Source organism: Macrobrachium rosenbergii, chromosome 53 (assembly GCF_040412425.1).
Source record: "Macrobrachium rosenbergii isolate ZJJX-2024 chromosome 53, ASM4041242v1, whole genome shotgun sequence".
Classification (NCBI taxonomy): Eukaryota; Metazoa; Arthropoda; class Malacostraca; order Decapoda; family Palaemonidae; genus Macrobrachium; species Macrobrachium rosenbergii.
In genome coordinates this window covers 9,057,669-9,201,847 of record NC_089793.1, presented here as the reverse complement: position 1 = coordinate 9,201,847, position 144,179 = coordinate 9,057,669, and the positions used below count along the sequence as shown (strand labels likewise).

At 36.4% G+C, this 144,179-nt stretch overlaps 6 protein-coding genes across 18 annotated transcripts in view; 4 read left to right on the top strand and 2 right to left on the bottom strand.

Moving 5' to 3' along the window:
- LOC136834272 (sodium-coupled monocarboxylate transporter 2-like) overlaps positions 1 to 1,060 on the top strand; it is a 10,775-nt gene extending 9,715 nt beyond the window's left edge. Inside the window, exons 13-14 of the mRNA XM_067096631.1 lie at positions 88 to 188; positions 403 to 1,060. Of these exons, the coding sequence (XP_066952732.1) occupies positions 88 to 188; positions 403 to 659 (358 nt within the window). The 3' untranslated portion in view covers positions 660 to 1,060. The remainder of the gene's footprint in view (positions 1 to 87; positions 189 to 402) is intronic.
- A 4,054-nt stretch (positions 1,061 to 5,114) lies between these two features.
- On the top strand, positions 5,115 to 21,199 carry LOC136834275 (sodium-coupled monocarboxylate transporter 1-like). 3 transcript variants are annotated; one of them, XM_067096641.1, is made up of 14 exons: positions 5,115 to 5,277; positions 7,786 to 7,887; positions 8,406 to 8,534; positions 9,443 to 9,576; positions 10,199 to 10,387; positions 11,499 to 11,653; positions 14,372 to 14,512; positions 15,175 to 15,304; positions 15,934 to 16,022; positions 16,491 to 16,609; positions 16,950 to 17,104; positions 17,888 to 18,096; positions 19,673 to 19,773; positions 20,163 to 21,199. In XM_067096641.1, exons 1-14 carry the CDS (start codon positions 5,253 to 5,255, stop codon positions 20,438 to 20,440), a joined length of 1,956 nt encoding a protein of 651 aa, XP_066952742.1. In that variant the 5' UTR covers positions 5,115 to 5,252; the 3' UTR covers positions 20,441 to 21,199. The 3 variants fall into 3 exon arrangements, with proteins under 3 accessions (XP_066952742.1, XP_066952743.1, XP_066952744.1); XM_067096642.1 differs by having other exon boundaries at positions 5,117 to 5,297; XM_067096643.1 differs by lacking the exon at positions 10,199 to 10,387 and having other exon boundaries at positions 5,167 to 5,277.
- Positions 21,200 to 24,160: 2,961 nt separating this feature from the next.
- On the top strand, positions 24,161 to 54,057 carry PGAP1 (GPI inositol-deacylase). Of its 2 annotated transcripts, none has more exons than XM_067096638.1 (16): positions 24,161 to 24,296; positions 26,077 to 26,304; positions 26,503 to 26,656; positions 31,834 to 32,057; positions 34,043 to 34,180; positions 34,374 to 34,517; positions 35,033 to 35,197; positions 37,043 to 37,299; positions 38,271 to 38,406; positions 39,422 to 39,913; positions 41,678 to 41,781; positions 43,540 to 43,710; positions 46,368 to 46,530; positions 49,471 to 49,655; positions 50,819 to 50,920; positions 51,096 to 54,057. In XM_067096638.1, the coding sequence occupies exons 2-16, from the start codon at positions 26,170 to 26,172 to the stop codon at positions 51,337 to 51,339; spliced, it is 2,814 nt and encodes a 937-aa protein (XP_066952739.1). In that variant the 5' UTR covers positions 24,161 to 24,296; positions 26,077 to 26,169; the 3' UTR covers positions 51,340 to 54,057. The 2 variants fall into 2 exon arrangements, with proteins under 2 accessions (XP_066952739.1, XP_066952740.1); XM_067096639.1 differs by lacking the exon at positions 24,161 to 24,296 and adding an exon at positions 24,310 to 24,460.
- A 1,804-nt stretch (positions 54,058 to 55,861) lies between these two features.
- Positions 55,862 to 87,475, bottom strand: LOC136834273 (protein Son-like). Of its 10 annotated transcripts, none has more exons than XR_010851709.1 (20): positions 87,340 to 87,475; positions 82,654 to 84,148; positions 79,784 to 80,092; positions 78,082 to 78,120; positions 76,759 to 76,993; positions 76,484 to 76,582; positions 75,852 to 75,927; positions 75,295 to 75,433; positions 74,343 to 74,506; positions 72,177 to 72,282; positions 71,488 to 71,523; positions 70,829 to 70,908; positions 68,777 to 68,887; positions 67,679 to 67,792; positions 66,066 to 66,189; positions 65,451 to 65,708; positions 59,160 to 59,307; positions 58,344 to 58,409; positions 57,565 to 57,680; positions 55,862 to 56,846 (listed from the first exon to the last, which is right to left on the bottom strand). XR_010851709.1 is itself a non-coding variant. In XM_067096633.1 (18 exons), the coding sequence occupies exons 2-18, from the start codon at positions 84,146 to 84,148 to the stop codon at positions 56,703 to 56,705; spliced, it is 3,477 nt and encodes a 1,158-aa protein (XP_066952734.1). In that variant the 5' UTR covers positions 87,340 to 87,475; the 3' UTR covers positions 55,862 to 56,702. The 10 variants fall into 10 exon arrangements, 5 of the variants coding, with proteins under 5 accessions (XP_066952734.1, XP_066952736.1, XP_066952735.1 ...); XR_010851708.1 differs by having other exon boundaries at positions 65,471 to 65,708; XR_010851707.1 differs by having other exon boundaries at positions 65,471 to 66,189.
- Positions 87,476 to 95,881: 8,406 nt separating this feature from the next.
- Positions 95,882 to 118,649, bottom strand: RNaseZ (ribonuclease Z). Its single transcript, XM_067096309.1, is given in 13 exon segments — positions 95,882 to 96,528; positions 96,951 to 97,073; positions 97,656 to 97,756; positions 99,956 to 100,256; positions 101,520 to 101,721; positions 102,945 to 103,160; positions 109,761 to 110,280; positions 110,656 to 110,815; positions 112,506 to 112,612; positions 114,372 to 114,573; positions 115,371 to 115,557; positions 116,388 to 116,533; positions 118,453 to 118,649. Coding segments are annotated over 13 exon segments (2,613 nt in total). The 5' UTR covers positions 118,597 to 118,649; the 3' UTR covers positions 95,882 to 96,324.
- A 7,685-nt stretch (positions 118,650 to 126,334) lies between these two features.
- Positions 126,335 to 144,179, top strand: part of LOC136834271 (agrin-like) — a 25,474-nt gene continuing 7,629 nt past the window's right edge. The window contains exons 1-6 of the mRNA XM_067096630.1: positions 126,335 to 126,472; positions 135,869 to 135,916; positions 138,187 to 138,241; positions 141,376 to 141,531; positions 142,423 to 142,458; positions 143,126 to 143,266. Of these exons, the coding sequence (XP_066952731.1) occupies positions 135,881 to 135,916; positions 138,187 to 138,241; positions 141,376 to 141,531; positions 142,423 to 142,458; positions 143,126 to 143,266 (424 nt within the window). The 5' untranslated portion in view covers positions 126,335 to 126,472; positions 135,869 to 135,880. The remainder of the gene's footprint in view (positions 126,473 to 135,868; positions 135,917 to 138,186; positions 138,242 to 141,375; positions 141,532 to 142,422; positions 142,459 to 143,125; positions 143,267 to 144,179) is intronic.

Here is a 144,179-nt window from a genome sequence, read left to right as displayed (position 1 = left end):
ATATATATATATATATATATATATATTATTTATAAACTGTGTGTAAATGTTTCATACGAATGAGGTTTATTCTGGTTTATTACTTAGATCTGATGTGTTCCCCTTATATATGGTCTCCTACTGCTTATACGGGAGTATCGGAACTTTGGCAACTTTCACCTTTTCCAACGTGGCAACGCTGATTTTTGGTAAGAATTTCAATATCTTGTCTTTAAATGTCCATAGACTTAAAGTTCTGTAAATTCACGAAAAAGTATAGGTTTTAATAAGGTACTTTGAAATCTCGAACTGTCATTCATCACAGTTTTATGTAAAAAAGATCTTCTCATATATGTGTTTCTGTTACTGTTCATAAAGTTTTGTGAGACGCCGTTGATGTTAATTCATTTCTGTCACTTAAAGGACCTATGGCAATAGAGGAGGTGCCCGAGAACACAGTCCACGAACCGTGCATGCGATTCTACAGATGGCTGAGGTCCCTTGGGGGAAAATCTAGCCTCAGCTCTGATCGAGGTCGCCTGTCCTCAAGCAACAAGGGCTCTTGCAAAGAAGATTTGAACAGCTGTCACAGTTCGTCTACAAAAGATCGGGAGGAATTAGAAAGTGGATCAGCTGAGGCCTACGACAATCCAGTTTTTGAAACAGAAAATCACTTATAAATTCTGTTCGGTCACTGTTGGTTGTCAATTCTGTTTGTGGAAGGAGCCTCTGACAGAGTCATGAACGTGTTGCTGTTAGCTGAGGACTGTTTCTTTGTCTTCCGGTACTGAAATAGGTACCAGAGAAGCTTAGGAAGTGTACTTAGTCGGTAGAATAAACATGATGGCGTTGTCCACTCATTCACTTAGCTTTATTAGCTACTCGGGCCGCTTTGTGACTCATTGCCGGTAACAACAGACTCCTGAGTTCTGTTGCTGGTTTCAGTCGTTTATTATATTATAATCCGCTTACTAATTTGGTAAGGAAATAATGATATTTATAGGTTGACATATATCAAATTCTATAACTTTGGAAATATCCAAAATACAAAGATGTAAATAACAAATAAAAGCCTTGATAATATAGTTTTTTATTTACTTTTTCATATCCCCCTCTTTGACGGTTGCCAGCAGCGAATTTTATATCACTCTTCTCTAAGCGTGCAGTTAATATTGAAGAAATTGCTGAATAAAGATTATCTGGTGTAATACAAAAACTCTCGATATAAACCAGGTACATCTAGCACTGTTTAGCCACATGAAACTGTCAATAAATGCTGAGTTTTCTATTTTATCCTGTGCAATCTTTATCCTTAGCACTTTATTTTTTGTTGTTAAAACCGGCTATTATTAACAGGTACGTTTAGTAAGGAAATTAAAGCCATTAGTTTACGAAAATGAACAAATTCAATTCTGTTCCAAAAATGACGAGAGTTGGTTCAACACTTTTGGAAAAGATGCTATATTTCGTATTTTATAGATGGAATAAAAGAAAAAATGATCTCGCGAGCAAGAGCCTGTGCTGGCATAAGGCCATCTCTCTCTCTCTCTCTCTCTCTCTCTCTCTCTCTCTCTCTCTCTCTCATGCTACTCAAAGACAAACAGTTAGACCTGGATGGAAGACACGTCGTATTCTGTGTTCCCTATAAAACACGTTTATCGCCAAAGTGTCTATTGATATGGCTGTGCAAACAATCTTCTAATGAAATTGAGAGTCCATTCGAGTAGATTTGTCAATAACAAAACGTATTTGGAAAAGGATTCTCGAGATGTTTTGTGATAACTTGTGATTGTTGTCGGCGAACAGAACAGGCCATTTCGTAGTGTGGAGAATCAGCTTGCCATTACGACTCGGAACTGTGCGTAATTTGTCGAGGGGGTAAAAAAAACTTTTAATTTCTTCTTCTTGGCAAAATTCCTCTTGCCAAATTCTTGAATTGACACGGAATCTGGTGATGACGAAAAGTTAGGTATTGGGTAAACTGAGAAGTGTGTTCTTTTAAATATCTCTCCATTCAGGTGCACTGGTGTCTAGTGTGAGTGGAATACAGACTTATACTTATCTATTTGCCAGAACTGTGACTGTTTTTGGTCCAGAGCGGTTAGAAATCAAAACATCAAATCAAAACAAGTTATGTGAACGGAACTCTGATTTAAACGATATTGTCATAAAAGCTTGCTTTCTCCTTGAGCTTGGCGCAAGTGAAACAGGTGAATTATGCTCAGGTTTTAGAAAGGGTACCATTGCCTGTCGAGTTTTTAACAGAAGTGGCACATCCAGCCCGCTGCGATATGGTGAAAACAATTTCCATAAAACATGTCTGTGATTGTATTCACCAGCTTGTAATTTTATGTAGGTTCATTCGCAGAACTGTTATAACAATGATTATAGCAGAATAATTACTGGGCAATGTAGCAGAAGAAGTAAAGGGAAACGAGGAAAAATGAAAAGTCTAGGTTTGTGCTTATGAGGGGGTGGCCTAAAATGCCCCAGAGTTCGGCACAGAAAATGCAGGCAGGTTAGGAGTCTTCTAGGAGCAAGAGTCCGTGCTGGCATAATGCCAGCTCAATCTACAAACGCTTGTAATATAACAGACTGCCTCTTATTCCTAAGGGGTATTTTACGGTAAGAAGGGAAAGCTTGTGCAATGCCCAAAAGGCGTCGTGTCTTACCTGGTAATGCACGGGTGTTACCTGGTCCTGGTGTCACCAGGTATTGCATGGCCGAGGGGTGTCTTACCTGGTGCTGAGCAACAGGTATTCTGCATGTTTGTATAGGTGTTGCTTTTTTGCAAGCAATGACCAGAATTAGGAGCTAACTACCTCTTCCTCTTCCTCTTCCCCTTCCTTTCCCTCTCCCTCTCTATTCTTACTCTCCCTCTTTCCTCTTCATCTACTTTTTTTCTCTACCTCTCTCTCTTCCTCTCCCTCTTCATCTCTCTCTCCCTCTTCCTCTCCATCTCTCTCTCCCTCTTTCCTCTCCTTCTTCCTCCTCTCTCTCTCTCTCTCTCTCTCTCCCTCCCTCTTTCTTCTTCATCCCCCTCTTTCCTCTTCCTCTACTTTTTCCTCTCCCTCTACTTTTTTCCTCTCCCCCTTCCTCCCGCTCTCCCGTCTCCCAAATTTCCTCAGGAATATTTTTTGAAGGGCTAGGATTACCTCGTCGAGGCCACTTCATTATGACGGTACACATTTTGACATAGCGCTGATCTCTCTCTCCCTCTCTCATTCTCACCCAACAGCCAACTAACAACCAAGTACAGACTCAATGTTTTAGTCCATTATAGTGCAACTACGAGATTTTACTCCTGTTTCATCTTTCAAACCTTCTTACTGTCGAGTTCCTTTCAGCTGAACGACCTCATAGGTCCCAGTGCTTGGCCCATGGCCTGAATTTTATATTCTGTTCGCTTTCAATTCATTGCTTGATAGATTTATGACTGTAGCCTCTGTAAATATCGTTATTTTTCGTCGTGAAGACAAATGCCACATTAACATTGACCCTTGTCATACGTTATACTGACTCATGTTTTCCAGCCGTGTAATATTCCTCAAAGGACCTGCTGTGCTTTTATCTACAACCGCAAACTTTGGAAATTCGTATCTGTTTTGTACTGGTCAACGTTTTTTTCTTTACCAAGGAGCTGGTTCGATATTTTCTTTTAATCCTTTTAAGACGAATTCTTCTGGTTCTCTGTTGCCAAAGAGTTAGAATTTTTTACTTGGCAGTCACTTGATGGTGATGATGACGATAACGAAAATAATAATGTGGACTCATGCACCTTTGACTATATTCCTGGAGTAGCTCTGTTCTTGGGCTGCAGGGACTTCTAACCGCATTTTAGTTCTGATGAATGCTTTATACCCACAGCCAACTACTCCTCTGAATAATAACCCCCAAGGACTGTTACTCTGAACGGTTACCCCGCTTACACTTCCCCGGACTCCCACTGTGGAACAGAAGTCCCAGGACTCTCCCCTCTGAAGGAAATTTTAATAGGCGATAGGCCTACTCTGGTTCGTCATTTCATAAAAGTAGCAATCCAGCTTAATTTGTCCGTCTTATTGTCTTCACCATAAAAAAAAAACAATTCATTAATGATAAATAACAGGTTACAGAGTATGATGATATTTATTTCCCCTTCGCTATCTCACTAGATTACGAGAAAATAAATTCTGATAAGCTCCAGAGCATTCCAACTGCGTCATTTGCACTGTCTGACCTCTTTCGTACCAGGAGGAAGTTGCTTGCAGTTGTTATCACATAAAAAGAAACAAATTGTGTCTTTTTTTTTTTATCGCTAGCACGCCACAAAAAAAAAAAATGTATATTATCTATCAGCCTTGGCTTGCTTGAAGTGGGAGCTTACGGAGAAGTGAGACTAACTGGGGAAACCAAAAGAACAAAAACAGGGCGCCAAGTCACGTGCTTGGGGTAGTGACATGAATTTTCGGACTCTTACGAGATATCTCATCATCATGGACAAGGTATCACTCATTCACTCAGCTTTATTAGCTACTCGGCCCGCTTTGTGACTCATTGTCGATGAGAGAATCCTGAATTCTGTTGCTTGTTTCAGTCGTTTATTATAATATTATAACCCGCTTAGCAATTTGGTAAGGAAATAATGATATAGGGTGACATATCGTATCTGATTCTATAACCTTGGAAATATCTAAAGTAAAAAAAAAAAGATGTAAATAACAAATAAAAGACTTGATAATACAGTTTTGTCATTTGCTTTTTCATATCCCCCGCTTTGACAGTTGCCAGCAGTGAATTTTACATTACTCTTTTCTCTAAACATGCAGTTAATTTTGAAGAAATCGCTTAATGAAAAGTTGTTTGATCTAATACAAAAACCCTTGATATAAACCAAATATATTTAGCACTGTTTACCCACATGAAACTGCCAATAAATGCTGAACGTAGACGCATTTACAAAAGGCACATTTTCAAACGACTGCACCGTCTTGAAACGCCTCCTCTACAAAAGCAACGCTTATCTTTCCTAATGCCAGTAAAACAAAATGAAAAACAAGGATATAAAGTAAAACACCTCACAGATAAGCAGGATTAGCAAGATCATCTGTAATCTAGGGAGCAAATTATATTACAACGACCCCTTTTTACAAGCCACACTTCCTGTGTGCAAACGTCTGTTTGACATTAATTAGATTCTCATGTCTCAGGCTCAGCCCTCGGGCGGACTCTGGTCAAGACTCAAGAGAGTGTAAGAGACTCAAGAGGCAGTTGTCGAGTGTCTGTGCGCTCGTATGGTTGTTAACGCTGGCCGAGGTGGTGAGTGAAGTTTTTCGTTGGTGAGTATAGTCTAGTTTTTTCTCGTTTTCGCCTCGTGATTGGAGGTAAGTGAAGTTTTTTCTCGGGTGAGTATACTGCGTGGCTTCGCTTTTGCCTTATGGTGGGTGGTGTGAAGTTTTTTCTTTGGTGATTGTACTGTGCATTTTTTTCTGTTGTTTTGCCCAATGGTTGGCGTGATTTCATTTTTTCCAGTTGGTGACTGACAGTTTTTTATTTGGATTTTCTGGTGATGGAAGATATTTGAGTGAATATTGTGTAGTTTTTCTTGTTTTTTGGCCTTGTGATTGGTGGTGAGTGAGGCTGCTGGGGGAAAGTTTTCTTTTTCAAGTTTGCTGGAGAGAAAAGTGTTTACCCAAGTTAAACCACCATGAAAAAACGGGCATCGTAGGCATAAAAACACCTTTAACATTTGAGGCCCCAGGCGATCGAGTGGCATCATCATTCTATAAATATTTTGTCTAGACTAGAGGGACTGACTTGCCATGACATCGAGGTACCCCTCAGGCCACCACACTCCACAATAACTTCGTGGCACGCGAAAAAAAAAACCGAGTATTACTGTTGAATCCGAAACTTTTTGAAATTGTACAGGTCTACATAATCCTCACTTGTTCCATCTACATCAGCTAAACCTAAAGATGGATACTTATTCCTAACCTTATGTGTGCTATGAATTCTCCTAAATAACTTAAAGACTCGTTTTCTATCAAGGACTCTGGTTCTCCCTCATCCGTTACAGGTAGGAGACGTTTCGTGAAATATGCAGAAAGGCTGTATATATTCCTCTCTCTCTCTCTCTCTCTCTCTCTCTCTCTCTCTCTCTCTCTCTCTCTCTTCTTATATATATATATATATATATATATATATATATATATATATATATATATATATATATATATATATATATATAATCTGTCATTCCTTACAATAAAAATTACAAAAGTCCTGTTCATATGAATGAAAAAAATTGGAGTAAATTCCGCCCCCTCTCTCTCTCTCTCTCTCTCTCTCTCTCTCTCTCTCTCTCTCTCTCTCTCTCTCTCTCTCTCTCTCTCTCTACACACACACACACATATATATATATAACATACATATATAATTAACAGTCTTTTACACCTTCGTAACCCCCTGATAATAGGCTTATTTATATACAAGAGAATCTCTCTCTCTCTCTCTCTCTCTCTCTCTCTCTCTCTCTCTCTCTCTCTCTCTCTCTCTCTCTCTCTCATAATCTTCTCCTTCCTTTACCCAACAAATTACTGGCTATCTGATACACATGAAAACAATTCAAATAAAATTTTGACCTCTCTCTCGCTTTCGTGTAAACTAGCATTTTCTTGTTGCAGTTAGTCTTAACAAACATAGGTCTAGGCCTAAATTCAATCTTATCATTCTTAACCAGTGTATTAGGAATCGATCGGAAGATATGTTTATGCACTTTAATTGATAGAAATATTCATATAAGCCTATAGTTAATATATTTATCCAAATTTTCATAAGTAATGGGTAGACTAAACCAAACTAGTTAAATACCTGAATCAACAGTGACGCTGTCATGCAGAGGCAAACGTTGGTTCGGTATGACATCATCCTCCAATTTTCTTGCATTTGCAGGGCAGTAGCTGAGCAATTCATGCCTGAGGTTTCTTGCATAATCGCTTTGTTGAAAATGAACCTGACACACTCATTGCGTTTTTGGTGTTTGTATGGTCACTTCTGCAGATGTTCACCCACTTCCTACACAGCATCCTTAAATAGCACATATCTCTATGGCAATAACGTACTAAATTCCAAAAAAAAAAAACTCAAGAATGGTCACAAATTCTTAAAAGCTCCCATTGTTCAAGTGTCATTAACTTTACGTATATCTTTTTTTTATTTTTAGGCTATATTGGCGTAATTAATGTGGGGCTCTAGTAGGACGCATGGTTACTAAAGATTTTTTTTATGAATGCTAATATCCATAAACTATGAAAACGATAAAAATTTGAATTAACAGAAATATACAATTTAACAGATCACCAACAACACAGCATATGTATACACTGCGGTTACAAGGTCTCTTTATAGTAGTACACGCCTTTGATAACTCTTCAGATTGAAGATTTGCTCCTTATAACTGGCATGCAAATGAGAGGACTCAGTCTCTGGCAATGACCTTAGATAAGACTGTTAGCTCACATTTTCTCTCCTGTTGCTGAGCATACTGTGGTTACGTACCTTCAGAACCGACGAAGCAAACATTGCATTTATGCATTACTGATTTGGACTTTATGTGGTGTTTGTTAAGCTTGTTATTATTTGTAAGTTGAAGTAGTATCAGAGCCTATAAATAAATATATAGGCTCTGGTAGTATTAATAACAGTCAATTTTACCTAAAATTCATCGTCAGTTATATGACCTATTTCTTTAACACAAAATATTGTCTTAAATACAAACAAAAGTAATGAATGTCTTCACTTTCATTAAAAGAACTTTTTTTTCAGAAACTGGCTTCAAAAACGAAGAGATGTCACAAAACGATAGATCGTTCAGTGCAGCTGATTATGTGGTCTTCATTGCTTCCCTGGTCATTTCGCTCGGAATCGGTAAATCTCTCTCTCTCTCTCTCTCTCTCTCTCTCTCTCTCTCTCTCTCTCTCTCTCTCTCTCTCATGAGAGAGAACAGAGCCTGTAGCTGGCTTAGCTAGAGATGAGGAGGATGAAAGAATGATACAGTTCACGAGAGAAAGTTTATTAGACGTACTCGTAACAGTTCTGGTCATATAGTCTCATCTCTCTCTCTCTCTCTCTCTCTCTCTCTCTCTCTCTCTCTCTCTCTCTCTCTCTCTCTCTCTCTCTCGTGGGATTAATAGTTACGGGAAACCATAATTTGCTCAGAAGTATGAAAGAATGAATCCAATTAGCATCAAAGGAGTGTACATTAATTGACACACAACTGCGAGCTAGTACGATCGCGCTTATTGTGATATATCTGTTATCAAACTATCTAAGTCTTGTGAATGAAGCTTTGACAGCATTCTCTTTCATTCATGTAATATACGCATGTATCCTTTAAGCGTTCATGAACTTACGACGTCATTTGCAATGGATCATGTATTCCTTAGGAATCTACCATTGGTGGAAGAGCCGAGGTATGGACAACAAAGACTTCCTGTTGGGCAACAGGACAATGTCTCCCATTCCGGTGGCGATCTCCCTCTTCGCTGGGGTCGTCTCGGCCGTGTCTATTCTCGGTAAGTTTTTTCTTCTTCTTTTTTTATTTTCGGTAAAGTTTTTCCTCTTGATTCTTGGCAAGTTTTTTGTGCCCATTCTTGGTAAGTTTTTTCCTCCAGTCTTGACAAGAGTTTTTTTTTTATATAGGTTCATTCGTTTTGAAGTGTTTTGACGTATGCATTCTAGAAAAGTTTTTTTTTACTGCTAGTAAGTTTGATTTTTTATTCTAAGTTTTTCTTTGTGTGACCATTACTTATGATATTTATTTTTTGTGAATTCGTGGTACAGTTTTCCTTTTCATTCTCAGTATTTTATTTTGTTGGGGGAGGGGTCCACTTTATCAGTCAAATTTTGACCCAGGCAGATCTCAGACGATTCAAAGCAGATATGTTTTAATCGATGTGTCAGCCTTATTGATCACTACAGATCATAAGTTTAACAAAATAAACAACTATATGATATAAGTGGCACTGTTGGTACTATATTTACTAAGAAATGTACTCAGAACCTGACTTTGACAGAAATATGTTCAGAAGATTCAAAATCTACTTCTGTCTCTCTTGACTGATGAATGGATAGGTCACTGTTATCCCTGTAGCAAAGCTCAAGGGGCATAGGTTGGAATCCTAGCCAGTGTAACTGTACTTATCATATATAATTCCTCTTGGATATAAGTTATTCCCAAGGTAAAGTTAATTCAATAAAATATAAAGGTTATGTATGGCTTCATATTAAGTAATATATATACATATATATGTGCATACATACAGTTGTATACATATACATATATATGTATATATATGTAGACATACATGGGTATACATATATATATGTATATAATATACATACATATAAAATGCACGTGTATATAAGTTGATGATATGGTGTATACGTATAATATACTACCCCCGACATCTCTTTAATCCAGGTAATCCTTCCGAAATGTACTTTTATGGATCCCAGTTATGGATTAATTGCATTGGAACCATTATCGGCGCCATCTTGGCGGGTATCTTCGTAGTGCCTGTGCTGTACCCTCTGAAACTCGTCAGCTTGTACGAGGTAAGAGCATTTGGCCTCTCGAGGTAATATATCTGGCATTAGGTAAGTTTTTTTTAACTTCTGAAGGTAGAATATTTGACTTTGGTTAAGGTGGCTGACCTCTGACTGTATTTGACCTCTGGAGGTCAGGGAGATGACCTTGCCTATTTGTCCGGGTCAGTTTCTTGATAGAAAATTCTAGACCGATATATATTCATTGTTATTTGATGCTTTTTATCTGTATCACTTTTATTCGTATGTCTTTATTGCCTTGATGATTACTAAACGTTTTTCCATAGAAATTTGGCTTACTCATGAATAATAATACGTAATAACACAAAACTATTTCCCCTTACTCAAGAATGATAATAACAGCATGAAAATATTTCACCCTTAGTTTAATAATCACTAACACTAATTTTCAATTTATATAATTCATTCAAGATTTTGAGCTGCTATCAAAACTTCTGCTATAGTAATGGACGACTCAATAGTGTCCGTATCTGTCAAATTTAAACATTTCAATTTATAAAAATTCGTATGGGATTATGAAAGTAAAGTGAAAAAATGCAGCAACATTTCCTAAGTAAATTTTCAAACGTCACAACTGGTTCTTCTTCTTCTTCTTCCTTGTCAACGTAAGATTCTGGAGCTGCGCTGGCGGTCGCCCTTTCCCAGAAAACTGGCAACGCTTCTGCAGCTCTTCCATTACATCACTTTCCTAGGCATTGCTCTCTACGCCCCTTCTTTAGCCTTGTCTGTTGTGACTCCTATGCCATTAGCCGCCTCCGTCATTGTCCTAGGCCTCGTCTGCACTGTTTACGCATCAATGGTAAGACCACTTTAATATTTTTTTGTATTATTTTAATGATTTTGTGACCTATAAATGCTTGGTTGTCTTTGTCATTGTGTTAGGCCTAGTCTGCGCTTTCCTATGTATTATTGGTAAGACCGAAGCCATTTTATAAGTCATGATCATTAGTAAGACTGCTTTAAACTTCTGATTAAAAGTAAAACCATATTAGTTACTGGTTTTACTATTATTTTAAATGTGCATTGTTTATAAAAGAATGCAACCTCATAACAATTGCGTGTTAGTTTCTTCTGTAAGCATCACTGAACCAGTTCTCCCTGGTGTAGCATTCACCGAATAGTGTCTTTAGCGCTTCTTAAATAGTATATTACTCAAAGATAGAAATTGTCTAGTATCACTCCCAGATCTTTCGGTGAATTCGATATATTAATTATAGCACCTCAAAACATTTCCCAGTCTCCTATGATCGCCCTTTTTTCCCTTCAATCAAACATTCAGTCTTATCTTCTTTTAATTTTGACTTTTACTTCATCCATTCCTTCTTGCATTAGACTTTCTCGGTTTGTGTTACTGAATCTTATTTTTATCTTAGCATCATTTATTCCGGTATTTCTAGCAGCCAAATACGTAATATATCAATATGCAGGTTTCCGCTTCCTTTTTTGCTCTAGGGAAGCAAGCTATATAACTCTGCGGCCTTTTTGGCTCGTTCCATAATACTGTAGTGTTACTGTGAATAATAATAATAATAATAATAATAATAATAATAATAATAATAATAATAATAATAATAATAATATATTTTGATACGTTAAGAGCTGCAGAATTAATAACACCTAGGCTCATGTTCAGTTTGATGACAAGGCGCAACGTTGTCCAACTAATTTTTCTTTCACCTCTTACTTTGGCAGTACTCTATAGTGTACCACAGGAAGGCGTAAGGTGTATTAGAAATGTACCCTGTACCTTGACGCTTCAATGGCATTTTCTTACAGACCTACAGTATACTTCATTAATTCAACGGACATTTCTTTACCATCCATTGCGCCTCCCAGTAGCACCCAGGTGCAATACCTCAACTAATTTTGTCTTACCATCCGTGACTCCATAGTAATTCTGTGCACCACAGGGCGGCGCGAAAGCAGTGGTATACACGGACACGTTACAAGCATTCATCATGCTTGCAGGAATCTTGGCCGTGATTATCAAAGGATGCTCCGAGGTTGGAGGCGGGACAGAGTCCTGGAAGATCGACGAGGAACACGGCCGAATAGAATTTTCCAAGTACGTCTAGTAGTTAATGTTGGCATTTCCATCGACAACAAAACTAGGTTCTTCTTCTTCTTCTTCTTCTTCAAATCGATTGTGTCTGCCAGTGCATTTGTTTGGTTGTCAGTCTGTCTCTGAGATATTTTAAGTAAAGTATTGTAATTCTGTTAAATTTTTTGGACGGTTGGGCCATGAGGATTAAATAACTTTCATGCTATCGATGTTACAGCTTTGAAAGGGGAGACACGTGGGCCTATCCCCACCTCCCCAACAACTCCCCCGCCCCCGCCATCCCTTGGGAAAAGGGAAATTTTGTTCATATTATTCTAGCAAAAAACTACCAGATGTATTGATTTTAAATATTTCAGAGACGTGACTGGAATGTACTGGCTGACCGCTTGGTTATACAGTCTATCTCAACCTGTACTTTATTTTCACAAAGTTCCTGTGCTTTATTTTCAGCAACTTTCTTCTCCTCATCCCAACCTTTGCCGCATTGCCTGAGGAATTTATGTTTTGTCACAACAAAGAACTACAAGCACAACCCGTGCGACCTTTGCTCCAAGTGGAGCTCTGATATTTCAAAGCAACAGAGCGAAGTCGTTACACGTTTTTATACTGAGAATTTCTTTTTCTTTCTTTTTTTTTTTTTGCATTTTCACGAACAGAACTCAAGTCACTCACACGAATTCAACGCTTTAATAGAAAGACGCAAATAACGTAATTTTTATAACGATTACATAGAGCAATCATTTCGCCGAAATAAAAACCACATATCGATTCAGTTCGTCACATAGGCCTATGCGCCATATCAAATTCTACACGATAGAAAACTGCTAACCTTTTACCAAAAGAAACGACGAAAACTATTGAAGGCAGACGCTGTAGACCGAGTATTTAACTTCGGTCCACACCAGTTGGATTCATTAGTGCAATAGGGAGGTTAAGTGTCCTTAACAAATGTCCTTTTGATGTCGCTTTTCATGGGCTCCCGAGAGATGTCCTCTTTAACAAACAGCTCCTCTCCGGTGAGTTACTTCTTTGAGTGGTTTTCTTTTCCATCTTTGCTTTGATCTTTGGTCCTGTGGCGCCAGTATGGCATACGGATTAACCAGTGTAAGTTCGTAAATTAGAATTATAATCAGAATTACCTTAGTCTTAAAGGGAGGATTAATTATGAAATTACTTTGTGTATTAGTTTATGGTGAGATTACATGTTTTGGTTTGATTTGTTTTCTTCCAGACCTGTTGGAAGGTTATAATCAGGAGACGGAAGAAACTTTCTTCCCCTCTACCAAACTTTGGAATTCTCACCCTGCGTCTGTTTTCCCCTGACTTACAACCTTCCTTCCTTTAAGAGTTTGCAGGTCCATCTCTTCCTTCTTAGTAAAGTCCCGCCCATCTTTCCTCCTGTTCCTTTTTCTTGCTTTCCTCGGGCCTGGGCTGAGACAGGGAATATATTTGCCCATCTCAGTGGCCTTTGTCTTAAACAGTAAATAATGACAAAAAAGTAGAAATTTCTCTTTCTTTTACCGACAAACTTCATTCCAAACTTCCAAACACACACACACACAGAGAGAGAGAGAGAGAGAGAGAGAGAGAGAGAGAGATAAATCTGAAAAAGAGTGAAGATCGGACCACTGGTTGCCTTGTCTAATCTTAAGCTAATGACTCACAGAATCTCATGATCTAAAGTTATTCTAAAACTTTTTAAGTCATGTTTGAGCTTTCGAAAGCGTAGTCGGATGCTCCACATACAATTTCCTTTTTTTTTAACTATTGCCTTAATTACAACGCATTATTGTAAAGCGAAAAAATAGTTGTAAATAATTCACAAACCGACAACTAGCACGTTCATTGTTTTGATTCATCAACGATACCGCTTCGGTGCTAACGTGATAACTTGATAAAAACCAGTTCTTTGTCAGTGTCAGTTATCAGTAAGATTAACGGAAAAATTATCGCATTTAAATACGAATTATCTTTGAATTTCTTTCAAAGATAATTCAATGGCATTTCAGTTTTTTACATATTTGCCATATACGTTAATCGTTGACATTGACATCCACTTTAACAGATCCCGATAATTTAAAATTCCGGGAAATTTTATTTTAGCATCTAATCAGAGTTAAACTCAGGGTCAGTAGACCACTGATGTTATTTTTATGCTTTCCGTTGAAGTTGTTTTGATATGAATTCTCAAGAACGATTACTGACATAGCAAGATGATAAACGTTACGGTTTCAAAATATGATTAATGATATTTTTAAGGTTTAAAAGCAATAGACCGACTGATAGACTGATAGATTTCAAGCACCAAATTGAGATCGAGGGAAGGGGATTTTGTATTTATTTCATGTTTATATAAAGTGTTTTGAGTTATATTTCACTGATAGATAGATAGATAGATAGATAGATAGATAGATAGATAGATAGATAGATAGATAGATAGATAGATATAAAACAGTTTGAGAAAGAAGCACAAGAGGTTGGTACTATGTGTTTTCATTAGTTTTTATGTGGTAATATTGCATGGAGACAAATTCACCCCCACGAACTGCTGCCATCTGGTGCCCTGTTGACTAATCAGCTTCTATGGGCTTGCTTTTCATAGCCATTGCTGTGATCGAAATTTGACGGGTGAAGTACGCTTGCCTTTCGGAACCCCCTCCCAAAATAAATTGTTTTCATCTTCTGAATAATAATAATAATAATAATAATAATGCTTTTCAGCATGAGCTCAGACCCGCTGATCCGCCACACGTTTATGAGTACAATAATCCAGGGAATACAAAACGCCCTCAGTATCTTCGGAGCCGGCCAGTCTCAGTACCAGAGATGGGCATCTGTTTCTACCCTCAGGGAAGCTTACGTGTGAGTCTAACAGAACTGTCATATAAGAAAGACATAATCCTTTGGTAGGTCTAGAAGTTATTTTTATATATTAATGTTATTCACTCAAGAACAACATGCTGATAATTTTCGTTATGACCTGTCAGTCAAAGACCTGTTTCCAGCACCTCCAGACATGATTCATTTGTTATTTTAAGCAATGAGTGTCCGTTATTTATGCATGAACTACAATGCAAACATTTTTATCCAGAATTTTACGAGTATATTCTTTCTGTCTGCCAGAATTCCTCGGCGTACCATATGTTGTGTAATTGTGCTTGCAATCACATATAACCTACAGTAGATGTATGATACATACATGACCTATAGTTAAAAAAAAATTATCTTAAAAATCTAATTTGTAAATATTAAACAAAGAATAAAAGACAATTTACTTACACTTAATTGCGTAGCATAAGGTTCCCTAGGAGGTAAAGTCAAGACTTGTCAACAAGTTTGTGTAAACGGATTTGCTGCAGTGCGGTACTCTGTGTGCATGTGTATGATCGTGTAAATATTTATTTTTAATCGTAAATCTCATCCTCAGCATTATTTACAGCGCTGAATGATCTCATAGGTCCCATCATTTAGCCTAGATTTAATATACCAGTTGCTTAAAAGTACCTTTATTTCTCCTAAACCAGCGTCATAGCTATAGCATGCTTCCTGCTTGTGGCTATATGGTCGCTCATCAACTATTCAGGCTTGGTAGTATTTTCAGTGTACGCTGATTGCGACCCTTATACGATGGGCTACATTACCAAGACAGATCAGGTAAGAATTCGTCTTTTCGATGTAGTTTTGTACAGTAGTTTCTTCTTTATAATAAATGGTTAAATAAAGAAACCAAGATTGTGCTTCTATATGAGTACTGGTGTTGCACAAGACATAGTCTGATTCGTGCTATCTGATCGTGAGACTATAATTTGTATAAGTATTCGGTATGATTATGCTTAGAACGGGTTCTGAACCTTCATAATGCTGATTCATGAACCAGATACTAGAAAATGGTTTTGTCCTTTTTATAATTTATACTGTTATCTCATATGCTCAACTCTGCTAATTACAACCAACCTTCTATACATCTAGTCACTGGAGCGCAGTCTGGCGAGTTATTCACCATTTGCTCATACAACATAAACCTTAGACCCCACGTTACCCCTTAGCACTTACCGCTTATCAGCCCGTTTTTTTAGATTCTATTAATTCCACATTCAACACAATAACTGTCTGTTATAGCTACCTAGAAAAGTGTGATTTTTCTTCTCTTGTGGAAGACAGCATTGACAACTTATTAAAATTTTTAACGGAAACATAATCAAATGAGACTAATATTAACCAGATGTGAATAGCTTTGTTAAATTCAGACAAATATGTATTTCTCTTTCTTATTTTTCATGGAGATCATAATTTACTTCGTGATCGATAAACTGGGATATTTGCAAGGAATTCCGGGACTCTTCGTGGCTGCAATCTATAGCGGAGTTCTTAGGTAAGTGCCGTTGATGTGAAGCCTAGGCCTATTAACTGTGTTCTGTTATACAGTTGTGAAATCAAATCTCTTTCCCTTGTCAGTGTTTCACTTGATACCAAATCAGTGAAATAAAACATCTGCATCTGCTTTCATAAGACTGAATAAATTTTTGCAGATAATGAAAAAAATCATAATGCACTCATCTTGCCAGAGTTTCTTTAATATCATACCTTATTAATGAAATATTCAAAAACCATAACTCGAAAAGAATCACAGTGAACGAATTTTCTTTTGGCTTCGTCTCATTCCAAATTAATGAAGTAAGCCCCACTTTTGTCTTAAATATTGCCGAGTTTCTTTTTGTTTCAGTTCATACTAAATCATCATTAATTACTTATATCTGTATCATACTTTATTAACCTTCCTTTAGACAACAGAAGAAGACAGCTGAGCTAATTTTCGCCTCGTTTCGTCCATTTCGATCAGCACCGTTTCTTCCGTCCTGAATGCCATGGCAGCCTTGGTCTGGGAGGACTTGCTGAGTGGCCTCGATCGATTCTCCAAGTTCTCACCTCAGCAGGAGAAGATGGCAACGGTCTTCATTTGTGAGTCTTGCTTGATATACTATTATCATTATTAGTACCAGTATTATGATGATAGTAGAACGTATTCTCGTTAAGAATAATAATACACCAGTTGTGTTAGTTACAGAACCGTTTTCTAGTGACGTCACTGTGACGTCACAAGCAACTTATTTCTATGAAAAATGACTTAAAAAAATGGAAGTCACAAACAAAAAGATACCTAATTCTATCTGTGTGTTTGTTTTTCTTGTCCGTGCGTTTCTCTGTGTCCATGTCTGATCGTGTAGGCCGATTTATCCACCTCATCTCCAGTAGGCAATAAAGTAGGCCTGTATATTTATTGCCCTTCTCGTCATTTCAGCCTCCGTAATAGGAGTGATTGCCACCATACTCGGCTTGACGGCAGGCAACATGGGAGGGCTCTTCCAAATGACCTACTCCCTCCTGGGGGCCATTAGCGGACCTGTTACAGGTCTCATCTTGCTGGCCGTAGCCTTTCCCTGGGTGAAAGCAAAGGTCAGAACCTTTCTCTACCTTGAAATCTCGTTCTTTTTCAATTTTTCAATGTGGCATTATTTTACACTAATGTACGAGATATTTCAGGTAATTGGAGCAATATGCTGACGTGCTCTTGATGAAGCTTTACTGTATTCGTAAGAGTTCATGAAGTGGTAGTATGGTTAGTACTAGGAACATTTTTATTTAATGCATGCGAATGATGCATTATAGTGAAAGGGTTCCGATGTGCTGCTGATGAGTCTCTCTTCCCGAGTTGCATAAACCATGTAGAGAATGAATATGGAAGTGATCGTTGCATTTCCACCCTTTTTGAAGCCACCCATTTTTACTGAAGTGGCTTATTGATGTCAATGTCATCAAAATAACTCTGGAAACTTAATCAATTAAAAATCACTAAAGTTACTTGATAGTTCTTCTACAATAACATTATTTACCATTATTAAGTTACCCTTACATGTAAGAAATTAATTCTTGGTATCGCAGACTATTCATAGATATAAAAGTACAGATTATTCACCCTGAAATATCTTATATATCAAAACATAATCTCCTCACCACAAGCACTGGTCATGATTGAATTTAAATAAAGAAAAATTGAGCATGAAGACCCATCGTAAAAAGAACAAAAAAGTTTTCATAACAATCCACTTTAACAAAATATGTTAAATCAATAACATCCTAAATTACTACACATTCACAAAAAAATAAAGATTTGACAATTCAAACTGGAAGCTGCTTATGCGCTGTTCTCTCCAACATTGCGGAGGATCGTCATTTCAGAGCGCGATAATCGGCACGCTCCTTGCCCTGATTCTCGATCTGTGGATGGTCATGGGCAGCATGTTATACGCTCCTCCGGCTGAGAAGCTGCCCCTGTCCACTGATGGATGTCCCCAAACCACTCTAGCTGCCAATGTGACAGAAGGAACGACTCCATTCATCACTTCCACTTTCATGAGCTCCACGACAGATGGCGGTAGTAGCCCCGAGTAAGTATCGTATTTTTTTTTTTTATTTAAAGGCTTACAATCTTGAGATACATAAGAGTAGATTTACGTAGTAAAGTTATACATAACCAAAAAGAAAGTTATTTACAATTATAAACTTTTATAACTTATTCATTTTACATAATGGGATTTGCGGTTCCTTAGACTTGAGCTTTCTAGAACATTTTGAACGAATCAGAGAGACTGGAAGAAAATTTGTTGAGGACGCGCGATCTCTCTCTCTCTCTCTCTCTCTCTCTCTCTCTCTCTCTCTCTCTCTCTCTCTCTCTCTCTCTCTCTCTCTCTCAACATTATAAACTCTGTACTAATGCTTATGATTTACAATGTGCTGCGCTAAACTCAATTGTATATGATTTGAATATGCACGTAAACCTTCAGTATTTTGTTAAAGTGAAACATATATTACAATTTGTTATTCATTCTTAGGTAGATTTCAGCGGAAAACTAAAAAATATCTATTGAAGTTTGCTGATGTCGTTATGTAAATTTTGTGAAAGCCACAATTAGCATTCACCCTCGCTACATTTCAGTTGTCTCTGGGGCCCTGAGGATTTCGTTATTGAGGGCTACTACGAGAATTCGCTGAAATCCTTTGCGAAGTTGCGTTTGATATTTTAATGTACAGAAAGACAGGGAAATTTTTTTTAGCGCAGTTCTTCTTTTCTGACCCATTTTCGGTTCTCGCCTATCTCCTGTGCTTTCCGCTGGCCTCGATTGTCTTTTGTTCTTCCTATGCGGCAGAAGGCAATTGAATGGTCCGTGGGCGTGGGTCCTCTAATCCCGCGCGTCACCACTGTAAATAGCCTAATGTTAGGTAGAACTGATGATGGCGTGTATTGTACTTTTGTACATAAAACAATGGTACAAAGAGCGGGGTTATTGTCTCTGTACTATTGTTCATTCGTAGGTGTATTTTGTTCATGGGCACCATAGTTAAAATATTATTTTCGTTCATATTTCACAACAACTCGTATTAGAATTGCTTGAGAATTGTGTGTGTGTGTCGTATAGCTCTCAGTATTTGAACTTCCTTTATTTTGGACCAAATGATAATGTGTATACCATCTTGCTATGGCCTGTAGTCAATGAAATTATCTATCTATCTCTCCAGACAGAAAACAACGACATAATAGAGCTGATAAAGGTTTAATCTTAGAGCTCGGCCTAAAGCGAGAAGGCAAGGAGTAAGATTAACCATTTGGGACGGTCCATTGGCCTTTGGCAAAAGAATGCAGATGAGGCCCTCTGTCGTTATGCCACCTGGGAAATCACTTAATCTTAATTTATTCTGAACTTGGACGATTCTCAATTCCCGACCGATGCTGGCCGCTTTTGTGTTTGTGTGTGTGAGAGAGAGAGAGATTGCTGTCCATAGGCAGCAGTGTTGCCAAACGCTGGTTGTAATGCTCAAGTTAGATTTGCGTAAGTTTCTTGAAGACAAAGAGACGAATGAATATGATTATTGTATGTTTTCTTTCTTCACGGAGATCTATGATCGAAAAGTTCATCTCTCTCTCTCTCTGGTGATAATAATATTTTCTTTTCAAATGTATTTCAGATCAGAGGTGTTTCCTTTGTACCTTGTCAGCTATTGCCTTTACGGAGCTATTGGGATATTGACAACGATTGTTATGGCAAACGTGGCCACGTTGATTTTTGGTAATTATAAGCCCTTATCATATCAGTTTGAATACTGAAAAAAGGAGTTACATGATTTCTCCATTTTTAAAAACTAGATTTCTTACGGTTCTGAATCATTTTATTTGGCTTCAAAGTAACCTTGATCAACTTGTCAACAAGATAACAATTGAGATTCCTGCCATGGCCTTATGGTAAACTCACCTACTTCACTTCATTTCCAATTACGATTATTGAAAGGTAAATCAGCTATGCACAGCCTTTGAGAAAACTGTGTATTTTAGTATTAATCGCATAACATCACTAGAATACCACTGAAAAATTAAACAAATTCGTCAGGAAGAATATTTTAGAGACAGATTCCAGTTCCTACTAGTAATTTTTATTTCATTTTCCTTGTCCGTTAAAAGGCACACAGGCAATCTCGAAAGTACCAAAGGACACGGTGCATAAACGTAGTCTACAGTTCTACGCGTGGATGAGATCTCTCTTGGGCAAATCAGACTCCAGAACCAACAGTGAGACAAGCATCGCTAAAGAGGGCAAAGACCTCGAGATTTGCAAACTAGACGAAACAAGCGAAGAAGGGACTGCGAGTCTGCGTTCCAGTACAAAGAGCAAAAACAGTGCGGGGAAAGAAACACAAGGCTCAGTTAACGTGGCCTTCGATGCAGAAAATCATATGTAGTTCTGTCTTCGTTTGTGTGCGTAGTGGTGTCATTACCTATAGGAAGTAACTTAAGAGCAACTGGGTTTATATGAATGTACCCCTCTGATTCAAGAGGTGTTTGCTTGTGCGAGATGTAGCCTGACATCAACCAGATGACGGTAAAAGAAGAAGTGGGGCGGTTTGATAACATCAACAGCCTTGTTACCGGAGCCACGCGAGATACTTAATTTGGAGTGGGAGGGCACGGTGGCAAACACCAGATGATCGCCGCCAGACCAGTAGCCGAACCATCACTTTACCAGGAGTGTTAAACGAAGTCCATTTTGAAAGGACGCTTTGTTAAGGTTTTGCAGCTTGTTTATGTTACAGCCATCTGGGAAGTGCTGGGTCTTCTTCTTGTATTGGTTCAGTTCATTAACCCTTCCTGCAGTGGTGAGTTTGGCTTGCTTGCTATTTATGAGCAGCTGAGGCGTAACTGTCACCATGTCAGTGGTGGTTGCTCGTGGTAACTAACGTTTGCTGGGAGAGATCAGGTGAAAAGGAGGGAGGTCAGGTTTTTATGATAAAAAATTAAGAACGTAAAGGAAAAATGCGTTAGTGATAAACAGATAGGTCAGAGAACCAATTGCTTCAAATGTGATATCAACGTGGATGCACCTATTTTGTATATATTTTGACATATATATCTAAACACTGAAAATAGTAATTTATAAGAAAGAATGGAACATGGAATTGTCTCTCTATACACCACAGGCTATGAAAATACGTAGAAATAGTTTTCATTGTTTATTTTCCTTAAATGTTAAGTGTTATTTTGGCAATTAAAACTCAATTGGTAACGTTTGAACTCTTGTCACACCGAACTGTTAAAAATGGTCAGGGTAACATTTTATAAACGTAAAACTAGAATTGACATAAAAACAATCCGTCAGTGGATGTCAATTTTTCGACAAATCTCGGCCAAGGGACAGTTTAACACTGAGAGGTCTACAGTAGTTAAGAAACGATTAGGTTTTGCGTTTATATAAACGGCCTCTTTGGCTTTAGGAAAGTTTGAAAAAGGTTTCAATAGTAGTTTCTGAGCTAATATTTATATATATATATATATATATATATATATATATATATATATATTATATATATATAAATGTATATATATATGATATATATAAACTGGTTTTGTAATACTAAATTTGAAGTTATTTACAATGTACTGATCTTTAAGCTTTCATAATTAGTTGATATTTAATTATAAGTGTTTAAAGATAAGTATGTTTTAAACAATTTCAAGCTTTACTTCAAGTCTCCGAATCAAAAGATCAGTATTACATAACCCGTATTTAGTTTCCAAACAACAAATTGCATTTCTCCACGATAGCATTTTAATTCATGAAAGCACTGTTGTCATTTGTAAGTAGTTCTTTTGTCATTTTACAATTGCACTGGGTATAAAATAGGATAATTGCTACGATGTGTTGCTGAGTAGGTAAGAAACATCTCTGGTACCAGTGATAGCAGGAACGCCTCTACTCAGGGTGATATTTATACTTATACGATGAGAGGACCACTCAGACGTTACAGAAATAGCAGCAGCTCTTATTGTATCAGTTGCAGGAGCAGTAATGTCAGCAGAATATGATGACATAAGGCATACTGTCCGTTTTTCTAAGGTTACCACAATGGCTCGGGTACAACTGCCATCAGAGCTTTGTTTGACCAGGATATTTTCGCAGTACAGAGGTGACATAAATTTATAGGCACCTAGTGATTATGCTGCACTCACTAACTTTGACCATCTTCCACAATCTAAGATTTGTTTGCACTGGAAGTATGTTTAATTTGCGAAATATTCCACGATTTGCATCAGGTGGAAGAGGAGCTGAATGTTGGCGTCTGTGACTGGTAGAATTATTCTGTTAATAATGCTATTGGGCATCCTCATGAGATTAAAACTTACTTAAAGCTGAGCAGTACATCGATTCAAGTCACATTAAATAGGTGGAAGTAGCATCTCGGCACGATATTTGAATTAACTGATATACCCTTTCCCTTCATCTGATGACTGACCAGGAACTGCAGTGTTAATGCAAGAGAAGAATTGCCCCACATGAATAGTTCTGTAATGGAACTGGTGATGGCTGATTGATGATGATACGGTGATGGTTGGTAATAGTGGAGACAAGCTACAGTAACTGGTAAAAGAATTTATTTAAGTGTTGATGAGGAGATAAAGCTTAAAGTAAATTTCGGCGAGGTTTGATTCATACCTGTATTTGGTAGTAAACGGAGTTTAAGATGGCAAGATGATAGAGAAGAGATGAATCCCTGAACTGGTGGTGGGAGGAAGGCAACACGATTTCTGCAAAAGATCGTTTGGAAGAGAAGAGGAGCTTCCATAAAACTGAAGTTGGTTTGTACGAGTATGACGGGATTGTTGAGTCTTAAAAGTACACCTTAGTTTAACCAGACCGCTGAGCTGATTAACAGCTCTCCTAGGGCTGGCCCGAAGGATTAGATTTATTTTACGTGGCTGAGAACCAATTGGTTACCTAGCAACGGGACCTACAGCTTATTGTGGAATCCGAACCACATTATAACGAGCAATGAATTTCTATCACCATAAATAAATTTCTCTAATTCTTCATTGGTCGGTCGGAGAATCGAACGCGGGCCAGGGAGATTTCTATCCAAGAACGATACCAACCCGTCCAATGAGGAACTGTTTGTTGAGTCAAATCTCCTTTATGGAAGTAGCGTACATTTTGAAAGTGGATGAAAGGAGAAAATATGAGAGTTAAGCTTCATCGTTTTTCTTGGAGATGTGTCATAAGAAGAGTTCAAAGTGTGAGAACCGTAGATGTATTTCTAAAAAGGCTAGCTTATGGAAAAAAATTGATTAACGTTTTCATAAGGTGGTCTGTTCACGTGGAGAGAAAATGGAGGATGAGAGGCTGGTGAAAACGGTCTGTAATTCAGAAGTTTAGGAGGAAGGAGATGGTTGCCAAGAGTGCACAGGTTCAATGGCGTGAAATATGTATCAGAAGAAACAACCCTTGATGTAATGAAAGTGCAAGAATCCATGCAAGTAAGTTGTCGACGCACCATTTATAAGCCTTAATTATACGTAAATGAAGTGAGTAATGCTGTGGAAGTTGTCGGGCGGGATTTTGGGCGGGAGCCTCATTACTAATGCAGCAGTTGAGCGAGTTTGCAACTCGTTTTATTTTTCCTTGAGTAATGAAGCAAACTGGTTATATTACTGAACACACACACACACAATAATATAATATATACATATATATACTGTGTATATTTATCTGTATATATTGGGTTTTTGCCGTAACCAATCTATACTCACGTCGAATGGTGTGCGTCAAGTCCATCTTGTCGAAAGTCCATGAAGCATTGCATGACTAATAATAAAATCCAAATAAACTTGTCTTATGAATGGCTCATACTATCACATGTTACCATTTTCACGGCTAATTGACCAAATAAATCAATTATTGAATTATTTCTCGACAACCGGATAGCCTCAAGGTCCAAATCGTTTTTCTAGAAGTTGAGTTTACCAATTTCGTCCGCATCTATAGAAATAAAAAAAATTCAAATAAATTTATTATATGAATGGCTCCTACTACCTGTAAATGACGCACAGTATCTCGTTTTTTTCTTTTTCGCTGCTAATTGGCCCATTCAGTCAATTATTTAAGTATATAAATCCTTCGACGAGGAGTCTCGAGGTCCAAATCCTTTTCTGGAAGAAGTTGAGTTGACCAGTTTCGTCTGCATCTGTAAACAAGGTGGTTGCCAATTTCGATGAAAATTTTCATCTCGGCAGGTGTGACATGGGGATGCCTGATAAGCTGATAAGGTACGAATAATGTGGCGTCCTGTTTCTTTGCTTGTTCGTTTTGTTTGCAAAGTAGTTTTCTGTGTTTCCGAGGCTGCTTTTACCCGGCGTCGTATGGGACTGGCTTAGGCCAGGCCACGTCAGGCATTGCAGTGGCTTAGCTTACGTTTGTAGTCCGCACAAAGGTAGATGTTTATTAGTTTAGCTGAGAAGTGGGTTCCGCCCTCTTTTCTCATTACTGTGATGGCGTTAGTTAAGAGTTAGAATGTTATATGAATGTAATATCTCACGAACTACTGTACATGAACTGTCATAAGGCTAGGCCTATAGACGTAGGCTAGGCTAAGACTATTTATTCTGAATCATGTTTTATGTGTTTTTGAGCCTGGTCATTATTGTTTTTGCAAATTGCCTAGTTATTTTGTTATTGTTTCTCACGCCCACAAACCTATATATACTGGTTATGGGGTCTCCTGTAGGGAAATCCAGGCTTTATGGGGACAAACTAGGCCTAACGACTTTCAAATTCCACCAACAGGAATTATCTAAAATACATAAACTACAAAATGAGGAGTTTGAACAATATATGATTCGTGTATGTCATTAGTATTAATCGCAAAACACATTAAAAAGGATGAAGATGTCAAACTTCAGTTACAGAAAGGTAGCCTAACCTTACCTTTGATTACCTAAGCCAGCCACGGTTGCTGGGTCCTACCTGGCCTGAGCTGAACCCTCCCCCCCCCCTCCCATTTAACTTGACATAGAGTGCTGTGAGTCGCAGAGGGAAATACAGAAATGGATCCTTACCTTACCTTCCCTAACCTAACCTGGATATGTCTCGTAACCGGACTTATAGTGCTATAGGTTGAATCATAGAAGGGTAAAACTGGAGACTACCAGTTTACGTACAAAACGTGCACCTTATTTAGTACCAGCTCCTTGGGGATGAACTTAAGACATCAATATGACAGTCAATATAAACGTGAACAAAAAGCATTAAGTATTCCAGTCGGCAGCTGCTGGAAATCAGATATTGGTAGTAGTCTTCACGTTTATGCATAAAAGTACCTTAAGGTTGTGAGGTACAGTATATAAGGTATTTTAAAGTTATACTCCAGAGGTTTTGTAAATATTATCAAAGGCCTGGATTCATTTCCTTGCTAAAAAATGTTTATGCAGTGCCTGTGGATTTTGGATATCAAGGAAGAAATCCTTTTAGCTGTAAATTACACAAAAGGCAAAACTCATTCTGCCTAATCACACACTACATTACACTAAAGATATTAATAGTTATGGTACTTAGACTTTCTATGTGACATAGTTACAACAAATTGTCAACTTCAACAATGGTGGACATTGCCTTATGCAAGAGGGTGTGTTGATGGCCTGTGCTAAATAATGTCTGTATGGGGGAATTCCATACCTTAAAAGACTTTTATTTTTGAGGAATGCTTGGTGATATGTTCAGTACAGTAATTCTTTCATTTACTTGTGCAAAATATTGTAAGTATCACCTTTAAAATGCCACACAGACGTCACTATCAACCAGTCTAATGACTGCTTTGAGTTATCAGCCCCAGGAATCATAACTTCTCTACTTAGTAACAAACCTCTAAATGGTAGTCTCATCAACTCCTCCCCTTCTTTGTACCCTCATATTGGTACAGTGTTATTAATTTGAACAAACATCTTCAGTAATTTTTAACTGTTTACTACTGTTTTAAGGTTTTGAAGTATATGTGCTGCAATATTAACTTGTATTAAAAATTAATACTAGATGATTTTATACTTATTTCAGAATTTCTGCATAAGGTGTGGAAGTGTGCAACATATGCCACATATTTGGAATCTGGTCGCTTAAATATTGTAGTAAATTCAATAAACTTGAGTCATGGCATCAAAACTCAAACTACTACTCGCTGGAGTTCTTTGTGCCCTCCTGATGGCTGGTGCATATGACCACATCTTCAACATTGAAACAAACAAATGTCTCATGACATATATGTTTGAGTACCCGCAGTTCATTGTAAGTTGGTTGTGAGTTACTGTATTTGTTTAGCTTTATATATTGATCTTAGAAAAGTAGTGGGGCATACCATCAGTGAGACATAAGAAAGTACTGATGTTAATTTCTACATATGGTTTCATGCAGTTTTTTGCCAATTTGTCTTGATGAAATGTTTTTATTTACTGTGATGTCTATTTATCTTCCCTCTGTTTACAGCCTGTATCCTTCCCAGCACGCATAAAGAAACTGTTTCCCCATTATCATCTGTATTCGTATGGAGAGGGTAATTACTCCGATATACTAAGGGAAGGCTATTATGCAGGTATTCCTGTTCTTTTCATCCCTGGAAATGGAGGATCTTATAGGCAAGGTAAGTTGGGGAGCTGGCAAAGTTAACTTGTAAGGTACAGGCTAACCAGATCCTTGATGCATTCTGATGCAAATGCAAGCCGTATTGTTTTACGCTTACTATAATGAAATAGTCACTCCAAATTAGAAACAAATGCAGAGTTTACCAGTGGTGGTAACTACTGTGGCCCAAGTGGTCTGTTTAGTTTGCTCCCAACTAGTGAGTCCTTTTTGTGAACAGAAATCCTCTAAAGAAATGTTGTCAGTCTCCACCATTATGGGCTTATCCAGTCTCCTGAGAATTAAGAAAATGGCTGCATCTCTTATTTCTATAGTATTTTGTATTCTCATCGTAATCGTTCCTATTAAAGTTAGAGCAGGTTATTTAGCTGTCCTACCAGAAGAAGTAATACTGTACTTAGCATTAGTTTTTTATTAATGCTATTCATTAACTTTACTATTTATTTTTATTAATCCTATTCATTAACTTTACTATTTCATGTCTTCATTGCAATGTTTCTTCCTTACCATATGTATTTAAATGTTCAGAGGTGTGTGTAAAACATGCACCCTTATGTTTCCTTTTCTGTGAGTTATCTCCTTTGCTACATCATCTCAACAAAAGGTATATTTTAGGAGAAGTTTTCACATTATGGTTAACAAATAAAACTTGTGTATGCTTTATAAATATAACTTGTGCTCTGCAAAAAAGTAAATGAGCAAAAAGGAACTTTTAAGTGGAGCAAAAAATTAAACAAATTTCTAAACACAATATTTGGCATAAACACCATCAGCCTCTCAAAATTAGCAGAAAAGTTTCCTTTTATTAACTCTGTTAGAAAGGGATGGCTTTCACAATCGTTGTATGGCTCCCATAGAGCTTGATGGCTTAGTGTATGCGTGCTACTTGATCATCTCAGAATATTGAATTGTCGATTTTATCTATCTTCCAAACAACAAACTGACAACCAATAGTTTCTATGGGCCATTCAGGCTCCATTTATTATAGGTGGAACCTCAATTTTTAGTGACAAGTTTAATCAGGACAGTTAGGCACTACTGTAGGTCTGCTTGCACCTCTTCCTTTGAGGCGAGGTTGCTCAGTTGATTAGTCTTCCATAATGCAGTAGAGTTGCACCCTAGCTGGTGAGGTTTACAGATTATACACTTTGTGCAATAATGACCTGGGGGTCCCTGCAATACATGGTAAGCTTATTCAGTCCTTTAGCAGAAGCTTTGCAACCTTGTGCACATTAGATTAAAAGATATACAGTGTTGTCGTTTTCTCAAATATTGGGTAAATAGAATACTAACCCCTAGTTATTTCTCATTTAATCCTAATTGTGAGCTACCCTTGCCAAGTACCAAGGGAACCTTAACTTCAGCTGCAAATCGATTTTAGGAAACCCTTTGAACTGGTGTGACTTTAATATTTTAATGACTTTACTCAGAAATGCCTTTCTTGTTGATGTCATTATTTCTTTAAGCAAATAATGAGTTTCTTAAATAATCGGATGAAGTGACCCTTACAAGGAATTGGTGTTTTGTAAGTATACCCTTTGCTTCCAACTTTGCAGTGAAAGACTCAGATGGTTTATGGTACTTGCTGTGAATTTTGTCAGGAAAGGAGGAATTGGTATTATGTCCAGTCAAAGCATTTAGTTACCACATCAAAAGGATAAGAATCCCCTCTAATACTCCAGACTTTGTTTTACAAGACTTTGTTTGGGGAGACTTCAAGGAATGCCATCCCCTTTTGACTGAGGGAGGTGTTTCCATGTCTTATGGGCTATTTGTAGAGCAGGAGTCCTGTCTCGCAAAGATCTGGCATGAAGTCGGATCTTTATGTTTATTTTGTTTATTTTTATGCAATATATCTTCTTAAGCTCTTAATGGTGGCTGTTGTCAGTTAACCTTTGCACATAAGTAAGTGGGTCCCCTCTGAATAAAATAAGCCATAGCCAATAAGCTCATAATTCACTCAATGTAATTTATAACTTTATCCACGAGCACCTCGATTTCAGCTTATTTTTAATGCCCAAACATCAGCATGACATTGATTTTGAACCAGATAGGTATTGCCTTTGAAGAGATGAAGAATTAGTTTCTCCCCTACCAAATAATCATTTAGCATTGTTACACAGTTGTTCAATAATAATTTGTGGATATAAATGTATCCTTGATGCACTTCACCCTCTTCTGGTTACCTTCAGTTAGTACAAATTTTTGGGTTAAAAACATATTACTAAGTGGATCTTATGACTAGCTATGTAATGCACTAATGTATGACAGTGCAATCATGGGTTTGTAATTATGAAATGTACAGTAGAAAGCGGTGTACTTATTCAGTATTTTGATTATTCTATTTAAGTTTTAAATCAGTGCTGATACACCAGCACTTCTGTTCATTACGCTTATTAGTAGTTACTATGATAATTTTCTTGGTGGAAATTGGTAGAAGTGAGACATCATCGTTTATCTTTCTGACTTTTATTTTTTGCTTTCTGTAATTTTTTAACTTTCTCCTTCATTGATTCTTTTGTGTAGTTAAAATTAACATTACAGTAATGTATATTACATACTTGTAGAAAATGTTTTGTTCCCCATAATCACACTCATTCCTTCTGTAGCTGTGTGAAGTGTGCCCAATTATGCATGCTTTAGCCAAATTTACAAAAAAACTGACTGTAAATTTTCCTAAATATAGTGAAATTGTCACTAATTATAAATAAGTTATATACTGTACTAGTGTATGAAAGAGGCCACAGCTCACAATCTGAATAGCGATTTTGATCAGGGAATAAACCTAGGCATAAATAACAAAAAGTTAGCAAGCCAAAGTTAAATTGTGATGAAGAAGTGAATAAGTAAACACTGGCCAGTGGTAGGGTAACTGATATATTAAAAGTGAGTAGAAGTATGTTGACACTTGACCTGAAATTAATTGTGTATGGAAGCTAAATGAAACAACTGACATTTCTTACATCTCAGCAGGTGATCACAGTAGTACAGATGCTGTACCTTATGTGTCAGTTTTGAAGATTGTTAAGATTTTTAACTGAATGGCCTTGTACAACAACCTATAAGTACTGATTATTGAAGAATTAGGAAGCTTTATGGCACTATAAAAAGAACTAGTTAATATACAGTTTATTTTTAAGTCACAGACCATATTTTTTCTAATATATTTTAGTCTTGTTATCACTTGAAGACTAGAGTAAAAACTGATAAAGAACTGATGAGGAAGTATGTTTAGAGCACTGTAGAATTCTTGTTCAGTTAATCCTATGGAACGATGATCATTCTAGAGTAGTGTAACCAAAGCATTTAGCTGTTTCAAATCTTATGAGTTGCCCCAAAGGATCTGTACTTAAATGAAAGGTGGAAGTAAAAAGCAAGGTAATGTTAAAGAAATTGGACAGCTGAATGGAAATAGATCAAAGGGAACAGATGAAAAGTTGAAGGCAGAGAGCAGATTGCTTATGACGAAGAACTTTAAATGCTATATATAAAGTTCAGTTTGGTATGTCTTCTCATGCATGAACCCATATGTTGCTGTAACTTTACTGTATACTGTATGTTAATGATCCCTTTAGATTAGTGAAGTAATTTTTAGGATGTAGATACATAGGACTAGAGTAATTGTGGTAGAGGAAGATAAATGAAAACATGCTCTTTCATCAGAAAGGAAAATGGGGCCAGCAACGGTTATTTTAAATTTCAGAGAATAAAGATTTTAGCACTACTTAGGAGGAAATCGTGAAAAATAAAATCCTAACGGGAAAAAGATCGCAATTATGTACTTTCCAGCTCTATTATTATGATGAATTTATGCTACGCACCATTTTAAAAGTTATACAAGTTTAGATAAATCTCTTGAATTGAATGTTCAGTATAAAGTACAAATGCAGGTTATTTTAGTCTAGGAACTGTGTGGAATTGCTGGTAGCAGTAAGAATTCTAGAAAATGTTCAGTATAAAGTACAAATGCAGGTTATTTTAGTCTAGGAACTGTGTGGAATTGCTGTTAGCAGTAAGAATTCTAGAAAATATTCAGTATAAAGTACAAATGCAGGTTATTTTAGTCTAGGAACTGTGTGGAATTGCTGTTAGCAGTAAGAATTCTAGAAAGTATTCAATATAAAGTACAAATGCAGGTTATTTTAGTCTAGGAACTGTGTGGAATTGCTGTTAGCAGTAAGAATTCTAGAAAGTATTCAAGTGCATGCTATAATATAGGATCTTTGTTACCAATTAAAAAGTCAGACCCCCTAGATGTCTGGTAAGTTGAGGTGCTACTGCTGTGTTTAAGAATTGAAGTAAGGTACTTGTATACATTTTTACATACCACTGAAAGCAGAGTGACAGAGAGAATACTAAACAGGTAAATGTGTAAGAAAAGAAGACACTGTACATCGGTCTCCAAAAACTGAGCTCAAAGTTTGTGCAGTTTATGAAATGAGCATCCAGGTGAAATGCACAAACGAACAGGTAACTCATATTGCAGAGTACTGTATTGTGTTTTATTTTCCTTGACCTTAATGATCGTTGAAGAGTATCTCAGCTAAAAGACCAGATATAGCCTCAAAAAAAAATGTTCACAACACGATTAGTTTGACTTGAAATTACAAGAAATTTTGCCAGATTTTGAAGGTAATATATTCTTGAATTTTAGATTAAATAAACTTCAAACAAACAAATAATTCTAACATTGGGTCAGAAAATTATGGTCTGCCAATAGAGTTGTTTGTAAACCTTCGAAAGAAATCTGGTAGGCTCATTTTGAGAAGTAATTATGATACAAGGATACCCCTAAAAGTTTAATTTGATAATTTTGTGTTGGCCAATAATTTACTGATAGGATGTGCAAGATACCCTGTTTAGAAAACTCAGTTGTTCTTTTATTTCATTCATCTCTGTGTGCATGCGTTGGGAATACGTGAACATTCAAAAGAGGTAGAAGTTTACATGTCAAAAGAGGTAGAAGTTTACATGCTTTGTAGGTGAAAAATAATTCTTATCTCTTTAGTTACCTTTTAGGAATATTTGAAACAGCACCTTTACAACTGAACAGTAGTGTGTATTGCAAAGGTTAAAGAGCATGAAGCTGCATAATTTGTGCCCCTTCTTAAACATCAAGTACAGCACAGTGCTGATGGTATCCTAATAACAGAAGATATTTATTCCTTATCATTTCAGTTCGGTCACTGGCTTCTGTGGCTTATCGTAAGGCCCTTGATGATGAGACAGACTTTGCTTTTAATTTCTTCACTGTTGACTTGAATGAGGAATTGGGTGCATTTTATGGTCCAGCACTTAAAAGACAAACTGAATTTGTTACTTACGCTATCAGACAAATCCTAAAGCTTTATGATGATAGAGTAAGGAAGCCAAAATCAATTGTCCTTGTGGGTCACTCTATGGTAAGTAAAGTGTCATAAATCTCTTTTAATAAATTTTATGTTTTTGTGTACTGTGTGTTTTGTTGTTGTCATCTAATACCGGAATCTAACTTTTGTTTCGATTAAATAATCTCTTGAGAGATGACCTGTTATTATAAAGGACATTGATATTGATGAGAAACTATTAAGTATGATTTCTTATTCATAACATGTACATATTAATATAGAATAAGCCAAAAACAACCTTTAACTTACTAAACAAGCTTCCACAGAACAGAATGCCCTTTGCAAAAGAAAGAAAATCACAAAGGCATGAGAAGTAAAGTAAACTACAGTTGAAAAAAGCAAATAAATAATAAGCATCTAAAGGAACCAGTGTGTGCGTGTGTACTATAAATAAACTCCTGTTAAGAAGTAGTGAAACTAAGCTTTGTTAATAAATTTAGATAATTGGCATGAATGAGAAAATTATAATTAAGCTTGACTGAAAAATCTTGAATTGACCTGCTCCTGCACTGTTAGATTACTGTACTTTCATATGTCGAGAATACTGTATGTGTTTATATCAAGGACAAACCTGTTACTGTACTTAAAAAAAGGCCTTTATTGCCTGTCTGGGTGGAGAGATAAATGCAGTTTTACTTGATATAAATGAACAAAGCAACTGTTAAATGATGGATGAAACACTTACAGTAAGGAAGAGGCTCTTTCTCATCTTTTACAGCTTACTGGTTCTTTGCTTTTGTCTTGTCTTGTCTTGTGTCCGGTGGGTGTGTGTGTGTCTCTGTGTCTGTGTCTCTGTGGAGCTCTTTAGCCCCTCTTGATTCCTACTTTTCGTCTTTAAATGACAGTGTTTAATTTTTATGATTCAGTGTTTTCCATGTTAATTGAGAGAATTTTAGTTTGATGGTATGTTTTTGTATGCTCCATAGTATTTTTTTGTTGCTGCGAAACTTGTCTAGTTTAGTGTACAAGTAAGTGTTTTAGTATTCTTGGTATTATACAGTATTACTGTATTATTTTTAATATATTTTGTGATTGCCATTCTTCCATAAAGGATCAGCATCAACATATGTTGTTACTAGTGTGCATGACTACTCACTCAATGTATTACAAAGACTGCTGTGCATATTATGGTATTTAGTTATGTTTTTATGTATTTTTCTCTTCTAGCCCTCATATATTGTAGAGGGCAGATCCATTAATAATTTAATTATAGTCTCTGCTTGAAAATATGGTTAAGGCAACAAGTGCAGAATTTGTTCTGTACAGTTACAGTTCAACTAACCTGGTCCTTCTTTGCTCAGTGGAAAACGGCAAGACTTTCAGAAGTGGAAGAGGTTACTAGACCTCTTGAGAGGGGTTCCACGGGTCTCATAAAGAGGAGCTGTGTAACATGTCAGAGAAACATGAGGAAAGAGGAGACAGAGCTTATGTAAACCAATGAAGATTGAAAGCAAAAGACTGTGGAAATCATATCCAGGAGTTAGTTTTTATTTGTAATCTCAACTGAGTGGATTATACATCAGGCATCCTGAACGTGGTCATGTGTAGTACCAGATACCAGTTTGACATTGATTGCCATTTTGATAAATCATTTACTGAACAGCTCAGGAGTCACATGCTTCCACCTGGAATAGCTGTTTTTCAGTTTTTAAGCACCATATTCTTTCATTTGGGTACCTGGATCATTTTAAAATTCCAGGTTTTTAAATATAAATCTGTTACAGTACTTAACTTTATGCCTTCCTCCCAACCCCATGGATTGGTTCAACATGTTGGGATTCTGAACATGAAGCAAAAAGAAACCATAAGCTGGCTAGAGAGATTTTGCTTTCCCCTGTGGTGGAAATTTTAACTGCAATCTTACTTCTGAGTTGCTTGTTTCTTGTGAGGACTCAGAACACAATCTCCCCACCTGGTATGACAATAAAGACTCTCATAAGGTAAAAGGTTTGTATCTGAGAAACACAATACATATATTTATTAAGAACTCTCCTCTTTAGGGAGGAATGGTTGCCAGGGCTCTGCTGGCTTCGGAAAATGTGACTGCATCAACAGTACCACTCATCATTACCCAGGCTACCCCTCACACTCGACCTGTGGTAACAGTTGATCATCATTTGAAGGAATTTTATGAAAAAGTAAGTGCGTACACTGATTGGAAGTATGATTTATTTGAATGAACAGGAGGTTTTTACAAAATTATGCTAAGACTGATAAAATTTCTAAGTAGAGAAGCTAATAAACTTTAGGCTGTTAGCATTTTATATGCAATTTAATCCTTTTTTTTTTCAGGAACATTGAATGCATTAAAAACCTTGTTGTTTTTTCCAGGTGAATGATTATTGGGAAAAGGAGCGAAACTGTACCTTGAAAGATGTCATACTGATAACAGTTGGTGGTGGGAGAAATGACATTCAAGTTGCCACTTCACATATTAATACACCATTTGCTGACATTGCTACAACAACGTCAAATGTGAGTATGGCATTGCATTGCATAGTTTCACAGCAAAATAGGATTTTACCTGGTTGCCATGTTTTCTCTTAGGTATGTAATTACTTTAGAATATGTCTGCATAGTATTGCTGCACGCTGTACACTCAGGTGTTTGTTTATGGCCTTAAAAATTGATTGTTTTCTTCACACATAAGCTTTAATGTTACAAAAATCCCTGACAGAAAACAAGATATGTTAATGCAACGTACATGTAAGAAAACATTTACAGTATTTCATTTCACTGATATCCTTTGGCTTAGAAGAATTTTTGTTATGACTGATTGATAAGTATTTGGATTTGCTTGTTGTTGTAATTGTAGTAAGAAGGTTGGTACAGAAGAATTTTCATTAATACAGTAGTTAACTGCATGTGGATAACTAATTAAAAAAATTGTACCATCTAGGCTTATGTGTTGGCTTACCTATACCAATGTTTATTGAAAACAAACCTTTATTTTTACTTTGTTTAGTTTTGCTGATTTCCTTCACTTTCAGGTTCCCCATTGCTGGTTGACAGCTGACCACCAGGCAATAGTGTGGTGCAAGCAGCTTGTGATGGCTATTGTTCGCTCCTTATTTGACATAGTCGACTCGTCCACAAAACAAATTACTACATCCCGGAAGTTGATTGTTGATACATTTGAATTTCATTTAGCAAAAGTAAGTTTTTGTGTTGAAGTTCCTGTACTTTTGCAAGTGCTACTTGTCAGGAGCATTTTGTATGGTGAATTTACTCTGCCATGCAAAACAGAACTGTGGCACCAATAATTTTTAATAAAAGATATTACATTGTGTTTCTCCTGGTTGATTTTCGAAATTAAATGATAATGCTGATAAGTGCACTACAGTACACACATTCATCAGAAGCAAAAGTCATGAGGAAGCTACATATCTTTAGAAACAACATGAGAAAAGTGCAACTCACAACACTAGTAGATACAAAGACAAACTGTACTGTAATTTCATTTTGCTATTGATTTTAATATCTCCACTTACAAAGAAGATAAGATACATCATCTTAGGTCCATACAAGTTGTAGAGTCATTTATGTTCATCTCACTCCTTGATCTTTTTAGTATTTGGTAGGCCATATAATTGAGACAATAACCAGCATAGCTATCTGGTCATTGTGAGCAACTGGGAATTGTTTCAGAATTTTGCAAATGTTGCACAGCACTTTGTTGGATGGGCATCTTCTAGATGGGAAGACCACAGCAGGTGCCCATAATTTATTTAACCGTAGTTCTAATTTCAGCTGCATAAAGTAAGAGATTAGCTCATTTTTTTTTAAATATAGAAAATTTAGAATGGGTTGTGTTTTATAAATACTAACTGTTGTAGTTGTTACTGGGAGGATCTCCTTCTTCTTACAATTTAAAGCTGTTGTGTAGTTTTGAGCCCATGGAGGATTAGGGATGTGTATTGACTTGTGACTGTCATTCAAGCAGCAGTAGAATATGCAAACAGGAGAAACCATGATGCTTTTGGTTCTTTTGCTCTTCTGGTTTGCTCATTTCATTTCCTGTTTTATATTTTGCTTTCTTAAACCTGATCTTGCTTCATAGCCACAGGTAAAAGTAAGAAGCTTGTATTTAGGAAATGAAAATTATTTTCCTTTTTCATGTTGAAATTGAATTGTAATACATTAGTATAATAAACAGTACCATGAATCCAGTAACAGCCTGTTAAAAATAAATCCATCTCACCTTTGATCAAAGGTAAGCCCAGCACCTGGTGTTTCATTACCAGTCTTCCAAGGAATCGTAAGCAAAACTGGTTATTTGAAACAAACTGAAATACAAAACTTGCATTCATTGACAACCAAAGATGCATAACTTGAGCATTCTTCAGATATCTTGGTGCTTTGGTGCTTCTATCACAGTAAGTCAGGGTAGGCATATCTGCATCCAGTTCCTGCAACATTTTATAGTTAAATGTTAGTGAATATCAACAATTAAATATGTCCCTTGTAACATTTTGGTAATTGCATTAACAAGTTCCACCCAAGCCCCCTTATTCTTGCTCTCTGTTTCATTACATGTCTTGATCACATTCCTCTAATAAAAAAACTTCATCATGGGTATTATAGGGGTTCAGGCCATATTTACCCCAAGTATATTTCATAGACAATGGTCCAGTATTAACTTGGCTACTCTGTGCCCCATTCTCATGTGGCTTGACATTTAAATACTGGTCATATCATTCATCCCATTTTCACCTTTTGATTTTTTGAAAGCTTATGAGTTCAGGAAAGAGTTTTGGAAAATTTCAGACCTTCAAATGCTAGGTACCTTATATTATAGCAACCTTTGAATCAACAGTGCAATTACGGTAGATTTAATCGGTACTCATAAGGTTGCCGATACTTTGTGCTTAGGATATAACATGGGATTCAGTGTCTACTCTTTTTCTGTTGCTCAGTGATTTGTAGTGATTAATCAAGTGACATTGCAATTGTGTTGGTAAAAAACAAGTAAAGCATGGTAATTCTTGATGAATTTTCAGAGGATTACAGGGAAACGCTTCAAGCGAGCTACATATTCCGAAGAGGTGGCATTTGACGAGAATGCAGATTGGATAGTTTTAGAGACGCGTCAAGAAACCTATGTGGCCAACAAGACTGGAAAGAACACTTTCCTTGTAATACCATTAAATCCAACTCATCGTCTGTATCAGAAGGCAACTATTGTCGCTTCCAATCTTAACAGAAAAGACTGGATTATGGCTTGCAAAACTGAGATGAGGAAAAATAAGAGGATTTGGTAAGTATTGCATGGTCTTAATGCGAGGTGTTTAAATGCAAATAAAAACATATTTCACTTATATCAATATCTGGCTGCTTGGGATGTGAAATTGCATGTACTAATTTACAGAATTTAACTTTTATGGTTGACAAGAAATAACAAATGACAGATTTACAACTTTTTCAAGCCTCAACAATCATCTGTTATGATTCACAAAGGTCCATGGGATTTTTGTGGGTTATTATTAAAGTGCTCAACCTGCTGCTCTGTTCTGTACTCATCTTTATTTTTGTAATTTTCAGAGTGAATATTAATTTTTATTTTTGTAATTTTCAGAGTGAATATTCATTTTTATTTTTTAAATTTTCAGAGTGAATATCAGTGTCAAAATTTGTTTGAGTTATTGACTTGATTTTTTTATACGGGAATCTTTGCCTTGCTTTTCATGGTTGCTTCAAACCATCCATTTCCCTTATCAGTGCTTGTTATTGAACCATTATGTTATCGTAAAAAATATGATACTTTTAAATCCAGATACTTTTTACTTTCCATAGTGTTTCTAGAGCACTTGAAACAAGAAAGAAAGCTTTGCCACAGATAGTTTTATCCTGTGTTTGCAACTTAAGGAATTACTTTCATAGGATTGTTATCAGTAACAGCACCAGCACTTGGAATTTTGTAAGAGTGGTGTGGGCTCTGCATAAAGCTACGGTGCATTTGTCTGTAGGATCATGATGTAATTTTTTTTATTATTTTCCATTTCAGTATGAATGATTGTCCAATTGCCATGGCCAGTGCGTGTTTGTTAGGAACTTTAAAGATTTTATTTATATTTTATGATTTTAATGCTGCAAATTGGCTTTACTACAAGCCCCAGACTGCTCATTAGATTATGTTGTTATTATTTATAGATTTCTTACTTAACCTTTTCATAACTTTATTTCGTTATTTATCTTGTTTAAATATAAACATTTATTACTTCATTCCAGTGTAAAGGGAGAAAATTTATCCCAAAAAACCAAGAAACTTTATGGAAAAGTTAAAACTGTTCAACTCGAGTTACCTGCACTAAGCAAGAATGGTTACACTGCAATTGCTGTGTATATTGGTCCAACAGATGAAAGGGTATGTAATTGGAAGCTGTTTTGTTAAACCTTAAAGGAATATACAGTAGTATATTTTTTATATTCACCTCTAAAATATGCTTTTTATTTTCATAATTCAGTCTTTCATGCTATTTAATTTCTGTGCTATTTGTTATAATAAATGAAACAAGTTTTTTGACAAGTCAAGTGATCTGATGAAAAGTTCATGGAGGACTATTAAAGCATTACTGTATTTTGCAAGCAGAACAGTAAACTAATTTGCAGTGTGCTTCAACGATGATAAATTTTTTATAAACTAAAAACTTTAAGTATATTAGCAGGATATGGGATTAAATAAGCACCCTCTGAAAAGATATCAGATTCAACTCAAGCTGTAACTGGAAACTAACTTTGCCAACACCAATAGAAATGTATAATCCATCAGCCATGGGACATAGCTGAGCATACTGAGAAGAAAGACTGACTCACTATCTAGGTATTACCAATTTTTGTAACCTGATCACATCTTATTGTTGTTAACCTTGTTCTCATGTCCATGGACATGCCTCCCTTTTTTGTGCCCTTGGTTGTTTTTCAGTCATCTCCATCCTCTGTGGGGATAGTTCATTCTGTTAGGACTCCAAGGCTAGTTATTTAATGCAAAGTTAAAGTTTTGGCTGATGATATGCGGCTCACCTAAGTTTTAACTACTACCGTGTGTCACCTTTCTTCTCAGTGTACATTTCCATGGATCAGCAGTAATGACTTAAGAAAAGAAAGTTAACTTTGTTTCTGTGAAACTTGCTAGCATTTTCTTTCCTTTGGTCTCCATAACAAAGGGATAACCTTTTGTACACTCATGAACTTGTAAAAGTTCATAGTTCATTATTTCATGTTATCATAATAGATAATTTTATACTCATATTGATTACATGTGTTGATTACAAAGTTAGAGCCTGTTAAAGATTCATATGGATGTTATATGTTTCATGAATAGAGAATTCATGTATTAATTGCAACAGAAAATTCAATTTCTAATTATTTTCCCGAACAAGGTTGAGGTAGCCATAGATGTGCACAGTGAGAATGGTCGTCATCGATCAGTTGAAGTTCCTGTGTTTATACGATCCTTCACACAGACGTTGATAGTGGATACAACTCCCCAAAAGGCTTTATCGTATAATGTTAGTCTTTTGGGGTTACAAGAACCTTGGCAGTCTTTCAGGTTTATGTTAAGGCCTCGTCAAAGGTGTGAGGGACAAACTGTCACTACAGCCATGATTTATATGCCATGGGCTCAGAAGGAGTCATACCTACAAAGAAGTGGTCAAGTGGTATCATTTAGTGCAGAACTGGACCTTCCTCCCCCACCAGGTGATAATTCTTCTGCAAGTATCCAGTTCTTTTTGAATCCCCAGTGTACGTATTCTGTGATCATACAAGGAAGTCTTATTGGAGTTTTCAGACGTTTGGTTTGGCTTTATGGTGCTCAGATTCCCTCATACTGTGCTGTACATCTCCTGCTTGCACTCGCCAATCAGCTAAAGGTAATAGATATCTTCATTTTACCCACAGATATAGCTCTTGTTTGTTTTAGTTTTATTAACTAATACCTTAAGTTGAATTACTTGTCCATTGAACTTAGTGCTGTGACTTTGCTGTGTAATTGTATGCTTGTTTGCTTCTTTTCTACACATCCACTGTAGCGTCTAGAGTCTGACCTTCAGTAACCTGTCAATCCTTATAAGCCAACTCCCTTAATGGATCAGGTGTTTCACTCTGATATTTACAACCTTAAAATTGTAATTAGTGAAACAGTTGTAACTTATCACACCCATGCAAAACTTCATACATTTACTAAACTCAAGATGTGGCAGGCATCTGCGTTTTAATGATGCTTGACAAACCTGCTTAAATGTCTAGTATCGCTTTAGGCATTTCAATCTCCCTGATGAATAGTCAACATCTGGGATGAGACGAGCACCACAGATACAGAGAATCTTATAGCAACTACACCTTTTGTATGGCCCAGAATTTTTTGCCATTCCCATTACCATTTTTTCCTCTTATTTTAAACCTTTTGTCAGAATCATCTGTAATTTATTTTTTGTGTGATATCTTTGTAGACTCTTCTGTCATTTGAGTGAGAATGATAGTGATGAGAAATGATGTGACTAATTGTAATGCATCTGAGTTTGATGCCGATACTGACAGTATAAGTGACTAAGAAACTGTGGGGCCAAGAGGTAATTTTTCAAGAAGAGTCCTTGTACCAGATGTATTGTATGAGAGATAAATTTATCATGAAAAATTTTTTATGCAGATGATGGAAATGTGTTCGTGTGCCAGAAAGTTGCATATGTTTTCTTCTGTGAGTTTACAAATGTTGTGGTAATAAAAAAGTCTATGCCCAGAATATTAAAAAAGTTGCACATGTTGACACATTTACACATATCATAACAAAGCACCTGTTGGTTTTGGTGGGACTTGGTGTCAGAGAAAACGACAATTAGGTAATAGTTCATATGTTACTTGTAAATTGTCTTTGGAATTTTGATAAAAGTTTTCCTAGGCTGAATGCTGCAGTTTAGTGTGTAAGATATATTTAAATTATGTTATCAAATAATTTTGTACTTCATTTTTAGTGATGCTATGACTTCCTTCTTTTATTACTGATAAACTGATATTTCAGATTGAAGATTTTTAAAAGATAAAGAAGTTATTAAGTTCATAGCAACATAAATGCTCATGGAATGAGCACTAATTTACAAATGGATAATTAATAATTTTAGGATCATCACTGATTATGTGGAAAATAATTATGTAACTGCACAGAGCTTAAACTATTTATTTGATGTCTGCTATATGCAACAAGAGATTTCATGAATTAATTCAAATTACACAACTTTAATACTTTTACTTATGCCCAGACATACACTTTTACCTATGCCCAGACAAACTAGGTGCAGATCAGTATTGTATTTTTCATTGTAGCAAAAGATGTGGCATAAAATTTCAAGAAATCACAGTGAATTCATGTACATATTTTTTATTTTTGTATTACAGGACAGTATAATTTTCATTATATTTGGTACACAGATGATTAGGATAATATTCGTGGATTTTAGCTATTCGCGGGGGGGTTGCGGTACGCATCCCCTGCGAATACAGGCAGTTTGCTGTAATTATTTAGATATGCATAGACAGCTCATCCCCATTTAAATAACTTTCTCTGTTTAATGTTCAAAGTTTACCATTCTTTTTCCTCTAAAAGTGATGGTTGTAACAGGTGTATCACTCTTTTTTTACAGGTTATAGGAGAGGAAGGATATTGCCCTTCATTCTTTTCAGCCGTTATTGCTTTGTCACCAGTAACTGTCGTCCCTTTCACCAAGGTCATCAATTTGATATTATAGTAAGTTAGAGAGATGTAATTTTGAGGTAAATAAAGACAAGAATTTTTTTGCAACAGTTTTTTACGTGAATATTGGCACTTAATGAGTCATCTTTGTAGCTGGAGAATTTTTGTTACTGTATTAGGGGCAGAGTTGGTGACTGGAAAAGTAAAGAGTTCAACTGGGTAAGTGGCCATGCAAATGCTGTGAGAGAGTGTGATGTGAACTTGGTACTCTGTATAGAATGCTTGAAATGGTTTCACAGGAGATGCTTAGGCATTAGGTGTTGCTGTACGTGGAATAAAAGTTTCAACACCAGAAATATACAAGAGCAAGTGGGGAATATAGGGAGAACCATGTTTTAGTAGAATGGTAGATTAGAACAGGTAGAGCACTTCTGTTACCTTGGCTGCATACTGGATTGCAAAGCCGGTATTGAGAGGCCAGCGAGGAAAAGAGTAGCAATAGCCTTGATGAAATGGAGACAGATTTATAGATTGCCGGTAGATAAAAATATTCCATTAGCAAACATAGTGTACTCTTACAGTGTGCTCATAAGGTTTATACTGCTCAGTGCTGCAGAAATTGGTATTGAAAGAGAAAATTAGATGATTATGAAAATAATAATAATTATTATTATTATTATTATTATTATTATTATTATATTATTATTATTATTATTATTATTATTATTATTATTATTATTAGTATGGAATAAACTAAAAAAAATCATAATGCAAGCTTATAAAGAAAAAGAGACATTACCATCTTTGCCTGGATATTTGATATTTTTTTCAAGACCCTGTATTGAAACAGGAGGCAGTCTTTAGTAAATATCTCATAAAGTCACCTGAGATGGTCAACCCTTTGTGTACCAAAATAGAAGGTTATTCAAATAATTTTGGTTGCAGTCACAAGTGTATAAATTTTAGGGCACACAACACCTTCTAAAAACATAACAAACATCTCACACGTCCTAGAACTCCGCTACCTGGCAACAACTTCGCGCTGGGAAGAAAGGGGGGCGTTGGGTCGGTATGATACATGAAACATACGCTGCAGGTCTAGCGATGTCAGGCAGGGCAGCCGATCAGACTACAGGGTCTACCCCAAAGCAAATCAAAAGTCCTTCAAAAGAGGGCGTCAGTACTTACTCCATACAAAAATGGGAAAAAAAAGCACGTTAAAAGAAGAAGAAGAAGTAAGGCGTTTGAAGAACTTGCATTAGATCTGTTCATGTTTTTTGAAACTTCAGAATTTGTCGATTGTAGCCAGGTGTTGAAGGCACTAAAGTATGACAGTACTGCACTTGAGCTGCAGTTGATGAGTTTGAAGGTGTATTATCTTATCCTTGCAGGCCACAGTAATAAAGTATTCAAACTTATTGGCTGTGACTATAACAAGTTGCTAATTTGTACCCAAATTGTCTTCTGTTTATAAGAAAAACACTGCTTTCTTCCAAGAATTCTATGTATTCCTGTAAATAATTCTTGACTTATTGTGTTACTTAAACTTCCCACTAGTACTTTGATTATTGTCAAGACAAGCATTGGTAGAAGTTTAAGGTTTGGATGTATGAAAATGTACAAGAATTTGGAATTAAGTGAATGTTATTGTCATCATTATTATTAATTCTGCTGGCTCATTTATAATTAAAATTTCTCCAGTTTTGCATCATTTTAGAAGGCCATGAGAAAATTATGAAATACAGATATGCATGTTGAATGTTGCTCTTCATTTATAATTTTAACACCTGCCTTTCTTATGGTCATTTGCAGCAATCTAGATATATTAGATGATTTTACGGTCATGTCCAACAACGGTGAAAGCCTTGGCATTCTTCCCATCTTGATGTTCTTAGGTATTCTACCCATTACATTAATCATTGGACTGGTCACATGGGGAATGGTCATACTGTCTGGCAATGCTGCTCATTCTTTTATTGTCAAGTGAGTATGTATAGAATTGGCTTCATGCTTTGATAGGTCATTCTTTATTATTATTTTAATGTCAATGTTTATAAATGTATATAAAGGCATTGTTTGTGATTAGGAAAATAATTTGCATTTCTCTGTAAATTGTTGAAGTAGATTGCATTGTTGGTCTTTGTGAGGACTGTATGGAGATTTTTCTATTACTTTTGGGTTAAGGTTGAATACCACTAACAGTATATTTAAGGTTTTGTGTGGCTGGGGTTTATATATGTTGTAGTTACCCTTATAACTTTCATATATGCCTAATAGATAAACTTTATTACAAGAGTTGTGTATCACACAAAATAGTAATGCCAAATATGGTTTTGAAAACTTGCACAGTAAGAAAAATTATTAATTGCCATAGTATATTGCATAAATTAATTCTTCGACCTTCTGGCACCTTGTATAAACAAAACTACATTCTATATTACATGGGAAAGTTCACTGAGCCTTTGAAGAAGTGAACTTGGAAATGTATTTGTCATTTACATGAGCACAATTATCTTGGTAGCCATGATTTTAAGATCCATAAGTACAGCTTTGTGTTCATATTAAACTTAAAGTTCTTACTTTTATTATTGTCATTTCTGGTGACAGTTACAAGGCCAAAAGCTTGATTTCTGGTACTGTGATAATAAGTAAAGAAGCAGCTAGCAGTGGGGAATCATTGTCCAGTAAGGAGTTCTCACATGCTGTCATGACAGGTCAAAGATTTTACTTCTTAACTGTATTTGGATGTCTAGTTGTTGAGATTAAGCTACTGATTTACAAGTGGATTTATATTTACTGCATTGCAAAGGTAATTACTCATAGGGAGCCAGTCCTGTCATGTGCCTTATGCAGTGCACTGAGAGTGACCCATCAGCCCCCAGCTGCATTGCTGCTTGGATATTTTCATCCATTCACCTTGCTCTCTTCCCACCCAGGTGTCCAGCTTCTTAAGCTTTACCTTGCTCCAATTTTCAGTCATTGCATGTAAATTTAAGAACAAAATTTTTGGGCAAACCTTGTTAGAGTATTAAGATGATCTCATTAAACCACTCATTGAGAAATGACTAGGGTAATTATCCTTAGTACCTCTTTTTCTCTGTGGTTAAGCATTTAAGATTGTTGGCACAAAAAGATCTTCAGCCACTTTCTTTGGAAATACAGAAGAGAAATGATAAAACTCATCATCCGGAGACATCACCAAAGTACTTAGTAATAGCCATCATCTTCCCAGAATATCTGTATTTTTCGCTTACTAACCTGCATATTTTAGGTCATGGTTCATCTGGTAGCAGACCTGAAAGAAAAACCTTAGTTTCACTTTCTAGTTTGGAGGTGGCTGTCTTTGGACACCTCCAATATTGCATGGCAGTAGTCTGTTGTGTTCTTTGAGGCTATGAAAACACTTTTAATCATGAAGTTTTTTCGTTAGTATGCAAGCTTCTTCAGAAAAGCAGTTTATTTGGGTCACGTACATTTAGAAATAAAGCCTTTTAGAAATTTCCTCTAGTCAAAGTGCCTTGATTTTTGGAACTGTCAAGCTATAAGGCCACCTACTTTAGTGGCTAATAATGCACATTGTGTGAGAAAGAAGTTGAGTCTCATTGTGAAATACAGTAGTATTGTTGGTGATCTTTTACTATTTTTTTTAAATGTGAAATGATGTAAAATGAGGTAATCAGGAAGTTGATATAGTGCAAAAATGTACTGTTACATGGTATAGATTGCTTGCTAGGGAAGAAAAGTATGCTTAAATGTTTTAAGCTTCACTGATATACTGTCAGAACCTTAGCCATTATTTTATGCTCGATAACGATAGAAGTTAATACGTACATTGATGTTACTAATATTGTAAGTTGATTGTTTGTGTTAGGTAAATTACAGTTTATTGTATCTTACCCGAATCTCTTATCTGTAACGTGAATTACTTACCAGAACCTGTTATCTGTAACCCCCCCAACACATATTGGCTGCAGAATGTTTATTGTTTAATTCTACTATTTTTTATTGTGGGAGAAATGAATGTGTCGTATTGGTTGGCAAATTGTTATCACAAGCCAAGCTGGAACCTTAGATGGAAAAGCAGAAAGCTTTAAGTCCAAAGGCCCATGAGGGAAAATAGCCTGTTACAGACAAGGAAATTGAGAAGTAAAGAATGACATAAGTAGGAGAATAACACGAAAAGAAAATAAGACAAATATAGTAACAACAAATAAGATAAATTGTAATGTAAAATAAATTAAACAAAAAACATAATCTGTGAAATGAGATTCAAGTCAGCCTGCTCAACATAAAGGCTTTTGTACCAAGTTTGAACTTCCAAAGTTCCCACAGTCAGCTACAGATTTGGAATATCATTCCATAACTTGGTCACAATAAAAATAAAACAGAAAACTAGGTGGTATTGAATGTCACAGAAGAAGACAAGAATGTTAGATTTCATTGCATTTCAAATATTACATGTTGGTCAGTATAGTCTTTGAAGATCTGAATGCAAAGGAACTCAGAGTCAAGAAATACTATTACTGTATTGTATAAAGGATATCATTCAACTAAGACCTGATGATGACATTTTTGGTGTCCATATGCATTTGTTATTTGCAGAATATTTGATCAAAGCACTTGTCTTTTTCTCATTTCAGGGTTTTGGGACGTAGCATAGGTGGTGGTGAATTAGTTGGAGATGTAGTAATTGCAGGGTTGTCTCGAGTGCCACTTTTTGTTAGCGTGGCTCTCATTTCCTTGTCTTATTCTTCTTGTGGTACATTGGCGCTTTGCCTAAGTGCTGGATTCTATTTCATCAAGGTAAATTAATTATTTTTCTTATATTTTGTTTGCAAAGGTAAAATAAGAAATGTTCTAGTCAAAGGTATAACCATTCACTAATCTATAAGTTCCCCTTGCTTCTTTCCTGGTTATCTGGTAACTCATTTGAATTATATCATGTATATTCTGTGTGAAACTCTCAGTTACATTTAAATAAAAATAGTTTATTAATTACTAATACAGTAATCTGTTTTTATGTGGTTAAGAAGTAGTCAGCAGGAGGTGTGTGCAAACTAATGCAAATATAGTTACATTACATACAGATATGTATACAAAATATCTTACAATGATCAAACCTCTCATTTTGTTCTTGCATGTCATGTGCTGTAATAGAGTTGTTAGCTGACAGAGGATCCAGTGTTTTCTCCATGCATATTCTCATATTTTCCATACTAGTCTTGTCATTTCCACACAATTTTTCTTCATTTCTGACATTGTTTTAGAAGAGTTTGCCATCAGCAAACAGATTCTTACTTCAGAATACAATATTCTTTTCCTCTGCTTTGAAGAAATATGTGCTCGCTATGAACTGCAAACTGCTCAGTCTTGCCCAATCCACCTGCTAGAGGACGTGCACTATCATAAGTTTAAGGGAATAATACAGGGGACTATGTCTTCCTTTCCTCATCATGTTGAATGCTGATTAACAAAGCTGTTTTGTCCAAAGAATTGAGGTAAATGTTACACACACCACTGGTGTCTAGTTTGCAGTCTGGTATGCATACTTACAGACCTGGCAATTCCTGATGCGGCTTAAGCATGTATGTCAGCACTCATTTTTCATTATAATTTTCATGTGCTGAAAGTAAATGCATGGAGGCTATTCAGTAGTCCATATTACAGTAAGAATTTTTCTGTAGGTGGCAGGATGGAGAATTGTAAGGTTCAAGAATAGTTATCATGTACAACCACCTTGCAAAGTGAGGCAGATGCGCGGATATTTGTTTCTCTGTACTTTTGCCCAGCAGGCTTCTTTCCCTTGGAGGAAAATGATCTTTCCCTAATTGCTGTGAAAAGATAATGATCACCACTTTTTCAGGAATTAAGAACCAAAAGATTGGACATCATGAATTCTGGGAACTTGAAAAGCTTCTTTTCTTTAAGAATTTTGAATTACCTTTTCTTTTGGGAATAATATTTCACAAGCAAGAACCTTACTTGGAAGTTATGAAATCAGAGACTCAATGAAAATGGCTCTCGCACTATGGTTTTGCTTGATTTACATATGCTAAAAAATGTAAAAGGATAGTTTACTAAATTTACTTGCTTAAGAGGATGGTTGCTTGTTATCTAAAGACCCAGGTCAAGGGTAGAGATGGTGATGAAGTCATTTTATCTGTCTTAGAATTTGGTTCTAATTCAGTGACCCATGGATATTTAATGTATAACTCAAATGACCCAGTTCCAGTATGGAGAAAGATGGGCTAACACATTGTAAATGAATATCCGAACTTCAGCCAACAGGGAATGTCAATTTTTGGAAGTTGATCGTATAAAAATTATGTTAGAATCTTCATCATCTTTTATTTATTCAGTTGTTAAATTTTTAAAGTACAGTTTATGAAATGAAATTTTAATTTTACTTTTAAAAATAGACCTGTCCGGTAAGCCACACCGAAGTCAAATCTTTTGTCTCAGTGGTCTGGTTAAATTATTTGATAATAGTAATAATAGTAATGATAGTACAGTATTATTATTATTATTACTATTATTATTCAGAAGGTAAACCCTATTCATATGGAACAAGCCCTAAGGGGCCATTGACATGAAATTCGAGCTTCCAAAGAAAATGGTTTCTCATTAGAAAGAAGTAACAGAAAGTACAGGGAACTACAAAACGATCATTAATTGAAAAAGAAAAAATAAATTAATAAATAAACGGATAAAAATGTAAGTTAGTCAATAAAATGCAAGGAGAGTTATATCTACTTGAACTTTTGAGGTTCCAATTGCGTGACATTCTCAGGGAGACTGTTCCACAGTCCAATGGAGTGAGGAATAAAGGACCTTTGGAACTGAGAAGTTCATCACCAAGGCATGTTTACTGCATATTGGTGCTGTTGTTCAGTAAAACTGGCTGCTCTGGGCAGGAAAAGGGGATCAGGGATCGATTTTGAATGTGGAAGATCTCGGTTAAAATACAATTTATGAAAAATTGACAAACAAGTGACCATCTGTCAATGGTCCAAGTCACAGCTGCTAATATTATGAAAAATAAAATATAACCTTAATAACTATAAATTATTCCCTAGAAAGTTTTGAGTTTAGCCCAGTGTGATTGAAGCTAATTCAACGAAAGCTAATTGAAAATCATGATAAGAGACTGGGAAATACATTATAAAAACACTAATACACAAATCTCAAGAATACACAAAAAGGCAGAAAATGAACCTGCCTGAAAAAGCTCGTGTTCCTTAAGTGTTTAAAGTTAATGGTAAACTCAGATCACTGTGATGGTATATATTAGTGCTGCCAGAACTGTCTACCTGGGAAAAGCTGAAAGGAAACCCCAAATTAATGATGCCTAATTGTAGAATGACAATTTACACTAAATGGAAGAATGGTGAAAAGATGATAACTATGATGAGAATACAAGGCAACTTGTAATAAGTAGATTAAAGTCTTGAAAATCTCTTGAGAAATAAACATTTCACAGAAAACATGAAAAGTGAGTCAGTTGGCTGTGAGAGACCAAGGAACTGACTTGTGCATGCATAGGGGGACTTGTTGCCTTTTAATTACCTCTTTAAGTGTTATTTCTTTTGAAGAAACTGCGTTGTCTTGGGTATTTTGTTGACTGTGAAATATAATAAATTATAAGTAGTGGGTTTATTTTGAAGCAATGAGGAATGGATAGAGTTTTAGGTCGCTAATTGTTTTTGCATAGAACGGTGTTTTAAAAATTTTACCCCTTTGCAGATTTTCAGGTTATATGAAGATTATATTCAAACTTTCCTGACACAGCTAATACCTGGAATGAGGAAAGAGGCTGATGATAGAAAGGCTCTGTCATCAATTCATTTCCACATCACTCTCTTGCTTCTTGTCACCTTGGTAGCAGCATTCAATATTCCTGCTCTCATTATATGGGGAAGGTCTCTTGGGTAAGTTTTGATTTTCCCTATTCTTCATTCACGATATTGTTATGGGTTCTCTCTCTCTCTCTCTCTCTCTCTCTCTCTGTGTACAGTTAAATATCAAGTACTTTAATAGTTATTGTGAATATTCGAGAATGCTTATTAGAAATGACTGTTTAGGATGTGAAGAGGGCAGTTAAGAAGTTTAGGAATGGAAAAAGTTGATGGGATTATGAGGGAGATGCTGCAGTACTGTGGTGAAATTGTGATTTAGTGATTGACTAGGGTGTGTAAGTTATGTCCAGATGAGAGAAGTGTTCTAAAGGAATGGGTGAGGAGGATGATTGTTCTTTTGTATGAGGGTAAAGGTGATTGCGAAACAATAAGAATTATATAGGGGCATGACATTACTTTCTATACCAGTGAAGGTGCATAGGACTTTTATTGAGAAGATAAGGCGGCTGGAAAAGTATTGATAGGGAACGAATAGTGGTTTAAACTGAAAGGAATAACTTCGGGTGACAACTTTGGTCATCATCAGATTCTTTGCTTAGTCCTAATATCTGGTGACATCAATCATCGTTGGGATCTTACATTGTTAAAATTTCTGTATGGTAATGTGTCAAATAGTTGTTGTTGAGAAATTATTTAGAGATCTCCTGCATCCTTAGATTTCTCAGCAAATATTTCTAAGAAAGGGTCAAAAGAAAGGAAAAGCAAAATCATTTAGAAAAAGTGCAAGAGCAAGAGAAAAGAAATTAGAAATGGATTAAATTGTTATGATACAAAGTGTACAAATACAATGAGAGGTACAAAATTACAAGACAAAGGATTGAAGCTGTCAGAACAACTATAAATAACATGTTGACCTCTTAGGACTAGGTTACGAGTTAAGGCCTGTCTGAATACTATGCCTTCACTGCCACTCATAATCATCAAACTTTTTTCTTCGTGTCTGCAAAAAGGGTAATGAAAGAACAGTAAAATAAGGACTAAGACTGCATTTCATTGTATTTTTTTGTTATTAAATATGATTAGGTGTATTCACATTTAAGCACAATTTTTGGGGGGTAATCCTATATTTTAACGTATAAATTTTCCATTATTTTTAAACTTTGTTTTTAAAGTACTTGACAATCAGTGTTTTAAGACAAATTCCTAATGTAATTTTTATTTTAATTTTATTTCAGTCATAATCTGCAGTTGCCAGAGGATCCGTCCCTTTTTGTTACTGTGTCACTGTTGAGTGTGCTGTGTTTTCTGTGGCAGTGGGAAATTCCTCGTGTTGATAAGTGAGAACTTTTGAAGTTTTTTGCTTTGAAGACTTTTAATTAATGAACATCATACTGTAATATGATCATGTGCCGCCATTTAGTGTATCGTTTCAACTGCTGATATAGTCATGTTTAGTAAAGTATATGATTTTTCTCTAAGTTGTGTAAGTGACAAAAACACTTTTTATTCCAGGAATTACTACAAATACGTAAGTCACGCAGTTCGTGGAATAGCCGTCTTCACGCTTCTCTTTGGTAGCATTCACATTTATCGAGTTCCATACTTTTTGGTGTCGGCTCTTACACTCATGACCATCCACCAGTTTCTAGCTCCTACTAAACCTTTGGTCACACAGGTATCTGATGAAGTTAGTAGTAATGATATCACCCGAGATAATTACGTAGATGAGATTGAAGCCGAGTACCTAGCTTCATAAGGTAGGATTTTCCAAGGGGTTAGGGTTATTGTAGTGTAAGCAACAGATGCGTTGTGATTTTACAATGTAAAAGCAACAAATGCCTGTGATGACAATGGCTTCCTATTCTAAGTATAGACGAAGCTGATTAGTTTTAGATATAGCCAGTGATGTAAAAGAATTTTTTTCATAATTTTTGCCTCTTAATCAGATGAGCTCATGTTCACCATATTTTACATAGCAGTCTGCTGTGCTAATAGCACAGAGAGTAGGGTTGAATTGAACATTTAGTGCAGCCATCTGATATTGATTGCTATCTTGTACATACCAAATGTTTTTGTTGGTAAAATATTTAATAGCAGTTCTAGTGATGACTGCATAGTATAGTATTGGTACTGTATATTAGCGTAATCTTAAGTAAAACTTGGTAGCTATTTATGTAGTGTTAATGCATTTTGCTAACATGGCATTCTAGACAATAATAAAAGGATAAGTTTAGCTATTTGAAGAGTAGGATTTGCATTAAAATCTAGGAAACACAAGTAGTGGCAAATTTGATATTGTACTTTACTGAATTGGTCAAATTTTGCTGAGATACATCTATATCTAGAAAATGCAAGAAGCCTGCCATTTCATACATAACAGTATTTGCTCACAGAGATAGATATAAGTCAAGAGGACATTTTGAAAGAGCTTTAAGATTTATTTCCAAGTTCAAGCGGTGAAATATTGGACAGAAGGTTTGTGTTTTGTCTTCTCTTAATCCTAGGTAGGGTTTGAAAAGTACAGTACTAAGAACACTAGCCATCCATCATGAAATAGTAAGTATTAATTAAGTACAGTATTGTAAAAGTTTTGTGAGTGCAAGTATCATGTTTCCGAGTAGCTACTTCATTGCGGTAGTATAGTATTTTTATATACAGACTATAAGAAATTTGCTTTGCTACTAAAGCTTTTGGGAGGTTTTTTCGTATCACTAATGATCAAGCAATTAATACAATGTGGAAAATGGTACATGCTTATCAGTTATTGCTTTATAGATCAACTCAAGGTGTTTTAAAAGTCAGACGTCATAACATTTTTCAAGGGCATTTATGAGATGGTTTACATTTTAACGTAAATTTCAAATATTTTTAGCAGTGCCACAGATGATTAAGAAGCACTACTAATAATTGATAATTTTAAGGAACTGCAAGTAGAAGTCAGAAGGATTATACAGTATTGTGACTTTTATATAAAATGTCTCAGGGGAATTATTGTGTGGTACTCCTGGATTGAGTACTACACAGCAAATAGAATTATACATCTAGAGCATTTAATATTATGCTTCAGTCTTAGAATTCATACATTTTAGGCTTCTTTGATATCACTTTAAATGCTTTCTGGTCAATATTTAGTCTAGTCCAGATTTGCTTTATCTCTTGAATTTACAGAGTAACTTATCCCAATGATGTACAGTACCTGTACTGTGTTGTGTATGGCTCTGTGCCAGTCAGTTTAGAGCACAGGTACTGTTATATGATCTCATTTTTCTTTTTTAAATACTGAAGCTGAGACATCTCTGGTGCTTTCATTTTGAAATTTATGCTTCAAAAGGAAATATAAGATAAAAGAAGTATGAGGTCTGTATATGCTTGCTAGCTTAGATATTCATGGGCATTAAATGCTGTTCATTTGCAAATATACCACCCATTTAGTTAACTTTTCACTGTGAGGCTACTGTTTTTCAGTTGCTTCTCTGGCTCACCAAACTTCTTTTTTCAAACTGGTTGTGATTTACAACTTGATTTATGAATGTTTTGTCAAGTGACCTGGCACTGGAACTGCTAGGTCATTTAATACAGTTGTAATAGGCATAAAAAGAGATTACTGTACTCTAAATAATGAACCTTAGAATACATTTGTCATCATCAGCTCCAAGTTGATCTTGATTTTAATGGGTTTACATACATTAGTTGTCAGAGAAAATCTTTTTGCTTGATGGCATAACATGCTGTAAAATCTCTAGACCAATTGGCTCAGCTATGTAAATTGGCAGTTCTCAAATAGGTAATTTGCATTTCTATCAAAAATACCTAAGTCAAAAATAAGTCTTTCAAGTGTTTAGTCTATATTATATACAAAATGTGCAATTTTGTTACAATTGGCCTTTTGAAAACAGTTTGTTGTTCATCAAAAATACATAAGGGATTCTAAGAAAATGATTTTGTAGAGGTGAAACAATCATTTTAATGCATTTTTATTTTATTGTTTCAAATTAACCAGTAACATGTATGTAGTCTATTATACCATGGCTCCTTGAATTATATCTTTAGATTTATAATGTATCAGGTATTGAATATTCCAGTGTAATGTATGAAAATGTTTTGATACTATTCTATTGTTTTATTTACTAGCAGAAGCATTGGTAATGAATTTTGTAGGAGCTTAAGTAATATTTGTAAGCTAAAAGGATTCTAATGATTGTTATAATCTAATTAATAACATTGTTAGTTAGCAGGAAAATTTCTTTCAAGGAGAGCCAGTAAATTATAGTACCTTGAATTTTTTTTTAATATACTGTAATGAGTTGTCCTCTTGTTTTACAGTTGCCAAAAGTAAGCAATGATTTTGTGGTACTGTTTAAATGAGGGACGTTCATTGGAAAGAATTATAATATTAGATTTGCATTTAAAAAATTATTATTAATATCATCTGAATTTTATGATCAGTATATTTTAATAGAATATTAAGTGAAAAGAGTATTTAATATTGATCCTGTAACGTTAATACTCCATCTTGTAACAGTAAGTACAAAGGCAGTAATGAATATTGGCAGTAATAGAGAAATTATGTGAGCTGTGTCAGATAACCTACAAGTACTAATCATTGGTAAAACTGTAAAGGGCATTGTATTGAGCGGCTGTGAAATCCCTTTATTTGGTAAGACAGTGAAACTTTTTGTAATGATTTTATATAGTGAGAATGACTGGCAGTTCCATCCTTTTACAATTTTCCTTAGACTTTGTACTGATCTCACATGAACTGTCAAGTTTCTTCATCTGATTTGGCTTTGATTAAACTGTCTCGCATGTGCAGTATTTCCAAATAATGTAAGGGAGAGAGTTAGCACTAGTGATTACAGTAAATGCATTTATTATGCTGTACTTGCAATAACCTTACTAGGTTCATTAAGAGGATGCCAGTAAGGGAAGGTATTTTCAAATAAATGCCCCAAAACTGCTGTCTCTTCCTCCCATTAAATATCTAATGTACAGGGCCATTGGAGATATAGCTGAAGTTGCAGTTAGAACTGGGTGGATTTGTCACTAATGATATCATCTTGAAGCACTTTTACTGTATCTCTCAATACCAGTAATGGATATGTTGATAACAGCTTGCAGTTAATGGTTGATTTGAAATCCTGACAGAGCTGTGGTGCTATAACCCAGATCATTTTGTCAATATGAGACTACTCTATGAAGAATATCAAAAGTCTTGTAATATTGAATATTATAAAAGAAACATGACACCACGAAGCCCTTTTAAGGTAAACGCCAGGCTACATAGCTCTGAAAAGGAATACCTTGTGTCAGAGAAGGAATCATCAACATTCATAGTGCTTTGTCAATAAGGGGCAAGCCAGCATTTCTGCCTAGATGAAATGATGAAGGCATTATCTACTTTGCCAGTCTCAAGGATTGTGCTTGTGAGATGACAGGAGGATTATTTGATACAAGCCATTGATAGTAGAGGGCGGTAAGAAATAAGCTGTTGTTAACTTTTCAACATCAGGTGAAGCTGCAAGTTCTGAGGAGGAGGCTGTCAAGGTGTTCATGAAGATCCTGAAGCAATGCATTCATAATGGTGGGAACAGCACCACAGACCTTCGTTATGAAATTGGGCCTTTTACAGGAGTTGTCTAACAAACAATTTTTGCCAGAAAGAGATTACTGCATTAGGATTCTGTGCTTCTAAGAACCAAATTACCTTTGTGCTGCTTCTCAATGTAGATCTCCAGCTAATACTCCTTCCGGATTATTTTGTTTTGCCGACCTTTGAAAGATATGGCAGGTGGAATAAAATCATCAGCCAATTCTCCCTCAATGTAAATAATGCTGTCATATGTTCATGGCAGAATGTAAGGAACAAGGTTCATTTCATCGGCACCTCTTCACATCTGTCATGTCCAGGTGATATGCATCTTGTTTCTGCAATCTGTACGTCACCCACAATCCTTGAGAGCTTTCCCCCCGCCACCTCTTGTTGCTGTTTGCTTTCAAAGAATTGTAGATGACTATTGTTACATTGAACACAGGATATAAGGTAAAGATCGCTTTCTAATGTTTTTCACCTCAAGTTTAACTGCAGTTTTTGTGGGTATGGCCCCAGTCTAAAAGTAACTATTGAAAATAACACCTAGAGATTTTTGGGAAGCCCTTTAAAGTATTCTTTATTTAAAGAGCCTATAAAAGAATCTGCCTTCTGACCTAACTCTTCAAAAGAAGGATTTGTTCAGTCAGCTACTGATGAATGAGTGCCTGAATGACAAGACAAACAAAAGTAAGTTTTAAATAGTTTATTTCCTTTTGTACAAGAACATAAAAAACATTAAGAGCTATACAGCTTTTAAAAAAATATCATATAATTCTTCAATTATGCATATTTTTGTCTAAATATTTGTGTGAATAAAATGAAAATTATGCCAACTCTATTTTGGATATACACAAATCATACAAATTTTCTCACATTTACACAAAATATAACAGTAACTGTACAAAACAGCTAAAAGTAAAATCTTAAATTACCTATGAACAATAGGTACAAAATGGGCAGATTTATTGCAATAACTTTCATGGTGTAACACACTAAGTACAGTTTGTACTAAATTATCATTTTAATGCCTCTTTACTAGCTAGATTACATATCAAAATTCAGACAATGAAAATATATTGCTCTAAAGTTCTGCCATTAACTGTTAACAATAGTTTCCACACAACATTTTTCCAACAAAAGTTAACACTACTCAGTACAGTATTTAGATATGTAATGCAAATCTGAGCTAAATAAATTATGCCCTATAAATTTGAAATAAAAGATTTGGTATTGCTATAAGTGACCTGTACAGAAAATACAGTAAAAAAAATTTCAAAGAGCTGCACATTTTGCACAACTCAATCTTTGAAGTACCACTCCACTACCAGTTAAGAAAGCAAAGCACAATAAAACATTTTAAAAAAAGTACTAAACTGAAAAGAAAATTGCCAGATTTCAAGGGTATTAAACACAAGAAAATAGCAGATCTCAGTGGTATTAAAACAAATTCATAAATTTCAGTGAGCTTGAACTGTTTTAACTTGAAAAACTGCCTATTGCACTTTAAATATACACTTATATTAAGTACATTACGATGCCTCTGTCAATGGATTCTCTGGATCCTTGGTTAGCAAACCTAGTGACTGTAAACATGCTGCTGCTGCATTAGCCTTTGCCAACTTCTTTGTAGGCCCTGCTACCGCTGGTTTATATTCTTGTCCATTGACTTTAACCTAAAATATATATATAGAAAATAACATTGCTTAAAATCTCAAATTTTCAGTGTGTTCCAACATCATTATTTATTAATTTTCAAGGAATAAACCAAATGATCATTTATCTAATTTCCGAACTCACAAAAAACAGAATGACAGTGGAAAAAAATAGAGAAGATGGCTAAGAGTAAAATTATGATAATATTAGTATATAAATAGCTTCAAATAAGTAGTAAAGATTATAAATGTGCTGACAACCCTCAAAACACAATCTTATGCCCAAGAATGTGGAAAGCCATGAATACAGAAGCTATGGCATGCATTATGATTGCTGACCATTGTTTATGTGATTTGAACATTATGAGATTTCTATTCCTGTTCACACAACACAAGAAAATTAAATGCAGTTTCTGAGATGACCTACCTGCTACTAATGTTAGCAGAATATACTCTCATTACCAAACATATGCACAATAGAAAAAGGAATACAAAATAGGGAAGGGTCAAACAGAATAAGACATAAATTTCTTATGTACTTGACTTTTCAAAAAAGATAGTTTAATTTGTAAAGATGAAAACATCAGTGTTTAAAATACTACTTATGCTGAAAGTATTTCTCCTGAATATGTAGAATAACCCTGCAACAAAAACTGATGGACAAAATTAATTAATTTCATTGCAACTAGATCTTTCCATTAGCCTCATAATACTAAATAAATAAATTACAATACATTACCTTCATAAGGAAGTTCTTTTTATGATCAGGCCCATAGTCAAACACCATCTCAAACTCTGGGGGTTGCCATTTGTGCTTTGAACAAAGCTCAACTAATGCTGACACTGGGTGCTTGCCTGCATTACAAAAGAATGGTCTATTTTAATGCTGCAAAAACTGTTGCTTGTTACAAGATATTTCACTCAACATCACTAATCAAATAAAATTTTATGAAATAAATTACCATATTTGGTACTTAGCAAATAAGAAAATGCAGTACGCAGATTTTAAAGGCTTCTAATATGTACTTGAGTTTATTGCACAGGCTGTTTTTGAAGTGACCGTGCATAAAAACCACAATAAGGATTGGTTCAGGTTACTCTTATGTTAGTACTTCCAAGACAAAGCACTCCACCATGTACACAACATTCAAATTCTGTGTGCATATTGTCTTGAGGACTATGGATAATGTTACTGAAATACTGTATAACATTGATGTCTAAAATACTAAAAAACTGGTTACAGGACTTCTTCCTTTTACATGGCGATCATCCTAAAAGAAATACTTTCTACTAGTCTTGGAAAAATCAAAGATAAAACTTAGAAATATCAAGATACAACTTAGAAATATCAAAGTACAAGTGTCATTTCGCACCTTTTCAAGTTCAAAGGGATAAAATTATATTACCCTTGTGACACCATAAGGTGTATCTTGAAAATTAAAAGATTTAAAATTTATCCACAACAAGTTCTACTTTCCAAGTAACGTAAATTATTACAATACAAGTAGACTTATTTACCTGAGAGATCTTTGGCCATTGGTATGGGCTGCTTCTTTGGAGTAAGTTCCTCTTGAGCATGAAATCCTGCAACAGATTAGATACTGTTACCAACTGTTTCAAAAGCTGCACAATCAATGGAAAGAGACATTTAAATGGTCAACATCACTATAGGTATGAAAAAATACAGAAATATTCTACATTAATTTGCCAGAGCCTAAAAATTATAAGTACTTTAATGAGACCACTGCATCACGTTTCTTGATTTTAAACAGGTCTTGCCAAAAGGATTTATTCTAAAAAGGTGCAAAAAATTAATTACATAAAAGTTAAAGATGTTGGACATCTCCATAAGAAGAAACCAATGAAGAAGTTGGACATCTCCACAAGAAGAAACCAATGTCAACATCATTTGATTTTTTTATCAAATTTTCCATGTGTTAGATTAGACTACTGTACTGTACATAGAATATACCAAGGTACAGTATGAAAACAAATCCCCATATACAACTATCTGATAACAACAACAATTTAAAATAGCCTTCCTTCACACAAAATGCTGCAAGTTCATTCAATAACACCTTACGTAAAAGCCACAAATATAAAAGCAGCTGTAAAACTTCTAAGATTTCGAAGGTTGAGATTATTTGGAGAGTGATGAGAAAATAGGGGTAGTTATTCAGCTTATCAGTAGATCACAAGCAAGATGGGAATTCAGGTGAAAAGTGCACAGGGTAACTTTTCATGTGTTAAACTCATAAAGGGAAAGCCTACATAAAAACTTTGATTTTGAGTACAAAACAAATGCTCAGTCATTCTAAATTCAAGTTTGCTTACCTTTCTTGTCCATCTTTACATCTAGTAGCAATGGTTCGATAGCACCTTCTTTATTTTTGCCTAAGCCCTCACCAGGAGTCCATCCCATTTTTTGTAACATTTTCAAACCAAACTGGGGCCTCACAGGAGCAGCTTCCTTAAATTGTTCCTAAAAGGGTTACAAGGGAACACAAAGCAGAGAGAAGATTAATAAAGACATCTCTCCATGCATACCAGAGCCCTGCCACTCAGTGTACACTACTTTGCAAGTATTTATTATGGCTACCACTCCACTAAACTTTTCTTAAAATTTCTTTAGTAACAGTATCTGAAAGTCATTACCAGCAACAACAGAAGTTCACATGACACAAACTCTCATCTTCGGTCAAAATACCATAATTCGGGTGAAAATTCCTGCACAAACATTTTCAGGAACCAATGCAGTATACTTTATTTACTATCACTGATTCACTACGCTAATGACGGATATTTGATACTTATCTTGAGAATAAAACCTCAATATGAGCTGAGAACTTTGTAAAGATTTTTGCAAATGTTACATACCTTTGCCCTTTCTCAAACTTTTATATCCTAAAAAAAAAAAAAAAAAAAAGACAGACAGTGAATGTAATGTAATATGCAACATCACAGCACCTGAAAGAAATGGAGAGGAAAATTTTCAGGAAAAGACAAAATTACACGAGCAGCAGCTATGGAACAGTTGGAAAATAAAGTGCAGACTAGGGAAGCCAGACAAATTGCTATACATGCAGCTACTGAATAATGATGTTAAAATGCCTAGGCATATATACTGTACTAACAGTAAATATTAAGGTGTGCCATAAAGCAAACCAAAAAATTATATTACTGAAACAAACTCCCAAGATATCCAACTTGCTGTGTATTTGACATAATAAATGTTGCACGTTGTAAAACTTGAAAAATAAATTGCTATGTAAAGAATTTCCAATTTGTCCAATGTACAGATATGAAAAATCCCTAGAATGTTTCTGTTTACTAAATTTCCTTAAACTGAAGGAAAAAAAGTCACCAAATTAAATACAAACACTAAAAACAGACTAAGCCAGATATGTGGCATGCAAACATATAAGCTGTGGACAGAGTCCCTCATCTTTTCTTGAACAGCTTTCAAATGGCTGCTAGTGAATTTCCTCTGTATTGTTAACCTACTCTAAATAATTTGTTAACTCTAAATAATCTGTTAGCTTAATACTCTAAATAATTTGTTAACTCTAAATAATCTGTTAATGTTGAAATTTGTCTGCAGAGTTATTAATTTCAGGTTTCTTCTTTCATATAATCTAACTCTAAATAATCTGTTAATGTTGAAATTTGTCTGCAGAGTTATTAATTTCAGGTTTCTTCTTTCATATAATCAAGTTCATAACTAAATTGGAGTGCATACCTAATGACAAACAAATTCAGTCCAGATGTCAATCTCTGACTGGTTTTACTATGACTCAAACTTATATTTTTTCTTATAAGTAGGATCTTCAAAATTACTGTATATAGGAAAGTACCTGTACAGTAAATGGTTTATGTTTGATGAAACAAATCAATCAGTTGATTGAAACTAAGGCTTCACTCCCTTTCATACTGAATAAAAGAACATATTTTTTTGATGTATGGTTTTTTACATTACATGTGTGACAATTTCCAGGTTTCCCTCCACTGATGACTTATTTATTGTTTTTTCAACAAAATAATCTAAAAGCACAAAAATTATGTGAGGAATAGCAAATCTGTGAGAAAATAGATGATCTACCAGAAATTCTCATGCAAGAAACCTGAATTATCAACAAACCTAGCATCTGTTGTCTTATACCTGCAAGATGAGCATTTGTGATTTCATAAACTGACCACAATATAATAAACTACAGTATATCCATTCAAGTAGTGTACACTTAGGCTGGCTTCTAGCAGTTGCTTCTTTTATGAATAAATCCTACTGTAAAGACTGTAATTTCTAAACATAAGTTGGAAATGGAAGACTTAAAATGTACAAAATATGTTATGAAATCCATTCAATATATACATAGAATCTTTAGGCAACTTTAAAAATTACCTGAGAATATAAGAAAAATGTTTTAATCCAAATTTATTGTGTATCCATACATGATTATTTCAAAGCCTATGAGTTCAGAAGTCACTTTGACAATGAAATCTGAAAGCTGAAATAACAGGAACTATTAATAACTAAATGTCATAGGAACTAGCTGAAATAATAGAGGGACTGTACAATACTTTTACACCTACAGATTTTACAGTAATCTTGAACACAATCAAAGAAAACCATGTTAGGAATTTTCTTAACTCAGATTGAGAACAAGGTGGTTACAAAATTAGAATTTCATCGTGGACATCAAAATCTTACAAATGCAGGCCATGTAACTAATTTCATATGCATATTTAACATTTGAATAACAAAAACCTGCCTCTCACCCAAATTTCCACCTCTTTAAGTGGCAACATGGTGTGTTTGGGAGGTTTCTGAGTTCATTCAATACTTTTTAATCTACTTTTAGTCCCTATGATTCTTTGTCATTTGCTTCATCCTTTTCTGTTGCCAAAATTAATGCACTGAATTAGCTTAAGGTTTGCATTTATATTAACTGTGTATGTTTCTCTATTTTGTAAGAGATGGCAATACACTACCAATATGGAAAAAAATTAATTCCAAAAATTGACAAATGTGTGAAACTACTGTACTGAGGAACATAAATGTTGATTAAGGTTCATTTGTCACTTTTTTGTCTTTTCTGACAGGAAAAAGTATTAACAAATGTTTTCCAAGACCTGAAAAATCATCCGGCTGGAAGGTATGTCAGCTACATAACCTAAATGTAGAGGCTAATTCCTCATGACTCATCTTAAAAGGACTCTCTAAACCTGCATAATGTGAAAAATTCATTATTTCATATTACCTATACTTGAAACCATACACAGTAAAACATACAATTCTGATGACACTTCATTGTGTTCAAACTTCTTGTTATACAACATATTTATATTTACTAATACTGTACAGTAATAATAGGACCGGGAGTTTTGTTTTCTTTTGTTTATATACTGCATAATGTAGCTTTACCAATTTGGATAAAGAAATTGTGATCCTTGATAATTAACTTCAAGAAATAAAATGACAATATCTCTAGTTCATTAAAAGCTTTTTAAATCATAGTAAATACCAGATTTGAATTTCAGAGTCAATAAATATGCTGCTTGATCAAATTTGTGGGCCACTGACACAAGCCAGATTAGCATTCAGCATAGTAGCCAACATGAATTGGGGGTTTACTGTCAAAACATAATGAGTGTTTCTTAAACAATTTCAATGCATCAGGTTCACATCATACTATAAAAGACTTAGTTCAATCCCCACTTTTACTACATCTTTACAATTCTAAGCAATATTCAAGTCACCTCACAAAGCTTTCAAGGGAGTGGCAATGCTGCAAGCTGTGATGCAATATCAACAGGTTGAGCAAATCTCAGAATGAGCTCTTTGAACATCATCTCAAGAAATATAATTGTTAAGGTGACTTCATACACTACTTGCTCCTTCCAGTTTTGAAAAAGTTAACTGGAATCAAGATAACTTTCCAGTGTTATGGAAAGTCCATCTTTGCTCTTCTGGTCACTTTCCTCCTTTGTCCTGCTCTAATTTTCATTTATTATTCATGAACAAATACTTTTGGCCACCTTTACAAGCCTAGAAATGACTTTATGGTCAAGTTAGCCTACTTTAGAAAGTAATATAGGTCAACTGGATCAATTTCTGAAGAACTTCCAGCAAAAAAGAAATGATGTAAAACGAAGTGAAATGCTAAAATATTACTGTCAGAAAGAAAATCTTGCTTGAAAATTAAACTAAAACACTAGAAAATCATTCTCTGGTCCTTGATTATTCTGTCTCATAAGAAACAGACTTTCTAATAATGAATGCATACTTTTCATGTGCCAATGGTTCTTATAGCAAACTCGCATTCTTTTCCTACACTTCCAGTGACCTAAAGACTTTAAAGAATTTAAAGTACCAGAAGATACTTTTAGTTTCCAACTGCACAAAAACTAAATGGTTACATATCTGGTGATACTAACACTCATCTAACAATCCTGAATGCACTCCCTTAACTATGTAAGTTATGTGAAGAAAGCAACTGACAATTTACATATACATACTGTAGTCATTTTTAGTTTACTGTATAAAACAGAATGATTCCTGAGAAGCCAACAGAGAGTGAGTCCAGTATGCAATGCAAAAACTTTTATCATATGAGTATGCAAGCAATTTACAAACCAGACCAAAGAATGGTAATAATTGGTAATAATTAAAAGTTTAACTACTCTAAAAAATTAAAAGAGATAATTAAAGCAGGAAACAATAACCCAAGGATTATGGAATAATGGACATATGAACAACCTATAAAAATTAAGGTTGTCTTCTCAATGTTAGCCAATGTGATACATCTACCTTTAAACCATCATCATCTCTATGAATAAAATCACACTTCCTGATGCATTTACTGAAATGTACAGTATTAATTTCCTTCAAACTCTAGAAAACAGTAAATGTAACATGGTGAAGATGCTATGTGCCATCAGCTTAAGAGCTGTAGAACTTATGCTGTACATGCAATATTATACAGTATTAGTGGTAGATTTCTTTACATGAGTTTTCAGTAACAGAAGGTACACTCCATATGAGTCACATCTCTGTTCCTCTCATCCCCTCATAGTTATGCACAAACAACTTTATACAAAATCAACAAGATTTGCTATTATGCAAACCCATCATTCACATACACCCTACACTCACAGTTTTTTAATGTTACAGACACTGAAGTACATTATTTAACAGACAGAAGAGCAGTAATACAGTTATACATCTACCACCTGGATCCTAAGGTACCCATCATTAACCTGCCTCAATTTGTGTTTCATCTATGAGGCTGTGAAGGATAACTGGGCCTGAAAGGAGGGAACTTTTTACAAATGGTGGGTCTGTAAGAAAAAAAAATCAATTCAGCCTGTATCTCAATTTAGGAGGAAAGTTTGAGCTGCTCAATAACTACAGCCACCTCTTGAGGACTAACATAGATAACGAAACCATGGCTCTAGCCAGCACATAAATATGAAAGATACAGGGAGATCCTTTATGTGAGTAAACGTAAGTTCTTCCATATAAGAAAGTGTAGTGCCCCAGGAGAAGACAACACTTACTATATATGTAAGATGAAGTTTTTAGGCATCCTGGAAGTTACATCTCTAAAGATTCCACATACCTGCCCTGCTGCTATTACCGTTCCAAAGAATATATACATATCCACACACTGTATATCAGTTGTATCCCTCTGATGGAAACTGAAGGCTAGAGCCTGGCTGCCTAAGAGACTGAGGCTAGCAAAAAAGAACTACTCACTGAGGAAAAGAAACCAAGTGATGATCACAGAATATCGCACTAAAAAGTTAAAAAAGTGAAGTACGTGAAGAATTACTAAAATACAGTAAATGGGTTTCATGCAATCCTGCTGTGGAAAGCCCGAGAATACAGACAGCTTCAGCTGTTGGCAACACTGCAGACAATGCACAATGAAGATGTGAGTGATAGGTATTTGAGGCTCCAGGTGGCACATGTACAACTGTACTATCACTCTTCTTCTATCTGTAGAGGCAGCAGTGTCTGAGATATTCAAAGACCATGAATGTGCACTAATATCACAGCATATAGTGATGGGTTCGTGGTGAAACATATTTATGTTACAGACAAAATATCAAGTAACCTGCCATTCTGGAGTATTACCCTCATTGCTTTATATACACCCCATACAAAATGTTTGATTTTTTAAATGCATAATGGATAATTATTTAACAAATAATTAACAGATCAGTCATGTCTGTCCGTCCACAGAAGCGACATTTCTGAAGAAGTATATGCCACTAAAATCTTAAAGATTGACATCCACTCCATTTTCCTAATTTATCATCTCAACATCCAACATAAGATGAGCACTAATATAATGTCAGTGGCCTGTTATAATCTAATGAAAATTTAATCATCATTCCTTTTCTTTAATGTTCTTAAAATTATATTATCCATTTATTTTATCTAGTCGTCAGAATTATTCCTGCCTAAAATTCAATGTACTAAAAAAGCCTTAAATTATAGATACTTCAGTCCAAGTGAAGAAAAATTCCTTCATGACCAGATCCCATTTTACAAAAAAATATAAAATAAAGATTATGACAAACCTAATGATGCAACATGTATGACTAATTCCCTTGACTCACCACTATGTTGTTTCACTCACCCGTCCCCACGCGACGCCACACACCTTTGGCCCCACAGCAGATGGATGCCAGAACCTCGAAGCACTAATGGGACAGAGCGATCACAGGGACAGATCTGTAACAAGCTCTCTCTTCATTTGGCCAGGGGCAAAGGGAAACTGGCCAGCAAGTGATACTCAGTCTATCATTCTGATCATGGTGATTTACCTTTTTTGAACTCTATTTGCAATTCAAGGTAATTTAGGTACTCTATAGATTCTGAAATATGATAATCAATGATTGGATCAATTGTGTTTCATGAGAGCTTGTTCCTCTAGATCCCTCTCACGACAGGCTAGGGGTCAGTGTACCACTCATGGTCCCACTGGCCCCTATCCTGCGTGAGCCCTCGAAGAAGAAAATTATAAGGCTTGCAGTTGCCTTTTCTCTTTAGCTGTGAGACACTACCACGGACCAAAACTAATGATGAACTTAGTGGAACACTCTCTTTGGTTCAATAAAATTGCTACAGCCTTCCACTTTAAATATATAAGCATTAAACCAAGCATTAAAAAATACTTTTATCAGAAAGTGATATAAGTTCCACTCAATAATTGCTTGTCACAATTCAAGTACTTCACTAGTGTGGTCCCTGGTAGTGTCCTAAATTTTCTGGAATCTTCCAACGGTGCAGCGCAGCATCTTGAAGGCTGAGGAGCTTTCTCACTACGTCATCAGGATGGACCTGGCAAGTGGAAACCTGAAACACAACAGTCCGGGGGCTGGTGTAACCCTGAGCTAGAAAGAGACTGTAAAATCCATCTTTTACAATCCCTTTCACCTATAAATACCATCATCCAACATTAGATAACCACTTTGCAAAAAGATGATGTGACTACATGACAAACAAGTGATAATAAAGCCAGGAAGAAAGACCACAAACCTAAAAGGGAACCAAGAATGTCTCAAAAGTGTTCTTTATTCTGATGTTACATTAAATATGCTCCCACAACTTGAGCTGTGCATATTATTACTGTTATTATTACTACTATTATGAAAGGCTTGACTTCCTATCTATTCACGTGTTTAAGCATACACACAAATAAAGGTAAGTACATTTACATATCAGCATGCATACATACATACAGATATTTATATAAATAAAACTTACATCTCATTTGGCAAGTTACATAATTTTAAAACTTAACAGGGAAAACTGAAAATCATCATTCTGACAAAATTTACTCAAGGAATTAATTACCAAGATTTGTCATTTGTTTTGGTTGGAATTAGGACATTAACGTGTGTTTTACTGTATGAACTATATTGCACTTTATACATTCAAGAACTTTATCGTGTGGGGTGTTCTTATAAATCTGTAGGTCACCATTAAGTTCAAAGCAACCATATTTCAGCATTTACATTCCAAATATTTTAAATCTTCTTTCTTCTCATATCTAACACTTCAATCACTTCTGCAAAACCAAGACTGTCCACTCCTACATTCCCACTTAGGCCTCCACCATCCAAGTGTCACCTCAAATGGCCACTGCATCCGATAACATTTCTCAAAATGCTTTTCTTCTCTCAGTCTCCCTTGAGGTATATATAGAACACCTCTATACCTTCTCTACTAAAATGATTTTCAGCTCATTAGTTAAAACCAATACACTGTAAAATAACATAGAGGGTGACAAACCATGCAGTGCATTTGAACTCACCTTCATGTTCTAAAAAGTAATTGAATCTTACGACCCTCCCTATTTCTTCATAAAAATGACTAGTCTTTAAAGGGCAAGGAAAACTGTAATAAAAAAAGGAAAGAGGGCCCTAGCTAACCTAGCTACAGCAACTGTTTTCGATCTGAGTAATGATCTTAATTCAGGTAGCTTCTCTGATGTGCCCACCCAAAAAAAAGGGTTAGGAGTCTGGGGAAGAGGAGGGAGGGACATATGCATAGTAAATTATGGGAGCCAATAATCATTGAGCCATAGGTTCCCTTTATCAGGATACTTTTCTTTGTGTAACAGATGTGAACCCCCAAAAAGAGTGACACATTTTATAGCTCTAGGTCCCTTAGGTCCTTGGACTCATGAAGTACTTCCTGTACATGACAAAAAAGTAAATAAAAAATAAAAAAATTAATAATTTTGAAATTCAGAAAGCCCTATATGCACATAGCCTCAGCGCAACATCCAGCTCCCAACAAGAATCAAGTTAAAGATAATGACCCACCATGTACACCTTACCTTCCTCACCCATGCTTGTTGACCAGCAGACAATTCTTCCTGGGACAAAATCTTAACACCTGTTGATCCTGTAAACTGACCTGGCTCCTGTTTGCTCAAAGCCCAAGTCTGCATCTGAAAATAAAAAACAAGAAAAAAAGTTTGTGTAAAAAATATCTGATAGAACAACACTGAATAGTACCGTATGTTAAAAAAAATGGCTAAAAACATAATTGAAGATGGTTAAGCACAGTGTAATGACTGTATGAAATATTTTTATATTTTTAATTCAATGATGGGCAGGAATGAAATATCAGTCATTTTGTACAATTGCTGGGAGCAGGAGTTGTGTTGACCTACTGCCAGGAAAACCTGAAGAGTTGACAAAGTACATATGAAATGCTCACAAATGAGGAACTGAATTATCATAAATTTATTTGAGAAGGAAACAGAGTTTTTGAATATAGTTATAGTGTATCCTTTACTTGACATACAGGTTTTGAGTCATCTAAAATATTTGGAGACTTACCAAAAAAAGTATGATTACTAAATATGACATCTTAATACAAAGGAGTATCTTACGTACACCTTCTAAATCCAAACCCTTAGGTTTCCCAGTAACCATCTCCTGGTGCTTGGATAGCTCCCATTATCTGTGAATTTATTAAGAGAGCTTTATGTAGCAATCCTTTTTCCATAGTATTGAACAACCACTATGGATTTCATCGTCAGAACCTTCAAGAAAACTAGTGGCAAAATATCCAAAAACACTGGTTTTCTACTAATGATACTAAGTGATCTTGCAAATTTCATCACATGGATTTTAATGCAAAAAACAGTTTAATGTTCAGGTGTAAATTTTGCTGTCACTTTCAATATGTACTGCTGTGCAATAAAGTATTCACAATTCAACTAAAACAGAAGCAATAAATGCAAAAAATGTCTGCAAAGTATGATTGTCTTCAGCAGTGTGGTCAAACTAAATTTTTTAAGGAACTCGCATAATGGTTATCAAAAATGCAGAGATGATTTTCATAACAACCAACAGAAGATACGGCTCAGATTCCCTGTACCCACATTATCTATCCAACTAATTCATTATCTGTTAAGTGAACTTACATCCTTCTGAACATTATGAAGTGTCTTGAGGGCTTCCATATCATTTGGATTGTCCTGCAACTTCCTCATGGCACTGAGACGTGACGATACAATCTGAGAGATGTCCACCGCCTGTAATGAGAAAGGAAATACAGTTTTTGAAAAGAACAAATTTTTGTCAGTATAAATCCATTAACCCTTTCCCTGATTATCCCCAGTATTCTCATAATTAACTACCACGCATTCTTCTTACAATCATGAGAATAGTCATTAAATACTTGTAAAATATTCCTACTTAGTTCTATCTTCCTGATTTGACTTGTTCTTTGATGAATTTCCATTTTCTATATTTCCACTCCCCAAATGAAACATTTAGTATGCATTTTTGTCAATATATGGTGGTGTGCCTTGTTTACACTATGAACTTATAGTGTAGTCTATGACTCCCAAGTTAACTCAGGAATGTAAATATGACATATTTAAAAGTTTAATATCTTCCTAAGTTTTAATAATTTTTCAACAATAATTATGCACTACATACAGTACTAGCTTTTACAGAACTAAAAAAATAAATTAAAAACTTGCTTAATTTTTACATATTTTTGCAAAATAACCTGAAAGGAAAGGTGTTAATTACACAGCCCACATCTGTGAACTTAATGCATCCCAGATGCTTGTTCCTAAAATAGAAGATTGTTTGCTGGCTGGATAACCGCACAGCACATGCATCCCCATGGATTCTGGGTTCCAGATAGGTAAGAACCTACTTTTTGTTTAGTTTAAATTATAGCTGCAAGCAATCAGCAAGGCTGGTGTGAATGAATTTGTACTGAAAAAAGATCAGTTTTATTTTGAAAATATGCTTCACACCAATTACATCACTTACATGGGTAAACTCATAATTTAAGTGGGAGGAAAAAACTGCTAAAGAAACCGCTTAGAATATGTGACTGAAACCAAGGATCTGACTTAGATAAATATTAGGATAAAGATTAGCAAGGACGCTTAGGTTTAAAGTGAACACGAAAATGTAATGTAAGGCAAAAACCTGTGACAGACAATAAATTACAGGGTCTGCATTTCAGAGTCCATAACACTCTTAGCACAACATCTGAATGCTGAGTCTTGAACAGAGAACTAAAATGATAGTAATAAATTTGTCTTCCCTCAATTGAAGCAACTCTCGAGAATCTTATTTCTATAATAGGCTAACAATAGTGCAATCCCTACCGGGAACCAGATTCTCACTTCAGAGTTTTTTGGATGTCAGCGAGTATGGTTCCTTACAGTGGAGGAACTACCGCTGTTCTTGACCTAAGTTTAAATCTAGCACAGGGTTTGTGAGGGTCTGTTAGGACTGATGCCAGTTATTGTATTTAAGATAATCTTTGTTACTAGCACAGCAGTCATAAGCAACAAATTCCAATTCAGGAAATTGTAAGTCACAGAACTCCAGCCATGTTTAAATCCCTTGCTGGTGGTTTCCAGGTGCAAAACCTTGATCTTGTCAGCAAATCCTATCACTCATTAATATCAGTGGCAAGACCTCAACTGAGTAGGCAAAATCTATTGATCCACTGGTAAGAGAACTTCAATTACGTTCATCAGAAATGCCAGTGATTCTGTTGGGCAGGAGGCCCTGGCTGTTTTTCAGGCATGAGTCTTAGCCATGTCTGCTTCCTCTATCAGTCTATACAATCAGTTAACAAACTCTGACTATGACCACATGTTCCTCATTCAGTAACTACTACTAAAACTTAATCAGTTCATATAAGAACACAAGTTTTAATGGGGGTTGCACGGTACTCACACAATGGCTACACTTGAAAATGCTTTTCCAAACCTAAAGTTGTCTGGTTATCACTCCAGACCACAGATGATATCAGATATTCCCTTTTCAATTGCTAACTTAAACCATACTGTACAATATGAAAAGGCTTTCAGAACCAAAGAAGCCAACCGTATTATGACCAAATTATACAAAGGTTTGAGGACAACATTTTCCAACTGCACCTTTAAGTAGTTTAATGTGAGGACAGAAAGTTACAAAACTGTTAAATTTCCTGTACTTACTGGGGCTTTCTCTTTTGAGAACACACTATCCTCCTCTTTCTTGTTTTTCTCTTTTGGTGAGACAGGAACCCAACCACTATCTGCAACAAGTACATAAGAAATAAGACATCATCCACTTAAAGAATACCAATATAAGATAAATAATATTCACTGAACTGTTTATTTTTATTGTTTTGTATTAAGAATACCCTATTAGTCAAGTTTGTCCAAATATTTATACGTAGTACTTCAACTTTACTGCTGCAGTTTCAAGTTAATATATCCACACACAATAGTTCTCAACATTCTTTCTCCTCTAGCTACAATAACCTAGACTATGGAACCTCTTATGTATTTAGGCTAGTCTAGGTTTAATAGGTGTGGTTGAGGAAAACCATATGAGAGGTATTAATGTAAGCTTATACATATTATTAAGGTATTCTTGTGTGAAGTGTGTCCTTACAACATCACTTTCAATCTCCCTTCCACAATTCAGCTTCATCACAATCATGTCAGGTTACTGGTCTGCAGCTTCATTTTAAAAATGCATTCATCACATGTCAAAACAACCTTATTTTCACATGAAAAAAAAGAACTACTTACAAATCATTAGCACTCTCAATATCTGATTTAAAAATAAAGATACATATTTGTTCAAAACAATACTGTCCACCACATACCTGTTCTTAGTTTATCCTCAGTGGTGTTAACTTCACCTGCAAAAAAAAAAAAAAAAAATCAGATGAGGCTACACTGGACCTAATTAATTTTTTTCTTAATATTGTACACTTTTTCCTTTACAATGTACATTTTCACTACTGCATTAATATTAACACAAATAACACTTCCATTGACAAGAAAATACTATTGCTGTCATTGTTTAGTGAATCATAACCTCTCAAGTTTATGCACAAGTGAATTTCAGTGTGTAACAAACATGTTAATATAAAATTTTCATACATGAAGGACATAAGACATAATTAATGGCTCATCTTTCATGGAATTTAAGAAAAATAATGGGCAGAATGCATTGTTTCTGTGGATTTTCAAGACCACAAATATGGTCATAATAATGCTGAAAGAAATTAGATAAAACTACTAACAAAGAGTACATAACTGCAGTAATGAGAGTACATTAAAATTAAAATTAAAATAAAAAACTCCAGACAGGTGAGGAATACTACAATACACAACTATTATTAACTTCATCAAGTATATCTTAAATCTCCTATCAGGTGTTTCAACCACACTGTAATTATATATCAACCCATTAAGACATCAATCAAACACTCAAGTTAATCATTTCTGACCAGATGCAAAAGCAAAAGTGAAAGGATGATTTGTAAATTGTGTAACAACTGAATCTTACCTTTGTTACGATGCTGGGATCCACTAGAGACAGGAAACTGCTCCCGAAGCTTGGCATGATCTGCTAGGCGTTCTGCGTTAGTTTTTGTTGGTAACATTGGAGCATTCTGAAGAGAATTCATTGCTAACATAAATATTTAACAAAAACAAATAACTAAGGAAGGTATTTCAATTCTGACATATTACGACTTCCGGCTTTTTCCTTTATTAAACCAGCCTGAATGACTGTCGATGCATGACTTCTGATAAGATCTGCTATTGTTTGCATGGACTTTTGTAAAGTTTTTATCGATAAATATATGAATATTGAACGATATCAAAATAAGAATAGATTTGTAATAAAGCTCTAACTTTTATCATGAAGAACTGAAATACAGTATTTGACAAAACTCTGAGAGTGTAAGGATTTCATTTAGTGATTTGAAGATGTAGTGAATGTATATGCCATAAGATATGTACTGTATTTTTTTAAAAAGTTAAGAGGCTACTAGCTTTAAAAAGGGCACTATGATAGAAAGGTGACGGCAAGCACCAACATGGCAATTTATTCATCATAGTCCTTGCTTTTACTTTCCTTCATTTTCTTACCTTCTGACAATATTATTCTTATAAAAATATATAATCTATTTCTATTATAAGTAAAAACCTCTTATTCAGCCTTAATCGGGACATGGACCGGATCAGTGAATGGTGTAGTCGGTGGGGTATGAGGCTGAACTCCAGTAACATGAAAACACTATTGATTAGCAGATCTAGTACAGATTTTCCAACCCATACGCCCCTTCAGGTGGATGGAACTTTGCTGAATGAGTCTGAAGCTTTAACTACTCTAGGTGTAACTTTTGACTCACATCTTACTTTTGAGAAACCTCTAATGAGAGTTTCAGCAAATGCCACACGAAAGTTCGGTATAGTTCGTAAGGCCTCATACATTTATAACTGATAAAATCACCGCAACCTGTTTTAGGTAATTTGTGCTTCCTTTACTAGAATACTGTTCTCTGGTGCGGATGTTTGCTTCTGCCAGAGATTTGTCTTTCAGATAGAGTGGTACGTTTCTGTTTCCTAAGATTATCAGTTATGACTTGGACCATCCATCAATGGTCTCTTGTTTGTCACTTTTCCATAAGTTGTATTTTAATAAGAGATCTTTCAAATTCACAATGATCCCTGATCCCCTTTACCTGCCGAGAGCAACCAGATTTGCTGAACAACAGCACCATATGCAGTAACTGTGCCTTGCTGTCAAACTTCTTAGTTCAAGAGGTTCTTCATTCCTCACACCGATGGACTATGGAACAGTCTTCATGAGTTAAAAGAATACCTTAGTTTTACCAGACCACTGAGCTGATTAACAGCTCTCCTAGGGCTGGCCCAAAGGATTAGACTTATTTAACGTGGCTAAGAACCAATAGGTTACTTAGCAACGGGACCTACAGCTTATTGTGGAATTCGAACCACATTATAGCGAGAAATTAATTTCTATCACCAAAAATAAATTCCTCTAACTTTTTATTAGCAGGGCGGAGAGGCAAACTCGGGCCTAGCAAGTTGCCAGGCCACAACTCTACTGACTCGCCCAACGAAGAGCTAAAGCAGGTCGTGCAATTGGAACTTCGAAAGTTCAAGCGAAGATGCAGAGCATTACTACCCTAATATTACTCTCCTTGCATTTTAATATATTTTTATCTATTTATTAATTTATTTTTTTCTTTTTAATATATGAGATCTCTCCTTTCTGCATTTCTTTTTACCTTCTCTTACGTCCTAATGAGTACCATATTCTTTGGAAGCTTCAATTTCAAGTCAATGGCCCCTGTGGGCTTGTTCCATACGAATAGGTTTCACCATCTAAATAATAATAATAATAATATTAATAATAATAATTAATAATAATAATAATAATAATAATAATAATAATAATAATAATACTTTCACTATTATTTTTATTAATACAATTTAATAAATACACAAATACAATATGAAGGTTCTTAAATAGTTTCCCTCCTTAATTACCTCCAAAACTTAACATTTGTTTGAAGTCTGGACATCCAAACTATTGACCTAAATTCTCTACATACAAAGACTGGGTCTTGTGGGCTATTTATTAAGTACCACAAGAGTGTTCATGTGATGAAACTCACAAGAATGAGAATTACGAACTTACTCTGATATTCATTAATATAGGCTTGCTGTCTCTGACGCTGAAGGGATGACGAGTACAGCTGAAAGGTTTATCAGGGTTATTGTCATCTTCATCTGAACTGGGAGATGGATCACTTAGCTCAGCATCACTATAGTTACCCGAGGCTACTAACTGCTTACAAAAATCTGAAATAATGGATTACATCTAATTCTTGTATCTCTACACATGTAAAGATATTCTTGCTATCATTTCACTATTCTCTATAAAACAAACATACAGTAGGAGTCTATTTATTCAGGAATGTTTAGACTAGAGACAGAATATGCTGTTGCAGCAAACTGCTACGTGTGTACTGAGAAGAATAAACAACTTTGAACAGAGCAACAATAACCTTTGTAACACAGCTATGCCACATACTGTATACTATGAAGGACTGAATAAATAAACAATATCACTGGCATCAAACATTCTAGCTCACTATATGGCACTGTGACAAATTTTACTGCACTTTCCTCTTAATCTTGCCCAAAAGAATATCACAAAATTTCCCAAGTGTCTGCCAACATGAGAAAAAATTTACAAGTACATGACTTGTTTTACACATAGGTTGTTTTTTGAATAATGACCGGCAATGTGGATCTCCTGTAATTTGAATGAATTGCTTCCAGCTACCAGACGATATAAATTTCCATCATACGGCAGTTTTTTCATTCTTATACAGGTAACAATCAAAATAATAAATTTATAACTATTTCTTTAACTTTCATACCAATACCAATCAAAATAAATAACAACTCTAAGGATAAAAAAACTGTTGCTTGCCTTCCAAATATCAAGAGCATAATTGACTAAATCAATGACCATTCTTAAGGAAAACAACAACTAGCTTAAGGAAAGGTTCCACTTATCTTTAAAAAACATACGTGATTTTTCATCTACCTAAGAATACTGACTGAACATACATCCTAATTACCTGTAAGTTCCTCAACACTCTTTCCTCCGGTTTTAATTTTCACCAACTGTTCTTGCTCCACACTAGGTGGAAGGCAACCATTCTGCATAAGGTACACAGCATTGCGACGTGCAATTTCAAGGAGCCGTTTTCTCGTAACCTGGAAAAGAAAGATAAAATCTCCATAAGCTTCAACATTTCCAAATGTATTCTTCTCACATCTACTGGCCCTCTAAAAGCTATATAAATTAACTCAATGGTCTAGCTAAACTACTTAGCAATAATAATAATAATAATAATTCATGAAAATCTCATAATCACAGTCACTAATAAGGTGAACAAATCAACACTAATGTAAATGTAGATATATATTAAAAAATCATTCTGAACACATATTGTGTTTACATTATGCAATATGGATCTGACTTGTATTTTCGGCATCAGTATTGTACCTGTGTATGACACCTGACAGTGAAATGAATACATTCCACATTTGTTTCTAAACATCCAAATCCAAAATCAAAGGTTACAAGAACAGTAAGTTTCAGAAACTGTAAGGTACTGCCAGAAACACGTACCTTATCACGGAGATCTGAAACACAGTCTCCTTTTCTTCCTGAACGCGACCTGGACCTTGAACGTGATCTTGAATAACTGAGGATAAAGGACATGGTAAGCAATCTAGTTGGTAATGGTGAACAATGAAGTTTCCTTTTATAATTCTAAAAATGCAACTATCTGAAATATACTTAAACCACTTCCTCTCCTCAACTGTTGGGCACTTAGCCCAAGTGAATTTCTAATTTCCATGAATATTTGAAGTAAGGTTTTATGCTACCTTAAGATAAACTATAAGTGCAGCGTATGCCTCCATAAAATCTAAAATCCTTATGTACCAAAGTAACATACAGTGTGCTTGAAATGCTCAAGATATCTTGAATGGTTAACAAAGTAAAATAATGTAGTAAAATTACTAGTTAACACCAAAACCAATGAGCTAACAACACTCACTACAGTACACTGGGAAGTGGCATAAATTTTTATAAATCTGCAACTACAGTTACCACCAGAATGGCAACATGGTGCAAGTAGAACCAGAGTTTTTCACCACCCATTCTAGGGCATCTAAACTGTATATCATCACCAGTTTTTTCATAAATATGGGAGTTTCTGTAAGAACTGATGATAAAAAGTCACTTTCAAGAATTACCTCCGACGACGAAAACGTGAATGTCGGTCTCTTGAGTGACTGCGAGAGCGTGAGTACCTTCTATATCTCCGGTCCGCATCCCGATCTCTATGCCAGCTACTGTGAAAAAAAAAAATAGTTGCTGGAGTCATTTAATATACAAATAAGAAAATGCTGCACAGCAAAACATTCAAATAAAGAGCCTGTATCCTAAATACATTCAATGATTAAAATAATAAAGTACTTCAAAAATTCATTATCATTTAGCCAAACCCTTCAGCATCCTACACACTAACCTGGAGGACTTTCTATGCTTAGAACGCTCCTTAGATTTTGATCTACTTTTGACACTTCTCTCCTTGCTTTTGGATCTTTCTTTCGCTTGTTTTTTCTTCTCTTTAGACTTCTCCCTCTTACTTTTCTTCTTCTCTTTACTCTTGTCTTTGTCCTTTTTGGATTTCTTTTTATGTGATTTGGTTTTGGAGGTTTCCTCGTTGTCATTTTCACTAACAATTTCCCCATCTTCAACTTCTGAAAACCAAATGGCAAAAAATGAAACAAAATCACCATCATTACCCAATACTTAAAGCTATGAAAAAACTGGGTCCTACCAAAATGTTTTTTTGTTTATTCTTGTCCAAAGATAAGTAAATTCTTATCTTACCCTTAATCTAAGAACATAATTATCTTTCCCCAAATAAAGTGTAACATTTGAAATTAATGTTGACCCATTTCTTACATATAAGGTTTTTACGTGAGTTAATGGCTGACTAGTATCCTATTTAGCTTGGCTCAATATTTACTCTTGTATTATTACCATCATTACTTTAATTATTATTACAGTACATTTATTATTATTATTTGGTAAGAGACCACCTCATTGTGATGTAACACTGAAAGACTATAACTTCAACTGTATAGTTTTTTATTCTTTTTTGTTTTAGTTATCTTTTCATGATGTTGCCAGTTAAATATTATACTCTCAAAGGTTACATATAGGAAAATATACTGGGTTTAACTTGGATTTTTTATTTAATTATTTGAACATTTTAGGCAAGTGTTGTCTCTACTTATCTGAGCACAAATGAAGGATGTACATGGTTATTTGTACAATCATAATACAGTAGTGGAAAAGTTACAGTAAGGAAGAAAAAGTCAGCTAGTCCTCGACTCAGATTGATCAACCCACCTCTCCAAACATCTTACAGAGTGGCATCAAATTCCAAACCATGTAAGACAATTGTGAACCCAACCACAGTTTCATTCTGTCTGCTCCATACTGAAAGATGCCAGTGAGGAGAATAGCCGACCAGTTAGGGAAAAAGTCTAACTGTTCTCATTTTTTCATTTTTTCTGAGCACAACTTTCTACTTGCAAGACATAAAAATCCTGTATATTTTTCCACCTATGAACTTCTGGAATATAAAATGTCATCTGCCATCACTAGAGAGGATAATTAGGCATATAACAAAATAAACAGTAAACCAAAAGCATTTGAAACACTATTTCATAATTATTACAGTACTATTGTTATTAATATTGTTGTGGTTATTACTGTATACTGTATTACAGTTAGTTATTTACATGGTAAAATTTACATGAAAGTATTCAGTACATACCATTGCCATTTTTAACTACAACTTCACCCTCGTCAACTTCTGAAAACCAAATGGTAGGAGAAATTAAGTAACATAATCATCAGATTTTATAAAGCAATAAGAAATTATTTAGAGTAATACAAGGGTTCTACTTGCAAGCTTCTAAGGAATACAATAACCAACTGTGAAAACCTCGAAATTTACAATTTCAATTTCTCAATAAATAGTTTGGCTAGACCACTGAATCAGTTTTCCAAACTCCCATTGGGATCTTCTACAGATCTGTTCTTAAATGGAAACTAGAAACTAGAGCAAGGTAAAGACAAAGAAGTTGGACAGCTAGGTGGGGAGAGGCCAAAATGGACCCTGATAAAAAGTAAAAGACAAAACATAATGCAGCTTAGACCAAAGGGATGCTGCAGAAGAGCCTTTAGTTCCCTCTGCATTATGTCCAACAAGGGGAGATAGAAAGGTGAAGTAGAATATACATATGAAAATAGAGAAAGATGAACAAATCAATAAAAATACATTAATGCAATATCAGTTGATAACATAGTACAACCTAATGCGGACAACATTTAAAAGTAGTATTACAGCCTAACTTAAATTTATGAACATGTCCCCAAAATACTCCCATGAAGGCTGCTCACACTTTTGCAGCAGCTTTAATGAATACAAAAGACTTCTGTTTCTGAACTATGTGACATTGTGGCACTTGAATAAAATATGGCTAACACTCTGCAAAAATGATTAGCATGTACTGATTTCAAAAGCACAGACACAGGAGGTCTTAGCTGATGTTCTTTGCTGGAGTCCAACTCATAAAAGAAGTCTGGTTAAACACAGTAATACCCCTGTAATAGACAAATCATAATTGCAGATCTTAAGGCAAAAACAGCCACTACTTTAAGCAATTTTTTCTATGAGATATGAATCCTAAGAGGCTTCAGATGTCTACTTAGAACACCTTCCCAGTAATTCATTACCATCAACATCTTAACACCTTCTCAGTAATTCATTACCATCAACATCTTATGTCAGAATTCACATTCATGCGGCGAGACATGAAATGAGTTACCGCTACTGTTTTCTATCCAGAGAATTTTCATAGGCTTTTACTGACCTTCCTCCTGCAACTTGCTTGCCTACTACTATTCTCTATTACCCATCTTGTTCTTTTGCATTATATCAAAGAGAAAAATGAAAAGTAAAAATGTCTGAGAAAGAAGTAAGGTATTGTAACAACATTAACAAGTGTCACTTACACATATTAAAACTTTCTCATCTGTAATATGATTTTCCAGATGCAATTCAATCTTGTCACTTTGATCACTTCAAAATTTCAGCTTTCTAAATAAGTGCTCAAGCCACTGTTCCACAGGTGTGGCAGGCCTTACACAAATGTCAAAGATTTTTAATATATAATGTACTAACAGGATAGTAGTCAAGTAGGCTAATCACTTTACAAAAACACTAAGGTTCTTTTTTTTCTGCATATACAATTAAGTGTCCTTGGGCTGAAACTTGAGAACCCACAAATGGGCTACTCATAATAACAATTTCTATCTTTCAAACAAAATATTAATAAAAATAAATCATACCTTATTTCACAAAGGAGTTTCAGAAATGGAACATGACCAAAAAGCAAGCAGTTGATCACAAATCTGCAATGATGTCCATCAACCACATTTCACAAAAGAAAAATTTGCAGTAAAATGCTTACCATACTGATCGCCGTTGGTGCTCTTTTTAGGAACACTTGATTCCTCTTCTTCTGGCTCTTTCACACTTTCCTCTGTGGCTTCTTCTTCTTCTTCTTCTTCTTCTTCAGCCTTACTTTCTGTTTTCTGGTCTTTCATCTCAGTGTCTTCTAACTTTCCATTACTCTTCTCAACATTTTTTTCAGAAACTTCTTCATCATCATTTTGTTTCACTTTAGCACGTCTTTCAGCTTCTTCCTGGGCTTGCATGTAGATTAAACTGTCTTTCAAACTCTTAATGATGATTGTTTTAGCTTTGCTCTTCTCCACCCCTGAAAAAAGATAGGAAAAAATACATAAATAATGAGGCAGAATTGTTTGTGAAAAATTACAATGAACTACAAAAAAAAATTAGAGTGGAAGTACCTAAAACTGCTAAGAAGACTTTCAAGTCGCATAAATTATTGTTATTTTAAAGTGGATTAATCTGTTCACTGCATTAGGTGTCTTAAACTCTCACACAGCTGATAACATGGAGAGTCACACTACATAGATTTGTAGTGCTGGGGATTACAATGATGTGGCAACTCTACAGAATAAGGATATTTATGGTCTTCACAAGAAGCTGCGGGCACTAAGCTTGATGGTAAAAGCAGCTTCTTGTGAAGACCATAAATATCCTTATTCTGTAGTTGCCAAAGAATAAGGATATTTATGGTCTTCACAAGACGCTGTTTTTATCATCAAGCTTGGTGCCCGCAGCTTCTTGTGAAGACCATTAATATCCTTATTCTGTAGAGTTGCCACATCATTGTAATTCCCAGCACTACACAATAAGGATATTTATGGTCTTCACAAGACGCTGCGGGCACTAAGCTTGATGGTAAAAGCAGTTTTGTTGAGTAAGTGAAGGGCCAGGAGAGTAAACATGTCAGCCAACACTAACATATTTCATCAATGGTAAAAACAAGATCTGAAAGATATTATCGTTTACATGATGTAATATTTTCTTAAGACATATGAAGCCATATGAACACAATAAAATTTTTGGCTTTTTTTCCTATCTGTTCTAGGTGAATCAGTGTATACAATATTCAGTTGTATTTGAAGCCAAAGGCACACCCCTGTAGAAAACATGGCATGGGTGCATTTCAACCAACCCTGATAATAGATCACTACCTGACAAAATAACCAGCATAACACTAACAGGTCACAGAAAAATATCAGTAATCAAAAATGTGCTTGGAGAGAAATTGTGCCTTAGAAACAGACAACTTCATAAGAGATGAAACCAGAAAAGGTTGACTGGCAGGGAAACTGCGCACTACCCTCGAACTAGGAGTCTCACTCATTCATTCAATAATCAGATAAAATTAGTGAAAGCTGGTTTAGGTGTTCGTGTTTTATTCAGTTTTTTTTTCAAAGGACTCTCCAGTCTTGCATGCAACTAGTTTAACCCTGGGTTGCAATAAAGTTGGGCTGTCCTGATTTTAAACATATTTACACAGGGTTTTTACCAGCACAGAACCTTAGTTAATCACCAGTTCTAAATTTCTACCATTTTATGCGAGAGTAAGTTGTACTTTCTTTAGATCTTTCCTAGATAGTGACCCCCAAGGGTCTTCAGGGGCTGTTATCTAGGACTAATATTTCTTGGAGGTCATTAGCTTTATGATATTTACATTCTTTTGTTTATGTTTTCACGGTAATCCCCAATAGGCTTCAACTAAACATGCCATAAAGGTGGATACGTACTGGGTTAAAGCCCTTGGGGGTCACAATCTAGGAAAGATCCCTTTCTTCTTATAAAACCAAAATTAATGGGGATTAATTTAGGTACTTAATTTAATGGATGAGTCTAAAGAAGTATTAATATCCTCATAACAGTGATCAACATTACGACTAATCTTCATCATGCACAGCAAGAACCTACAATTAAGACACATGAACCCCTTTTCTTATGCAATGCCTCATGGCTTATAAATACCGTAATATATAAAACAAGCACCTAAGAATGGCTGTAAGGAATTTAGGGACATGGCCCAAGCTGTGCCTGTGAGTAGCATACCAACTAAATTGGACCTAGCAATTAGGGCAAAGCATGAAGTGAGACTCATCTTCCTAAGCATCCGTTACCAAAAATCTAAAGGGTGAGGAGCCATACCAACCAACCTCACCCTAACTCCAAGCCCTAAGAGAAATTGAAACCTTAATCAAAGTTATGCAGTTTTTCAATAATTATTATTACTAGAGTATACAGTATATATTATTCAGAAGATGAACCCTATTCATATGGAACAAGACCACAGGGGCCACTGACTTGAAATTCAAGCTTCCAAAGAATATGGTGCTCATTAAGAAGTAAGAGAAGGTAAAGGGAAATACAGAACAAAGAGATCTCACTTATTAAAAACAAAAAGTATATTAAATTAATAAATATATAAAAATATATTAAAATGTAAGGAGAACAGCATTAGGGTAGTAATGCTTTGCATCTTTGCTTGAACTTTTTAAGGTTCCAATTGTACGACATCCTCAGGAAGACTGTTCCACAGTCCAATGGTGTGAGGATTAAAGGACCTCTGGAACTGAGAAGTTTGACAGTGGGAGACATTTACTGCATATTGGTGCTGCTGTTCAGTGAATCTGGTTTCTCTCAGCAGCAAAAGGGGATCAGGGATCAATTGTGAATGTGAAAGAACAACCCAGTCAGTATGAGAGAAGATGGGACTGGGAGAAAAGTTAAAAGATTCCAGTTAATTTAGCTAGGACAAATACATAATTCCAAATGATGAAAGTCAGATTTAGGTATAAGAATTGTGCTATAATAATGAGTCGTGCTTTGTATGAATAAATTCTCACAATGAACACCAACCAAAAAATATTTGCATACCTGTATCTGTAGGTTTAAGTGGCTCCTGTTCCTTCATAGCTGTTTCAGAAACATATCCTGGAACAGGAATAGTTCCTAAATCTATTTCCTTATCTTTATCTTCAGAGTGATCTTTTCCATTTAATTGTTCTTTACCAGGTACAACTGGCTGGGGTAATGGAATGGAACTTGGATCTTGGACTTCGGTAGAAATTGGAGGGACGGGCAGTGGTATACTCTCAAGAGATATTGGCAAAGTGGCTGGACATAGAGGTTGTTGTACATCTGGTGTTGGTATTGAGCTAAGGTCAATCTCTAGGCTCTTCTCAGCATTTTTTGATGTCTCTACTTTTGAAGAGCTCTCAGTAGCTTTGGTCAAAGTATCAGAAATTTCTTTAGAAACGACTTTCTTGTGAGAACCTGACCTTGATCTAGACCTACGTTTTGACACTTTAACAGGAGATGACGATGGTGAGCGATATCTTTTTCTTCTGGAATATTTAGGGGACAAAGACTTCGAATGTGATCTCGAAAACTTTCGCTTTGCATTTTTCGAGGAAGGAGATCTAGAGCGTGATTTGGAATATCTTCGTCTTTTGGACGACCTGGGAGAATATGATCTTGAACGGGACCGTGACGATTTTCTTCTGTGTTTTAGTCTATCTGATTCGGCAGGAGATTTTGCTTTAGATTTGTGAGATGAAGATTTCTTTCTGGAGCTTGATCTTGAGTGTCTGCTGCCATGTTTTGATCTTGAATGTGACCTCGACCTAGAGTGTCTACCTTGGCGTGACTTTGACCTAGAGTGTCTACCTTGGTGTGACCTCGATCTTGAATGTCGATGTCTCACCTTGCTAGGAGACCTAGATCTACTGCGTAATGACTTTGAACTAGAATGCGACCGCAGAGGAGATTTCGATTTTTTGGTGGGTTTTTTCGAGGTATCCTCTTTATCACCTGAATCTGAATTTGTATCAGACTTCCTCTTGCCATTCTGTGACAAAGTTTTATTAACTTCTTCTGTGGGACATGGATCCTTCGTCAGTTCTTCCCCTTTCACCTCAACCTTTGACACTTCGTTATTGCTAACACACTCTTCTGTCTGTTCTACAATGACATCAGCTATTTTTGTTACCACTTCTTCCAATTTCACCTCAACCTTTTGCACTTTCACAACGGGCGGACTCTCCTCCACCTTTCGGTGTTTCTTCTTACTTTTGTGGCGGCCGTCGTCATCTTTCTTTTTGTGTTTCTTCTTTTTCTTTTTCTTTTCTTTCTTCTTTTTTGATGTTTTATGTTTGTGATTCTTTGTTATCTGTTCTTCCTGTCCTTTGGACTCGTCTTCACTTTCACTGGACTTTGAGTCTGCCTCCTTGTCTTCACTGCCTTCAGAATCCAGAGAATTACCTTGGTTTTCTGAGGGCTGTTCTTCTTTCACCTTAGGAGACAAAGGTACATTCAGCGCACTGAACAACTCCTGTAGAATTTCATCTGATGTCTTGTTCTCAACATCCATCTGTAAAGATAAGAAAGAGAAATTTTTATAATAAAAGTTATTTTTTTAAATACTTACGTCTCTATTACGATAGCTGTATTTCCTGCCTGACGCGGGAAATACAGCTATCATCATACAGAGGTGAGAGTCATTTCAAAAATGTATATCACTAATCAATCACGCATTAACTGAAATAAATGTACAATTCACTATACTGCAATTTAAAGCACAACTTCTGCCCCAGGTCACTTAAGTACAGAGCCAGCCAAGCAAGAGTGAATATATTTAGACGAAACTTGACAGATGTTTTCATTTGGTGACCTTTTCGGGAGGATTCACCTTTAGAAGAAATCAGCTTGGGGCTGAAGTGATTTCAAAATGCAACAAATTGTCAGCTCTGAGCTGATTTCCCCAAAACGTTACTCATCTAATCAATTGTCTCAGGAAGGTTACCTAATCAATACATTGTACCTGACAAGGTTTCAAATTCTGCTCACTCATTCCGTGATATCCTGCATAAATTTAACAGAGGCAGCCAGGAGCAAACACACAACCTAACAGAGTACTTTCAATTTCACCGGTGGAGATAATAATTGCATAAAAAAATTAAACTTCATCATACTGCACATTAATACCAATACTTTTTACAATTGCTGCAATATCTCCTAAATTTCAAGCTTTACTTGTATAAAATGTACAGTATGCTTTATTTGTTGCATGCCAAAATTTACCTGAACCACAGACTTTGGTACAAAAGGGCTCACAAGAGTCTTATAAACCAGAAAGCACACTTGCTGATGCACTTTATCAGTTCATCAACTGAGAGCAAACATATTACTGTACTAATGTAATTCTAATGCCCCTGAACAGCACAAAAAATTCTCTCTTTAGAATTTTACTGTTAAACAGGCATAAATTTTGAATGGTCTAACAACATTATGGTTTATTACTGGACTTGTTTTGTTCTTCTTTAACATGAATATCAGGAAATTAATGTAATTTGGGGAAACGATTTGTATATGTTATAGTGTTTTTCCCTAACCACATTAATAAAAAACTTATCGTTTTATGTACAATAAGATTCAGGACTTTCTTAGCTTTTCCATTTCAGTTGTGGCTTCACCATCTTGAAGTCAGTGTGTCCAGACTGTTCTCTTGTAACTCACGACTTTGTTGCCTTGTCGTTTCACACAGATGTATAAGATTTTCTCCTAGACTAAACATGGTGCCATTCCTAAGTCAGTGAAGTGACAAGGTGTAATAAAGAATGTACTTATAAAAAACATATTGTCCACTTGACACTTTTACATTTGGTCTCAAAAATTAGGAAATGAGTGTCTGTGCCCATATGATTGCAAGTTTTAGGGGATATTTTCAGAGGCGAGTCATTTAGAACCAGAGCTATGGCAGATTTAGGGGTTTGTTATCTTACAGCGTAATAAACACTTTTGTCATTAATAGGTTATACATAATTCAAGAATTTCTACATGTTTTGCTTGGATGTGACTCAATTTTGGTTCCATAACAAAGAACTAATCTTAAGTGCAAAAACATATTTCCTCAAGTTTCATTATAATCAGAGACTGTTAGCCTGCATGTTCTTGTTTTAGAGGGGAGGACTTACACCTGATTAATCCTTTGACCTCCTGAAATATACTGTATATATATCAACTTTGTGGTCATCTGATTATGCCAATGTAAGTTTGCCACTCTTGCACCATGGTATTTGAATGAAATTCACAGGATATCATATGTGCCACATAGATAATTATTAGCAACTCATCAGGCCTTAGCTCAGTATGTACCTATATGGAAGGCCAGCTGGCCACGGAATTTTGTGAAAGAAGTGCTGTGGCTAATTCTGGTTCTAACCAGCCCTGTGCATAAAGTAGTGGTAATTCCACCATTTCTGGACATGTTTGAGACCCAAGTGCCTGGTGTGAGACACCTAAAAAATAACTGACAGAGGAGGAAATATCTCGCTAGTTGGAAGAATTGTGGGGGGGGGCGGTGAGGATGATAATCTAACACATTCACAAGAGATGCTTGATGTAATTGATCATGAAGCAGAAGTGACGGAGAACGAAGAGGAGATTACTTGGAAGGTTTCCCCTGATAGCTGCCACACCACAAGAAGAAAATTTTATGTTCAACTCACTGCAGTATGTGAAAAAAATATATATATATATTTTGAATTTTTATCTGTTACTACCATGTGTATGTAAATGTCACTGTATTTCAACAGGTTACATAGGTTAGGATATATCCTTGAACAAATGCAACGTGAGGGGTCCGGGCTACTATAGGCCTCGTTAGGAATTTCTGTAGTAGGCATTTCAGAGGGAATGTGAACCAACCAGACTCGCCTTAACCTAACCTAACCTCAGATGCCATGCCCGAGGGAACCACCTGAAAGTAAGTCGTGATCCCCAACTCTGCACTCTAGCCTAACCATAGTTTTCCGCTACGGTCACACATTATTCTTGAATATGTGGAGATTGTTATGAGTTAACTGGGATAGGCCTATGCCTAAGTACTTCCGGCAGGAATGAGCTAAAGGAAATGACAACTTTTCAAATTCATCTGTACCACAGCTAGAACTATTGGTCAGAACTACGTTTTATCGTATATTCAGACTCGAATAAATGATTAAAATAACCCTGGCTAACCTACCACCCCTCTCGAAGATAAATAAACCTCAAACCGGGTTTACCGGGTTACTGGCAAACCTAGACCTATCGAAAGCCCTTCAGTCAGCATCGCCTAATCCTACGTTAAGACCTTTGGAATTAGGTTAGATAACGCCTAAAGATTCGCAGGAGATTAATAATGTGAGCTGAAACCAATTTGCTGTAGGATAATTTCGAAATTTCATCCGTTCTAATGAAGTAGGTCTACGTTACGCAGGCATCAATCGTTAGGCTTTGACGTATCCAAAGCAGATTGGGAATTGGATTACTGGAATATTTAGGCCAAAGGTCAAGCTCTGGGGCCTACGATGAGGTCATAACACTGAAAATAACGTTGAAAGTATCATTAGGAGAGGATTGATGAAACTACGACGGAATAAAAGGAATATGCCTATGAATGGATGTGCAGTATTCGACCATAATGGGTCAGATATTGATAGGCCTAAAACAACCTACTTTTTTTCGCAAATGTTCCTTAAACTACAAATCCTATGCTATTACGGTCGTAAATATTATACTCACCTGACCTAGATATAATTTCAGGGACGAATATACACGGTAACTATATTCCGATTGTGTATTGTATACGGCTGTGGCGTTTTTCCACTTTCGGCGGTGAGGGAAAATAAAGCTTATTTCAGGCGGTTGAATGTTTGTCTGCTATACTTTGCCTGTGACGTCATGTTTCACAAGGTTTGTTATGCTTTCCTTACATTTTTTCAAGTTAGGGATTTTATTTAAACTTACATTTGTAATATTACTGTATTTTGAAATTTTCGCTTCATTTCCCCTCGAAAGTTAATGTACCATTCTTTCCAAAGATAATTAAGGTTAATGTACTATTCAATCCGATGACAGCAAAGGTTGATGTACCCTTCAATCCAAAGGCAGCAAAGGTTGATGTACCCTTCAATCCAAAGGCAGCAAAGGTTGATGTACCATTCAATCCAAAGGCAGTAAAGGTTGATGTACCATTCAATCCAAAGGCAGCAAAGGTTACTGTACCATTCAACTCAACAGAAACTAAGGTTAATGAAGCGTTCAATCCAAAGACAACTAAGGTCAATGTACCATTCAATCCAAAGACAATTAAGATAATATTCAATCCAAAGTTCTGCAAAGGTAAATGTAAAATTCGATCCAAAGACAACAAGATTAATGCACCATTCTATCCAAAGACAACTAAGGTTAATGTACTGTTCAATCCAAGGACTGTGAAGGCCAATGTACCATTCTATCCAAAGACAATTAAAGATTATGAAGGTTAATGTACCATTCAATCCAGTTAAGGACGTTATGGACAAAAACATGCAGAGAGAAGTTAATGACCAAACAAATCTGAGATTATTAACATGTAGAGATGGGAGAGCAGAAGTATACAAAAGTTAAGTGTTAACATACGTTTAAGAAAGCACGAGAAAATTACTTTTATGGATACAAAGTGGGAAATTAAAAGCCTGAATAATGGTAAAGCACCAACTCACAGAATTGCAAGTAAAACGATACGGTATGGTGACAGTGATTGATCATGGCGTACGTATAAGGTATGTATGAAGGAAGGAAAGGTTCCAAAGTAAAGTGTACAAAAAATTATGGTTTGTGTGAGATAAACGGATCTAGGAATGGAATATAAAGTTTAGACCAAAGGCCAAGCACTGGGACCTATGAGGTCATTCAGCGCTGGAAAGGAAATTGAGAGTAGGTAGGTTTGATAGGTGTAACAGGAGGAAAACCTCGCAGTTGCACTATGAAATAATTGTTAGGAGAGTGTGGATAGCAAGATGGAAGAAAGATATGAACAGAGATACAGTAAAAGGAATGAAAGGGATTGCAGCTAGGGGCCGAAGGGACACTGCAAAGAACCTTTAGTAATACCTACAGTGCACTCCACAAGGTGCACTGATGGCACTATCCCCCTGGGGGGCGGAGAAAAGGGGATAGTTGACTGAAAATTATATAAGTAAAACTTTACTTAGCATACCTTGTATATGCAGTATCAGAATTTTGAATGACATGGTTACGCAGATAACGAGAATTAAGAGATATTAATAGGAGAAGGTCACTGAGATTCAAGAGAAGTGACTTTCAGGAAAGGTTTTTTCCACCTTGTAACTGTGATCACCATCCGTATTAACCAAATAGCCTTCGTTTGGTCCGCTACAATTGGGTGCAAATACATATCTGTAGTAGGAGCACTGTGATTTCTATGAAATTCCTACTGGATTATTTTCATGTTACGTTCCATTCTCTGTACAGTATTTTCCCAGTTTCTTGTTGTTTAGCATTTTTTTCCAGATCATAGTCTTGTAAAAGAAAGACTACTGAATTAGAAGCAAACTGAATACCAGTTTGTTTGGTATCACCCTTGCTTTATGTATTTCCTATTGTCCATTTCCTTATTTCATTTTCCATCTAAAAAGCTTTGTTAGTACTGTATTATCATTATAAGTGTTAACACAAAAACTTAGATGGACAACCTTTACCGACCAAGTGTCCCGTACGGGCTCTTAAAATTGGCTACTTTTGGGAACTCGTGGGCAACAAGCTTATGCATGTATGAAATTGACTATCTGGTACCATATTGTCACACCTCCCAACTCTTCAAATCAACCAATCAGAAGACAGCACTGTCCATGGGGTGGGGCGTGTGTGCTTTTGAATCGCCACCATTCTCTTGAATGATGTGATAGGTTGCAGTCATGCTAAAATTGTTCCAAGGATCCCCCCCCAACACCCCATTGTAATCATGGTAAGTACACAGTTTTTTCATAGGTCGTTGTTGAATGATGTGTCGGTTATTTTTCGTTAGACTCCAGCCACCTCCCGCTTTATAATTTATATTTTTCTTGGGTAAATCACATCAAAACAAAAAATTTCTTCTCAATACATAACCTTCGCAAATGCCTAATAGCAGAGAAAATAAGGACTTGTAAGGTAAGACAATACCAGCCCCCATAACTAATACGGTAAAATTGTAACCAGTAAACACCCCTAGTTTACGTTAGGTTGGTATTTTTAGGTTCTTTACTACCTTATCATTTTCCTGGCCATTTTTGCATGAAAAATCCAAATGGTTTTTCATGCAAAATGGCTGGCACCTTTGAAATGGCTGGCTGAGTCTTCCGAAAAATTACCTTTTCAGAAGCTAATTGCTTTACTTTTTGCAGATTAGGAGTGATATGTTTTATGGGCGAAGGAATGCTGCCTTGGAACACAGGGAGGAAGTGCGACGGCATGGATAGCCCCAGAAGATGCCGAAGATAGTGATGTTGATGTGGAGGTAGACAGTGACTGTGAGGGACCCAACATACCAACCTGATGAGGACGAGCTGGCTGACGAATTTCTTCAGCCTACTACTTCACGAGGTTAGTATCATAACAACATCATGTATTTTTCATTGTTGATGGATTACATATCATTTATACATATCATTCTATTTATTTTACACAGTGCCAACACTCTATTTATTTTACACAGTGCCAACACACTCATACACATGCACACACTATTTATTTTACACAGTGCCAACACACTCATACACATGCACACACTCATACACATGCTCACACTCATACATACACAGATGCACACACTCATACATACACAGATGCACACACTCATACAGATACACATAACTTCATGTGTTTTTGAAACTTTTCATTGTTGATGGATTACATATCATTCTATTCACTATACACAGTGCCTACACACATATACACACACACATGCACACACTCATACACACATGCACACACATACACACATACACACACAATAACACACTCATTGTCCACACACACAACACAATCATGATTTATTGTCTGTATTACTAATGTGACTCTTCTTATTTCAGGTGGCCGTCCTGTCCCTGTTGCAGTGCCACACCCTATGCCAGATGTGGTAGATAGTGCTGCTGATGTACCATCCGCCCCTAGCAGGAACAAGAAAGCTCGGCCTCACCAGTGGAAGAAAGAAGACATCAGTAACCAGCCCCTGCCTGATTATGTTCATGAACGCCCTTGTTATTTGAGGGCACCAATGGAGTACTTCCTCCAGTTCTTCACAAATGAACTGGCGGAACACATTGCATATCAAACAAACCTGTATTCCAGGCAGAAGGATGTTGGGGAACTTCAACATCACGGAGGCTGAACTCAAGGTGTTCATGGGTGCCATCATTTTCATGGGGTTTTGTTCCATTGCCCAGTATAGTTGACTACTGGGCTGTCCACACTAGGTTCCACAGATTGCTGACTGCATGTCCAGGAACCGCTTCAAGGCAATCCGTCTAACCTCCACTTCAGCGACAAACGACTTGGCAGCAGGGTCAAGGGACAGGTTCCGAAGGCTCGTGCAATCTTCAGCAAGGTCACCAGGAGTTCCTGAAGGTTGCTGAAACTCCTGTACAGTCTATTGACGAGGTCATGGTTGCATACAAGGGGACCACAGCTGGTAACCTTCTGCCAGTATGTAGCCAAGAAGCCAGACAAGTGGGGCTACAAACTCTTCTGCAGGTCCAGTGTGGATGGATTTGTACATGACATCCTCATGTACCAAGGAGAGTCCACATTTTCAAGTCACCACACCACACTGTCTGAAGAGGAGGAGAAGATGCCAGTCACTTCCAAGTTCGTTGTCGCCTGGTGAAGACCCTCAAGAACCCCAAGACCACTGCAGTGTATGCCGACAATTACTTCACAAGTTTATCCTTGGCTGAGTACCTGAGGTCCCAGTATCAGTGTCGGTATGTGGGCACTGCAAGAGAAAATAGGTTGGTTTCCCACCTCTGATGACTGTGAAGGATATGTCTAAAAGACAGTAGCCAGCTGGGGCACACTTGATTTCGCCTCTTCTGAAGGGATCCTTGTGGCTAGGTGGAAGGACAACAACATTGTGACTGTGCTGTCTACTGATGTCGGTGTGGAGCCTGTTGCTGACATTCAACGGGTATAACAGGAGGAGAAGAAGAAGGTTGGTGTACCCTGTCAAATGTCATCACCAAGTACAACAGCCGAATGGGTGGCATCAACAAAGTGACATGCTGACCCACCTCTACAAGACCCCTTCAAAGCAAAGAGGTACTATATGAGGTTCTTTTTGCCATTGGACCCTCACAATATGTAATGCCTGGCTTCTGTACAAGAGGACTGTTTGGCATTACAGTCCAACCCCTATGCCCTCAAGGACTGGCCTCTCCATCGCCTTGGCACTGAGGGCTTACAAGGTCAACCTCACCAGAGTCACCAGGGTTTCCCGCCTCAGAGATGTCCCTTCACCGAAGAGGGCCAGCGAAGCTGTTGTGCCTGCCGCTGCAGAACGCCAGGGATGCCATTAAACTGCATATGCCTTTGTATGTCAAGGCTAGGCAGACCTGTAAGTTTTGTTCCTGTGGGCCCATCAACAGGTCCTGTGGGTGTGTGAGGACTGTAAAGTGGCACTGTGTCTGACTGATGCAAGGAACTGTTTGCACTCTTCCACAAGACATAAATTTTTGTAAATATTGTATATATTTTTGTAAGTTTGTATGTTGTGGAAGTCTTGTAAGTTTGTTATTGTCTATTTTTTATGCTAACCTATTGTTATGTATCAGCAGTGAGCTTCCTTTCTGTGGTTACATGCCATGGTAGCCGTGAAGTTCTTTAGGAATTGTTTTGCTTCAGTGTTCGGTTGTTGTTCATGAATGTGATGTTTGTATTCGTGTTTTTGTATATCTTCACGCTTCTGTAAAGTAACTTTGTAATGCATATGTGTCAGAGTAGGAGTGGTTCTGTTTTTGTGATGTTATGAACTTTACCCACGCTGAATTCCCCGCACTTTGTAAACAGCTAGCAAGAATAAAGGACGTGCTGAGCGCTCGTCGTATTGTTCTCACCCTGAATAAACGAAGATGGGATAGCCTGAGTTATGCTAACTGAATGCATCAACCCATTAATATCTTATGATAACAGTATCACTAATGAGGATATTTCTCCTTCGGCAGGTGAGAGTTAACTGTCATAGAGGTTATATTATTACCACAGTAGTTTAATTGTACCATTAAGGCATTTTGAGACTCTCATTCATAGAATTTGTCCTTAAACACGAAGCAAAAAACTGAAACTGTAATCTTAAAGAAGCTGTAAAACTAAGTTGATGTAAAGAGCAAAATTTCTTTGGTGTAGGATCTCTTGGAAATATTGAAAATAAAGAATGTGGTATTTTTTATGTACATTTAAAGTCTTAGTTGGTTAGATTCAGATTTTTCATTCCATGAAGTTTGGAAGTTATGCCTATTTATCTGTGTATGTTAAAAATCTCAAGAATATATGACTAGATGTAATTGAATCTAAGCGAATTCATTCTCTCAGTGACCCTTTCACTGAAAGTTTTTAATATAAAAAAGAATTAACAATTTGCAATGATAGAAGCCATCCTGCCTTAAGTTACTGGAAGCTCAATCTCCAACACTAGATTTTTTAGATTTTTGGGGCATCCTGTCCATTTAGCATGTTCATTACTCCTGGATGATGAAGTCATAAATTCATGGGTACAGTTTCAATTATGTGACATTGGTAGACTTATACCCTACAAAGGACTCTTGATATAGATATTTCAATGACACTAAACAATTACTCACAAAAACCACTTTTTCAGTAACCTCATTATTTCAATAACTCATTAGTAGTGATCTAACATATTTCATTATTTGTAACACCTCTATAACTAACAAAAGATATCTCTAATTTTTTGTACAAAAGGACCTCATGTGAAATATTTTTGCTGTTGATTTGTATAAAATTACCATTATAATTCATTATACAAAATTCTGAAATACATTATCAATCTCATGGTGAAAACAGAGAAAGCTTTGCAATCAATCATGCAGTGAAACAGAGATTATCATCACCATAATGTAGTTTAATGAAATTCCCGGGTCCTATTTCAACTCTCACACAATTTCCTAAATGCTATTTTCTTAAACGAAACATAAACAAAAATGGACAAGATAATGTTAAAGAATTTGTAAGAACTCAACGGGAAAATGAAAAGTAAATGGCGCAAGGGAATGCAGCTGGGCTGAAGGGACACTGTAATGAACCTTCTGTACCAAATGGAACATCCTACACAAAGCACATTGTGGTTTATATCACCTAAAGGAAAAGGTTGAATAAGTATGTGGGAAGAAACCAAACAGGAAAGGATGAAAAGAGATAGTACAGGGCAGATGCCTTTTAAGGAGATTACAATTCCCAACACCACTTTAATTACAGCCTATACATACTGCCGTGGTTGTTATCAGTCAAATCAGATCCAAACTTTGTTACCAAAAAGTATTGATTTTTTGGAGCCAGAGCTCATGTATAGAATGCCACAAAATCAGTCATGATTGCAGATCTATTAAAGCTAAGAACTAATAAATTAGGTTGTTGATCTTTTTCCAAACAGTTTAGAATGAAATATGCGAACAGCCTCATCATTACCACTGACAATCAAATCCAACCTTAACTCTAAGCAACCCCTTATATATGCATGGCTGGAAGCACAGGAAAATTCAGTTTATCTTTTACATAAAAGTCATCTGAGACAATTTAAAACTGGCAGCCATACTTACCTGGTGTTATTCAATAAAAGATTAATTGTGGATAAAAAGTTTCTGAAGTGTAAATAGAAATCTCAATAGCATTTTTCCCTCTTTTTAAAGTACTTATGGTGAGCAGGAATGTAGTAATTGTCTTAGAATTTCTGAAACCAAAATGCTTAATTTCTGCAAACAACCAAGTGGACCATCTTACGCTTCCTTAGGGACAATCATTTTCCTCTGATTACTTTTTCCACACATTCAGCTCCTAAGCTTTTGCCTCATTAGTCGAATGCAGTGTGAGACTTCTTGTCAGAAAGTAGTCCTCTGCAGCCTCTTAAAGGGACACCTCAAGTTCAGGAGCTCCACGCTGTCACTGCATTTCAAAGAATGTGGTTATTATTCTATGAGCCTTACTTTCTGATTCTTGGGCTGCAGTTGCCCTTCATCAACTTTTTTTTGGAAGCCTTAGCCTCCCATAGTAATTGGATGCTCATTTGTATTTCTACCTCTAGTCTTTCATTTACGTAATTGATCTAACAGTTATTATTCTTCTTCAAGAAACGCACTAAATGCCAACTTTTATTTTGTTTTGTTTAATATTTGGCTTGAAAATACTGATGCTTGAACATCTTCCCCTTAAACTCATTTGATGCCAGCAAAGATAACTTTTTTTTTTTGCAAAGTCTTCTTATCAGATGCAGTTTTTCAGTTGCTTCATCTCCTTTACCTCTTATCTAAATGGGGACTTTTATCTCTTCAAACTTGGATTGTACCTTGCTCTTCTGACACACGTCCTTTTTTTTCTTTGTGTTAAGGAGGCTTACTTAGTTTGAAGTGATACAAAATTATATTAGATTTCACTAGCTAAAAAATTACCAAATACCATGATCACTCTTCTGGCACAAACAACTTTCAACTTTCACATCTAAATTCAATAAGGGATCAAAGACAAAGGAGTCAAACATCATGTTGTGTTTTAATGAACATGTACTCCTTCTGAATGTAGAAACAAGGAAAGTTAAAATTAGGTTCAATAAAAATAATGAATAAAACTGTGTAAAAAAAGGACAAGTATTCAAATTACGAACTAACAATTATGCAATAAATATCTGCAACACTTCACACACACACATACCAAATTAAAAATGAAATTAAGTAATGTTTACAAGTTTCTAAACAAAATACACTGAGTTAGATTAAAATTATATTTAAAAAGTGTTCTGTAAAAACTCAAATTTATTTTTCTTTACTGATACCCATGTTGACTGGATAAAATTGAAGGTCTTCTCACCTAATATTGCCAAAATACATATATATACATGTATATATATATACATGCATATATATATATATATATATATATATATATATATATATATATATATATATATATATATATATATATATATATATATATATATATATATATATATATATATATATATATATATATATATATATATATAGTACTATATAGGTAAATAGAAGCTGAAATGAAATTCTTTGTGTTACTGTATAAGATTTACTTCTGGAATGGGCAATTCCTTGATGATTATCTACATCAAAATTTCAAAGCATTCTATTACTAAGAAATATAAATCAGTTATAATCAACACTGTACAGTATTTGTTACAAAATATATATATTACACTAAGCTAAACCAGGGCTAAGACCAACTGCCCTTTAGCTACACTGCTATATATACACAATTCATAAACGCATTCGCACATACCAGTCGTGATTCTAACTGGCAAAGTCATCACTGCTTTCTCAATAATGGAAAGACTGTCTGTACAGGAAGATCCTCAAATTAAAAATGGTGGTGTATGGTGCGCTTTGCAAGAATCTGCACGTTAGGTTTGCATTAAAAATGCCAACATGAGTACAAAATCAAACTTTAGTGAAAGTAAAGTTTACAAATATTTTAATAAATAAATAATGAGTTTCACACCTTATTTACTTTCTGCTTTTTCGAGACACTTTCCATAATATTATTCTTTGCAACGAGGCTTTCCATTTGGGCTTTCAAGTTTTCACGGGCAGCACGTTTTTTAGCAGTTTTCCCTAGCATGTCATCGTAGTCTTCGGCAAACATTGTTACTAAAGCCTTGTACATGTGGTGCAACTTTGGAAAATTATGAAGACAGACCTGGAAATATAAAATATATTTCTAGATAAGAGATATGACCGTATCTTAGCACACACACCCGTATTTTAACATGTGCATTGCACATAGTCCTTGCCCTATTCACCAAACTACATACTTTCTATGGATCTTAAAAACTATGAAATGAAATCACATTAGCAATTACATTAGTACTGACAATGTGAATGTATTGTACTTCCCTATTTCCTAGGATTTTACAAAAATACACTTAATCACTACGAATTTACCTAAACTAAATGATGATAAAGAGTTCCTTAAGATGTGTACAAAGTATTCAAAACTTTTCCTTATAAAAGCATCAATATCTTTTGTAAAGGACAGATATTTTGTCTTTAGGCTATTCATTAAAAACCTCAATACAAAAAAAAAAAAAAAAAAAAAAAGAATAAAATCATACTATTTACCTTCATATTGTCAAAAGCAATGCCCACATTATCCGGAACAGCAGACTGCAGAAGTGGTACTTTAGCATATCGTTGTGAGAAATGAGTGAGCAAAATGTGATGAGCATTCATGTCACGCCCAACCTGTTCAGAAAAACATTCTCAGTTTTACGCAATTATCGCAAGTGATCAATAACATTACTATTAAACTGTCAGCAACTGTGATCTTGACCAACTGGGACTTTCACTCTCAAAAACTGTAGGATGCATTATCTTCAGCTGCATCAACCTTTGTTTATCAAGATGAGTAAATTTTCGGGGACTAACTGAAATAACATATTCCTAGCTCCCAAAGCAAAAAGCAGAGGTAATGCCACTTTCCTGAGCAATAACAAATTGATTGCTCTTATTCAAAAATCAACCTTGAAAAGAAATTGTTGCATATATAAAAACCATTGCTCTAAAAATTGATTTTTTGGCTGGTCCCAGTGAATCAAACTAACTTCAGAATTTAAATGGCCTCACTGATAACATGCAAAGATTTTAACATTCATTCTAATTCAATTTTGGTAAAAGTTTAAGTAACAAGCATAAATCTACTGCATCCATCTAAAAACAAAATAATTTCTCAAACCTGCGCTCTTGCTAAGTTAAAAATTCTACTACAAAAAAATTTTGTGAATTACTCTCGAGGACTTCAATACCAACAAATGCACATATTTTTACCTGAATAGCTTGTGATGTGGTTGAATGTGTCTTAATTCTAGCATCCTCCTCCAATTCATCTTCCATTGTGGCTTCATGGATCAACAAATCACAGTTTTGACCTGAATATGATGTGAAACTACAGTATTTGGTGAAGATAATGCATTACATGAGTATTATTTCATAGTTTTTATTTGATCTTGCTAGTTTTTCTTTGTTATTCCTCTTATGTAGATTGCATTTTATTTAACGGCATATTTCTTTTCCCATAATGGGCTGCTTTCCTTGTAGGGGTCATTGGTAGGCTTTCTACTTTTTCAAAGAGGGGTGATGCTAAGAATAACAATTTTTATATACAAGTGTTAGGGGATCAGTCCAGATCTTCAAGATATATGGGATAAAATGACAAAAATAAGAGAGTATTGAAAATATTTTAAGGTAAAGCTTTGATGAACAAAATATTTATATACTGTAAATAACTTTACAAGTGGTGACTGTACTACAAGGTTGTTTAGGGGTATAAACTGCCAAGCGAGAACAAAAGGAAGGATGGAATGGATAAAACATATGTCTAATTACCAAAAATATAAACCTCGTGAAATGTCAAAAACTATACACGGTATAAATTTTAGCATTTTAAGAGAAAATCTGCGCTGAGAAAATTGAAATATTCAAATAAAAATTTTCCTCCTGGAAAGCTTGAGCACAGATAAAATCATGGATAGTAGTTTCCTCCAATCAACAACCTCGATCTATCATTATTTTAACATATTGGCAATTATGGTCTTCATCCTTAGAAAATTTCTTCATCCTTAATATTCTCCCATGGGCCATCCAAAATTACAGTACTTTCTAGCAAAAATACTCAATATAATTATTCAACAAAAAATGTAAACTAACCGAACCAAATACATTAAAACCCCGGTCCTCGACGCTAATCCGTTCCAGAAGAAGCGTCCAGATTCGATTTGGTCGAATTCTGAATCAATTTCTCCCATCAGAAATAACTGAAAATGGTTTAATCCGTTCCTGACCACCAGTCATTACCCCAACCTTGCCTTTTTATACAAAACATTACACAAATTACAAATAAGTTCAGAGTTAAATAACTTACTGTATTAGAAGCACATTTTTTAAATGCATACTGTATCAAAAAAATTGGCCTACGACCAATGCGGCCGTATTACCAATGGTAGACACAGCACCATAGTCTAGGCTAGGTAGCCTATAGGCACTACCAGAATGTACTGTAACGGGTACACACAAAAGCTGTTGTTAATAATAATAACATTGAAAAACAAGCCTGATTATTACAGTAAATTAATAATACTGTATTAAAAATGAGCCGAATTACTGTATGTCTGTTATCATAAAATTAAGAAAAATTTCCCAAGTTATGTCAGCACTTGGCAGCTTGTGGCATGAGTGGATGTAAACAAACCAAAGCGTCATCCTGGTGGCGTATCGCAGCACTAATTACATAAATGTTGTTTACATTCAGTATTAATTTATGGTAAATTTCATACAGTCTACCGGAAAACAACAGCAGCAGCGTGTGTGGGCTTTAAACACTTTTAAATATGCGTGGGAAGAACGCCACCAACAATGCCAACTAGCAGTGGCTGACCGAAACACTTTTGTTTACAAACATCACATGATTCATAGGGTTGGATTCCGGTTTGCTGTTCGAGCTTCGACGCAAAATTTACTCGATGTTTCGCGTTGAAATCCGATTATGTCAAGTTCTGGTACGGTCGAGGGCCGGGGTTCTACTTTACAAACATCAACAAATTATTAACACTAACAAATCATTACTACTGTATTATAATCATTAACCCAGTCTATTGGTTACAAAACTCTAAAAAAGATTTATCCAGGCTGGTCTCTCCAAGGGCTGTGAGAAGCAGTTAGAACAGAATACAATCTCTTTCTGCATCCGAGAAGCCATTTTCAGAGCATATGAAAATGTTTTGGAGGGCAAATCTGACAATATTTTCATCTGTAATATCAGAGCTCTCTCTACTTCTTTACCTTTTAAGAGCAATCCAGATGTCAACACTGTTTTAATGGCTTAAACTTGGATGTACCAAACAGTTTTCAAAGGTTCTACCTATGGTACATAGCTCACAGGTGTAGCAGAAAACTGATGTGCCCAGGATTTCGTGATAAACCAAATTGGCTATATTATAGGTAATGAGTTCTCATAAAAAACCATGAATTATGTTTTTAAAAAAACAAGTATTCCAGCAGGAAAATAAATATCAAACTGATATGGAAATTTTCCAAGTTATGAACCAAGAACATCGCACAATATAACTTACCTATTCTAACAAAGTCTTCACATGGCATAGTATCTCCAGAGTAAGCTACTTTCCATCCATCTTTATGAGTCCATGCTACACCAAATGAGTTGGGGCAATGTATCACATATGTCATATCAATAGATTTCATATCTAACTGTTCTCTAATTTCAGCAAAGGAATCACTAAACTTAAAATCAGAAAATAAAAATCTCTGATTCCCTACTAAAGTAAAGTCTTGTAATATAGGCTCAAAGTTTTGGTGATATGAATGCAGATAAGCAATGATTTTTTGAGGAGCTAGAAGTAACAGCTTTGGTACCTGAAAAAAAGAAAAATGCATCATAAATCATCATTATAATCTTCATTAACTTTTCTATGTCAGCTTTCTCCTTTACGGACGAGAAGCAAGTTCTCTTGACTCTTCGGTCATGTGCATTTTCCATCTGAATTCCACCTGAATTTAATCCTTGATGGACAGCAAACCATGTTAAATTCTTTAGATACATTTACCATTGCCTTCACTCTAAATATCGTGTTATAGTCCACATCTTCACTCTAAATATTGTGTTATAGTCCACATCTTCACTCTAAATATCGTGTTACAGTCCAGTAACACCATTAGTTAAACAAGTCTTTCTGGTACCCTCTGCTTTTGTAATGTCCATCACATTTAATCCTGGTATTCTGTTAAATGCCTCCTCAAAATCTATAAGATTTAATATAATCTCTTTCTCTTTGCATGGTAATTTTCCTGTAGGTGCCTAATAACAGAGTGCCTGAGTTGTTGACCTCATGATTTTAACAATTTTTCACAACACTATCCCAATATTTTCACCGCAGGTTCACTCTTATTCCTCTTTAATATCCACACTATAATAAAGCTGGTTTGTATTCATGTTCTTCATTCAAAAGTGTCAAAATATTCTCAATTGTTCCACATTTCTTTCTTTTCAATATTTATTTTAAATTTTCCTTTCATACACTGCACTTCTGCTATATTCCAACTTCCCTCAGCTACTTTGTTATCCCGAATACTGTATTTACTCTTTTACTTCTGCTGTGTTAAGGCTAATTCCATCACCACCATCACTGCCTCCAATGCTACAAGATACAAAGGGCCTCTGTGAAATTCTGTCATTCATATCTTTCCTTTGCTATCACTTCCACTAATCTCCTGCCTCATAGCCCTCATTCAAGCACGTCTGTGTCTTCCAACTCTTCTGGTATCCAAAGGTACCCAGCTAATACTGTCATACTACTCTCCTGCATATATTTCATTATTACTTATACAAAAAACATGAACTTTGCTTTAAAAACCTTATTAGTGTTACTGTTAATTAATGTTCATTAATATTAAGAGAATGTGACAGCGTAAATGACTCATTTCCTTAATGCCTTACACCTTTGCCTAACAGTTTTCCTTAAATTGTCAAAGTGGAGACATCAGTTCATAAACTCTACAATTATAATATATTATGCAAACACCAAGCCTAACACAGAAGTTTATCTTCAGCAATGAAAATGTAAAAAAATCATAATACAACAGGCTCTCAAGATAATCAGACCAAAGCAAAATACTTACACTTTCAACTCCAGCATGCTTGAAAGCTTGTCGTCTGGCCAACAGTAATCGCACAAATCCGATATGATGGTCAGCATGAAGATGGCTAACATAAACAGCAGCCAGTTGTTGCAACACCTTCTCGGACTCAGATAAACCAAAAAATCTTACTAACTGTCCATACGTTCCTTCGCCACAGTCCATTATCAGAGTTTTATCGGAGCTGTAAAAAATATTCAATTATATGTAGTGTGCTCTAAATAAATGCAGTCATCCAACACAAGCACACAGTGTACCAAACTCGATGAACTAGTGCATAAATGTGGTTCAACCCTTAAAAACAATTTTTAAGGTGTACTTGATCACTTACTTTAGATTGCTAATTATCAAGTAGTTTACCCGCATCAATGAGTGGATCTGTCTTTATTAATAATAGTTTTAGATATTATTTATTAATAATGAGTCAGGCAACCACTACTGGAAATTTTACCTTAATTCACTATCAAAATGCTATAAGAGACCACACAGTGCAAGGTCTTTTAACAAATTACCAAACAAACTGAATACTGCACTTGATAATGTATGTATCACAATCTATCAGCTCTATACTATGACTTCCTCATTCTAGGAGTGTCACAATATGAAGTACCAATAGCTGCAAGCAACAGAAGTGTCACTTTATGAAGTAACGTTGTGTGAAATGCCATCATACAAAGTGTCAGCAAATGGAGTGCTAAGAGGCTAGCAGAGGGGATTTCATGTTTGGTACATGTCCACTCACAGGGTCAAAATTTAGGAGAGAACTGTAAGCCCGCACACAGAATTGCAGGAGTAATAATGGTTTGTTGTCTGTGTACTTGTAGTAGAGCAATAATGCATACTTCAATGCAATTCTGCAAAAAGTACATCAACATTTTCTTCAAGCATTTAAGTCTTCCTTGTTAAGCTGTAGCACTTTTATCATTAGTTCAAAGTTATCAACTCAACGCACATACTAGACATACCAACCGATGGCAAAGGAACATTGCTATACCTTGACTTACAACCCTGCCCTAGCCAGCTTCTTCACTTTTTTCAAGTGAGTGTACTTCTCTGTGGCAGTAGGCAATGTCTTGCTTACTTGAAATGTTTTTCCTGCAGTAATGCAGGTTATGTTGTAAAGAATTCTACTGTAAACCATCAATTAAATATCTGTAGTTAAAATGAATTGAAGCAATTTGAAGGCAATGAAATTTCTTCAATGTCTTACACCCCCAAAATTGGGAATTTTTATTAGGGGAAAAAATGTGGTATATTCAATGTTGTAAGATGTTACAGAAGTACAAAATAAGTACAGAATATGCAAGACGAATTGGAGTTTGCCTGGCAAAGGAAAAGAGTTGTACCTACAGAGTGATGTAACAACATATTAACCACCAAAGTACAAGAAAAATTAATTTGTCTCACCTCAGATTCATCAATATTCCTGAAGTGTTTCGAGTTTTGTTGGGAATGCAGGAACCAGTTCCTAGGAAGATGATGTTAGGATAACTGTTAGATCCTTCTGCGTTGCCTACACTCTCGATCAGCTTCGACTTTGCTTCTTCCAGTGCCGAATCAAAGTTCTCCATAGCATAACATTCTTCCTTGTATGTTTCTGGGGTTAAGCCCAACTCACTTGACCTGCAATTAAGTGAATTGTTATGAGCATTGTGAATTTCATACAACAGATCTTGCCATCTAAGCATGTTGACATTCATTTTTTTAAACACCAATGTAGGCAACTAGTTCATGGTCTCCCTGATTTCATTTTAATTTCTTTTTGTAAGCCTCATTTTCTAATTTTCTTTATGATCTCTATGCCCTACTTCACTGCACAATGTCTGAGTATATCAACATAACCCAGCATTTTATCATGCAAATGTAAATTTCAAAAGCTGAACATAAAATATCATAATTGTTACAGTCAAATAAAATAGCAAATACTAACACTACCCTCCCTTGAGGTTAACACAGTTCTCAGCAATGACAATCAATATGATATTTTTATGATAAAATAAAGTTTTGTACATACTACCCGCAGATATACTTAGCTATAGTCTCCGAATGCTCCTGACAGAATTTCAAACCGCGCACACGGGCACAGGTAGGTCAGGTGATCAACCATACCCGCCGCTGGGTGGCGGAATAGAACCATTCCTGTTTCTAATCAGATTTTCTCTTCCACCTGTCTCCTGAGGGGAGGCTGGTTATCATCAGAGATATCTGCTGGAAGCATGTACAAAACTTTATTTTATCATAAAAATATCATTTTTGTACATGCAACTTACCCGTCAGATATATACTTAGCTGAATGGCACCCTTGGAGGAGGGTAAGAGACAGAAAATAACTAAAACGGGAACAACATATGTTGTAGGATAAACAAAACCATGGTTCTTACCTGATTGGGCAGAAGACTTCATGGATATACTGTCTATGAGTCTGCTTGCCTCAGGAGCTTCACAGCGAGATGTGACCCAGACTGACAGCCCTCTGGATCGTACAATGGGGATGACCCACTAACATGGCCGAGCCTATAGCGGATCGCGGTCAAAGGGGGCTGACCCACTTACATGACCGAGCCCCACACCTGAATCGTATCAATGGGGGGCTATCCCTCTTACATGACAGAGCTAGGTGTCCATACAAAATTGCAAGGAACATGACAACCAATCCCACCACCTGACCAATTCTAACCTTGTTAATGATAAGAATTGAAAGGGGAAGCATAATTCCATCACCCTCTTCAACCAACCATAAAAAACACACACCAAGCTTAAAAAAACAACTAAATTAACTAAACTAAATAGGATTGATTCAGCTCCTGTCCCAGCACCGAACCGCAGATACGAGACGCTCCTAGAGAGAAGCACTTATCATACGTTACTCAATATCTCTCGTAAGTAATGAGATGCTAATGAAACTTACACCTCCAATAGGTTGCTAAAATAGACTGGAGAGACAACGCCTTGTGAAAAAGCCAAGGAAAGTAGCAATGGCTCACTTCGTAGCTTTACCTAAGGAGCTTAAAGTGCCATCTCACATGAGATATGCGCCCTTGATGACGTCCCTAATAAAAATGACAGCGCATTCTTGAGATCGCCAGTGAAGGATTCCTGACAGAGCACCAAAGACTTTCAACCGATCCTCCCAGAGATTTCTTTCTTTTCTAAGTAGAATTTAAGGCTCCTGACAGGGCATAGAGTCCTCTCCAACTCATGTCCCACACAGAAGAAAGACCTTTAATTCAAAGGTTCTGGCCACGGTTTGAAGGATTTCATTCTTCGCTAGAAGAATGGTTTAAAGGATATATAGCCGAACCTTCCTTAAAACCAACTTTGCCGCTAAGGCTTGTATTTCACTTATTCTAGCTGAGGCAAGGGCAAAGAGGAAAAGACTTCCTGAGAGTCCCCACAGCTTGATGAGGAGGTTCGAATTTTTTTAGGACATTAAGAATTTCAAACTATGTCTAGATTCCAACTGGGAGGTTTCAAGTCCTGAATTTGATTTCAAAAGACCTATAAGGTCATGAAGGTTCTGTTTTCCGAGATATTCAGATTCTGTGTCTGAAAACTGAAGATAATACTCCTGTATCCTTTAATTGTGGATACAAAGGAAGGTAATGTTCCTTTAGGAAGATAAGAAATCAGCAATGTTTGTCACAGAGGTACTGAAGAGGATATCTTATTGGTCCTGCACCATCTTCTAAAGACTTCCCACTTCGACTGGCAGACGCGAAGACTTGAGGATCTTCTGGCTCTTGCAATAGCTTCGCAGCTTTGTGCTAAAAACCTTCGCCTGACCAGACCTTCGATAGTCCAGTTAAGAAATAGACTGAGATATTTAGTATCTTTGCAATCTAAGTTAAGCAATGTTTGGAGAAGATCAAAGTCTGTGTGGTAGCTTGATCTTGGAAAATCTACCATCCATTCCAGCACTTGTGAACCAGTCTGAGCTGGCCAAAACGAGCTACCAGTGTCAGTCTCGCACTTTCCAGATGATGCAAACTTTCACCACTTCTCCAGGGATCTTGAATGGGGAAAGGCATATCCGCCTCAATCCTGTCCAATCTAGAGAAGATCACCCATGCAACTGCTCGGTCCCGATATCGGAGAGCAGTAGTTTTCTAGCCTTGCATTCCAGTGGGTTGCAAAGTCGAGCATTCGCCTTCCACAGGTCCGTTGGGTCTGCAGGACTTCTGAATGAGAGTCCACTCTGGAAAGGGACCCGGATCCTTCCTGCGAGAAGGTCGGCCTCACATTCCTCTCTCTTCCTGCAAATCAGTGAGGAGAGTCTGATCCTCCTCCCTGAGCCCATAACAGCAACGCGGCCGCTTCAAAGGAGAAGGAGTGTTCCTCTCCTCGTTTCCTTTATATGTTTCAACGTAATGAACGTCTGAGTTCACTTGACCACGGTTCCAAGACAAGAACTAACTTGATGGAGAGCCAAAATGAATTGCTGATAGCTCTTCTGTTGATGCCAGTTCACTCATCTCTCCCAGGTGCCTGACATTTTTTTCGAATTTAGTGTTGCCCCCATCCCGACTCCGAGGCTCTGAGAACAACACTAGGGGTAGGGCTCAATCAAAGAGACAGTCCTTGGCATAATTTTCGATGGTTAACCACCAGTTGAGATCCTCTTTTTATCTGTCCGAAATTTGGAACAAAGTTGTTAAGTCCTGAGACTTGTCAACTCTTCTTTAGAAAAACTGAAGAGCTCCAGATGAAGTTTCCAAGGAGACGAACTGTTCAGCAGGAAATGGTCCCCAGCAAACTCATCCACTCCTCGATCAATGACAATGCTTTTCCTAAAAACTGTCACCTTTTCTATGCAGCTACCTATTCTCTCTTGGGAAAGGCCAGAAAACCTGATCAGAATCCCCAGGTAAACAATGCCTGCCATGGAACAACCTGGGATTTCTGGAAGTAATTAATAGTCCAAGGGACTTCACATATTTAGTGACTCGACAAGTACTCAGACAACTGTCCTTTGATTGAGTCTGAATCAGCCAATCGTCAGACACATTGGATATCCTCACTCCTGTTAGCTTCCAGCGTGCCACGTGCCCTTAAGATGCCCGTGAACACTTGTAAACAAAGACCGGGCACAGGGACCTGAATTGGAAAACTTTTCCGAATCAACCTCAGAACTTTCTGACGAGGGATGAGAATGGAATGGAAGCAAGCACCTGCAGGTCCAGGGAGACCATCCAACTTCTGACGAAGAGCTGCAAGAACTCGAGGAGGTAGTTTCATTTGAATTTCTTTTGACAGTGAAGAAATTCAGGGCGCTTATCCAGAACCCCAAGCCCCAACCCCGAGATTTCGGGACCAGAAAAAGACGGTTGTAAAACCCGGGGAATGGAGTGTCTTGAACCGGTTCTATTGCTTTTTTCTAACAACATTTGTTCCACTGCTAGAAAAAGAGCCTGGTTCTGATGGGATCCCTGTAGCTGGCGGATAACTCCTGGGAGTTGAGGTTAAAGGAGGACTTTCCCCTGAAGGGATAAGGTAGCTCTTCTTAAAATGGAGAGGGACCAGTCGTCCGCCCTCTCTGCTCCAGACCTGCGAATTGTAGCAGTCTGGCACCCACTGTCGTCTGGAGTACTTGCTCTTCATTTGATCCTCTGATAGAACGAGAGAAGACCTCTCTCCTTCTCTCTGGTCTTTTGCCCTGAAGGAGGGTCTGGATTTGAAGGACCACTGAAAGGGCTCCTGAAAGGGTTTTCTCCTTCTACGCAAAGGGACGGCAGGTCTGACCCTCTTCGAGACTGGGCCAAAGGTCTTGTGCCTCTTCAGACAAAGATGAGAAATCTCCTTCACAAGTTTTTGAGGAAAAAAGGTGAGGAAAAAAGGAGCAAACAGAAGAGAGGATCTCTGAAGAGGAGACACAGACTGTGAGGGAAAGAGCTGAATACTACGACTTTCAGAATAGCAGCCCTAATAAGGCAGCGATCAAGGAACTGCCCTCACTGCTTTGTCCAAGCAAGACAAAACACTCACGGTCATCCAAACACAGGAATTCGGGATCCCGAGTCCTGTTGGCCAAAGCTCCAAGAGACCAATCCATAAATTGAAGACCTCCACACTCTAAAAAAGACCCTTGAGAGATGATTTCACTCATTTCTGTTGTCATGAAGTTAGGGAAAGTCTCCTGGAGGAGTCAACTGATTAGAGAAATTCATGTCAGCAGATGGGGAGCCCCAACCCCATAGGCCTTGGTCTCATACCACATCTGATTTTCTCCCAGAAGTTTCAAAGGAGGGAAAAGAGAAAACTGTCTTGCTTGCATCCTTCTTAGACTGCATCCACCTTCTACCCTTTAAAGGCCTTCTCTCATCGAAATCGAGGGCTGCATCTTGACAAAAACGAAGAGGGTCTAGTTGACTTGGTGCTGTCCCACAAAGATCCCGGAGAAGGAGGGCAGCATGACAAAGAGAATTTCAAACTCCTGAATCAAAACCGAAGCCAACCGCTTGTAATCCCAACCCAGCGCCCTTAGAGAATCTCTCTCTGAAACTTCCTCCAAAGCAGCAGCGGAGAGGAAGGCTTAAGAGAAGAAGAGCGCCTATCAGGCTTAAGCGAGCCTGAAGGAGATGCACCCCTGTCCAACGAAGAGCGCTCCAGGAGAATGGCGCTGAGAATGGCGCCTGACTCGGATCGGGCGCCTGACAGGAGAGGGGGTCCTGTCCACTGATGAGCCTTCCAGAGAGTGAGGCCCTAAAACGAGGGCGCCAGGAGCGCTGGCGGGCCGGAAGGGGAGCTTGGAAGACGATTTAGCGCTGGCCCAAAGGAGAAGGTACAGCAGAGGCAAATGTTGAAGGAGAGGCTTCTCCGATGACGAGCTCCTGGAAGAAGTGCGCTGCTGGAGACTGCGCCAGTTCACAAGAGCCCACGACTAAGAAAACTTGCTGGACGAAGAAGCTGGCAGAGAAGAGGCACGAGTTGAAGACGAGAGCTCAGGAACTTGACAGAAGAGTCATCCTTCCTACGAGAAGAGAGTCCTTAGCAAGATCCAACAAGTACTGATAACTGCTCCTGGAGGCCGATCAAAAATCTTCTTCTGCTTAATCACACCCTGATGGGAGAGAGAGGAGGGGGATCCAACAGCCTCTTCCCCACAATAGAGAACTGGAAAGCGCCAGGGCTCGAGAGTCCAAAACGCCTACCTAGAGCCCCAAGATCTCTCTTCAAAGGGCGACTCAGCCGGCTCCAACCACGCCCGAGAAGACGCTGGCCAGACGACGAAACACTTTTTCAGGATGCCTTTTCTATGGCGATCCAAGGCAGCCTGGGATGCAACAACAGGATCAGCCAAGGACGCTGATCGTTGGGGATGCCTCTGATCCTCCCCAAGTGGCTTTCACATCCCTCCCTCCACTGGTCCTGGGAGCTTGGAAGAGGCCCAGGCCCAGAGCAAATGTGAGCTGAATCAGACGCCTCCACAACACTCAGACATCAGCACATATCACTGTCACTTACCTCCTTCATCGCCACAGTTGCGATTTCACAGGCTAAGTTCCGCTCATCGGGAAAGCCATTTTCAGAGACGAATCTGGTGGTTCGATGAAGGGAGAGAAGGCTGAAACCAAAGGATTAGAGAGTCTATTGGGTTAATTTCAAAAACCATGTTTCAGTAGAGCGAGACCTACTGAGCTTTCTGGAGGGCCTTCCAACCTTATCCTTTTCAAGCTTCTTCAGATAAGAAGACAAAACCTTCCATTCCTGACAGACAATTTCACACTTGCACCTATTGTCCAAGAACAATCATTCCCCTGGCACCTCATACATACAGTGTGAGGGTTTCATACAAGCTTTCTGCAACCTCACCTTACATTCTTGCTAGCACACGGAACACAGGCAAACATTAACGTCAGACATCTTAAAGAACAATCCAAAAGCAAATCCAAAACAGTCCACAATACAGCGCATGCCAAACCAAAGATCCAATACGGTCACCAAATTGTAAAGAGATCCTCAGCAAGGAGAAAACGAAAATCAAAGCAGGAGGAACTAACAACAGATGTTGCCAGAACCAGCGACAGAGAAAATCTGATTAGAAAACGGAATGGTTCCTATTCTCGCCACCCAGCGGCGGTATGATTGATCACCACCTACCTGTGCGTAAGTGCCGCAGTTTTGAAATTCTGTCGAAACGCTGGAGACTATAGCTAGATATATCTGACGGGTAAGTTGCATGTACAAAAACAAAAAATTATATCCAAGGCAGAGTACACTGCAAACAAGTTTATTCTTGGCTCCATATGATAGTCATTAATGTTGTTGCTTGATGCAGGCCCTAAGATATGGTCTGGTTCAAAAACAGAAGCAGCATCGTTGTCTCACGGTGAGTGGTTATTTCCACACCTATCAGTCTGCTGACCATTTCCATTAATTCCATCCTGATCGCCAGAGCCATCTTTATCCCCACAACATGAGGCATCTTGCAATTTTTTTACAGGAATACTCTGATCTTTTAGTAGAGGGAAAAGATGTTCACTGAGTAGATTTAGTTTGTACTGTATTCGATGAACAGCTTCTGACCCCATGCACTGGCTGCCCTCATTTATATACAAATGATTCGTGGAAGGAGAAAATCGTGACATCCATTCCTGGTAGCGAGGATCACTGACGACATGTGAAGATGTGAAGTGGACCACTACTTCTGCCAAATCTCCGTCACAGGTTGCTGAAGCTTGGTACTTGTTGAATGCTTTACAATCTAATAACGAATCTAAATATGCCACAGATGGAGCCTCCACAACTAAAAGAACAAAGAAATAAACAATATAGGTTACTGAAAGTAAAAAGATATGTCTATTCATATAACACTGTTCTTCACTAATCTCTAGTCAAACATTTTATGCCCTATATATCTGGACAAAATTTTTATTAACAGATGTAATATACATACTCTATGGAGACTCTGCCTTATGAGTAATTACCTCACTGACATTATGCTAAACACCCATTAAGGGCAGAAAAACCAAGCATTGGTCAGCTCCTAAAATGGACCAAGTGCAAGTACATGACAGGTAAGATCTGCCCTCCCAGAAGCATCTCACCCCCATCTCACTGGGCCTTAAAAGTCGAGTAGTACTCTCATATTTAAAACAGAAAAATAGGAAACATCATTTACCAATAAAAACAGGACCAGGATCATCTGGGGCAGTGACTTCTGATGCTAAAACCACCTTCCCATCTGGTAACGTGACATTCTGTCCCCGCTTCAGGTCCCCTAACAGCGGCCCAGGAGGTACTCCTGCTCTCACACATTTCTCTAGCAACAATGCTCCAGCCTGTTAAAACAAAGGCTATGATTAAAAACTGGAAAAGGAAAGTTTCAACTGCAAAGTCTGTTTTTCATAATTAAATCATGCAACCATTATCATCCAGCCTTAATATTATATGAGTCAATATTTTTATATGAGTCAAATATTAGGTGCTAGAAGATATTCAGGTTTCATGCACTTTCATTAAGCAAAATGTGAAAAATTAATTAAATTTTCCCCTGCCTGTGAACAGTAAGCTACCAAATTGTATTACAAATGATCAATCTTTTACCTAAGGGTATGAAATTTTACAAAACTAATGTAATCTGAATTATATTACATGAAAACTATCTTTTACAGAGTAAGACAAACTAGTCACTTTAATTACTAATTATTTATAAACAGTGGTTAGAGAACAGGGAAGGTATACAGTATTCCAGTGATGCCACCGAAATCAAAAGCCATCACCTTTAATAATGACTTTTCAGTAAAATATGTAAAATCTAAAAGTTTTTAAAAACAATACAGGTAATACCTAGCATATATGCAGTAATTTTAATATGCTTTTTTCTGACACCAGTTTCACAACAAATAATGTAAACACAGTTCACCGCCCCAGAGGGTGTTTGCCAAAGGCCTTTATAGGTACAGTATGCTGAGGCATAACAAGATACAACAAACATAAAAAATAAACACAGAATCATAGCACTTAGTCAAACCACCATAATCAGATTGCACAAAAAGAAACATGAAACAGGATATACAAAAATTTGCATAATAAAATTCCTATTGCATAGGGAAAGTGGATTAGTAACAGGATTAACACATCTTGCTGAATTACGGAAAAGTCAGAATACTTCAAACTGAGTAACAATTGTAGGCAATAAAAGATTTAATTGGTACACTAATCCAAAACATAAAGTGCAAGAAAAATGCATGTAATGTAACAAATACAAAAAGAGCCCACCTAAAGAAAGGGCAAATTGTTAAAACTAAGCAGGTGAAGATCAGAAAATTATAAGGTAAAAAGAGACTTAAAAGAGATATATAAGAAAAACACCAAACTTACTAAGAGAGAGAGAGAGAGAGAAAAACAACAAAAGCAAAAATAGTACATTAGTGTTCAATGCCCTCTGGTTCAGGAAAGGGATAAGGCAACCTGTGAGGCCCTGGAGCTTTGAAATCTGGCCACACCAGAAAGATCAGAAAGGACGTGATGAGGGTGCACTCATACCTAACATCCAAGTTGCTATTTTCATAAGACATGTTTTATAAGACACCTTTCGAAGTACAGACCTAAAGACCCAAGACTACAACTTCAATTTTTTGGACAAAATGGAAGGCTACTAGTTACAGGCTAAAACAACCTCCAAGATACGTGAACATGGTTACGCACTGACCAAACCTCACAATGGGGACAGATAAATGGAAGTAACTCAAATGATTATGTCATTAGCAGAGTGAAGCCAGTAGTATGAGGTTTCTCAGTAAATTTGGTAACTGTGTTCCCCTCTTTGGAAAGCTCATTCTCACTTAGGAATCACTGTTCATACCCTGTGGTAGTTCTGATAACTGGAAGGGTTACTTTTTCTAACAACTACATATTAAATATGTGTTTGTATAGTGTCACAACACATTTGGTACTACACATGATTTATGAAACAGAAAGAATGCAACAACTACCTTGAGGTGGGTCTACATATAAGCAACCGCTTACATTTTTGTCTTCAAGCTTCTCCCTTCTTTCTTCTGAGCTCAAATTATCCCTTCCCAGACTTGGATTCTTCTTCAACCAAGGCTGCTCATGTGCATACAAATCTTCAACTAAATAAAAGAGGTACAGTAATTAAAAATAAGCACAATACAATTATTTTTTATCTATGGATAAAAACCTACTCTTACATGAAGTCTTGGCAGACAAAATGAGTGCTGAATGACAGCTTAAAATGAGCTAAGTCATGTTTAGATGATAGGCAAGACCTCTCTCATGGGAAGCCCCTTTCTCACCTCTTAAACAATATGTCCTTCAAGGCTTATAAACCTAGATGCATACCATTTGAGAAGAATAGGAAATGGGGTATCAAAGTAAAAGTAAGAGGTTTGTATCTGACACACATTTTTTTCTTGGCAATAACTTTTTATTTTCTCTCTTTGACACCTTCCCATCAAACAGTTGAACTTCCTCAACTTTGTCTGCTTTTGCTGGGGAACATATTCTACTGGTAAGGTCTGTAAGTCTAGAAATAATTCACTGATCTCTTTAAATTACTTTATAATAATAATAATCCACCTGGCATTCCATCTGGTTTACATTTTCCCCTAATGCCCACTCTTCATGATTTGCTGGGCCCTTCTACCGGAATTGGAATATAAGATTTAGGCCAAAGGACAAGTGCTGGGACCTATGAGGTCATTCAGCACTGAATCAGAATTCATTGGAAAACACTTTGGTAAAAAATGTGCAAACATTCTCCAAACATCACAGACTTCATATTTTGATTCAAGACTATGCACTATTGAAAAATTAGGATTAAATCCAAAATGAGTTGACAAATTTTTTGGATTTCCACTCTGCAAACATCTGGAGAGAAAGGTTGTTTAAACATACAAAGGAGGCAAAGTTAGTTCATGAACCTGATCTTCGACTGAGATGGCCAGGGCCAGGTACTTTTTATCCATTCTATGACTACAATATGAAAAGGTGCCAGATATCTGCCATGAGTGATTCATCTTGACGGCAGTAATATATTGGTCAACTTACAAAAAATTTACCAATAAAATGTATACTGTAATGCCTTACAACTTCATTGGTGATAGCTCTCTTGCTTTCAAGCTAGTAAAACTGTAGTACACAAAACAATTATGTCAAATACTCTGAAAACTATAAAGAGAAGCAACAAAGAAGAGACGAGAAAATCAAAAGCTGTTAGCAAAGGCATGAAGTGAGAGCAGGAAACCTGGGTCAAAGTGACTCCCTAGAAAGGTTAGTTAGTTAGTTATAAATGATTTGTTTAACCAGGCCTCTGAACCCTTTTAGGGTTCTTCTTGGGCTGGGGGGGGGGGGAAGAGGGGAGGAAGAATACATAAAAAATTAAATAATTAAATAAATAAATAATAAAAAATGGGAAAAAATTCAAAACAAAATAAAACATTGGGGGAAAAAAAAGAGGGAAAAAAAGGGAGAAAAAAAGAGGGGAAAAATTATATTTTATTTACTAATTTAATTTTGTTTAAGAAGAGAATGATATTATTAATTGAAAAGTTATTACCTTCTGCTAGAATATCCTTTATTGATTTATTTTGTAAATAAGTATTTCTTTCATGTTGCCATCTGGGACAGTCAATCAAGATATGTTTGATTGTTACTGGCATGTTACATCTTTCACAAGTTATTGGATTTGTGCGCAGAGTTGACATCAGATGACCATGTGTGAGTCTGGAATGTCCTATAGTTTAGCTATCATCACCAATTAACTGATTTACTATTAACAGATTTACTATAGTCGTAGATGCCCTTGGAAGAACTTGCAGCTCAGATTTACGACTTCACAAGCATAAATATACTGTGGGTATGTGTGCTTACCTTCCTCCTCATTTTCATCCACGGGGTCTTTTTCACTGCTATCACCACTTGATGATTCCTCTCTGGCCCACAGAGGAACAGCTTCAATACTCAATGGATCATTGCCATCACCAATGATGCCATTATTTTCAGCATAATGCCTGTATTTGATGTTCAAGTCCCGAAACCGGATGAAGTGCCTAGTACCATAATAGAGAGACTCCTACAGGGAAAAAAGGAACAGCATTTTCAAATTTATATTTCATTCCTATAGTTACTTCTGCAAAGCTTTCTTTTGCCTACAAATAACATTAATATTGAAAAAAAAAATATGAAAACAAATCAGATGATAAAAAAAAATTACTTGGGGTTCAAGTTAAAAACTGACTTGCAAAACTTTCAGAAACATTATTTACAAAAAACAAAAAGTGCTAGAGGACATGATGGAAATATTCCTTATCACAGTCTATGTCTGTTGCCTTCCAGTCTGCAAGGTCTCTAAAATTTCAAATTTCTTTTACTTTCATAATTAATATCTTGTATTTTCAGGGTTCTATGCATTTTCCCAATAATATAGCTTCATTTTCCTTCTTCCATTTTTGCATCTATATTAGTTTAAACAGTAAAACTCATTCACAGTGCTATATTTTTCATCATTAACTCCTTCCAATAATGACCATTTTACAAATCCTTTATAATCATCTGAGTGAATAACTAAACAATACATCTGCCACAGTTAACAGCTTATGAACAACTGTTTTCATCTAGATAATTACTAATGGTTCAAGTATTATCTAAATCTAAAATAAACTGTCTACATATCCACACCGCTTTACGAAAATGAATATGGAATCATTTATTCTCAATTACAGCAGACCCATTAGAAGTTATTTCTAGGAATTCAAGTAAGTTATGTGGAATTCTAATTTCATTTATGGCCAATTAGTAATAAAGCAACATGATTTTTTAGAAAAAATGCCTCACCATCAAATATCTACATTTCTGTTGTACAGTACTCACAATTCCAGCTGGTCCATGGAGATTAATTTCCGGAACACCAGTATCTTGAAGTGTAAGAAGTATTCCAGGAAGGCCTCCAACATTACTCCATGATTTATGGGTAATCAAAATATGTTCCATCATTCCCAACTTCACCTTGTGTTCATATGCAAGCCTTTGTGACCCCTCTCCACAATTGAAAAGAAACCTAAAGCCAAATACATACCAATAAGTCATTCTCACCAAGCATCATGAGAGCAAAGTTTACAAAATGTTAAGTGACATTTACAAAAAGTTGATGTACAAAAAGTTGATATATCTCAAAGGGACACAAAGTAAAAATAAATTTATATGCAAATAAATTCACATGCTTGTTATATATAATTCTGTGCTTATTTAAATTAAAACAGCAGTAACCTACAGTACAACAGTAAAATCCTAAACTCCAACGTATTCATACTCAATCTGTGTTCAAGTAATTATTCATTATATATACATAACCACAAATATAAGCACAAAATTTCTTGAATTATTCTTATAGCTCCTACAATACCAATATTTTTAACACAAGCTTAATCATATGCAGATAAAAAAATATACTGTTATTGGCATCAAGCACTCTCAATGCCCAAAAGGTAAAGCTCAAGCTAACAATATAGAGGATGATGGGGTCCACATTGTGGTGGAAATAGAGCCTTGAAGAAGGAAGAACATTTCTCCTACTTTGGCAACTTACTGGAATGGTACTTAGATGGCAAGAAATGCGAGTTGTCTAAAGAAAGTGGAGGGAGCCTGCTAGAATACTGATAAATACAAGTACTGCATACTGTTGGTTAAAAAAACAGAGATCTATGACTTGAACATGAGGCTTGTTTTTCCCTACACAGCAATTTTATGGCTGACAAAATAAGCACCTGTTCAAAGTACAGGATTTAAAACTGGGCTTCAACGAAAACTGTCAATTCTAAATCTTGTGCATGCATCAACTGGTGATTTAAGGCTATCAAAATAATACATGAGGAAATATCAACCTTTTACCTTGCTTGTTCAGTGAAGACATAGAGAGACCTTGGGGCTCCTGGTGCTCCAGATCCAAGTACTTGAAGATAGACTGTAGATGGAGAGTATTTACGTAATTTCTCTTTACGGGCAAGGCGAATGCCTTGCAGCTCTTTGACGTCCACCTATAAATATGTGTTTATTAAAACATCAATAAGTAGGATATCTCACAATAAATATATCAAAGTAATATCAAGCCAAAAACCTATAAATATGCATGCTTTCTTGAATAGTTGGTGGGATGTTTGGAATGGCTGGTTCACAAAATATATCAAGCTATATTTATCCCGTTAGGATAGACTCCAATTACTGTATAAAGTGGAAACCATTTTAAGATACTTAATTTTTTCTGTTTGCCAACACGTTCCACATGCCACTTATTCTATGATTATTAATAATTTTTCTTTATACATAGTCCATTTTAAATTTTGAGATTTTAAATGTTTTCATCACAATCCACCTGCTTTCGTTTTCATTCTTTCTCTAACACAGTATAACAGCACTATATATTTTTTTTGCCATATATATATATACAGTACTTATCTTAATAAAAATCAATTTGCTTCTGTTTCTTCACTTATAACAATAAACAAATTATCTTTAAAATTCTTAAAAATGGCTCACGCAAAATTCCAGTTCAAATTCTTCTTCATGGTTTTTCTCTCCACATCTCAGCAAGTCTTCAAAACCAACTTTGCTCCTAAGTGATGGTTTGTTTGACAATTCTCAAGATACTGACATTCATTCTCAACACAAATGTTTACTTAACTTATTACAAACCCCAATATAATTCTAATAATGATGGGGGACCCTACAGGGAAACCACTGTAAAACCCAGTGACTAATATTAGGCTATGTTACTGTGCATCCCTTCTTTTTGATTATTTTCTTTCTCTCTATTAGAAAATGTCCAGGAATTTCACTCATTTTTGTTTTCCGTTACCGAAAAATGCGGTTTTTTACTGTGGCCTTTAATTTTTTCTTAGACATCAGTGGACGTAACAGGTTGACGTACCATGCCAAATGGAAATATATGGGAAATTCATCAAAATCACATAAAAACAATTAGAAACTATATTTCCCATTTGGACTACATATTAGGTTTAAAAGCGCAAGTTAGGGTTAACTATTTAATCAATCAATTACAGTAGTCTTAAACTAGCCTAGTCTTAAGTTACTTTCTGACAAGTTCCTTACAGACTTTCAGCTTCTAGGCTATAACCTACCTTGGCTTAAGCCTTCTGTCTATAAACAGAAGCAAGAAAACCTTATAAAGGTTTAGTAAAAGTTTTAACAGGAAAAAATGAAATCCTCTGGTGCCGAAAGATATTTCATGGGAAAATATTAAAATATATAACTATTCTAATCTTTAGTTTTATCCCAATTGTTAACCTAAATATTTACTCATTTAAATCCTGCTTTTCAACACAGACATCAGCCTTATGCTAATGGACGTGACACCTCAACCTTATGTCACAAAAGGACTAAGAAATCATTCAGTTGATTTGCAAGTATCATTAAGTTGCAGATCCAGCAAACACTGACCCCCTGTTGAGAGGTTGGACTTGTTTCCATCTCAAAACTGACAAGCATTAAACCAATAACAAATTGAGATGGATAATAACTGTTCAAAGAGGTTAAGGGTGGCATAATTTTTGCTCAGGTTAATTAAGCTGTGGGGTTCACGTGGGATGCTGCACACCAGGTTAGGTTAGGCTGGGGTACAGGTACGCCACAGAGGACTAGGTTATTAGTTAGGAAGTAGGATGCAATGCATCACTGTACTTCACATTACAGGCCTATTTTGACCTGGGGTAGGCTCTACATCAGTTTCTTCACGGACCATCCAAAAATCTTGGTTTCCAGCTGGAATATTTATTGGCCTGGACAGCGTGTGGTTCGCTTATGATTACACAAGCAGCAACTAATAAATAATAAATAATAGGCTAAAACCAATCAGAAAAACGTATAACTAATCAGAAAAATAAATGTCAATTCATGTGTTTGCCGACAAATTAATTCGGTAGACCAGTTCTCATCCTACCTTTTTAGGCATACTTCTCAATATGTCATACAATTTCTTCTTTTGACTGTAATTCCGGAAGGACGTTCCAAGTATCTGCCGAGTTACTGATGATCCTGCATTAAGTGTAATTACACTTTTCACAACATATGATGCAATATACATTGAACTAACTTCGGGTAAGCATGCAACGTCTGTTTCAGAGTCGCTACTCGGATACGGTTATTAATTCCTGCTGAAGATAAAACTAAAACGTTATTTTTCCTTAAATTTTGGCACATATGTAATAATTTTTTATATTTTTAAAATATTTATTAGCTATTGTATGTAATAAAAGTACTTTATTGTCGTAAAATTATCTAGTCTAGTATTAATAATAACAAAATTTATTATTTTGTGAACCGTATATAAGGGCTAAGGTTCCTCTCGAACTTCTTCATCTTTTTTTATTAGTAGATTAAGAGAGGACACATGGTTTACCCCAAACGTCAAATTTTAATTCCAAATTATAAATCGGCAATTAAAATGCATACTGGAGACAAGAATATCACAAAACCAAACACAAACTTACTATGAAAGTTCTCATGAGGATCAATTATCTGATGACGCTAAGCAAATATATTTACAGTGAAGTCCGCCGAGGTTCTGCTTCTATCATGGTAAGTTATTTTATAAAAATACGCTACCCTTATATTTAGGCGGTAAGTCCAATAGAATTAAACGAGTGGCAAGACATATAAATCAAACCTAAATTCACCCGACATCATGTTTTCAAAAACCCTTCCTTGGTGTAATTTCATCGGCGTTTGTGATATATGTCATGGCCTCTTTCCTTAACTACCTACGCCACTTTTCAATTCACATGCAGATATGGTGTGTTGAATTTTTTTTTTTTTTTTTTTGAAACTTCTATGCAAGGTCTGTGAACCCCGCACTGTGATGACTCTATTCCATTGCGTGAAACGGAAGGAGGGCATTGACTCTTCATTCAGTGGCATTTTCCTGATCATTCCATACTCCTTTGCCCTTGGTAATTTTAAGGTGCATATAGGTCTAAGATCTTCAGACCACTTTGTCACTCGCCATCTTCCGAGATTAACTTTGGAAGTGTTTCTGTCGGTCTCGATTTGGACTATCGAGTGGGATCTTTTTATTTGTTTGCATGTGTTGTTTTCAGTACCAACTGTTATAGCTGTACTTCATATAAATGCGGCTTTAATGCTTGAGGCAAGATACTTGATAATATAAGCCTTTTCGTGATCTTTCATGGATTATCATTTATGGATTGAGACAGTCTCTTTGAGAAGTCAGTTTCCCATTCTTTATTGCAATGCAAGTTTGATAGGTTAACGTTAAGTATACCTTAGTTTTACCAGACCACTGAGCTGATTAACAGCTCTCCTAGGGCTGGCCCGAAGGAGTAGACTTATTTAACGTGGCTAAGAACCAATTGGTTACTTACCAACGGGACCTACAAGTTAAAAGTATACCTTAGTTTTACCGGACCACTGAGCTGATTAACAGCTCTCTAGGGGCTGGAAGGATTAGACTTATTTACGTGGCTAAGAACCAATTGGTTACCTAGCAACGGGACGTACAGCTTATTGTGGAATCCGAACCACATTATAGCGAGAAATGAATTTCTATCACCAGAAATAAATTCCTCTAACTCTTCATTAGTCGGCCGATGAGTCGAACTCGGGTCTAGCGATTGCTAGACCGCAACTCTACCGGCTCACCCAACGAAGAGCTAACCGGCAGCATTCTTTTAGAAATGGCGTGAGCTATCTCTGGGAAACTGTTCATCATGAATTTGGTCACCTCATTAAATAATCACTTTAATTTCCTCAGCAAGTATTTGGTGATTCGGAAAGAGAGCATTTAAGGCAGTCAATTCGTGTGGTCATGCAATTACGCAAATTCTTATTAATAAACTCATATTTAGATCTGTCTTTAAAAATTATGTTCACTGGATAGTAACATATACATACATTAATAATCAGCTCTTGACACGTGGTCATCAATTATTAAGCCTAAGTTTCTCAGCATCTTTCCTCCTAAGTATAATTAGATTTCATTCTCACTGTTTTGATATAGAAGCAGATTCAATTATCATATACAATTCCTTGGAGTGTAAGCTACTGGGGGTATTTGTAATATTATTATATATATATATATATATATATATATATATATATATATATATATATATATATATATATATATATAGGTGTGTGTGTGTGTGTGTGCTGAGAGACAGTAGGGGACAGGGATGAAGCTTGTAGGTTCATCAATGGATTATATAAGTGAAGTGTAACTGGAAGGCATCTGCCTTTTGTAGCCAGCCTTTCAATGAGGGAAATGCTAGTAACTTAAAAATATATTGAAGTACCACTACAAAAAAGTACACTTTATAATTAGACAAATGTATGGCTTATTTTTTCTTGTCTCTTCTTTGAACCTTACCGCCTACACACACACACACACACACACACACACACACACTGATAAATAGACGAAAGAGAGAGAGAGAGAGAGAGAGAGAGAGAGTGGTGGGGTGGGGGAGAGCTCGGCGTAACTGGAAAAATAAACATATAATCTCGTGTATTATATCTAAGTGCCATCAGTTTCTCCCAAAACACATGCTCATAAGTATGCATGAGTGCGCTATGTCCAATATGAGCTAATTACCTGGTACTGGTGCGTACAGGTCTACCAGGAAACAAGGAGAGAGTAATGTTCCCACATCAGTCTAACCCACTTCTCTCATGTCAGACTGACGGTTTGGAGATGCTTCCGGTTATCTGTCGTTTCGCTTGAGAGAGAGAGAGAGAGAGAGAGAGAGAGGGTTTAGACACCAAACTAAACAAAGCTGATTGGTACTAAATTAATGAAACAACGTATCTTCGTCGACGATGGAAATCATCGGTCGCATACTGAATTTCTCACTGTATCGCAATTTTGAATTAGCCTAAAGATAACCATAAACCAGTGATAATAAATAAATAAATAAACTGATAATCAACTGCAATAGCATAATTTTACCAGGGGAAGGAAAGTGTGAAGAAAAAAAAATGTGGAGGAAAACAACTCCGGTTTTTTTAGATGACTTTGATGATACGTCCTTGTTCCGTTAGTTTACGCAAGCTGCTTCATTAGACCGATGAGGAGGTGAAATCACTCTTCCAGTTTCTGGGCGGTTTAAAAAAGCAGGAAACACCTTTTATAAATAAGGTGATGGATCATTATTATCTATAGCGATGGATTATTCTAACAAGTGTAATTCCCTGGTGCGCATATACATTCTTTTACACACACACACACACACACACACACACACACACACATATCTCTCTATCTATCTATCTATATATATATATATATGTATATATATATATATATATATATATATATATATATATATGTTATGTAATGTGTCATATATCTTACCTACACACACACACACACACACACACACACACACAGAGAGAGAGAGGGAAGGTTTTAGACACCAGAATTAAACAAAGCTGATTGGCACTACATTAATGAAACATCGGTCGTATATGAATTTCTGACTGTATCGCCAATTTTGAATTACAACAAAGATAAGCATAAACCAAGTGATAATAAATAATCAATAAACTGATAATCAACTGCAATAATAATTTTAACAGGAAGGAAAGTGTAAAAAAAAAAAATGTGGAGAAAACAACTCGGTTTAGATGACTTTGATGATACGTCCTTGCTCCGTTAGTTTACGCAAGCTGCTTCATTAGACCGATGAGGAGGTGAAATCACTCTTCCAGTTATTGAGCGGTTTAAAAAAGCAGGAAACGCCTAACAAAGTGTAATTCTCCGGTGCGCACTTTATACTGAGAGAGAGAGAGAGAGAGAGAGAGAGAGAGAGAGAGAGAGAGAAAGGGTTTGGGGGTGGGGAAACAGAACGTTATATAGGACCTTCGTGAATACCACTTTGAGTAAATGAACGAGCTAACCACATCTATGGCCTGACATGAAGTACATGCCTCATACATAAGAAAAAGGAGGTCAAATTGCTGAATGGGAAAAGAGAAACGTAGGCCTAGCTGACTGTATGTGCTGCGTGCTCGCGCGCGCGCGGGTGTGTGTGTGTGTGTGAGAGAGAGAGAGAGAGAGAGAGAGATTCGCATGCTAACAAGACTGAATTTGCAAATAAACGAAGTAAAGTAAAAAAAAAAAAAAAAAGACCATTATATTTCCTAGCGGTAAATGCAAGAAAAATTCTGCTTGGTTGTAAGCAGGGTGGTGGTCTCCTTGGCTGTAACCAAGATGATATGCTTAAGTTTTTCCGTTGCCGGATGTGGTTGTTTAGTGACAATGGATGTTGACTACAAGAAATAAACGGCAGAGAGAGAGAGAGAGAGAGAGAGAGAGAGAGAGAGAGAGAGAGAGAGAGAGAGAGAGTGCTTACAATACACCCTTTGCATAGAACAATGACTTTTTCAGTACTATTGAGTGACCTCAGTGTGAAAGCAACGCTGGTATCTCCTTATATGGAGTAGATAACCTTTGATCTCTTCTACGTCAGGAGAGATGAAGGAATTCTCTACACCGAAGGGAACATAGAGAGCATTTTGGAACTTGGAAAAGCCCCGAAGTGATGCAGTGGTTCTAGAATAAATACAGAAAACTTCGTTTATTTATCTATTTGGTTCACATTTTCAACAAGAGAATATTTGGAAAGGTTTGGTGTATATATTACATCATCATTCAACCAAGACGAATAAAAAAAAAATAGGTCTATGATTTCTCGACTGAAAAACAGTAGTTACTGTAAAATTAAATGAGAAAATCTTCAAATATGGGAAAGAACTTTAGCGGAAAACTGTTAGGAACTGACGAATATGCAGAGTGTGTTCCAAGAATTTTCTGACGAACGATTTGGTGTAAATAGATATTTGAGTTACGTGCTTGCGAGTGCGTTTTCTAATGCCTGATCAAATTTCATTTTTTTTTTTTCGCCGGTTCTTGAATTTTACCGTTCTTTCTCTTTCACGAAATAAAATTCCTGGGATGACGAGATCAGATTGCAATGCTCTGTCTCGGCAGCTTAAGATAAAAAAAAAAAAAATCAATAAAATCGCGCCCTAAATAGATTGCATCTTCCAAAACATGTTCTCACGGTCAAAATTACGAAGAAAGTATCTTTTTTTTTTTTTAGAGTAAATAGATTGTTAATCTGCATATGTAATTACTCTTTGTGCTAAGAAGCAGACGGACTGATATACCCAGGTTGCGTTCAATTACGATAATTTAAAAATTGATAAAGAATAAAAGTTTTGACGGACTCATTACGTGAGGACGAACACGCCCCCTTAACAGAAACGGATTGAAGAATTTAGGGAGTGCCTGAATATCTGGGGATTCGGGGTGGGCGTAGGTGCGTTTGGTAACGACTGGCTATAGCTGAATGCTGGCTCTTGACTGATGTTGCCCATCATAACCTTTTTGAACTCAGCCTAACCTTAGTAACGTCACCTAGTAAGGGACTTTCGCCAAGGCCCAACCACTAGGATCTTGAGTTTCGCTCCGTCTCTCAATCACAGCAACCCACTACTCCCACCCAGAATCCCCTTCCATCACACCCCACCCCCACCCAGAATCCCCGAAGGGAGGAGTAGCCAAATTCAGGGAGCAATTCTTCTTCTTGAAGTCTAGCAACTGTATGGAATTCAGTAACGAGTTCCCTCGGACAGATTAAAGATTCTGAAATTCGATCCTGTGTAAGGAGGTCCCTGGCGTACGTTTACAGTTCATGGAGCGCCAAGCAGAAAGAGTGGACCGCAGACGACATATTGTTATTAATTATTAATATTCAAACGTGGTGTGGCAGTTCCATCCCTCCAGTAACTAGAGTAAGCAGTGAATCAAGCAACGTAATGTAAGTTTTTCATAAAACTGTGAGCTTTTACCCATCGCTTATAATTACTTTTGTTAGATAAAATGTACCATTGTCATGTGCTATATATAAACATATATCGTACATAGAAATATGACCCAAATATTCGTCTTTGGGGAAAAAAAAAAAAGGCGGGGGGGCGGGCTGCACGGAGTAGTACTGATAAGTAAATTCAGTACCCTTGTCAGCTTGTCACAGACATATATCATTTGTTTCACAACGCATGTGACCCAAATATTTGTCTTTGGTAAAAAAAAAAAAAAAAGGAGGGTGCACAGGTAGTGCTGATAAGTAAATTCTGTACCTTTGTCAGCGTGTTACAGCTATATATAACTTGTTTATAATTGAAAATATACAGATATCTACACTCCAACTCATATCCACCAAAATACATGCTAAGTACATGGCACTGTAAAATAAAAGTATCGCAGATTAGTTCCTAACAAATGCGTTGTGAATCTATTTACAACGCCCAGGGATTGGCGAGTATGTGAAATTTCACGAGCGTATCCGAGCCGATACGCCCTGGAATTCTGACGTAGAGAGAGAGAGAGAGAGAGAGAGAGAGAGAGTCATTATATAGGGCCTCTTAAAATTGTATATTTTGTATGCCAGACGTACGCAGTCTTCCTGCTTTCGCTGTGCTTGGCCATCTTACCTCCCCCTACCCCTAAATTCCCATCCCTCCCTCTCTCTCGTAGTCCCACTAGACGACGGCATTGAAAGTCTAACGTTGAAGTTCCGGGCTGCTTGCTACGTGCATATTTATAAATTCTGGTTTTGTTAGTCCACCCTGAATTCACTTTAGGTCAACCAACGGCAACTGGAACCACTCGTAGGTGAATCTATGCAATAGTTCTTGATCGAAGTTTCGTTAGACGTAAGCCTAGTTCTGTTGGTGAGATTTTAAAGGACCCTTAATGTGTGCACGCGTTTTTTTTAAGGTTATCTTTATCTCGTTGGTAAACAATACGACTGAGAGTATCACGTAGTGTCAACTAATAGATTTATTCCGTGAATGAAGAAATAATAATCATGAATGAAAATGTTCAAGCGAAGATTCAATGCGATTCCTGTTTTATCATTGAAAAGAACCGATCCATTTTCAACAACTGCTCGAACGAACGGTATCAAGAGCCAAGGGGGGAATTCAGTTCTTACATTTTAAACTTAGTCCCTTCCCTTGTTGCCAACTACAGAGGTGTAATCAACGTGGTTGGGTGTAGATTATGGTGGTCTTATGCCAGCACGCACCCTTGCCTTGAGGCAGCTCGCAAGTGTGCCAAGGTTTTACAAGTATAACTGCGTCTGTGTTTTACAATCTCTACGATCCCACACAAAGTTGTTAGTTTCAATGTTATCAATGCGTTGTCTCACAATTCTGTTTTTGAAGTGTCATCTCTTTTATATCCCGAATAATAAAAGGAGTCTCTTGATATGGCTACATTGCGTTTTTATCGAAAAAGTGAATAAGTATTTTCGAAGAACTAAAACGAACAAGACGATTTTTCTGTAATATAGCAATTTCCCTTAAGAGGTATATAAAAACATGTCTAATTTTCTTACAGACATCAATTTTCAAACATTGTTATTCACATATAAAGTAATATGAAAATGAAAGAAGTAACGAGCTTGTTTCATATAAGTAGATGAAGAGGAAAGAGTTACGTGGCAGGTAATTAATCTCTTCCGTAAACCCCGTTTATATCCCAGGTTAATTGTACGACTGCTCGTTTCGCCCCATCAGGTAATTCATCTCCGTCCAGAACAGTTTCTCATGTATTTGTGTATTCGGTTCAAATTGATGCGCAGATGTTTTCTCAAAGAGCAGACGATAAGTTATTATATCCCTTTCACGTAAGCCGCGCCGTCCGCTATCACCTGCAGGGGACTAAACCATTCTCAGCCAGAAGACAATATCCAACCCAGTGCCTGACTGGCTCAGCCACCAGTTGTGGCTGAGAGGAAAGTGAGTTGAAGAGCAGAGCCGCAGAAAAGGTTGATCACTCAGCTGGAGTCACCACGCTCAGTTGCCATCAGGAGGTGCTCTGGGAATATCCTACAACGGCCAGTGCTCTCTTGCATACTCTCTCCCACCTGGTGGTAGGTCCGTGTTCTTAAAACTTTGGTAAAATTGAAGACTACCACCGCGGCCTGGTTCCTGCCTGTCGCCGACCGTAATATTTATTGTCTTTTTGTTTATGACATATACTGTCTTTTGTTTACTTTTTTACATTCATCTCCAAGGGGCTGGTACTAAACACGGTGCCCATTTTGCACTTACAGTAAACTGGTAGTACCGAATCGGAGGGGCCAAGATAGTAGTCTTCAGTTTTACTTCTTTTGTTTTTATGTTTACCTGATGTGAGAATAGACGATGGGCGTTTTTCTAAGCGGTTTAGTGCTTCCTGTCTAATGTTTACCAGTATCCATTTCTTTTTCGCCGTTGATTATGCACGGTCAAATGGCGAATATATTTTTTTTCGGTTAATTCGGTTTCTTAATGTGGGAAAGGACGTCCGGTACAACTGCATTGCTGGACTTTCAGGTCCAGCCAACTGCCAGCCAGCCGGTCGAAGGAGATCAGGTCACCAGTCGAGTCTTCATTCAAAACGTGTCGGTTGAGTTTTGGTATTGCTGCTGCTGCTGCCAAATTCACTCTTCGGTTGTATCATGACTTGATGGAAAGCGTGCGTGGCCCGCAGTTTCAAAGTGTGTTACTTCAGGCGTGTGCGTGTGCGTCCGCATTGCCTTGCAGGCATGTGAGAATGAATGCAGTTAAAGAGGTGTGTAAATGTGAGTTAAACTGCGCTGAAATCCGAGACGATGTTTTCCTACACGTTCTCACCCTCATTTCTCAGGAACGTTATCTGGTTCGTTAAATTAATTAAAATCGGGAGAGAAGAGATTTTCCTATTCTCTCCAAGCCATACGATTTCAGATAAAACAGATTTCCTGTCTTATTTATCTTCGGTAATGACAGTAATAATAATTAGAATATAATTTTGAAAAACGAAAAGATGAACTTGTAGTTTATTTTAAACAACCGTGGGGGAATAAATTGGGTGTATATAGCCTAACGTCGGTCTAATCAGACTGTCCTTCATTATTACAGAAATGATGATCATGTTCAGATGTTAGTTTAACAGGTAGGTCAATGTTATATATATATATAGTGTATATATGTATATATATATATATTATATACTTACATACATACATAGTGTGTATATATGTTATATATATATATATATATATATATATATATATACAAAGCGAGGAAAAGGTGAGAAGACACAGAGGATTTTTCAAGGCGCGGGGGCGGGATACGGGACGCAAATTTGAAATATTTCCTCCAGTTAACTTCTGCAGACAGTAAATGAGGGAGACAGTACGCTACCTTGTGGCTCGTATTTCCCCGGCCTTGAATAATCCTCTCCGTTTCCTCACCTGTTCCTCACTCCCATCTGCAATATCTCCCTCGTCCCAGCCTCCTACGGGTTTTTTTTTTTTTCCTCGGAGGAGGAAGAATAGTAGGAAGTAAGGAGAAGGAGGGGTGAGGGAGGAGGATAGGGAGTGTTTACGGATATAAGGAAGTAAAGATTAAGTCTCTCATGTTGTGACCATAACAACAGATTCCAGCAGAAGTTGTCATAGTTGGTAATTGATGTTAGGGAATAATTCAAGTTTGCATTGTTAGAATTTTTTGTGATTCTAATGTTATTTGTTGTTACTTTGCCATTTTGCTGTTACAGTGTTTTGCTAAACGAAGGTGTTTCTTCCGTGTTTGTTCTTGGATTCTTTTACAAACGAAATCTGGTTGGCGATGGATAATTTGGTTTACTGTTTTTTTGTATGGCTCTAGTAAAGGCACTTATTGACCCAGTGTTGATATTTTGTATCTGCCAAATTACAGGATCGTACTCTTCTGAAAGTGTGAAGCCAAAGTTAAGTTAAGCGCTGATATATCTGGTTTCGCTCATCATCGCCTACACGGTACCGGTATCCCTGCAGCGCAGTGTCCCGGTATCTCCGACAAGGTCCGTTAGCCGTGTGTTCGCAGACACACTTACACACCGACACATTTACACGCCTGAAGACCACGTCCTTTCAAGGGCAAATGTCGAGAGGCTTTGCTTTAGGCTGATAATCTCATAATAAATTCCATATTAAATTCTCTCTCTCTCTCTCTCTCTCTCTCTCTCTCTCTCTCTCTCTCTCTCTCTCTCTCTCTCTCTCTCTCTCTCCAGGGACGCTGAGATCATGACTTGAACCAGTACGCCTAATTTGCCCTGTGTAGCGATTTAGTACTTATTGGGTGTTGGTCGACTGTTGTGGGTCGTAATTGTTGCTAGAAAAATAGGAATAAATCAGGTATGAGCGATCGGCGCTCCGCCAAAATATATATAAATTTGTAAAAACAAATTACGTCGTCGAGGTAATCCTACCCTAGCAAAAAAAAAAAATTCGAGGTATGCCTGAAGATCATGACAGCAATTAATATGTTGCTTGATATAACGGAAAGTTATTATTATTATTATTATTACTGACCAGCCCACTGTAGAAAAAAGAAATGCAGCAACAAAGAAGAATTGGAAAGAGAAACAAGACAACACACATATATTCGTCTTCTTATATTAGTCTCATACAAATTATCCACGCCTGGTTATGTCAATGAAAAACGTTATCTTTATATTTTTCCAGTGTTATCACAAATAGACAACTAACCATCTTTTGCTCGTCAATCCCCTTTTCTGTAGCTTTTATTCCGTTATCCATTTTTATTTAGATTTCATTCCATTTCTTTCCGGATGCAGTTTTTTTTTTTTTTGTTATCATGCACGAAATCTCTGAACGTAATAAGGGAAAACTAGTTTTAATGTTAGGAATCTACCGTGGATTTGATCACGATTGTTTTCGCTGTGGTCGTGGCGTATAGGTACAAAGTTACAATGTTCCGTAATGGGTACATTTTGATCGGTAGGTACACCTAACATTCATTTGTTCAGGTCTATGAAGCATCTATAGTCATGAAAAATATTGAATTTAGGCCAAGCACTAGGACCTATGAGGCCATTCAGCGCTGGAACGGAAATTGACAGTAATAAAAAAGCCTGAAAGGTGTAACAGGATGAATACCAATATCCAGCAGTTGCCAAGAAACTTAAGTAATGCCTACGGTGCACCGCATGAGGTGCACTGAAGGCACTACCTGCCTACGGGGATTCACCTAACATTCGTCATTGTAAGTATAGCTTTTGTAAGTGCGGAAGCTTTCTGTATAAGGGCTCATCCTTGAATTAGGGGTTAAATCATGCTCGTGGAGGTGACTACCGATTAGTCAGATTTTAGAGCCACTCCGGATAAGGGGTGAAAGCATATTTACAAAAGACGATTGAGCACAAAAACAAATATACAAATCCGCAAACGATTAGTGACGCCATCAGAAAGCACGGGAAAATGACGTGACATTGCACAAGCATTAAAATTATAAAAAAAGAATCGTAGAGAGGACGCAAAAACGGTATATGTATCCATTGTGTTTTTGTTATAGGGAGGATGAGTTACAGTTTTTCCGTGACACAGTTCTTTGTGCATGTAAATGGTATTCGAAACACTTGTGGCAGGGCTGGGAAAACTGTTCCATTCTTCCGGACACAACGGCAGCTAAAGTGAACATTTTTGTTGTAACATCTGTTTGTGACTCTCTCTCTCTCTCTCTCTCTCTCTCTCTCTCTCTCTCTCTCTCTCTCTACCCACCCACTTCTGTCTCTTTTCTCCTCTCTTTCTCTCTTTACTGCGTTCTTTTTTCTCCTTTCTCTCTCTCTCCACTTCTTTCTTTTTTCTCGCCTCTCTCTCCATTTCTCTCTCTCTCTCTTCTCTCTCTCTCTCTCTCTCTTTCTCTCTGACCTTCATGGTCCAATTGGCAGTTCTCTAGGCTTACAACCGCGGAACCCGCGTTCGATCTCCGAACTCGGGCGAGGTCAGGAACGGTACAGGAGCTTTGCCTTAAAAATACAGAATGCCTTTGTCAGCCTTCGCAATGAGTGGCGGTAGGAAAGATGGAAAATAACAGACGTGTGATCTGCGCTCCGTCTAAATCTCTCTCTCTCTCTCTCTCTCTCTCTCTCTCTCTCTCTCTCTCTCTCTCTCTCTCTCTCTCTCTCTCTTGTTATAACCATATCAATTTTTCTAGAACAAAGTTAATTTCGATTTTCAAGCTGATCTGTGGGTTTAAAATTGTTTCTAAAACGTTCAAACACATGTACAAATTTCCGTCTGTAAATCAAATCATGTGAAAACCCCGAAAAATTACAGGAAAAAGGGCTAAAGAGTATAATATCTTCACTTATATCAGGGCAATTTCATTTTTACTTTTATTTAAAAAAATAATTTCTATTTGTGCCGTGGATGAGAATGTTAAATAAACGCGTATATATATATATATATATATATATATATATAATATATATATATATATATATATATATATATATATATATATATATATATATCACACATTACTACAGGTGAAAAATAAGAGACGGGGTGTAGGTCCTGACCGGTTTCGACTTTATTGGCAAGCCATTGACGAAGCAAAGCTGCAAGTCCAGGTTTTCAGTGCTGACATGCTCAGCACAAATGCACCTGTCACTTTCACACTCATGCCTTCTTTATAAAAAAATATTTAACGGAATAAATTGTGGATTCCAGCGGAGGACAGCGAATGGAGTTTGAAGTTTTTCTACGATTAATTTTCAATACAGTTTGATAAATCCTTTTGAAATTAATCTGTTATGTTTTTCTGATTTGCTTACTATTACCTGGTGCTTCTTCAGCAGCGTGGGAATTGACGAATGGCTCAACCGAGCATGATGACTACTTACGACGTGCACACAACTCGAAAAAAAAAAAAGAAAGACGTGGGGGAAAGATGTCCGCACATATCTAACAGGTTGGCAACACTGCGCCTTGTCAACGACATTAAAATAAATGACAGAACCATCATCTTTTCGCATAGCAATTTTCTATAACAATAGGTCTTCTATCAATCGCTCTCTCCAAGTTACAGGAGCTTTTGACTTCAGAACTGCTGCATGAAATCGTTTGCATAAACTTCCTTGGGGGCATCCTTAGTCCCAAGCTCTTTCTTGGCGTGTCCCGGAGCGCGCCCACTTGGCCGAAAACCGTTAGCTCTAGTTAAGAAACTCCGGGGGAACCAGATTTTATACTAGACCTTCTGTACAGTATCGCCAAGTTATGATGAGAGAAGACCGGCGTATCATTTTTAGAGTCGATGATGTTAAAATGGTATTTTTAACTTTTCCTGCTACAGGTTTGCTGTCGGGTAGCCTATCTAACTCGCCTGTCAATTTGGCCCGTTCCTTCTGTCTGTCTGTCTGATTCTCGCTATGAATGTCCGCCTGTCCACTAATATTAAACTTTCTTTTCAGTCTTACAGTATGGATATCTTTAAAGGTAAATATATCATCTATGGTTAGTTGGGTTTTAATATAAATTTTTATATGTGGACACATGGGTCAAAATCCTATTTAGAACCGTTGTGCAGAATAAGGTCAAGTTCATATACAGAGGTCAAATAGGGTTTGGTCACTGGAAAGGGCGTTGTCTTTCATAAACACACACTGCTCCTCTGGCTGTACTTACATAGTAGATAAAGGAAAAACAATCAGCGTCAAGTTGGAAAGATCCACTAATACTAACTGTAAGGAAACGTAAAATGTAATGACGACAGTTTTCCACTTTAAGAAATCAGTCACTAAATCACGCATTAGAAATAAAGACATATATACCTTATAACAGGTTGGGTCTAGAACATCATAGCTAAGTCCAAGTGAATTTTTAAGGTACACTTGTAGTATCTAGTGTGTACTGGTCTGCAGTATTCCTGATCTCATTAATATTCATTTTTATGTCTCCATTCGTGCTTGGAAGTGTTAATCACCTTCAGCTCCTGGTGTGAGTACCCAGTAATCTCATTTCACCCCATTCATTTCTAGTCCATTCGTTCCCTACGGGTCGTCCACTCTTACACTGGTTTCTAAAATTGCACAAATTATTGATGCCACACTTCCCAGTTTGACATCGTGTCAGTGTTATCAGCAAGATCGATATTTATGGACAAGTATTTCGTAGTTTAGATTATATCCTGGCATCTCATTTATGAATAAAACATCACAGGATGATATTGCGTCACCCGCTCTATATTTAAGCATTCTGAGCTAGAGTCTATTTGTCATTCCATCCGGCGTTAACCCTTGGAGTCAGATTATGTTCCATTGCGTGCCATCTGTTGCCAAATCTTTTATTATTATTATTATTATTATTATTATTATTATTGCATGTGCCTTTTTTCTCGTGAGCGTTGCGCTTTTGAATCTTTTATGTCGAGTCCTGAATTGCGTTTGTTTTCTCTAAATTTAACATTTACTAGGAAATTCACAATATTTGTCATGTTTTGCTTTATTCCCGAGTACAGTCTGTATTTTTGCATTGTTATAGAGTTAATAATTAGATAAGGATAGGGTTTTTTACCGGAGGAAAATCCACGGGTAATGTGATAATAATAATGTGTCGTAATTCAGAACTAGGTTTTCAGGAGTCTATTCAGCCCAAGTCTACAATAGAAAGAAGAAATAATTCGTTTAAAATTATTGTTATAAAACAAGCAGACAGTTGTAGATTTTGATTTCTTCACTGAATATTCAAAGCAATGTCAAACTCTTATTATTATTATTATTATTATTATTATTATTATTATTATTATTATTATTATTATTATTATTTTCCAGGTATGATGTAAAAAATTATGATGTGCAATTGACTCCCATTATTATTATTCCATTTCTGATGCATTGTTCTACCGTGTGCTTAAACTTCTAGTATTATTGTTATTCTAATGCATTGTTCCACTGTGTGCTCACAAAAAACGCTCTGTAAAAAAGTTTGTTATGAACCTCATAGTTTTTATCAAGTTCCTTTCGACCCGACTTTCTCAGTATCCGCATCGCAACCACATGTGTGAAATTTTCCCAAACAATTTCCAAATGACTTACGGATGTCAAATCAGCGTTCATTAGATATGACATCATGGGAGACTTTCGCTACAACTAAGGGAGGACTTAGACTTAACTTCTCGAGATTTTTAAGTTGAAAATACGGAAAAAATTAAAATTACTTCATAAAATGCCGTTAAAAACTTGGAAACGTTCCACAATGTTTGTGCTATTATTGTGGAATGCGTCCAGCTAAGCTTGTATGTCATAATATGAAGTATGGAAAACTATTATTTTTTATAATTAATATAAAATCCGGTTCGAGGATTAGACATCTGCTGAGAACAAGATTTTACATGTGTAATCCCATATAGAATTTCTGATAGAACTGGGATTTTATCATTATGTCTTCTACTGGACTGCAATCTCCTTGTAATGTTTCTTACATGCAGTCGTCTGAAAAATGGATATGATTAAACCCTAGAAGTCTTTTGTAATCTTAGCCCAATCATATCGCTCAGAGCAAAGTATCGAACGGTCGTGACCCGATTTTTTATTTTCAATTTTTTTTTTTTAAGCCGGTGTGTCTCAGACAGGTAATTTAGCTAATCTTTCACCTCTTGACTTCTAATCCTTTATCGTACTACCCGAGTCTTTAGATAGGAAGTCCCCTCTTTCTCTTTTTCCTTTTTTTCATTCGTTGCTTCCTCAATTTACGTTCCCTTTTCGTTGTTTTTGTATGCCGATTATTAACCGGGTGTTCGTTACGCGAACGACGGCAAACAATTCGAGTAATAGCTGGGATATTTACAATTAGTGTGAGTGTTTGTTGGTGTACTGCCGGATCGTACGGTTGTTGAGCATCAATTTTTAGCAATTAGAGGAAATCACTCTCTCTCGTTCATTATCTACGCACACACACATATATATAATATATGTGAAAAGGAACTTCCTATTAATAATGGAATAACTCCCGTCTGCAGGAGTGCAAATCGTGCACCTCACGGTACTGTAGGCATTACTAAAGGTTCTTTGCAGCGTCCCTTCGGCCCCAGCTGCAACCCCTTTCATTCCTTTTACTGTACCTCCGTTCATATGATCTTTCTTTCCATCTTGCTATCCACCCCTATCTAACAATTGTTAAAGTGCACAACTGCGAGTTTTCCTGTTACACCTTTCAGACCTACTTTCATTTTCCTTTCCAGCTCTGAATGACCTTATAGGTCACAGTGCTTGGCCTTTGGCCTAAACTCTATCTTCCGCTCAAGTAGTGGGGTAACAAGAATAATTCAAGGAGCAGAGTATCGTGACGCGTATACGTACGTGTATGTGAACATATATCATCAAACATGTATTTACCTATCATTTAGGCCAAAGACAGTCGCACCATTAGACCTGGAGGATGCTGGGAGTTAATGGCATCCTCTCTGCTGTACGTAGTGACTCAGGAGATTTCCGGGTATGGTGTTTTAAGGCCAGTGCCCTATAGGCTTTTCAAAGATGTATATAACAGAAGAAATTTGGCCTGTGGTGTGAATATACTGTATATATATATATATATATAGATATATATATATATATATATATATATATTGTATTTATATATGCATATAAATATATACTGTATATATGCATAGTATATATATATATATATATATATATATATATATCTATCTATACATATATATATATATATATATATATATATATATATATATATATATATATATATATATATATATATATATATATATATATATATATATATGCCAGTGGATATTTCTAAGGGAATAGTAAATGATTTGGTGCAGGAAAGCAAAAGTGAAATGACAGGGTGTGCAGTTAGGAGTAGAAAGGATAAGTTTTTGCCTGTGATTCAGCAGCAGAGAGGTATAGGACAAGAAAAGGGATAGCTCTTAGTGTTGAAACTGAATTGCAGGTTTATGTAACTACACTAAAAATGAATGAAAGCCTTTTAGGGAGAGTGACTCATTGACAAGTTGGGTTTGGAGAAGGGGATTAAGGGTGACTGGACTAGGTGGAACAAATGCAAAAGTAGGTGAGTGAGGAAGATATTGCCTAGCTTCGTCTGAATGGAGAGACCACAGAAGGAGAACTTGGTCACAAAAAGTATTTTCTTCATGAAGAAAATACAGTATAAAATGCTGAATGCTTCTGAAGAAAATTTCCTATGGAGCCGAAGCTTGCTTCACCTGGTACGGAGAGTTGAATGATTTAACCTCAATCAGATTTAGTGTGCTTTACTCATTTCTGAAAGTTCTGTAGTGAGACATGTGGCTGATTTTATTTTTAGATGTCTACCAAGCGAGAAAATTATGTATATTATAACAGCATGAACAGAATAGATTATCACTTTGCAGTCAGCATCCCCATGGCAACCTCTACCTCAGTTATCTGTTCCATTGATAAAGATCTTCGAATCACAACTTGGAAAGTAACCTTTATCACTTTGTGTTTGCAGAAGAAGAACGCGATGAGATTACGACGCATCTTGGCCGTCCTTTTGTTGGTGAGTGCAGTCTCTTTCCATTCTCTTCTTTTATTTATGAAATTGGTTATCTTTCCCACGAGGTTCGATTTGTAGATATTTATACTGCCTGAGGAGTTATGTAAAATTAGGGGTCTTTGAGATTTTTTCTATTGTATACGCAGATAATCTTGATGACTCAGTTTCCCACTGGGTTCGATTTGTAGATATTTACACTTGCTAAAACGTTACATAAAATTAGGGGTAAAACGTTATATAAAATTAAGGGTAAAACGTTATATAAAATTAGGGGTAAGACGTTATATAAAATTAGGGGTCTTAAGCAGATAGTCTAGACGACTTTCAGTGCTTCCCGCCAGGTTCGATTTGTAGACATCTATACTTCCTGAACAGTCCTGAGAGAAAGTGTATACCTCAATGTAATTTTCAATACATAAAATAGGCATTGGGACACTAGCAGAGACTTAGACGACTTTCAGATTAGTTAATTTTGTTTTAACAGATAAACAGGTTGAATTTAGGGTTTTATTAATTTTAATGAATAAATGATGAATTGCAGAATTTTTTGGAAGTTCAAAGAAATAGATGAATTTCCTAGAACATTTTTCTTTGCTTTGTACGTAAATATGCAGGCTAAAGAGCTTCAGATTTAAAAAAAAAAAAAAATTACGAATTTGAGATTTTACGCCTAACAGGCCAAATTCAAGACTTTCTCTTCATTGCTTCTTTGTCGAAAAATTTAGAAACAATTTTTACGTCAAAATACTCAGATTATTTTACTTTTTAATTAACCATTTATATTACATTTTATCCATAGTCTTAAATTTATGTTAGAGGATTATTGAAGTTTTGTTATTCTTATTCAATTTTTTAATTTTGTGCGCTCAAAGTATTCATTGGTGATACATGAAGCAATATATATGTGTGTGTGTGTTTTATCACAGCTGCAGATAGCGGAAGTGTGAATGGACCTCGATAACAGATAGACTTTGGGTAAATATCATGAAAAATGGATAACAGCCACAACTGTTATATGAATGACCTCAATAGCCTTTTGACAAGCGAGTGACACAACATTATTTTGCCCTTGGACGAACAGATACATTTTTTTTACTAAATTTTATGAAGTTTTTCTTTTATAGATAATTTATAGTTATTCAAAAATATTTTTGTTGTAGATATGACGTTGGGGTAGATCTTTCCAACTGAATTATCCTGAAAATAAGCTAAATGATTGTGATAAAAGTTGAGGGAAAAAATTGCATGCGTCAGCTACAAAATCCTTACTACTTCAGACTTAACACTCTTGCGTATTTTCCGTCTGAATTTCCTTGCGTTCTAGGTATTTATCCATGTCATTTTCCACGATTTCCTAGGCGTATCGAACTAGTCTTCTCCCTGCTATTTCCATTGCTTATCTAGCTCTTTTTCTTCCTTTCTCGTCACATGTCTAAACCATCAAAACTTTTTTTTTTTTTTCAAATAAGCGGTTTCTCTTAAAGAAGGTTGGCTATAGAGGAAAAGATCGAGTCAATGTTATATCCGTTCTCTTGCTCAATCAAGAATGAACACCCTGTGCAGAACATTTCCGGCAGAAAAAGCCGCTGTTTATGCCTGCTCTTAATGCTGATTGGAAAAGTGTTCCTATAACATCGTATTTTAAAAGAGATTGCTTGAGTACATCAGGCATAGACATTGTGGTTAGTGTCTCAGGTCACGAATGACCTTAAACCTGAGGGAGCAAAGACGAAACCAAGGTCTAGAGACCTTGGACGAAACGACATCCTGTGCTTTTGAGCACAACTGAGTAAACATTGCAGAATACAGTATATGCAAATAGAGAAATATTTTCAACCGTGTTTGGTGGTAGTATGCACATCTTTCAATTAGAATTTTGTATCATAAAAATTTGTTAAAATTTATATAAATTTTCAAGTTATTCATAATATAATTTTAGCACAAAGGTGATTAATAATTTAGGTAATTTCACTGATTTAAACTGGAATTGATCTAATGGAAATTGCTTGATTAAAATTTGCTTGTAAGAAAAAATGGCAACTCCCTGTCTTTAAAATGAAACACAAAGAAGTATCCAATTTCTGACGCTTTTTCCAAGTTATATGGCGTATCTGTGTCCGCGTAATATATTGAAAATTAGTAAAGAAGTTAGTGATTTTCCTCAACAGAATTGGAACGTATCGTAATAGTTAAACAGAGTAAAGTCTTCTAATAGGGATGACTGGATAAACAACCCATATAGATTTCACGTTTTCCTCTTTGTTTTTTAACAGGTAATGTTGGTGGCCGCAACAGTGGAGGGAAAAAAGAAGCCGAACAAGATAAAAGGTAATGTCTCTGACATCGAAACTGCGTTCTCTCTCTCTCTCTCTCTCTCTCTCTCTCTCTCTCTCTCTCTCTCTCTCTCTCTCTCTCTCTCTCTCCATTTCTCACCTTCTCTTCAATAAATTTTAATTAAATTGTTATATTTTATCTTTTCTATATATAAGGGAGTTTTTCATTTTGCCAGTCCGTGTTCTAGAGGTTATTCATCTCCTTTCATACTCTCCGGGTGCGAAGGTTTTCCGAGACGTGTGTATAACCTTTTGTATTATGTAATCAGGGTCCAATTATATTCTGGGGGAACAGGCGGTAAGGGGGCTTCTGGTTGGTGTTACCGACCTCAGTACTACAGAATTAATTGCTGGGTCCTCCTGTTAATATCTAGAATAGCTATGTTCTCCAGTAAACTTAACAATCTAATATAGAGGCATGATGTAATTGTGTAATCATAATTTGAGATATCTGTAAGAAAAATTGTTAGCTACAACGGGAAATGTTAATTTCTATAATAACTATAAATCCATTCGATCTGGCTTCGCAGAATTAAGGCCACAATCTGGGGCAATAATACGTCTACTGAATTAATTCTCGTTGGAAAATATAGATGATAAAAACTGTGGAAAAGTCAATGAACTAGATCAATTGGAGGATAGCGCGTAGTATTCTGGACGGAAATGGTCTTTGGTTCATTATACTGTATAGTACAGGAAATATTAGGTACGGGTTATGATGTAGTAGCTTTATGAAAAATGCTCGGCAGGCTCGTTGCCAACCGTTGAAAGTGGGTCGGCACCGCAATAACTGTATAAATGAAGACATTAGCACTGAGTCTGTGAGGGAAATCGGGCCGACCTAATATAAACAGAGAAAAATACAGATTCTTAAGAATATTTCAAGCTGTAAGCAGGAATAAGAATGCAATATACACCCAGAAGTCACGGATCAAGTATTCCTTAGACCTTGACGTAAGGAAACCAAATTTTTGGTTTTCTTTGATAGCCAAGTACGACTCGGACGGGATAACTTTAGATAAATGGCGTAGAAGCATCATTAAATGTTCCAGTAGTAATTTTTTGTGTGGGGTTTGCAATAAAAAGACACTCCAGTATTATTATTATTAAAGTAGTTTAACCAGACCACTGAGTTGACTTTCAGCTCTCATAGGGCTGGCCAACTAAAAAACGTATATTGTAATTGATAACTTCATATTTATTCTTCACAGTCATTGTTTCAACATGGAATATTTCATTGTCCCTTTTTTGTAAGTATTCATTAGTGCTTATCAGAAATCATATTAACAAGAGCAGTTAGAATATGTATATTGTTTTGGACTCGTAATTGAGGAATACCTCTGTGCATCTGCACAACCTCCCATGTATTGTGTAGAACTTACCAACTCGACAGACGCAATGTAAATCAGTCCTTCATGACCTATACCTCTTGGACATAGAACTCACTCTCTTCCTCTGTGTTTCCCGACTCATTGAAAGTTAAAGAAGCTAGACAGCTAAATGAGAAGACACCGAAGTGGACAGAAGAAACGTAAAAAGCAGACAATAGGAACATCAGTAAAGATTCGTAAATATCAGCTGCTATAAGTGTTCCGTCCATTTTCACAAATCTTATGTATTCATGGGTTCAGCGTACCAAAATGTATTTGTTAATGTTTGGCCCATAAGTTTATTTTAGCTAACATCTGTTTCCCACACAGTGCACACACTATTATTATTGTTATTGGTGAAGGAATCCACAATGATGTCAGTGTAAATATACTCATATATTAAAAATATATATAAAACGAGAGCCCTCGTCTTATATATAGTTTCAAACTATACTTACTTTGACATCATTGTAGATTTCTTCACCATTTTAGTAGCTCATGTAATGTGTATATGTGTTATTATTATTATTATTATTATTATTGTGTGTGTGTATTATTATTATTATTAGCAAACTAAATGAGGCCATTCTCTTGTCAAAACTTTCTACAATTAATGCGTTTAAGTAAAAGAGACTTGAATAATTGTAATGACGAAAATCGCCGGTGAAAGGCTATTAGATACTAGCTTAATAGCTAATTGAACGAGTAACACCGACGCGAGTGAAAACAACCGCATTAGCGGTCTTTTGGAAAAGCATTAGGTTTAACCTCAATGTTTGCATCCAGCGATGCTCATAAGAGAGAGAAATAGAGAGAGAGAGAGGTTGAGGAATTTCGTTCTTAATGATAAATGAACTAGATTGGTTTGGTTGATGATGTCATTATCTAAAGCGTGTCCTTAATGGCGCTTTGTGTGTTGCGGCTGAGGTTTTAAAAAGTCACCTATTTTGGTTAAACTCCGTAGGGGGCCTAGTGCCTTATACGGTTGTTTGCGGCGTCCCCCTCGGCCCTTACCTGCAACCCCTTTTATTCCATTTACTGTATCTCCGTTCATTTACTTTCCTCAACCCTCACCTAACAATTGTTTCATAGTGCAACTGCGAGGTTTTCCTCCTATTACACCTTTCAAGCTTTTTTATTTTACTCTCGATTTCCCTTTCAGCGCTGAATGACTTCATAGGTCCCAGCACTTGACCTAAATCTTATATTTCAATTCCAATTCAATATCATGGCTAAGGTCGTGAGGGGAAATACAGTAACCTGGTTAAAAACGAAACCATTTTTTTTTAATATTATGAGCAGATAAGCAAGTTTTTAATATGATTACTAAAAAAATATACTCCAGGTTGCGAGACCAAGAGCTGGTCCTTAAACCAGGAGTACTTCGTCTGGTTTAGACCATAAATACTTCTGGGAGCTAGCTTAGACCATACATACTTCTTATTAAGGACTGGGAGCTAGTTTAGACCGTAAATACTTCTTATCCAGGACCGGGAGCTAGTTTAGACCATAATTACTTCTTACCCAGAATTGGGAGCTAGTTTAGACCATATATACTTCTTATCAAGGACTGGGAGCTAGTTTAGACCTTAAATATTTCTTATCAAGGCCTGGGAGCTACTTTAGTCCATAAATACTTCTCATCCATGACTGGAAGCTAGCCTAGACCATAAATGCTTATTATCCAAGACTGGGAGCTAAAGGGTGCGCTCATTGTCCAAAGTTGTGAGAACAAAAACTCTTTTCTCCCCCACTGAAGGTTGTCAGCTCAACAGCAAAGTCTACAAGCCAGGGAAAACTGTGTACAAGGACAAAGCTCACTGTCTGAAGCTGAAATGCGTCAGAGAAAAGGCAAGAGGGAAGAAGGCCAAGTACGCGTTGAAGGCCAAGAAGTACCGCGGCTGTGAATGCTTCCGTAAGTATAGATCTGTACAAGGTCTAGAGAATATTCTCTAGACCTTGGATCTGTAAACTGTATAGGCTTATGATGTATCTAAACTTAAAGTCGACACATTTGAAAAAGTAAAATGGAAACGTTTGAATCAGTGAAGTCGAAGTATTTGGATCAGTAAAGTCGAAGTATTTGCATTAGTGAAGTCAAATTATTCGAATCAGTAAAGTCGAAACATTTGAATCAGTACAGTCGAAACATTTGAACCAGTAAACTGGCAGCATTTGAATCGGTAAAATGGAAATATTTGAATCAGTAAAATGGAAATATTTGAACCAGTAATGTCGAAACGTTTGAACCAGTAAAATAGAAACATTTGAATCAGTAAAATGAAAACATTTGAATCAGTAAAATGGAAACATTTGAATAAGCAAAATCGAAATATCTGAATTAGTCAAGCCGAAACATTTGAATCAGTTACTCAGCCAACGCGGTTTTGAGATTATTGCAGACACTTCCCAGTTCCCCTTCCCTTCTTTTCAGTGTCGTTTCAGAACAAGATAATTCGAGTATTTTGCTGTTGCATTGAGTGTTGAAATAATAAGGTTTAAATATTCAGCAGTTGTAGGTTGGGGAAAACAACCGCACAAATCAACGTTAAGCCGTTTTCCTTAACGGTGGTTGGAGCCAGAGAAAAAATAAGACTAAACTTTCTGCTCTAGGAATGTTGCAATTGTAAGATATTTGACGGAAATTATTATAGGGGAATGTCCCATTTAATCAAATAATTATAGACCAGTGTCATAAAGAGACATCAACTGAGTGGAATCATATGAATGAAATTTAGCGTATGGCGGAAGTAACAGGCTGTAATTTCCGGAAATGAGTATTAACATATTTATTTCTTTCTCTCAGCCCTATTATGCCGAGGTCCACGCTGCACCCCACCTGGTGAGTAACTCTGACTGAGGTTTACCTCAGAATTTCTCCTCGCGGAGAATTTCTCTCACCTCAGGATTTCGCTTCCCTCAGGATAAGTGAACCGATATCTGCGTGCCCTAAATTCCTTTTGTTATTCTTGCACTTATGTCTTATCGTGCTAAAGTAATTGAGAACTGTATGTTAAGGAATATTGTACTTTGATGAGTCCATCTTTTTCTCGTTGACGAATACCTCGAATAACTGGAAAATTAAGTTAATTCTTGTTACTGTTTCTTTGCTTCCTGAATGGTATTTATACATACGTATATATAATATATACATGTATGTGTGTACGGTTCCCCGAATATCGTGTCTATCCTGATTTCAATTTTTTTTATTCTCTCCAGAGGCTTCATTTTTCATTTGACAATGCGACTAAAAACTAACACATACATCTAAATGTTTTACACCAGAACACCCATTTGTCGCTTAACCTTTTTTTTTTTTTTTTACCATTTCATAATTGCAGGCCTCTAGCAAGATTTATCAAAATAGTGAGCAAAATGAAAACATTACTATTTATATATATATATATATATATATATATATATATATATATATATATATATATATATATATATATATGTGTGTGTGTGTGTAGAGTTATTAGTAGGTGTCATATTTTTGTAATTTTCAGATATCTGTCCCGTTTGCACTGAAATCTGGGAGCCTGTGTGTGGTAGCAACAACGTGACTTACCCCAACGAATGCAAATTTTTTGGGAGCATGCCGCCATGCGGCTCAGATAACGCGACGATTCTCAATTATGGAAAGTGTGGTAAGCTTTTGAGGACTATAATTACGTGTAATGTCATTGAACTCCATATCATGTTGCATAGGAATTGTGAGTTATTTTTTCTGTGTGAAGGTAAAATATGTCACGGTCGGCAACTTGTTGCATACATGTCACAAGTAAGTTGAGAACAAGTCAGCGACAGCAGGTGGTGGATGGTCGTGTAAGTACTGATGTGGGTTACAAATAAAAGTCGTTGCCCTTCTCTCTCTCTCTCTCTCTCTCTCTCTCTCTCTCTCTCTCTCTCTCTCTCTCTCTCTCTCTCTCTCTCCACAAGGACGTATGACATCGTAAGAAAATGTTCTTTAACCTTTTACGTTGAATGTAAGGAAAATATACCATTTCTGACCCTTTTCCATTTGAGTAAGGCCCATTTCTGACCATTTTTCTATTTCAAGATGTCCCATATCCTACTCTTTTCCATTTTGTATTTTAGTATGTCCTCTTTCTGACCCTTCTCTGTTTGAGGATGTCCCCTTTCTGACCCTTTCATACTTCAGGATGTCTCCATCCTGACCCTTTACCACTTCAGTATGTCTCCTTCCTGACCCTTTTCTACTTCAGGATGTCCCTTTTCTGACCCTTTTCTACTTCAGGATGTCTCCTTTCTGACGCTTTACTACTTCAGGATGTCCCCTTTCTGACCCTTTTCTACTTCAGGATGTCTCCGTTCTGACCCTTTTCTACTTCAGGATGTTCCCTTTCTGACCCTTTTCTACTTCAGGATGTCCCCTTTCTGACCCTTTTCTACTTCAGGTTGTCTCTGTTCCGACCCTTTTCTTCTTCAGGATGTCTCCATTCTGACCTTTTTCTACTTCAGGATGTCTCCGTTCTGACCCTTTTCTGCTTCAGTATGTCCCATTTCTGACCCTTTTCTGTTTCAGGATGTGACATTTCT

Excerpts from the sequence above, each read along its gene's own strand:
- LOC136834275 (XM_067096641.1), top strand. The coding sequence starts at position 5,253 with ATGGTTGTTAACGCTGGCCGAGGTG. Across the intron at positions 9,577-10,198 it reads AACTCGTCAGCTTGTACGAG|ATTCTGGAGCTGCGCTGGCG; the intron begins GTAAGAGCATTT and ends TGTCAACGTAAG. Across the intron at positions 10,388-11,498 it reads GCACTGTTTACGCATCAATG|GGCGGCGCGAAAGCAGTGGT; the intron begins GTAAGACCACTT and ends TGTGCACCACAG.
- PGAP1 (XM_067096638.1), top strand. The coding sequence starts at position 26,170 with ATGGCATCAAAACTCAAACTACTACTCGCTGGAGTTCTTTGTGCCCTC. Across the intron at positions 46,531-49,470 it reads CTGGATTCTATTTCATCAAG|ATTTTCAGGTTATATGAAGA; the intron begins GTAAATTAATTA and ends ACCCCTTTGCAG. Across the intron at positions 50,921-51,095 it reads GAAATTCCTCGTGTTGATAA|GAATTACTACAAATACGTAA; the intron begins GTGAGAACTTTT and ends TTTTTATTCCAG.
- LOC136834273 (XM_067096633.1), bottom strand. The coding sequence starts at position 84,148 with ATGGATGTTGAGAACAAGACATCAGATGAAATTCTACAGGAGTTGTTC. Across the intron at positions 75,928-76,483 it reads TCACGTTTTCGTCGTCGGAG|TTATTCAAGATCACGTTCAA; the intron begins GTAATTCTTGAA and ends CTTTATCCTCAG. Across the intron at positions 71,524-72,176 it reads ATCCCAGCATCGTAACAAAG|GTGAAGTTAACACCACTGAG; the intron begins GTAAGATTCAGT and ends TTTTTTTTGCAG.